General features: G+C 44.2%; 2 protein-coding genes and 1 pseudogene across 5 annotated transcripts in view; 2 read left to right on the top strand and 1 right to left on the bottom strand.

Annotated features, from left to right (window-relative positions):
* Nucleotides 1-48,223, top strand: part of Marf1 (meiosis regulator and mRNA stability factor 1) — a 55,614-nt gene extending 7,391 nt beyond the window's left edge. The window contains exons 3-27 of one of the 2 annotated variants that reach the window (XM_041675982.1): nt 797-1,486; nt 2,204-2,375; nt 5,001-5,218; nt 7,248-7,365; nt 8,127-8,299; nt 11,073-11,498; nt 11,798-11,955; nt 12,038-12,196; nt 13,283-13,472; nt 14,686-14,864; nt 16,226-16,306; nt 19,532-19,768; nt 19,857-19,976; nt 20,560-20,735; nt 22,147-22,367; nt 23,266-23,408; nt 23,577-23,710; nt 24,920-25,122; nt 25,736-25,963; nt 29,668-29,898; nt 40,726-40,938; nt 42,244-42,304; nt 42,390-42,506; nt 43,783-43,953; nt 45,751-48,223. In XM_041675982.1, coding sequence (XP_041531916.1) covers nt 797-1,486; nt 2,204-2,375; nt 5,001-5,218; nt 7,248-7,365; nt 8,127-8,299; nt 11,073-11,498; nt 11,798-11,955; nt 12,038-12,196; nt 13,283-13,472; nt 14,686-14,864; nt 16,226-16,306; nt 19,532-19,768; nt 19,857-19,976; nt 20,560-20,735; nt 22,147-22,367; nt 23,266-23,408; nt 23,577-23,710; nt 24,920-25,122; nt 25,736-25,963; nt 29,668-29,898; nt 40,726-40,938; nt 42,244-42,304; nt 42,390-42,506; nt 43,783-43,953; nt 45,751-45,998 — 5,067 coding nt within the window. In that variant the 3' untranslated portion in view covers nt 45,999-48,223. Of the gene's footprint in view, nt 1-796; nt 1,487-2,203; nt 2,376-4,991; nt 5,219-7,247; nt 7,366-8,126; nt 8,300-11,072; nt 11,499-11,797; nt 11,956-12,037; nt 12,197-13,282; nt 13,473-14,685; nt 14,865-16,225; nt 16,307-19,531; nt 19,769-19,856; nt 19,977-20,559; nt 20,736-22,146; nt 22,368-23,265; nt 23,409-23,576; nt 23,711-24,919; nt 25,123-25,735; nt 25,964-29,667; nt 29,899-40,725; nt 40,939-42,243; nt 42,305-42,389; nt 42,507-43,782; nt 43,954-45,750 lie in introns of both variants that reach the window. The other variant, XM_041675981.1, reaches the window with a different exon arrangement.
* Nucleotides 48,224-62,148: 13,925 nt separating this feature from the next.
* Bmerb1 (bMERB domain containing 1) lies at nt 62,149-131,115 on the bottom strand. Of its 3 annotated transcripts, none has more exons than XM_041676517.1 (6): nt 130,822-131,110; nt 93,563-93,686; nt 74,161-74,234; nt 67,338-67,452; nt 66,370-66,433; nt 62,149-63,373 (listed from the first exon to the last, which is right to left on the bottom strand). In XM_041676517.1, the coding sequence occupies exons 1-6, from the start codon at nt 130,922-130,924 to the stop codon at nt 63,152-63,154; spliced, it is 702 nt and encodes a 233-aa protein (XP_041532451.1). In that variant the 5' UTR covers nt 130,925-131,110; the 3' UTR covers nt 62,149-63,151. The 3 variants fall into 3 exon arrangements, with proteins under 3 accessions (XP_041532451.1, XP_041532452.1, XP_041532453.1); XM_041676518.1 differs by having other exon boundaries at nt 66,351-66,433; nt 130,822-131,104; XM_041676519.1 differs by lacking the exon at nt 93,563-93,686 and having other exon boundaries at nt 130,822-131,115.
* LOC121463966 lies at nt 85,250-88,447 on the top strand (annotated as a pseudogene).
* Nucleotides 131,116-144,179: the final 13,064 nt, after the last annotated feature.

Genomic DNA, 144,179 nt, shown 5'->3' with positions numbered 1-144,179 from the left:
ACAGTAGATAGTTGTAATCATTGTGTCTTTTCATTGGCCACAGTATAAAGACTCCATGAAGGCTTCAGCGTTTCCTCGGTGCTCTCAGCAGCACAGCCGGGTCACTTTGGGCAGGTGGCTAGCCTCATCCATGGGGTTTGGAATATCACTCTCCTTGAAGGAGAACCCCAGTAAACCCTTTACTCACCACCTACAGGAGTAAATAAAGGAAGCTGCTTGCTTATAAGCCCCCTTCCTTGAGTGCTGTGACATCTTTGCATATCCCAGTTTTCTTTAGACAGCTCTTTGAAGCAAGAGAAAGTTATAATCCCTGAGGTATGAGTGGTTAACCTGGCTTGCTGAGCCATCTTAAGATTTTGACAGAAATAGCATTAGTCTTAGTTGTATGTTTCTCTATTCCCTTCCTGCAAGACCTCTAAAGATTGTCCCTGGTCTTAGCTGGATGCTGTTATATTAGTTCAGTTATGATTGAGTGATGTAAAAAGAGTTGGGTTTGGAGAGATGGTTCAGAGGTTAAGAGCACTGGCTGTTCTTCCAGAGGTCCAGAATTCAATTCCCAGTAACCACATGGTGACTCACAACCATCTATAATGAGATCTGGTGCCCTCTTGTGGTGTCAGGTGTACAGGCAGGAGGAACATTGTATACATAATAAATAAATAAATCTTTAAAAAAAAGTTGAATTTTACTTATTTAAAAAAAAGAACATTGTTTTCTATTTTTTTAACACAGTAGTATATGAGAGAAAAAATACAGTAGTCTCCAAAAATTGACTTGTGTTTTGATCTCTCCTCAGAAAGAGTACATGGAGAACAAGAAAGCTGCTGTGGAGTTAAAGGATATACCATCTCCTCTTCATGTTGGCTCTAAACTCTTCCCAGCAGTCCCACTTCCTGATATTCATTCCCTTCAGCAACCAAAAGTACAGCTCTCAGCTGTTCCCAAAGTAAGCTGCTGTGTTCATTGCCCTAATGAACCCCCCACTTCACCCATGCGTTTTGGTGGTGGTGGTGGTGGCAGTAGTGGAAGCTCTGGGAGCTTGATTCACACGGGCTCACTCTTAGACTCACCGAGCACCAGGACAGTCACGTGTCAAGTAGGGTCAGGGTTTGCTTTCCAGTCTGTGTCTTCACTGCAGAATGCCTCTGCTAGGAACAACTTGGTGGGCCTTGCGAGTGACTTTCCCAGCATGTGTGTAGAGAGTAGCCTACCTTCCTGCAAGCATCTACCATGTTGTGGGAAACTCCATGTTCAGTCATGTCATAGTAACATACACAAGCTGCATCAGTTCCCGGCTCTCCAGGGCTGCACCTCTGCTGGCTGTTTCCCCTGTTCTGATTTCCCGAGTGGGGCTCGTGGGCGTTTGGAAGATCGCCTTTCCCAGTCAGAGCTTACACCTCACTTGTGCACCAACTCTCTTCACCTAAATGTGGCACCTCCAGTCTGTTTAAAGGGCTCACTTTACTGTGAAGACTGTCTAAACAAGGTATGTATCTTTTATTCTTTATGTTGGGGCCAGATAATGAGGTTTGAGGTTCTATTTAGAAATGGCTTTATCTTGCCATGTCTTTACTGTGCATAGGGTTGAAGAATCTTATGATGTAGATCACGCTCCATTCGTCTGATACTGAAAGATGCAAAGGGTAAAATGGGAGAGCATCCAGAAAAGTGCAGTGGAGTTAGGTGTGCAGCTTGTGCCTTTAGAGCCTCTGCTCACGAGAAAGCCGTGTCCTGCAGGACAGCTTCGTTTGCAGAGTCTGTTATCTGTTTCATTTTCTCTAGGACAGAGTTGGTCGAGTTCTTATAACCTAAACTCAGCTTATACACTCACCCTTTCATGGCAGAACAGTAACTATACATTGTTTCTTTGTAATATGAGGAACGTGAAACTTGGTCTCTTTCACACAAATGTTCAAAGGAAGGTTTTTCTGCCATTTATGGGAGCTGCATCCAAGGTCTCCTTCATAGCATATGCATGTCCAGGTTGAAAGGACTCAGTATTTGAACAGGTCTCTGATCATTTCAAGTTGCTTTTCAGTTGAGACTAGATTGGTAGCTGGTAGTTCTGATAAAGATTATTTGAAAATACAATTTATCAGAGGCTATTGGGTAGGAGGATAAAAAGCTTAGGATGGTGTTTTCAGTTATATATGAATCTGAGTTCTTTATTGATGTGCCTAAAACTTCTTCCTTTATAAAACAGCCAGGAAGAAATAGTATAGTTGATGCTGCTAAAATCTGGCCGAATATACCACCTCCAAGTACTCAGTCTGCACCTGGAGCTATCCCTCTGTGTAATGGCTGTGGAACAAGAGGGATGGAGAAGGAGACCTCACTGTTGGCAACCAGTCTAGGCAAAGCTGCTTCAAAATTTGGTAAATGATGTAACATAAAAGAGTGCATTTAAGTTGTCTTTTTTTCCAACGTTTATTTCTATTTTATGTGTATGAGTGTTTTGTATGCATGTATGTAAGTGTACTTATGTGTGCGTGGTGTTTGTAGAGGCCAGAAGAGGGCACTGGACCCCCTGGAAGTGGAGTTACTGAAGGTTGTCAGCCGTCATGTGTATGCTAGGAACTGAATGAACCCTTGTCCTCTGCAAGAGCAGCAAAGTGTTTTGACTGCTGAGCCATCTATAGCTTCCATTTGAGTTCTTTTCAATATCTGACACAAATGTATTTGCTTGCCTATAAAAATTTCCTTGTGATACTAGGGGTGCATTTGCATTTCGAAGCGTATGTGAGTCCTCTTTTCCCTCCCTTGGCAAGAGTGTTTGTGATTATAGGCCTTTATGTTAAACCGATGCTGTTTGAGACCAGAATATGTATAGGAAGAGGAATGTATTGGAGAGATTAAGTGCTGTAGGAGACTTGGACTCACTTAGGTTTGTGTTTAATGTTTTTGAGACGGTCTTTCTATGTAGCCCTGGCTGTTCTGGAACCTTCTGTATAGACTATCCTTGTCTCTAACTCACAGATGTTCACCTGCTTCTGCTCCTGAGTGCTGGGATTAAAGGTTTGCACCACCATGCTTGAACTCAGTTTAGGGTCTTAATAATCCCTAGACATATTTAGTATTTAGAAAAATTTAGTAGTAGCTGATTATTAATAGTATTTGAAACCTTAGAGTTTGAAATCAAAATTATTTCCTTAAAAATTAGTTACTGTGATATTTTATCATCCAAATACATCTCTGAAAGGTTAAAACAGATGTTAATGACATATTAGAGTAGATTAAGGTGAGAATTGGTGCCATTTTCACTTTGGTGGTCTCTTTAATGTTCTTTCATACTCAGCAGGCAGACAAGCCTGCGCTGAGGTAGAGGCAGGGCAAGGGTCCCCAGCATCCACTCAGTTTCTGGTTATCATTGCAGAAGCACCGTGGGGCAGCAGGAAGTGAAGCCGCACTGTTAATACAGATTTGTTTTGGCACCACTTATTTTTTATTATTTTTTTTCAAAATGATTCTTGATTCTTTTTTTTTTAAATATTTATTTATTTATTATGTATACAATATTCTGTTCGTGTGTATGTCTGCAGGCCAGAAGAGGGCACCAGACCTCATTACAGATGGTTGTGAGCCACCATGTGGTTGCTGGGAATTGAACTCAGGACCTTTGGAAGAGCAGGCAATGCTTTTAACCACTGAGCCATCTCTCCAGCCCCACTTTTTATTTTTTTATTGTTTTTATTGAGCTATATATTTTTCTCCACTCCCCTTTCTCTCTCTCCCCTCCCCTTTTACTCTCTCCCATGGTCCCCATGCTCCCAATTTACTCAGGAGATCTTGTCTTTTTCTATAGATTATATCTATGTATGTCTCTCTTAGGGTCTTCATTGTGGTCTAAGTTCTCTGGTATTGTGATTTGTGGGCTGGTTTTTCTTTGCTTTATGTCTAAAAGCCAGTTATGAGTGAGTTCATATGATATTTGTCTTTCTGAGTCTGGGTTACCTCACTCAATATGATGTTTTCTAACTCCATCCATTTTCCTGCAAAATTCAAGCTGTCGTTATTTTTTTCTGCTGTGTAGTATTCCATTGTGTACCATATTTTCCTTATCCATTCTTCAGTCTAGGGGCATCTAGGTTGTTTCCAGGTTCTGGCTATGACAAACAATGCTGCTATGAACATAGTTGAGCACATGTCCTTGTGGCACAATTGAGCATCCTTTGGATATATACCCAAAAGTGGTATTACTGGGTCTTGAGGAAAGTTGTTTCCTAATTTTCTGAGAAATCGCCACACTGATATCCAAAGGGGCTGTATCAGTTTGCACTCCCACCAGCAATGGAGGAGTGTCCCCTTTACCCCACAACCTCTCCAGCATAAGTTGTCATCAGTGTTTTTGACCTTGGCCATTTTTACAGGTGTAAGATGGAATCTCAGAGTTGCTTTGATTTGCATTTCTCTGATGGCTAAGGGTGTTGAGCATTTCCTTAAGTGTATTTCAGCCATTTTAGATTCCTCTGTTGAGACTTCTCTGTTTAAGTTTGTACCCAATTTTTTTTTATTGGATTATTTGTTCTTTTGATAACCAATTTCTTGAGTTCTTTGTATATTTTGCTCTGTCTGATGTGGAGTTGGTGAAGATCGTCTCAGTTTTAGGAGGTCCCAGTTATTGTTTCTGTCGGTGTCTGTAGTTTTGTTGTTACTGAAAGTAGGAGTGGCCAGGCAGTGGTGGTGCACACCTTTAATTCCAGCACTCAGAAGGCAGAGATAGACTGATCTCTGAGTTCGAGGCCAGCCTGGTTTAAAATCAAGTTCCGGACAGCCAAGGCTGCCCAAAGAAACCCTGTCTCAGAAGAAAAAAAGTAGAAATGATCTCAGTATGTCGCTGGACATTGTGGTTACTTCTTAGGCTGGTCAGTGGGAAGTTGTTATCCTTAAACTTAATGTTCTGCTGTTTAGAATGATCGGTAGTTACCTATTGTGTTTTAGCTCACTGTTTTCTTTTTCACTATGTGTAACTGGAAGTATTAATATTTCTTAAGGGTCACCAGAAGTTGCAGTCGCTGGACAGGTGCTGGAGACCCTACCCCCCATTGGCGTTTTCTGGGATATTGAAAATTGCTCAGTCCCCTCTGGCCGGTCAGCAACGACTGTTGTACAGAGAATCCGTGAGAAGTTTTTTAGAGGACACAGAGAAGCAGAGTTTATCTGTGTGTGTGACATCAGTAAAGAAAACAAGGAAGTTATTCAGGAACTAAATAATTGCCAGGTAAAATTATGTATATATGTATGTATGTATGCATGTATGTTAGGAATTGCAATCTTTAGAGTGGTGGCTCTTTGCTTAAGAGCACTGACTGCTTCTCCAGAGGTCCTGAGTCCAATTCCCGGCAACCATAGCGGTTCACAACCATCCATAATGAGATCTGGTGCCTTCTGGCATGCTGGTGTACATGTAGACAGAGCACTCATATATGTTCTTACATAAATCTCAAAAAAAATAAAAAGAATTATAATCTAAAAAAGAAGGCAGAAGAGGAGAAAAGAGGAGGAAGGAGAAGAAAGACTTGTAGTCTGCTGAGGGCTGAAGCAGTAACTGCTCTTCTAGAGGATTAGAGTTCAGTTCCCAGAACCCACATGGTGGCTAACAGGCATCCGTAACTGCAGTTCCAGGCATCTGACACCCTCTCTGGTCTCTGCAGGTGACAAGCACGTATGTGGTATACAGACATACCTGCAGGCAAAGCATCCACTCACATAATTTTTTGTAAAGATTTATTTTTTTATATACAGTGTTTTTCTTACATGTTTGCCTGCAGGCCAGAAGAGGGCACCAGATCTCATTACAGATGGTTGTGAGCCATCATGTGGTTGCTGGGAATTGAATTCAACCTTTGGAAGAGCAGGCAGCACTCTTAACTGCTGAGCCATCTCTCCTGTCTCCCCTTCCCCCCATTTTTAAAGGCAGTGTTTATCTGTGTCGCCCAGGTTAGCCTGGAACTTTCTCTGTAGACCAGGCTTTAACTCACAGAGATCCTCCTGCCTTTGCCTCTTGAGTGCTGGGATTAAAGGCGTGTGTCATCACAGTTGGCCTGATTACTTGGAGTGTTTTGTTTAAAATTCCAATTTCAGATTGGTTTAGTGATATTATTGTTTTTATGCTGTTTTCAAATGAGAGAAAGCCACACAATTTTTCCTAGAATGCTGAAATTTAAACATTTGATCTTTCAGTAAGTTGTTTGTACCTTGGTGTGCTGTAGTGGCTGTGTGCTGTCTGTGTCAGCCCACATCTATACAGAATGGATGTGGTATTTCCAATTTACAGATGAAATTGAGGCTCTAAGAAGGGAAACTACTTTCTTTTGGTTATATGGCCAATAAAGGAAAGAACAGAGTTTCACCAGATAGCCCTGGCTGGCCTAAAACTTAGTATGTAGATGAGGCTAGTTTAATTTCACAGAGATCTGCCTACCTCATGTCTCCTGAATGTTGAGATTAAAGACATGACCATGCACAGTGTTTTGAACTAATATTTAAGTTAAGGCTGTCTGACCGCAAGGTCTGCTGTAAATCTAAAGATAGAATCCAAATGTTTTGACTCTTAGGTAAATAGTATCATTGACATTTCATATTTCTGCTTAGAATTATATATTTATGTTTAACATACAGATATATATTATGTTATTTATATACACACACACACATTCTCTGTAATCCAAATGAAAATTATATGTGGTTGAGGCACTTTGCTTTGGAGACAGCTTTGTGTAAGTCTAATCTTTTAACAGTAGTCAGTGTGTTTGACTTTTTTAGGAATGTTATTTCGTCTTCCATCTGCCATGCATCCCCAGATCGTATAGGCTCCAGACAGTGGATGGCATCGATGGGTGATAAAACCCACACTGTACCTTAGCTGTACCTCATGCACATTGTGGACAAAGTGTATCATGGAAAGCCTGATGACTTGAATAAAAGAAGTGCAAAAGCAATTAGAAATGAGACTTGGGATAATAATTTTTCTCTTTTCATATGGAGAACCAGTTCTGAAATTATTTAGATCCAGTTGTAACAGAAATCGGAGAGATTTTTTTTTCCTGTGTGTTATCTGCTAGGTGCCAGGTATTCTGGTGCATTTCTCTAGTCTCAGCACTCTGGAGGCTGAGGCAGAAGGATCAAGAATTTAAGGCTAGCCTGGGCTACCCAGTGAGACCTTGTTTAAAAAAAAAAAAAGTGGACCAAGTGTGGCAGTTTTCTAACCCCAGATCTTGATCAATGATCTTTTTGATAAATAATCACAGGTAACTGTTGCTCACATAAACGCTACTGCAAAGAATGCTGCTGATGACAAACTCCGTCAGAGTCTTCGAAGGTTTGCAAATACGCATACTGCTCCTGCTACTGTGGTTCTTGTATCAAGTAAGTGTCAAAGCATCTGTTGGTTTCAGCCACAATCACTGCATGGGAATTACCAGAAATGTGCAAGCGAAAGAACTGCAGAGAGGTGAAAACAGGGCATGCAGTGATGCTGTCTATAGCCTGGTGTGGTGGCTCTCCCCTCTAATCCCAGCGTGTAGGAGGCTAAGGCAGGAGGATGAATTCAGCACCAGCCTGGGCTACATAGTGAGCACTTGTCTGAAAGGTAGAAGAAAAAGGCATCTGACTCTTTTATGTTCTCTATGAGATAATTGCAGGGTCAGTTTATTCAAGAAAATCTTTTTTGGGTGGTAAGGGTTCCCCCTCCCTCAGTATTAAACTTAAAAAAATGCAAAATAAATTTTCAGATTCACATCTCCCCAGTGTGTTGCTATCTGCTCCCTGTTAATACTAGATGGAAGCCGCCAGGTGGTAGTGGCGGGCGCACGCCTTTCATCCCAGCACTCAGGAGGTAGAGGCAGGCGGATCTCTATGAGTTTGAGGCCAGGCTGGTCTACAGAGCGAGTTCCAGAACAGGCTCCCAAAACTATAGAGAAACCCTGTCATGAAAAAAAGAAAAAAAAAAAAACCTGAAAAAGAAAGTGTGTTAGGTATGATCACCCTGTCACGTTAATTCTTTACAAGAAAATGTGCTCCTGTTCAAACGTGGAAAGTGGCTGAGCCTCCGCCTGCCTCGTTGTCGTGCCCCTCGCTGCCCAGGGCTGCTTTTGTTGATGTTTCTAATAATTTATCTTGTCTTTCAGCTGATGTCAATTTTGCATTGGAACTCAGTGACCTGAGGCACAGGCACGGTTTCCACATCATTTTGGTGCATAAAAACCAAGCCTCTGAAGCCTTGCTGCATCATGCTAACGAGCTGATCAGATTTGAAGAATTCATTTCTGATTTACCCCCCAGGTTACCACTGAAGATCCCTGTGAGTGGGTTTATGTTGCCTTTGCTGGTTTTTACTGGTAGATTTTAGAAGCTGAGACACAGCCCTCAGCCAGGGGTCACCAGGTGTGGGATAGTGTTCTTTGTAAAAGGCTGATCAGAGTTTGAAATAAGCTTGGAAACTTTAAGTTCTTGTCTTGAATAGATACAGATGAATTTTCTTTTAATGCTTTTCTAACTTGTTTAGGGAACCAACTTGTGACTTTATCTCAGAGATAGATACGTGATACTGTCCCCAAGGCTAAAGGTACTTTATATCAAATGGATGAAACAGGGAAAGAAGAGTTTAAGTGGTTTTGGTCTCAGGTATTATGGGTAGAGAACTCACATGTACTTGTTTGTCTGGCTACAGATAAGCAGAGCAGTTATGCATTTTGGACGATTTCTTCCCAAACTGCAGCCGGTGCTGAGGCTGTGCTCTTTACAGTGTGTTTCTTGTCATGCATGGGTGTGACACTGGATGTTGTAGGCCGTACACACTAGGAGAGTGTGAGCACATGAGCAGGAACAGCATTTCTGTTGGATGTGGTTTGGGGTAAGGATGATTGCCAGAGTGCTGAGCCGTGCGTGGAACTGTTAGGGGAATGCATGCACCACTCTGAAAGAAATTCCAACAGTGTGACTGTTACAGAAGGATGGCATTCCCATACATTAAGTGGATTTTAATGCATAATTTAATAACTTCACAGTTGCAAGTGTGTATTATAAATGACCCTGTCCAACCCAGTACATGTGACATATGTCTGTAATCTCAGCATTTAGGATATCACAAATTCCAGGTCAACCTGTGCTGCATAGCTTCTATCCAGCTAGGGCTGCATTAGTGAAACTCTATCAAAACAGGGAGAAAGAATGGCATCCAGCATCCTCACAGGAGGAAGGTAGAAATTAGTGCTTAAAAGAAGCAGGTTGGCAACCACAGGAAAGCAGAGGCTGGACTCAGGTCCACCAACCCACCTGCTAGTCCCAGTTGCCAGCAAACCCAGAGTCTGTCCTAGTCGAAATCATGTGAGAGATGATTCCCAGTGATTACAGTTTAGCGTTGTTTTCCAGATGTTGAAAATAGAAAAAAAAATTTTAATCATGTCTTTTTTTAAAATAAATATTTATTTATTTATTTATTACATATACAGTGTTCTACTTGCATGTATACTTTCAGGTCAGAGGAGGGCACCAGATCTCATTACAGATGGTTATGAGCCACCATGTGGTTGCTGGGAATTGAACTCAGGACCTCTGGAAGAGCAGTCAGTGCTCTTAACCTCTGAGCCGACTCTCCAGCCCATATCTTTTTATTTATTTATTTTTTAAAAAATAACTTAGTATCAAAACTTGGGTGTATTTCCATGCCCACATAAAATACTGGTGTAAATTGCCCATATTTTTAGCCACTGGAATGCTAACTGACAAGCCAGGTGGTGGCGGCATACACCTTTAATCCCAGGAGGCAGAGGCGGGAAGTCTAAGGCCAGCCTGGTCTACAGAGTGAGTTCAGGACTGCCAGGGCTACACAGAGAAAGCCTGTCTCAAAACAGAACAAATAAACAGAACGAGTGCCGACTGACAGCTGGTCTGTGGCTGGCCTTTGATTTGTTTAAGAAGTCTTACCTAGTTTTTATCATCTCCAGCAGCTCACCCAGGGTGTCTTGAGAGTACATTCTCAGCTATGGTAGCTCTGGGCAGAAGTCACTGGTACGGTCTTCCTTGACCTCCAAGAAGGTGACATTGGTTCCTACTCTTATCAATGAGAATGCGTTTTAAACGTTTGCCGGTGTGATAGGTAAAAAGTGCTGTCTGTGGTCGGCCTTCTTATGAAACTTTTTTTCTTTTTAACAAATCTCTTTTTCTTTTGCTATTGCCCTTGAATATTTTTTCCTGTGGCTCCCAGATTTAGCCCTCTCCACAATTATCTTCATTTTCCTAGCATTTTCACAGTTCTATTTCTCTTTTTTTTGGAACTGAGGACTAAACCCAGAGCCTTGTACTTTTTAGGTAAGCACTCTACCACTGCGCTAAATTCTCAACCCCTGTTCTATTTTTCTTTCTTTCTTTCTTTCTTTCTTTCTTTCTTTCTGTCTTCCTATTTATCTTAGTTTTTTGAGACAGGGTTTCTCTGTAGCCCTGGCTGTCTTGGAACTCGCCCCATAGACCAGGCTGGCCTCGAACTCAGAGATCTACTTGCCTCTGCCTCCTTAGTGCTGGGATTAAAGATTTACACAGCCACCAGCTGGCCTATTTCTTTTTCTTTATTTTTTTTTAAAGATTTATTTATTTATTATATATACTGTATTCTGCACCAGATTTCATTACAGATGGTTGTGAGCCACCTTGTGGTTGCTGGGAATTGAACTCAGGACCTTTGGAAGAACAGGCAGTGCTCTTAACCTCTGAGCCATCTCTCCAGCCCTGGCCTATTTCTTGATACACATTTCAGGATATCTGGAAGGCTTCTGACCTCTTACCTGACATGTACAGCTCATTAGTTTTCAATATTTACTGAGATGCACTTGCAGTTTGACATGGTTCCCATGTGGTGTCTGCCAATTGGTGGTGATTCCCTTTTCATCTAGGCAGCTAGTCACTGGACTCTTGGTTGGTCTTTTCTGGATGTTGTATAGAAACAGAATCACTCAGTATATCTGTACTTAGCTTTCCCGTCAAAGTTGCTGTCCCCACCTCTTCAGTGAATTAACTGAAGTGAAGACAGCACTTGTTCTTGTTTTGACTGAAGTAACCCTTTCCCCCTGTGTTTGCAGTGCCACACTCTGCTCTATGTTTATAACCTACCAGCAAATAAAGACGGCAAGAGCATCAGCAACAGGCTTAGGCGCCTGTCTGATAACTGCGGTGGCAAAGTGCTGAGTATCTCAGGCTGCAGTGCAATTCTCCGCTTCATAAGCCAGGATAGTGCAGAGCGGGCCCAGAAGCGAATGGAAAATGAAGATGTCTTTGGTAACAGGATCATTGTGTCGTTTACTCCAAAACATAGAGAGTTCCTTGAAACCAAGAACTCAAATGCAACTGCCGATAAAGCAAAGTCTCCCAAAAAAGTTAAGAACTCAAAATTGTGCCTCATCAAAGACACAAGTGAACAGTCACCCAGTGCCAAAGCCATGCCTGGCAAAGGGTTGCAGGCAAATTCTGGATCTGCTACAGAAAACACGAGCATTAAAAGTTTACAGGTAACTTTGATATTGCTTGCCTTTTTTTTTTTTTTTTTTTTTGATTTTTCGAGACAGGGTTTCTCCGTAGCTTTTGGTTCCTGTCCTGGAACTAGCTCTTGTAGACCAGGCTGGCCTCGTATTGCTTGCCTTTTGATGTTTATGGTAGATTTGGTTTCTTTCTGTGTGTCCTGCGCCTGCCAGCTCCTGTTGTGTCCTTTTACTTTGTTTTTTGCTGAGACTCAGTGACTTTACAGTTTGTATAGGATCTAACTCATCTGCAATTTTAGGTTCAAGCCATTGCACTTGTGTCTTTAAAGGAGCTGTGCCGAATGGAGTCAAAGACTGGTAGCAGAAACGGTGAGCACCAGCAAGGCCATGGGAGGTTGGCAGCACTGCCTAATGGTGGCCTAAGCACTTCAGTGCCCACCCTGAAGAACACAGGCATGATGGAGCCACTTTACAGAAGCAATCAGAAGTATGTCCAGTTTTCTTGTAGCTGCTTCTATGAAATCATGGGAGACCTGTGACGTTTACTCTCAAATTCTCCTTCCTGTTAGAAAAGAGAACGTCAGTTCCCAGAGTGCTGCCAACTCTCCTGTAGAGAAGAAGGAGAGAGAGGAGACTGTCTTCCAAGTGAGCTACCCGTCTGCATTCAGCAAGCTGATCGCCTCAAGGCAAGTCAGCCCTCTGCTCACCTCTCAGTCTTGGTCTCCCAGGTAAGTCCAGCTTGCTCACCCGTGGGTGGATATGCAGCCGGAAGGTTACAGGTCACTACATTAGTTATTGAGACTGCACACTGAGGCAGGTCTGCCATCTTCCCTGCCAGACCCTATTTACAGGTTACCATAGCTGACATTCAGAGGCATTGCTTTCCTCCATTGTTCCTTCCTCCATTTGGAAATCTAGGTGATTCCATATCAACAGGGAAGGACGTTAAGATGTCCTTATGGTCAGGTGCATGCCTATGTTCCCAGCATTTGGGAATCTGAGGCAGGAGGATCATGAGCCTGGGTTACATAATGAGTTCAAGGCCAACCTATGTTAACTTCGCAAGACCTTAAATAAAAACAGTCAACTAGACAAACAGCATCTTGCTCTCTTTCTGTTGAGGGAAGCTAAAATGAGATGAGCATTGGCTGCTCTTAATATGTTACTTTGTAGGAGGCTGCTGTGAGACTTAGCAGACAAGGCTGCCATAAAGGCTTGTTTTCACACGCATTTGCTGTGCAGAACTGGTTAAGAATCACTCTGGAAAAGTCAAGCCCAGTGGCACACGCCTTTAATCCCAACACTTGGGAGGTTTAGATTTCTATGAGATTGAGTCCAGCTGGTCTACTTAGTGAATTTCAGCACAGCAAGAGCTATGTAGTGAGACCTTATCTTAGAAAAAAAATCTGAAAAAAATCACTGCAGAAAGGGAATGTACAATTTCATGTAACAATTGACTCCTTGTTATTTGTGATGGTAGGCCTTGTAAGTTAGAGGAGGTTAAACCTTACATAAGCATTAGAGGCTAAGTTTGTAGGACTAAATGCCCAGAATGGAATTTTAATTTAGCAAGGCTTCCTATATTTTCTCTGTTTTGCTTTAAATATTTCTGCGAAATAACATTTGATAATGAATGATTTTTTTATTGAGTCCAATTCATAGTACTTTAGACAGTAAGCCTAAATCAGCATTGGCTTAAGGTAAATCCACTGCAAAACCAAGTAGGAAAGTCTCTGTTATCTATAGTTTCAGACAAAGCTGAACTGGCAGAACCCGGTACATAGAACTGTTCACATCTTGTGTGTTTTCTGCAGGAGTATGTCTCCAAACCTTTTAAACAGAGCTTCGCCACTTGTTTTCAATGTTGCCAATCCCAGCAGCAGTGCTGACTGCCCAGACCCATTTGCAAATGGTGTTGACATCCAGGTCAGCAATGTGGACTATAGGCTGTCCCGGAAGGAGCTGCAGCAGCTCCTCCAGGAGGCCTTTTCCAGGCATGGCCAGGTATCTTCACTCTTGTTATTAGGGTAATTGGTTTGGGTTTTTGGGAGTGTGTGGCATTTTTAAGGCAGGATCTCAACTCTGTAGCTCAGCTAGTCTCAACTATGGGAGAGTCCTTCTGCCTCAGCCTCCCAGTTGATGTGATTAAAAGCATAAGCCACAATGCTCTTTCATTGTTTTAAAGATATATTTTAAATTAGTTATATGGATGTGTGTATCTGTGTGAGGGTATGTGCACATGGATGTGGGTGCCAGAGGTGTCAGGTCTTTTGGAGCTAGAGTTACAGTAAGTTTTAAGCTCACCAGCATGGATGCTTTGACTGAACTCCGGTCCTCTGAAAGAGTAATATATGTGGGCTCTTATCTGCTGAGCCATTTGTTCTCCAGCTGTCCCTCCCAGCCCCCCCCCCCCCCTTCACTCTTGTCCTTGCTTGTTTTACCCTGGTAGAGTTCAATACCAGAGGGCCTAATGGGACACACAGAGCCACAACTAGGACATAGGTATGACTGGACAGATTGGAACTTCTTTTCCCTTCTCTGTGCTAAAAGAAGTATAAAACACTTAAGAGAAAATGAAGCTAGCCATGAGAAGTGCCTGTCATGGATAGAGGAACTTATTAAGAACTACATCCAGAAATACAGAAAATCTAAAGCAATGGTTCTCCACCTTCCTAATGCTGCTCCCCTTTAAAACAGTTCCTCATGTTGTGGTAATCCCCAACCATAAAATGTCTTTCATTGCTTCTTCATAACTGTAATTTTGCTACTGTTATGAATGTAATGTAAATATCTGGTATGCAGCCCCTGTGAAAGGGTCACTCGACCCCCAAAGGGGTTGTCACCCACAAGTTGAGAACCACTAGTCTAAAGGAATATTGGCTATTTCTTACTGTATTTTAATTTACCCAGCCCAGTGTTTAGGTGCAGTTTGTTTTTTTTTTTTTAAATGCACCTTTTATAGACCTGGTATTTTGCAGAGTCAGAGAAACCCTGTTCTCTGAGTGACATATGCCAGAGCACACAGGCAGACTGGCCAGGCCAGCTTCTCTGAAGATCGTCTACACTCTGGTCACCTGCAGTACCTTATTCAGACAAGTCACCTTATGCAGGCCCTGACATCTAGTGGCGTATTCTTCCATAGTTCATTCTCGTTTTTGAAGACAACAGGCTCTGGGTAGATATTGGTAGTGCTCTGCTTCATTTTGTCCTTTTGTAGGTCAAGAGTATTGAGCTCAGTCCTCACACCGATTACCAACTCAAGGCCATTGTGCAGATGGGAAACCTGCAAGAAGCAATCTGTGCAGTGAACAGCCTCCACAGGCACAAGATTGGCAGCAAGAAGATTCTGGTCTCACTCTCCACAGGAGCTGCCAACAAATCACTTTCTTTGTTAAGGTAAAAACAGTATCCAAGCCAGGCCATGGTGGTGCGTGCCTTTAATCACAGCACTTGGGATGCAGAGGCAGGCAGATCTCTGAGTTTGAGGCCTGCCTGGACTACGAGAGCTAGTTCCAGGACAGCTAGGACTGTTAACACAGAAAAAGCCTGTTTAGTAAAACAAAACAAACAAAAACTACAGTAACCAAGCCATTCACTTCAGGACATAACAAACTGAGCCACAAATGGTTTTGAAAATAATAAATAGATTTTATCACATTTCCAGTCCTCCTGTATACAATAAAAATTGTGAATTGATAGGGTTTGAAATCTGCCCTCTGGCTTTTGTTCAAGTTATTAATCAAAAGCCAAAGATTGAACTTGGCAGCCCTTTGAGAGTGAAGTGGCATATTGCTTACCCAGAACAGGTTCTAAGACTAGCAGACCACTACAGTAACACACAGAAGCCTGAAAAGGGTAAAATCCAGGCTGGAGTCCTAGTGCAGTGTCTTCCTCAAGACTGGGTCAGTGTGGCTCTTCATAGCAGGTCTGTGGGAGCTAGTGAAATGGGATTCACTCTGAGTATTGGAATATCAAGGACCTTCTCTGGTTTGTACTTAGACAGTATTTGAAGTTGTGGGCATGTTATTTATTTTTCTTAGAATAAAAATAATACTGAGGTTTTTGCAGTGTTTGGGCCTCTATATCTGTGGCATCAGTACCTTTTTTTGTAATGAGTAATGAGGATGTTACTGTGTGCAGTTACATGTCCAGCCACATGCGGGAATTCTAGCCCCATATATCTAACACATAAGCCACACATGGCAGGAGATAATTCAAGCTATTCTGCTTTCACTTGGACTTAAAGCCCAATGTGTGTCTCCCCCTATCCTTAGGAGACCTCATGTCTTTCTACTGCACTGATGTGGGAAGTCCTGTTACTGAGTCCCAGGGAATCCCAGGCAGTGACTTGATAATCTTTCTTTGGCTTGATCCTAAAATCTTTTTGATTTTCTTTTTAACTTTTCTGAAAAGTAAACTCTTGACATATCAAATTCGGAAGTTTACTCTGCATGGACATTGTGTTAATTTTGTAACCCTTTTAAAAATACACTTTGGCTGGGTGGTGATGGCACACACCTTTAATCCCAGCACTAGGGAGGTAGAGGCAGGTGGATCTCTGTGTGTTTGAGGCCAGCCTGGTCTGCAGAGTGAGTTCCAGGACAACCAGGACTGCACAGAGAAATCCTGTCTTTTTTTGAAAATCCAGGGGAAAAAAAAAAGAATATATATGTATATATAATATATTATATATAATATATATAATATGTAATATACAGGAATAGGCCCCTCTCTAACTTGTGGCTTTTGTCCTACAGTGCAGAAACAATCTCTATTCTTCAGGATGCTCCTGCCTGTTGTTTGCCTCTCTTTAAATTTATAGACATCTATGAAAAGAAGTAAGTTTTGTTTATTGTTCTATTGATATAGTCAGTATGATTGGTGACTTCATCCAAAAAATTATTATGCTCACCCTTAAGGAACGTCACACAGAGAAGGTTCTGATCAGATTGGAAATTTGAATCTAACACTTTTTAAAAAAAAATTTTTAAATAATTTTATTCTTAATTTTTACTTTAAAAAAAAAATCCTGTGTATATAGATGTTTTGTCATGGGTGTCAGGTGCCCTGGAACCGTAATTACAGACAGGCAGTTTTGAGCTGCCATGTGGGTGCTGGTAATTGAACCCGGGTCCTCTGAAGAGCAGTTGGTACTCTTAACCACTGAGCCATCTCTCCAGCCCTAAACTTTTATTTTTAGCAAAATTATACTCAAGTTTCTGTTTTATTGCTGTGAAGCTATGGCCATGGAAACTATTCTAAAAGGAAACCTTTAATTGGGTCTGGATTACTGTTTCAGAGGTTTAGTCCATTATCCTCACGGTGGGAAGCATGATGTTACACAGGTAGGCATGGTGCTGGGAAAGGAGCGTGTGAGTTCTACATTCAGATCCACAGACAGCAGGAAGAGAGAGAGTCTGGGCCTGGCTTAAGCTTCTGAGACTTTAAAGCCCACCCGCAGTGACATATTTCCTCCAACAAGGCCACATCTCCCAATAGTGCCGCTCCCTATGAGCCTGTGGGGCCATTTTCATTCAGACCACCACAATTCTGAAAGCTAAGCTTTTGTATTTTGTTTTACCAACTAATTTTTATTACTCTTGGGATGGCATTTGTGAGCTTGCTCTGTACGTTAGACAGGGACGAATGTCCAGTGTGCGATGCACAGCAGGTGTTCCAAAGCTGAGGCACTGCAGAAAATGCAGATTTCTGTACCCAAAGAAGGAAAGAGAAAATCTCACAAATTCTTTATGAATCAAAGAGAAATGTCAGTGAAAAGGAGGTTCATGGAAGAAAGAATGCTTCAGAGATCCAAAGGAAGGCATCACAGAGGTGTGGCAGTTACTCCATAAGTAATGAACCATTGCATGAGTGGGGGAATGGGGGGCAGAGAAGTATGGTGGTCAGAGCCATCTTCAAGGACAGGAAAAAAAGAGGGAACGTTCTGCACCAGGCCCAAATCTGTCTGATGCAATTGGACTACAAGGACTATGTGCCACAGAAGTTTTAAGTCTCTCTGAGACCTAGTGGCATGTATTGATAATTCCAGCATTTGGGAGTGCAGGTCAGAACATCAGGAGTTCAAGACATACTTAGCTGTGCAAATGCCAGACACAAATACTGTCTCAAAAACTAAATAAATGGATGGAGGAATGGGTGGGCGGGCTAGAGCAGAGGTTCTCAACTTGTGGGTAGCAGTCCCTTTAGAGGTCAAACAACCACCCTTTCACAGTGGTCATTAGATATCCTGCGTATCAGATATTTACATTATGATTAGTAACAGCAGCAAAATTTTATTTATGAAGTAGCAACAAAAGTAACTTATGCTGGGTGGAGCACTATAAGATGAGAAACTGTATTAAAGCTTCACAGAATTAGGAAGGTTGAGAACCACTGTCTAGAGAGATAGCTCAGCATTTAGAAGAAGCACTGGCTGTTCTTGCAGTGGACCCAGTTTCACTTCCCAGCACCTGCAGGGTGGCTCACACCCACCTGTAAGTCTATCTCTAGTGGATATGATGCTATTTTCTGACCTCCAAGGGCATTGCACACATGTGCTGCACAGACATACATATCGGCAAAACATGTATACACGTCAAATAATAAATTTTTTTTGAAAGAAAAAGGAGGTTCAAGTTCCTATGAATCAGGATCAGATAACTGGTGTCGGATAGGAAACAAGATGGCAAAATTAAAGGTAGAAAATATTTGACCTGGGAACATGGCGGGGACAGTTAAACAGGAAACGGCATGAAGTTTGAATGGGATCACAATAAGTGTTAGGTCTTGGACATAAAAGTTTGGGGCACTATTGGAGTCTTGATACAGAGAGTTGGAGTGCTATTTTGGAGGCTCTGTGAGAGACATGCTGGCTCTGAAAGTCCTGACTGGTATTTGTTGACTAGGCATTGTGGTGGGCAGGGAAGCAGATAGGGTCAGAAGAGGTGGGGGAGGGGAGATAGAACTGGATGGAAGACCAGGGAAACAAACAATGTCCCAGGGGTGAGGGTGGTGGGGTAAGGAAAGTATGTGAGAAAGAACATGCCAGACATGGGGAGTTTCTGGGCTGAGGAAGCTGAGTGAGGTTTACGGACAACTGGTGACATACAGCCAGGAGGGAAGAGGTTTAGAGCCTGAGCAGATGTCAGTCCTGAGAGATGAGTTATTTTTACTCTCAAGGATCAGCGCTTATGACTAAGAATGAGAGGACAGAGATAATGTGTATCTACCGGTGTGGGGAGACCCCATGGATGCTGTTGGTAGGAAGGAAGCCTGATGGGTGTAGGGAACTGGCAGTAGAACCTGAAGAGATTGGAAGGGATTGCCAGGCCAGGCCCCACCCATTAGCACACACTAGCCTCATTCAGCACCATGAGGTACAAGTTACCTCAGCGTTTTAAAGACAGCAAAATTAAGGTTCAAATTGGTTGAATATCTTTACTTAAGTTTACAAAGGCTGAAGTAGAGTCCGCATGTGAGGAGCCACATGACGGCAGGACTGGATGAGTTTAGTCACGGGGCAGCCATTCTCTGTTGCTTTATTTAGACAGGTCAGGTATTTCTACATAAGAAAAACATTCTAGGGCTAGGGAGATGGCTCAGAGGTTAACAGCACTTACTATTTACTACTCTTCCAGAGTTTTTTTTTCTTTTTTGTTTTAAAATTCTTTTCATTTATTTATTTATTTATTTATTTATTTGTTTGTTTATTATGTATACAATATTCTGTGTGTATGTCTGCAGGCCAGAAGAGGGCACCAGACCTCATTACAGATGGTTGTGAGCCACCATAAGGTTACTGGGAATTGAACTCAGGACCTTTGGAAGAACAGGCAATGCTCTTAACCACTGAGCCATCTCTCCAGCCCTCTTCCAGAGGTTTTGAGTTCAATTCTCAGCAACCACATGGTGGCTCACAACCATCTGTGATGAGATCTGGTGCCCTCTTCTGGTCTTCAGGCAGACATGCAAGCAGAACACTGTATACATAATAAATACATAAATCTTTTTTTTTTTTTTAAAAAGAAAGATATTCTAAGACAACATCTCTTTCCTGTTCTTAGGTATGGACACAAGTTAAATGTGTCTGATTTATATAAATTAACAGACACAATTGCAATCCGTGAGCAGGGAAACGGGCGGTTGGTGTGTCTCTTACCCAGCAGCCAGGCCCGCCAGAGCCCCCTGGGCTCTTCCCAGTCACATGATGGCTCCTCCACGAACTGCAGCCCAGTTCTTTTTGAAGAGTTGGAATATCATGAACCTGTCTGCAGGCAGCACTGCCCTAACAAGGACTTCAGGTACATCGGCACCCTCCAGAGAGTGTGAGCAGGGAATGCTTTCCACTCCTGAGAAGCGCCAGCTCACTGCTTGCTGTCTTTCCTGCAGTGAACATGAATTTGATCCAGACTCTTACAAGATCCCTTTTGTGGTCCTTTCTTTGAAAGTGTTTGCGCCTCAAGTTCATAGTCTTCTCCAGACCCATGAGGGCACTGTGCCTTTGCTAAGGTGAGCGATGTTAGCCGTTGAGAGTAGAGTGTTGAGTGTCATTCCTACAGTCTGCCTACTGACTGAACCAAGGATTAGAAATAGGGCTGTGTCCTGGGGTTGAAGCTGTAAGAAGTGGATCCATGCACTTAGTATTTCAACAAGAAACTGGGCTTCCATTGAATTTCACAAACATAAACATGAGGACGGTTTCTGCTCTGCAGGAAAGAGGTGCATCCAGACTGAAAGCTGTACAGGCTGGTAGAGTGCATCATTCCATCTGTGATCAGATTCCACAGACAGGGACCACCTCCAGCTAGTAGAGTGCATCATTCCATCTGTGATCACACAGACAAGGACCACCTCCAGCTAGTAGAGTGCATCATTCCATCTGTGATCAGATTCCACAGACAGGGACCACCTCCAGACTCGGTGGCCTTGGCAGCCAGTGTGCTTTATCTCACTTCCTAGTGAGCACTGCCCAGGGATAGCACCGAGACCAGTACTATAGCAGTTATTTCTCAGCACATACAGATTAAAGCCTGCAGTTGAGCTTGCACTGCCTTTTCCATTATTTTCATTTAACCCCTCCCCCCCACTTCAGCTTTCCAGATTGCTATGCTGCGGAGTTTGGTGACCTAGAAATCGTGCAAGACAGCCCCAGGGGTGTCCCTTTAGAGCACTTCATCACCTGCATTCCAGGAGTGAACATTGCCAGTGCTCAGAATGGTGTCAAAGTAGTGAAGTGGATTCACAACAAGCCCCCACCTCCCAACACTGGTAGGTGGGCAAGTATCAGGGATTAAGGCCTAAGCTCCCTCCTGAATACAAGGAGGTCAGGAGAAAGTTGTGGCTTTGATTTTAAACAGCAGCACCGTTTTTATCACAATGTCTCCTCTGATCTTAAGACTCCCCAGATGCTAAGGGGTTGGTAGTGTCTAACTTTTGAAGATATCATCATTGGGCCAGCAGGATGGCTCAGAGAATAAAGGAGCCTACCATGAAGACTGACAACCTGAGTTGAGCCCCAGGATCCACATGGTGGAAGGAGAGAGCCAGCTTCCACAAGTTGTGCCATGCCATATGTGTGCACAGGTGCACGCGCAAACTCACACACGTGCATGCTGCGCTCTCTTCTTCTCGTTAGCCCTAATATGTCTTCTTCCTAGGTTTGTACCTCTGTTTCTGTACAGGAAAGGTGAGAGGGTTACTGGGAGCCTGAGCCAGCAGCTCTGGGGAGCTCTGAGAAGCTCTTTCCTGAACCTATCCTCTCCCTCGCAGGATCCATGAAAGGCTCACGCTCTGTCTTGTGCCACTTCTATAAAGGTTTTTGTCTGATTTTTTTTTTTTTAGGTTTTATTTTTTGATTTTTAACTTTTGCATTATTATTGGAGATAATGTCTCACTTAATTAACCCAGGCTTACCTTGAACTCATGGATCCTCTTGATTCAGCCTGCCTTGCCCCAGTACTGAGATTAAGGGCACTTGGCTTTATTTTAGCTCAGCCTAGGTTTTGTTTTTTGTTTAAAGCTTTTATGAGATGTGAGTCCTTGAGATAGTGTTTAACCCTGACGGTGCAGCCCTGTTTATATCATACCGCGTAGGGACAGAGGAGGCTTAACCCTGACGGTGCAGCCCTGTTCATATCATAGCGTGTAGGAGACAGAGGTTTGGTCTTCATGGGGTGGTCCATCCTGCTAGGCTTCATCATGAGACTGTCTCAGGAAGGAAGTAGGTAGATAGATCTGTTTCTGAGTCTGTTTTCCATCCTGCTCCAGTTACTGCCTCCCATATCTTTGTGGGTAATATTTCAAGTCCATTATTGGTTAATTGCATTTTCGTGGATCATCTGCCTGGACCCATCTATACTGTGTCTGTGGGAGAAATACTGTCCAAATGGCCAAGTTACAGATAGATTTTTGAAATATTGCCAATGTAGTCTGGGAAATCCTTGTTCATCTTCACTTCTGCCATAACCCCAGAGTGCTCTGCTTTCCTTTGACACTTTTTGGGAATTATGGGCACTAGTTTGCCTGCCTATAGTAAGATAGCCTGGTTGTTTGATTCTGTGGCTCCTGTGTGTACAAGCTGAAACTTGAAACAGTGGCTTGCTGTGTAGTGAACACACTGTGTGTTTACTGTGTTGGTGAAATCATGCCTAAGGTCTTCTGTGTTTGTTTCCTTCTCTAGACCCTTGGCTTCTGCGTTCTAAAAGTCCTGTGGGTAATCCCCAGCTGATCCAGTTCAGCAGAGAAGTAATTGATTTACTGAAGAACCAGCCGTCTTGTATACTGCCAATTAGCAATTTCATCCCTTCATACCATCATCATTTTGCAAAGCAGTGTCGAGTTTCAGATTATGGATATTCCAAATTGATTGAACTATTAGAAGCAGTGCCTCATGTGTTACAGGTAAAGGGTACGAGGGGTTTTTTGTTCAAAAAAAGGAGTGTTCTTCCATGACTTTAGCTGCCACAGCCAAAGATACAGACAAATGGTACCTCATTTCTCAGAAAGCCATACTGAGCTAAACATCCTGTTAGAACTTGTTTCAAAATGCAGCTGCCCTCTCAAGTGTTGAGGGAACTACAAATTTCCAACCTGGAACAATTTCCTCCCAGTGTCTATGGGCTGACACCTTTCTTGCAGTGTTCTCTAGGATGCTCATTACAGGGGGGCTGCTGTGAGCAGCATTTCTTACATGTTGATGCCTACCAGGGAGTCGAGGGCTCTACCCTTCATGATTTGGACATTAGTCACTGAACTAGAGTTTAGCCTTGGATTGTTATCTAGGCTGCCTGTAACTTCCCCTGAAGACAGTGTTTTCATAATTTCCCATTTGTTAAAGAGGCTTGAAAAACTTCAGCTGTCTTTTCAAGACAGGGTTTCTCTGTAGCTTTGAAGCCTGTCCTGGAACTCGCCCTGTAGACCGGGCTGGTTTCAAACTCACAGAAATCCACTTGTCTCTGCCTCCCAAGTGCTGGGATTAAAAGTGTGTGCTACCACCACCCGGTGACTACTTTAGCTATCTTTTAGAGCTGAAATTAGTCATCCAGACTGAGCTTCTTCCTCTTTGTGCTCATGATCATTGAAAAAATAGCACTTTGAAAACAAATGAGCCTGGCCCCAGACAGCTGGACCATTGTTCTTTTCAACTGTATATGTTGAATTTTGTCCATTTCAGATTGCAGACATTGTACATAGAGGGAGATAGTCTGAGAGTAACAAGAGCAAGAAAGATAGAGATGAGGTTGACACAACATATCTTTTAAGTTCTTCAGTACAAATAATGAGAACATTTCATTTTCAGATTCTTGGAATGGGCTCCAAACGTCTGCTGACCCTCACTCATAGGGCCCAGGTGAAGCGCTTTACTCAGGATTTACTAAAACTTCTCAAGTCCCAGGCCAGCAAGCAGGTCATTGTGAGAGAGTTCTCACAGGCTTATCATTGGTGAGTTGATGGGAAGCTTTTAGAAAAAAAAAAAAAAAATTAACATTCTTTTTTCCTGCAAATTTCAAACAGTTCTCTCACATTTCCGTTAAGCAGAGTTTTGTAAAACTTGTTACTGTGGCAATGAGTTTTACTCATTTTTCATCCTTTTCCCATTTTAAAACATAGGTGTTTCTCAAGGGACTGGGATATCACAGAATATGGTGTATGTGAGTTGATTGATATCATATCAGAGATCCCAGACACAACCATCTGCTTGTCCCAACAAGATGATGACATGGTCATTTATATCCGTAAAAGAGGTATGTGGAGGGGGTTGTCTGTCTCAGTAGTGCCTTTGGTTTTTTGTTTTGTACTTTTGAGGCCCAGCTTCACTGTGTAGCCCAGGCTGGTTTGAACTTAAGAGTATTACTCTGACCTCAGCCTCCCAAAGTGTTGGGATTGCAGACATGATTCTAGTTATCTATTAGATTATTTTAAATGAAATAGGTTTTTAGTTTGTTTGTTTGTTTTGAGGGGTTGCCCTTTTCCCTCCTTTTCCATGGTTCTTAATGGTTCCCTTGGAAGTGTGGTTTGTAAAACTGCCTGTACAGAGAACCTGTGTTGTTTGGAGGAAGGGAAACCATGTATCCTGCAGGAAAGCACACTGGTCTTTCAGAACGGACTCAGAGATGAGAAGAAACTATAGCCCAGCTATGTGCAGCAGTTTCTAATGACCGTGTCCCTTGACACAGATTATACTTTGGAAGGAAACAGGCTCATAGAAATGTGGCATTTGTCTTTCCAGTCCTAGTAGTTCAGTACTGTCAACTCTGGAGAGAGACCTGTTAAATATCATATTCCCCCCTTACCAGTGAGAGTCTCTGTGTCCCAGAGTTAAAATTTGTGGTGTCTGTCTTTTCCCAGTTCTCTTCCAATCAATTTAAAATTAATAGAAATGAAGATCAGTGTTTAAGTACTTTTTCTCTTTAATTTTGCTGAAATTTTGATACTCTTTTTTTTTTTTTTTTTTAATTTGTGCAGCTACTCAGCAACTTACATTGACTGCAAGTCCGGTATATATATATATGTTTTTTTTTTGTTTGTTTGTTTTTTTTTTTGTTTTGTTTTTTCTAGGACTTTAGAGCCTGTCCTGGAACTCGCTTTTGTAGACCAGGCTGGCCTCGAACTCACAGAGATCCGTCTGACTCTACCTCCCAAGTGCTGGGATTAAAGGCGTGCGCCACCACCGCCCTTGATACTCTTTTCTGATGGCAATTTTGAACTGAAGATCAAATAAATAAAAGTGTGAATGTTCTGTAGAAATAACCCTGTCTGTCTTGTTCACATAGATGTAGTGGACAGGATTTATAGTAATTGTTCCTGTCTTGTAGGTGATGACACCTGTGTCTCTCACCTCCCACAGCAGTAGCCTCACGGAGCTGACCTCTGTGACTCCAGCAGTGCCCTGCAGGTTGGGACTAAACACAATGGATGGGAGCCTGATGTGTAATATTCTTTGTCTTTTGAAGAACGAACTCAGGATGAGATAGAAAGGACAAAGCAGTTCTCCAAGGATGTTGTGGACTTGCTACGCCACCAGCCCCACTTCCGGATGCCGTTTAACAAGTTCATTCCCTCTTACCACCACCACTTTGGCCGACAGTGCAAGCTTGCATACTATGGATTTACCAAGCTGCTTGAACTTTTGGAAGCCATACCTGAGATTTTACAAGTAAGTGCAGAGATTATTCTTTAAGTGTTTTTCTGAGCAGTGTATAGAGAGGTGTTGTTACTGTTACTCCTCAGCAAAACTGTATTTTGACCTGTTAGTAATTTTAGGTAATGGAGGATTTGTTTGTAATCCCAAAATTTATGAGGTTAAAGCTAGCCTGGATTAAACACCTCAAAAATATCTTCAACTTGTGTTAAGATAATCATTAAAAATAGGATGAGATGGTTCAAATGTTAAAATGGCTATTTTTTGAGCGGCACCATGCTTCCCAAATCCCGTTGGTTAGAGGTGGGGTGAAAGAATTCATGCCAAGCTTTTCCAAGTGGAGCTGGATTTTCTGTTTTAATTTTATTAACATGATATTTGATTCCAGATGTATTGTTAAAACTTTTTATTGTTGTGAAATGTACATACTAGAATTTACTGCCAGGAAAAGGATCATCCTACATATGTGTTTGCGTGCCCAGGGAAGAGCTCTCTGACCTTGCAGAACTGGGCCTGCATAACCGCACTCCCATCTTCAGTGACCAGTGTGTAGGAGGTTTTCATGCCGTTTAACTCTACATACAATCATGTGTTCAGACCCTTCATTCCTCCCTATGTGTTTGTTAAGGTACTGGAATGTGGAGAAGAGAAAATCCTGGCTTTGACCGAAGTGGAGCGATTTAAAGCTCTAGCTGCCCAGTTTGTTAAGCTTCTGCGGTCCCAAAAGGATAACTGCCTTATGATGACAGATCTGCTCACAGAATATGCTAAAACTTTTGGTTATACATTTCGTCTGCAAGACTACGATGTCAGTTCGGTCTCTGCTTTGACACAAAAACTCTGCCATGTTGTAAAGGTAAGCCGATGTCCTTCTACTGAGTAGGCTGTGGCATGGCCCATGTGGGGTGTTGTGTGTATTGCAGCATTTCTGTTCCCTCTGTGTATTGCTGTTGCTTTACAGCTGTGTGTCAGCGAGACCTTACTAGGTAATAGGAGGTGGCTTGATGTGATACTTTAGACTTATGGTCTTCCTTTTATATCTTTATTTATGACCTTTCTGAACTGATAAGGTCACTTTTTATCCTAGGGTACGAGTGCTCAGGTAAAGTTGAATCCTTCCGAAGAGTTCTTGGGATATGGTATCATGTATCTTCCATGGATCCTGACTCATTTAGGAGTCATCCTAAGAGTAAACACTAGCTTAGAATTGCCCTTGTGACTGCAAACCCCTTTTAGAAGGCATGTTCCTTCCTCTTCTCTACCCCCCCACTTACAGATAGAGCCGCTGGACAGTTTCTAGAACATCTATTGCACAGGACCAGGGAACGTAGAGCCGCTGGACAGTTTCTAGAACATCTATAGCACAGGACTAGGGAACAATTGCCAGGAGGAAGAAATGGAAAGGGAAGCAAAAAGTGGTGGCACCATCAGTCACACTGAGGGAATCTGGTTATATACTGATTACTGATAGGTTAGAAGAAACAGGAAGGGAATGACCAGTTGCATTCTGAGACTTCGGTGGGTGGTGGTGACTGGCGTGCTCCTGAGAACAGCACTTAAGAGTGGGCCCAGCAATGTCAGGATGTCAAGGGAGAGTGGTAGAAGGATATGCCGCAGCTTTTGGCTAGCTTGCTTGTAAGAGGAAGTGTGTGAGGGCCACAGCTGGACACAGGATGAAGAGAACTAATGGGCTACTGGCCCGATATGCAGGTGCTGCAGTTGAGTTTGGGGAGTGCCAAAGAAGGATGACTTGAGAAATGAGCAGACAAAGGCAAGAAGGGCTTCTGGGAAATGAACACAAGAAAAGGCTTCTGGGGTAGAATGAGGACGTGGACCAGAAGGACAGACTGCCTTAACACAACAATGAGGGCTGTTGGGTTGGCCCTAGTAAAGTTAATTCTGGTATTTGACACCATGAAAATAATGCTATGTTGCCATTAAATGGAAGGTTACAATGGCTGTTTAAAGAGAAGGGGTCAAGGCTTAAGGTAGAAGAGCTCAGAGAAGGTCTGATGTGTGGCCTCAAGGGTGAGGAGCAGCATTGTGCACGTGGGGAGCTCATGCTCATGGATGGTAGAGACAGCCACTGTTGGCGTGTCACCTACATGCAGGCCCAGGGGCTGATGGCTGGGCTCATGGTGAGAGCTGTTCGGATGACCACGACTGAAGTGACTTAGGGGTAAAAAAACTTAAATTGACACAAATGCCAGCGTTGCTAAGATGGACATGAGAGGCTGAAACCTGGCCTGCAATTGCAGGACCTCAGGAGGCTAAAGCAGGAAGACTTGAATTTCAGGTTCAGCCTGGGAAATTTAACAAGACCCCATCTCCACATTTAGAAAAGTAGAAAGACTGGAGTCACAGCTCAGTGTAGAGGGCTTGTCCAGCTTGCAGAGTCCTGGGTTCATCCTCAGTACTGGGGATGGGGAAACAGAACCAAGTGAGGCAAGGACTCCGAGATTGGAGAGAGTAATGTCATCTAGAAGTGTGGGGCGGTCCAGCTTCTCCTTTGTTGTGGCATTACAAGGCAGGCAAGGAGTATTGCCAGAAACCCCTGAAGAGTCCAACAGAGCCAATGCTGATACCCAAAACATAGGAAATCTGAGTTTCTTCTTGGGATTTTTAGTCTCATTGATGAAAAAATCTAAAAACAGACTCAAAATGGAGCTTGAGGTCAGTTTACTAGAGTTTTAAAGAAAAAAACCCAGGCAGACAGGCTATAAATCTTGCTGTACCTAGAGGAGAAGAGTAAAGAAGAGAGGAGGCAAAGTCATGCTATTTGAACAGCTGGCACAGAGGTCAGCAGGGGAGTTCACAGAAAGTAAGGGAGCCCAGAGCACAAGGCAACGTGTGCCAAGGCTCTGGCTGTGTCTGAAAGGAAAGGTAGAAGAGAAGAAGAAATACTTAGGGCTTTCCAAGTCAGGATTCCGAAAGATGGGCAGTCCCAGCCAAGCCTCATGGTGGCTTGTGGGTGGGGGTTGGGAATGCTGGGAAGGAATGTTGTCTTATGATGAACCCATGTATCATTTAGCCAGATTTTTTTCTTGCCCAACTGAATTAACTATTTCTAAAGAGCATTTCTTTGTTAATTTTTATGCATATGGGTGTTTTGCTTACTTGTATGTCTGTGCACCACATGTGTGCAGTGCCCGTGGAGCCCAGAAGAGGGCATTGGATCCCCTGGGACTAGAGTTGCAAATGGCTGTGACCTGTCACGCTGGAATTGAAACCTGGTCCTCTGGAAGAGCAGGGATTTTTCGAGACAGGGTTTCTCCGTAGCTTTTTTTTTTTTTTGGTTCCTGTCCTGGAACTAGCTCTTGTAGACCAGGCCGGCCTTGAACTCACAGAGATCCGCCTGTCTCTGCCTCCCAAGTGCTGAGATTAAATGGGCGTGCGCCACCATCCCCCCCCACCCCTCCACCCCCGGCCCAATGGTCTGGGATTCTAAGACAGTGACTCAACCCTCTGGGCTGTGTCTCCTGGCTGAGTGCCACCTTTCTCTCTTTTGTTTCTTTTTTACAGATTTATGTTTATTTATGAGTATGTGTGCTTGCCTGCTTGTATTCTGTATGTGTATAACATTAATGTCAGTGTGGTACCTGTGGAGCCCAGAAGATGACATTGGATCATCTAAAGCTGGAATTATAGGTGGTTGTACCTCCCTTTATGGGTGCTGGGAACTGAACCCAGATCCTTTGCAAGAGGACCAAGTCCTCTTAACTGCTGAGCGATCTATCTCTCCAGCCCCCGAGACCCCGAGCTCTGTTGCCACAGTAGGAGTGGGAGTGGGAGTCTGCCAGTGTTCCTGTCTTAGTCCAGAATGTGCTGATGCTGGGCTGAGTCCAGAGTCCCAAAGAGGATAAGCATGTGATCCCTCAGGTCTTAACTGTAGGCAGTGAGCCCTTTGGTCCTTGCAGAGAAAGCACAGCCAGCAGGAAAGAAGCCTAAGGAAGAAGACCGGATCCACTGGCTGATGGTATGAGTGCCCAGAGCTCTGCCACCTGCAGTTAAGATTTATGGCATGTCCTTGCACCTAAACAAGGCGCATGATCTCAATCACCAAACTCTTGTCTCTGCCTTGGTATTTGATGTCCAGACAATGCCATATAGCTTTCATTGATTCCTTCCCTTAAGTTTTTTATTTCTTTGAGAATCTGAAATGATCGATTAGATGCATAGCAGATGAAAATATCAGGTTAAAATTAGTTGTAGGGCCTCAGAAAAGTGTAGTTCTCCCTGTGGTCAGCAGCCTCGTCAGTAGCTTGGCCATGTGAGCTCACCTGCTGTCTGTCTTTGAGGAAAACAGTAAGGAAGAAAGAACACAAAAGAGAGAACCACAACTGTGTCTCCAGTTTACTGCATGAAAGATGAGTGGGTGGAGTTTGGGCTTATGGGCTGAACTGTAGGGAGAGCAAAAGCAATTTCTGCTCCAGTCTCCTTCCAAGTGTTGGTTGCTGTCACAAAGACACTCACTCGCTCTGTGTGTGTTCAAGTGCTTCTTTTGGTCTCGTTAGCCAGAATGAGATGATCTGAAGTGGGTTTGCATTCTCCTCTCCTTAGGTTGCTGACCTGGAGTCTGGCAAACAGATCCAGCTGATCAACAGGAAGTCTCTGCGGTCTCTCACTGCCCAGTTGCTGGTGTTGTTGATGTCTTGGGAAGGAGATGCCTATCTTTCTGTTGATGAGCTCAGGAGACATTACGAAACCACCCACAGTACTCCTCTCAACCCCTGTGAATATGGATTCATGACCTTGACTGAGCTACTGAAGAGTCTGCCTTACTTAGTGGAGGTACATGTGTGAGAGGGCTTTAGGCCATCATATTGGAAGCTTCTCCATCCAGCACTTCTGGAGTCTGTTAGTCTGCATTAGTGTGTGTAGAACTGGAGGGACACGAGAGGTCCTGAACTTGGCTGGCTATTTTTCTTTCTTTCTTTCAGTAATTTTTTATCTTTTGAAATTTAAATATAATCAATATCATTTCCCCCTTCCATTTCCTCTCCCATCCCCTATCATACCCACCTCTTTGCTCTCTCTCAAATTCATGGCCTCTTTTCTTTTTAAAAAATTGTGTTTACTTATTTACTGTTAGATCAATTTATTTTATGTGTATGAATGTTTTGCTTGCATTTATGTATGTGCATCAAATGCATGCCTGGTGCCAACAGAAGTCAGAAAAAGACTTCAAAATTCATGGAACTGGAGTTACAGATGGTGGTGACCTATCATTTAGGTGCTGGGAATTTAACCCAGGTCTTCACTGCTGAACTATGTCTTTCCATGCCACTTTTTCTTTGTTCATGTGTGTGTGTGTTGTTGAGGGGGTGTTGTTTGGTGTGTGTGCAATGTCTCTCTGTGCCACATTTTCTTTGTTTGGGGTGTGTGTGTGTGTTGTTCGGGGGGGGCATTGTTTGGGGTGTGTGGGCTATGTCTCTCCATGCTACTTTTTCTATTTTTGGGGTGTGTGTGAGTGTTGTTTGGTGTGTGTTAGTTCCTAAAACTAAACATGGCCTGCACAGTCTGTATGTTACCTGTGTGTGTATGATATCAGGGTTGATTCCTGGAAAAGGCTGTGTCTCCTACTCTTCAGCTTTCCTTAGTTGCCTGGACTTCTTTGCTTAGGGTTGGGGGGGGGGGCTTGTGAAATTTATCCCTTGTCCTTGTTTAGGTAGCCTTCTTGATGGGATTTTGTGGGTGTGCCTTGCCTGTCATTTCTAGAAGATACTTCTCAGCAGACTTCTAGTTTCTCCGGTTCTTGGAATATTTCTGTCCCCTCTTTTGTGATGTTTCCTGAGTCTTAGGTGTAGGAGTTGGATCTGCTGGAGCTAGGCACTGCATTATCATTTTTGTCTCTGCATTTGGATCAGGTGTAGTCTTCTATAATGATTGCCATCTGTTGCAAAAGAAGCTTCTTTGGTGATGCATGAGAGGTACACTTATCTGTGGTTGGATAGCCATTTTTCAGTTAGATAGCCATTTTCAGGTACTGAGACCCAGAAAGTGAGGAAACCCTGCTGAAAATGAGCAGGAAAGTCAGGAAGAGAGTCTAATGCTGATGCCTCCCCTGGCCTATGTGACGGTTTCAGGTGACAGCAGTGGATGTTAAAAAGAAAGGTTAGGCTGGGCGGTGGTGGCGCACGCCTTTAATCCCAGCACTCGGGAGGCAGAGGCAGGTGGATCTCTGTGGGTTCGAGACCAGCCTGGTCTACAGAGCTAGTTCCAGGACAGGCTCCAAAGCCACAGGGAAACCCTGTTTCAAAAAAACCAACCGCCCCCCCCCCCCAAAAAAAAAGAAAGGTTAGCTCTAGGCACGTTTTCAGAAATGGCTCTTGTTGCTGGAAAAAAAAAAACAAATGAGAAGACTCTGCCACTTGGCAGCACAGAGAAAAATCCGAGACAAGTGATAGTGCTCTTCTCCAAGACAGACAAGTGATAGAGCTCTTCTCTGAGAAAAGCCAGTTAACAGAGGAGCTGCCCATGGGGGCCATGCCTTTAGTTCTAGGACGGGGAGTCACAGATGGTATCTCTGAGTTTCAGGACAGCCAGGGCTATGTAGGAACAAAAGAAAGGAACTAGGCAGTGGTGGTGCATACCTTTAATCCCAGCACTCTGGAGGCAGAGGGAGGTTGATCTCTGTGAGTTTGAAGCTAGCCAGGGCTACACAGAAAGACCATGTCTTGAAGAAAGAAAAAGAAAGAGAGGAAAGTCAGTCTAGAGCAGTTACCACAAGAAAGACCATAAGCTTGTTTACACCTCACTACTGATAACAGGTGTCAAGACCTAGTTGGTTAACAACCAGTCTTCAGATAACTCAGTGGGTAAAGGCACCTTCTAGCAAACCTAATTAATGTGAGTGAGTTCATCCCTCAGATCTGCCGAGTACAAGAGAACTGACCCCTGCTGGTTGTCCTCTGACGTTCTATGCTTGCTGAGGCATTTGAAGTTATGTACACATTCAAACGCGGGTGTGCACACACACACAATGTAAAAAACTAAGAAAACGTTAAGTCTTTCCGTTAACCCTGGGGGCAGAAACCCAGATAACATTTGGGCATTTTTAAATTTTTTTTAAAATTGATACTTATTGAGCTCTACATTTTTCTCTGCTCCCATCCCTGCCTCTCCCCTTCCCCCTTCAACCCTCCCCCAAGGTCCCCATGCTCCCAGTTTACTCAGGAGATCTTGTCTTTTTCTACTTTCTACTTCCCATATAGATTAGATTTATGTAAGTCTCTCTTAGTGTCCGCATTGTTGTCTAAGTTCTCTGGGATTGTGGTTTGTAGACTGGCTTTCTTTGCTTTATGTTTAAAAACCACCTATGAGTGAGTGCATGTGATAATTGTCTTTCTGGGTCTGGGTTATCTCTCTCAAAATAATGTTTTCTAGCTCCATCCATTTGCCTGAAAAATTCAAGATGTCGTTATTTTATGCTGTATAGTACTCCATTGTGTAAATGTACCACATTTTCTTTATCCATTCTTCAGTCGAGAGGCATTTAGGTTGTATCTAGGTTCTGACTATGACAAACAAAGCTGCTATGAACATGATTGAACACATGTCCTTGTGGCACAATTGAGCATCCTTTGGATATATACCCAAAAGTGGTATTACTGGGTCTTGAGGAAGGGTGTTTCCTAATTTTCTGAGAAATCCCCACACTGACATCCAAAGGCTCTATACCAGCTTGCAATTGGGAACACCAGCAATGCAGAAGTGTTTCCTTTTCCCCACAACCTCTCCAGCATAGGTTGTCGTCAGTGTTTTTGATCTTGGCCATTCTTAAGGTATAAGATGGAATCTTAGAGTTGTTTTGATTTGCGTTTCTCTGATGACTAAGGATGTTGAACATTTCCTTAAGTGTATTTCAGCCATTTTAGATTCCTCTGTTGAGAGTTCTCTGTTTAGGTCTTTACTCCACTTTTTTTTTTTTTTAAATTGGATTATGTGTTCTTTTAATGACCAATTTCTTGAGTTCTTTGTATATTTTGGAGATCAGACCTCTGTCTGTTATGGGGTTAGTGAAGATCTTTTCCCATTCTGTAGGCTGTCATTTGGTCTTGTTGACTGTGTCCTTTGCTTTACAGAAGCTTCTCAGTTTCAGGCAGTCCACTTACTAATTATTTCTTTCAGTGTCTGTGCTACTGGAGTTATATTTAGGAAGTGGTTCCCTGTGCCAATGCGTTCAAGTGTACTTCCTACTTTCTCTTCTATGAGGTTCAGTGTGGCTGGCTTTATGTTGAGGTCTTTGATCCATTTGGAGTTGAGTTTTATGCATGGTGATAGATATGGGTCTATTTTCATTCTTCTACATGTTGATATCCAGTTATGCCAGCACCATTTGTTAAATATGCTTTCTCTTTTGCATTTTATATTTTTTTCTTCTTTGTCAAAAATCAGGTGTTTGAAGGTGTGTTGGATTAATATCTAGGTCTTCTATTCGGTTCCATTGGTCCTCCTGTCTGTTTTTATGCCAATACCAGGCTGTTTTCAGTACCGTAGCTCTGTAGTAGAGTTTGATTGAAGTCAGGAATTGTGATGCCTTTAGAAGTTCTTTTATTGTATAGGATTGTTTTGGCTATTCTGGGTTTTTTGCTTTTTCATATGAATTTGAGTACCGTTTTTTTCAAGGTTATTGAAGAATTTTGCTGGGATTTTGATGGGCATTGCATTGAATCTGTAGATTGCTTTTGGTAAGATTGCCATTTTTACTATGTTAATTCTACCTACCCAAGAGCATGGGAGATCTTTCCACTTTCTGGTGTCTTTTTCAATTTTCTCTCCTCAAAGATTTAAAGTTCTTGTCATACAAGTCGTCTGCTTGTTTGGTTAGAGTTACTCTGAGTACTTTTATGCTATTTGTGGCTATTGTGAAGGGTAATGTTTCTCTGATTTCTTTCTCAGCCCACTTACCTGCGTAAAGGAGGGCTACTGATTTTTTTTGAGTAATCTTGTATTCTGCTACATTACTGAAAGTGTTTATTAGTTGTAGAAGTTTCTTGGTAGAATTTTTGGGGTCTCTTATGTAAACTATCATATCATCAGCAAATAGTGAGAGTTTGACTTCTTTTCCTATTTGTATCCCCTTGATCTCCTTTTGTTGTCTTATTGCTCTAGCTAGGACCTCAAGAACTATATTGAATTGATATGGAGAGAGTGGACAACCTTGTCTTGTTTCTAATTTCAGTGGGATTACTGGGAATTTATCACCATTTAAGTTTGGTGTTGGCTGTTGACTTGCAGTATATTGCCTTTAATATGTTTAGGTATGTTCCTTGTATCTCTGCTCTCTCCAGGACCTTTATCATGACAGGATGTTGTATTTTGTTGAAAGCTTTTTTGGTATCTAATGAGATGATCATGTGGTTTTTATTTTTTAGTTTGTTTATATGGTGGATTATGTTGACAGATTTTCATATGTTGAACCATCCCTGGGTCTTTGGGATGAAGCCGACTTGATCATGGTGGACAATTTTTCCAATTTATTCTTGGATTCGATTTGCTAGTATTTTATTGAGTATTTTTGCATCAATGTTCATGAGTGAGATTGGTCTGTAATTCTTTTTCTTAGCAATGTCTTTATGTGGTTTGGATATTAGATTAGGGTAGTTGTAGCCTCATAAAGAGTTTGGCAATGTTCCTTTTGTTTCTATGGTGTGGAACAATTTGAGGAGTATTGGTATTCTTCTTTGAAAATTTGTAGAATTCTGAGCTAAAACCATCTGATTCTGTTTTTTTTGGGGGGGGAGACTTTTGATAACTGGTTCTATTTCTTCAGCAGTTATAGGTCTGTTTAATTTGTTTATCTGGCCTTGATTTAATTTTGGTAAGTGATATTTATCCGGAAAGTTGTCCGTTTCCTTTAAGTTTTCCAATTTTGTGGAGTACAGGTTTTTGAAATATGACCTGATAATCGTCTGTATTTCCTCCATGTCTGTTGTTATGTCCCCCTTTTTATTTCTGATTTTGTTAATTTGGATATTCTTGCTCTGCCTTTTGGTTAGTTTAGATAAAGGTTTGTCCATTTTGTTGATTTTTCTTGAAGAACCAACTCTCTGTCTCATTGAGTCTTTTATTGTTTTCTTTGTTTCTATTTTGTTGACTTCAGCTCTCAATTTGATTATTTCCTGATGTCTAGTTCTCTTGGGTGAGGTGTCTTCTTCTTGGTCTAAAGTTTTCAGATGTTAATCAACTGTGAGGGGTTTTTCCAGCTTCTTTATGTAGGCATTTAGTGCTGTGAACTTTCCTTTTAACACTGTTTTCATTGTGTTCCATAAATTTGGGTATGTTGTGGGGTCATTTTCATTGAATTTTAGGAAGTCTTTAATTCTCCCGTTATTTCTTCCTTGACCCATTGATGATGAGTGAACATTGTTTAATTTCCATGTGTTTATGGGCTTTCTGGAATTAGTATTGCTGTTGAATTCTAATTTAAGCCATGGTGATCTGATAAGATACATGGGGCTATCCCCCTCCCCCCTTTTTTTTGTATTTGTTGAGGTTTGTTTTGTTACCAGCTATGTGGGGTGCTGAGAAGAATATATATTCTTTTATGTTTGGATGGAATATTCTGTAGTTGTCTGTTAAGTCCATTTGAGTCATAACATCTGTTAGTTCCCTTATTTCTCTAATTTTTTTTTCTGACTGACCTGTCTAGTGGTGAGAGTGGAGTGTTGAAGTCTCCCACTATTAATGTGTGTGGTTTAATGTATGATTTAAGCTTTAGAAGTGTTTCTTTTACATATGAGGGTGCCCTTATATTTGGGGCATAGATGTTCAGTATTGAGATTTCCTCCTGATGGATTTTTCCTGTGACTAATAGGAAATGTCCTTCTTTGTCTCTTTTGATTGAGTATAGTTTGAAGTCTATTTTGTTAGATATTAGATAGCTACACCAGCTTGTTCCTTATGTCCATTTGATTGGAAAAATTTTCCCAATCCTTTACTCTCAGACGATGGCTGTCTTTGAGGTTGAGATGTGTTTCTTGTGTACAGAAGAAGGATAGATTCTGTTTTCGTATCCAATCTATTAGCCTATGTCTTTTTATAGGTGAGTTGAGTTCATTTATATTAAGGAATATTAATGACCTGTGATTGCTATCTCCTGTTTTCGTTGTTGGTGATGCTAATTTGTGTGGTTTGCCCTTCTTTGAGATTTGCTGCTGTGAGACCATCAAATGTCTGTGTTTTTTTGTTGATGCAGGCAACTTCTTTGTGTTGGAGTTTTCCTTCTAGTATTTTGTGTAGGACCGGGTATTGGTTAAATCTGGTTTTGTCATGGAATATCTTATTTTGTCCATTTATGGTGATTGAAAGTTTTGCTTGCTGGAGAGGTTGTGGAGAAAGGGGTACACTCATCCATTGCTGGTGGGAATGCAAACTTGTGCAACCACTTTGGAAAGCAGTGTGGCGGTTTCTCAGGAAATTCGGGATCAACCTACCCCTGGACGCAGCATTACCACTCTTGGGAATATACCCAAGAGAGGCCTTATCATACAACAAAAGTATATGCTCTACTATGTTCATAGCAGCATTGTTTGTAATAGCCAGAACCTGGAAACAACCTAGATGCCCTTCAATGGAAGAATGGATGAAGAAAGTATGGAATGTATACATATTAGAGTACTACTCAGCAGTAAAAAACAAGGACTTCTTGAATTTTGCATACAAATGGATGGAAATAGAAAACACTATCCTGAGTGAGGTAAGCCAGACCCAAAAAGAGGAACATGGGATGTACTCACTCATATTTGGTTTCTAGCCATAAACAAAGGACATTGAGCCTATAATTAGTGATCCTAGAGAAACTAAATAAGGAGAACCCAAAGAAATACATATAGGCATCCTCCTGAATATTAACCTTCATCAGGCGATGAAAGGAGACAGAGACCCAATTTGGAGCACCGGACAGAAATCTCAAGGTCCAAATCAGGAGCAGAAGGAGAGAGAGTACGAGCATGGAACTCAGGACCGTGAGGGGTGCACCCACTCACTGAGACAATGGGGATGTTCTATCGGGAACTCACCAAGGCCAGCTGGCCTGGGTCTGAAAAAACCTGGGATAAAACCAGACTTGCTGAACATAGTGGACAATGAGGACTACTAAGAACTCAAGAACAATGGCAGTGGGTTTTTGATCCTACTGCACGTACTGGCTTTGTGGGAGCCTAGGCGGTTTGGATGCTCACCTTACTAGACCTGGATGGAGGTGGGTGGTCCTTGGACTTCCCACTGGGCAGGGAACCCTGATAGCTCTATGGGCTGAAAAGGGAGGGGAACTTGATTGGGGGAGGGGGGGGGAAATGAGAGGAGGTGGCGGGGAAGAGACAGAAATCTTTAATAAATAAACGGAAAAAAAAAGACACAAGAAGTTCAAAAAAAAAAAAGTTTTGCTTGGTATAATATTCTGTGCTGACATCTGCGGTCTCCTAATGTCTGAATAACGCTTGACCACAACCTTCTGGCTTTCATTGTCTCATGAGAAGTCAGGTGTAATTCTAATAGGTCTGCCATTATATGTTACTTGGCCTTTTTTCTTTGTTGCTCTTGATATTCCTTCTTTATTCTGTATGTTTAGTGTTTTAATTATTATGTGTCAGGGGAACTTTTTTTGATCCAGTCTGTTTGGTGTTCTGTAAGCTTCTTGTATAGGCATATCTTTCTTTAGGTTGGGAAAGTTTTCTTCTATGGTTTTGTTAAGTACATTTTCTGTGCTTTTTAGTTGAATTTCTCCTTCTGTACCTATTTACTGGATATTTTGTGTTAAGCTTTTGTGAGAGTTAATGTTTTCTTTGACTGATGAGTCTATTTCCTCTATTGTATCCTCAGAGCTTGAGGTTCTGTCTCTCTTTCATTTCTTGTATTCTGCTGTTTATGCTTGCATTTGTAGTTCCTGATCATTTTTCTCACAGTTTCTGTTTCTATAATTCCCTCAGCTTATGTTTTCTTTATTGTCTCTATTTCCGTTTTCAAGTCTTGAATAGTTTCTTTCATATGTTTGACTGCTTTTCTTGGTTTTCTTTAAGGGATTTGTTGATGTCTTCCAATTTTTTTGTCTTTTCCTCCATTTCTTTGAGGGAATTTTTCATTTCCTCTTTAAGAGTTTCAAACATTCGCCTGAAGTTATTTTTTAGGTCATTTTCTTCTGCTTCAACTATATTTGTTTGCTCAAGTCTTGTTGTTGTAGGATCTCTAGATTTTATTGGTATCGTGTTGCTCTTTTTGGTGTTGTGTGTGTTCTTACCTTGTCTCCTCATCTTTTCCTCTAATTGGTGTGGTTGGGGTTGTCTGTGACTCTGGTGATTAATCTTCTAGGTGCCAATGGATCCAAGGTTCAAGATGGTTGTTCCTCATGGTGCAGTCAATGCCAGGGTTCTAGTTACCCTGGTGGTCACTCCATGTTCCTGGAGGTTGCTCAGCGCTCCTGGGCTTTATTCCACTCCCATGGAGTTTCCTGTCTCAGGCCTGCTCTGGTCTAGGTTGTCAGCTCTGACCTGTTTCTGTAAATGTTCCTGGTCTGAATCTGCTCCTGCAGGCCCTGGCTTGGGTTGGTCCTGCAAAGGTCTCTGGCTCTGATCAGTAGAGGTCCCAGATTCGGGTGCACCCAGACTCGCAGAGGACCTGGCTCAGAGGTCCCAGAGGTCCCAGACTCATGCCCGGACCCACAGAGGTTTCTGGTTCCTGTCTAACTTTCAGGCTTTTTAAAAAAGATTTTTAAAAAATGTTATGTATCTTGAGTGGTTTGTATGTATGCACATTGTATGCGCGTCTGGTTGCCCCTGGAGACCAGAAGAGGGTGTTGAGTCCTCTGGAACTGGAGTTACAGATGATTGTGAACTGACTGCCATGTAGGTGCTGGGATCCAAATCCAGGTCCTCTGGAAGAGCAGTAGTTACTGTTACTGCTAAACCATCTTTCCAGCTTCAACTTAAGCTTTAAAAAACAAAAAACAAAAAAAGTTCATTCTAGGGCATGAAAAAAAATGTGGTAAAGGGTATAATTTACTTTTTTTTAAAAAAAAAATTGCTTTTGCTGGTTTGTTGTGTTGGGAATCAAATGCATGCCAAGCAAGCATCTTGCCACTCACTGATGTATGACCCTAGCACATCATTTATTTTTATTTTAATCTTAATGTCCTCCCTCCCTCCCCCCCCCCCCTCTTTTATATTTCACCAAGACAGGGATTCACTGTGTAGCCCTGACTGTCCTGGAAATCTCTCTGTAGACTAGCCTGGCCTTGGACTCAGCGATTAACCCACCTGCCTCTGCTTCCCAAGTGCTGGGATTAAAGGCATGTGCCACCATACCTGGTTTAATAAAGTCTTTTAAAAGAAAATGATTCTATAGAAGATGTCAATGGATAAAATCCAGCCGTGGAGGGAATGAAAGATTCAGTTATCATCATGTGACCATGTGCTGGATAAATAATGAAAAGAATTCAAGTTCTTGTTTCTATGGTCCTAGGAACTTAACTCAGGGCCTCACTCACTAAACTAACAGCCCAGTCTGGCATTTTACTGTTTTTACTGTTAATTACTTTCTACCAATCTAAGCAGTGCTGTCAGACCTTCAAGATAAACAGCTTGTCATGCTCGGTGACACGGAGATGCCCCTTCTCTTGGTGACGCTGGCACATCTGATGGGGTAGAACAGCGCTGCTTAAGTTTTTCCCAATTCAACCCTCCTTTTGCCCAGGAACTTCTTATGCAACCCTGGATATATCACTATATCAAATAGGTGTACAGAGCAAGTATTTGTTTGATGATAAACAATAAGAAAATTTGTTTTTAAAACATTAATTGGTATGCATGCAATTTTACCATTTACAAAAGAAAAACAGAGATTTGCATGCTGAGGTAGATGTACTTTTGTTTTCATGTAAAAGAATCTTGGCTGAATATTGAAACTGTAGGACCTGGAGCATCTTCAGTGTTTTTCAGAGTTTAAATAACAGCAGATTGGTGTGAGTAGTAAAAGTGCTGTATTAATAGCATACTGTAGATGCAAATCTGAGGTCACTCAGGCAGCATTTGTTGTGTAATGCTGAGATGAGATACAGTGTGGAGAACTGCTACAGAAATACCTTGGGTTCATTAGGAGTTTGGCTTTCCAACTAATTATTGATTATTGGGATTCAGAAACATTTTTATACTTCCAGATTTTTGCAGTCTCCACACACAGTTTCAAAAGCTGGGTGCTAGAAGACAGGGGTGTTTGCAGGAATAGCCACTGTTCTGCCTCACATTATTTCTGGGAGATTGAGATCTAGTGGCCATAGCCACTGTGTGTGTCCATCAGACTTGCCCCTCCTTTCCTTGTGCTTGCTTTGAGACTGCAGGTTCCCTGCTTACTTTCCTTGCTCACACAGTTTCTTTGAACTTGTCAGGATCACACTGCAGAGACACCAAGTTGCCCTGAGTTGTTTAGCCTCCCTGGAAGACCTTGCATGAACCCCTCCTAGGGCTCTGGGAGACTCTTCTGTGAACCCCTCCTAAAGTTCCTTAAGAAGCCAAGTTGATTTGGGGCCCTCAGAGTGTTCTTGGCAGAAGGCCCTTAGCCAGAGGGGATAGGACCGGTCACTTATGAAATTTTTAATCCTTCTCTTTGTTTCTTCTGGGCCAGGTGTTTATGAATGATAAGGCCGAAGAGTATGTGAAGCTCACAAGCCTGTACTTGTTTGCAAAGAATGTACGGTCTTTGCTTCACACCTATCACTACCAGCAGATTTTCCTTCATGAATTTCCCATGGCTTATACCAAGTATGTTGGAGAAACACTGCAGCCCAAAACATATGGCTACAATAGTGTGGAGGAGCTATTGGGAGCCATCCCACAGGTAGGTGTGTGTCTTCATGAAGAACTATTGCTGACCCCTGGTCAGAGATGTCAGGTGCTGCCAGATAAGATGAATGATGCTTATCTGGCTTTTCTAAACCTTTATTCCTGTGTGCCAGGTAAGTAAGTTGCAGGCCTTCCCCCCAGAAATGTGCTCAGTGGTCTCCTAACCGGATAGGACACTAAAGCAGATGTCCTACATAGAATGTGGTTATAGCAGCATAGCAATGCCCTCCTCTCTGCTCAGTGAGTATGGACAGTGGCCCAGGCAGGGCCCATTTGATGAACATGGGGATCCTGGAGGAGCAGCATCACAGCTGAGTTACCATGTGGCAAGGAGCACACATAATCCCCTGTGGTCGGTAGGGGCAATGTGAGAGGAGTGAATCTGCTGAGAGAGCGCCTGTCTGGCTGCATGGCAAGTGTGAGTTGATTCTCAGTGCTGCAAAAGAAGAAAAATGAAGAAATGCAAGCATGGTAGAGCCTCTGTTAGGGTAGGAACTGTTCTGAGGGCCTTGCTCCTCCAGGTAAGAGCTTCCTTTTGCTGTGGAGAAGGCAGGGAAGCCTAGCTTTACCTTTGGAAAACACCCCTGCTGTCTCCAGAAGAGCTAAGGGAAATTGGAGTGGAGGAAGGAGCTTATGCAGGGTCCTGACTGTTGCCCAGACCCCAGAAGGTGTCAGTGAAGGAGTTGAGCTGAGTTAAAAATACATGTGAGCACTTGTAGTCAGACTCTAACCCACAATATTTCAAAACTTCTGGAAGTGACATGACACCACAGTTGACTACCTTGATGAATTACGTCAACACACTAAAATGCATCTAACGTGCCTTCAGGCTATGTGTATACAATGCTTATGTGATAAGATGAATTTCTAGTAAGTGCACCCAGACCCCAAATTATCTCATTAGGTATATGCAGATACTCCCAAATCCATAATCCCTCTGATTGAAAGCATTTGAGACAGAGGGTGCTCAGCCTCCGATGAAATGGTATAAAATAACTGGGAGTAAGTACTCGGATGTGGGGAGTTTCTGGATTTAAGTCCTAAAGCTACAGTAGACATTATCGAAGTTATAAGTACTTTTAATACTGTCTTGTGAGTTCTGAGTGCTCAGCTTTGGTGGGAGTGCAGGAGTTCTACCCTGCTATTTTGACGCTAAAGAAAGCACATAGGAAACCTGTTGACACTCACTGAGTTCTGAGCCTGGTGTGTGAGAAGCAGCACAGGAGCCCCACTCTCCTGAATGTTAGGGTATTTTTCTCTTCTTTTCCACTACTTAACCAGGTGTATGTTTTTTGCATAGGTGGTCTGGATTAAAGGACATGGTCATAAGAGAATTGTAGTATTAAAAAATGACATGAAAAGTAAGTAAGCCCCCATTACCCTCCCTTGACTCCATTGTGATTCTGTCACTGGCCTTTCTCTCTGATTAGTGCTTTTTTCTTATAGACCGGCTAAGCTCCCTTGGCCTGTTCCCTGCCAGTCATGAAGATCAGCCTGCAGTCAGCATGCAGATCCTGGAGGTGCCAGAATCCTGTGTAGCATCAGAACTCCAGCTCAGAACAGGTACTGGGGACTGGAAGAAAAGCAACAAAGTAGGCAAAGCCTTAAAGTTCCAGGAGGAGCATTGGGGTGAGACATCTGGAGGAAAGAGGATGGTGGGCAATTTCATCAAGGTTAAGAATTCATTAAAAAATTAGATGTATTTCATTTTTATGTGTATCAGCATTTTGCCTGCATGCATCTGTGCCATGTGTGTACCTGCCTGGAAACTGAGGAGGTCAGAAGAACAGGAATTATGGATGGCTGTGAGCCACTTTGTGGGTGCTAGAAACTAAATTTAGGTCCTTTGCAAGAGCAACAAGTGCTCTTAACTGATGAACAATCTCTCCAGACCTAAATATTCATTTTTTTCTAATGCAGTTTGGTGTGTAGTTAACAACAGGTCTACAGGTAGCATTGAATGATTAGCTAAAGTACAATCCTTAAAGACTATCCCAATTCAAGTGTTTTTTTGATGTTTACTAAAGTGACTGTTTAAAACTGTAGAAGGAAAGAGAGCTGAGCTAAAACTGTAGAAGGAAAGAGAGCTGAGCCGGAAGACCTGGGACAGTTCCAGGAAGGGTACACAGAGGTGGGTGGAAGGGTAGGTGAGTTTGTAGTGATAGTCTAATAGAATTCTGCTAAATCTTGTTGAGGGTGAGAAGCCCAATGTAGGTGGTTGTGCTGAGCTGGGTCATCAGGGTTCTTTCTAGACTACATTTGGAAAGGATGCAGCACACAGGCTTCATGAGGAAAAGGGCTCAGGGCAAGGCACACGCCATGGGGTGTGACATAGTGGTACAAAAGTGCCTCTCCAGGTAACTGAATCGTAGGCTTTATGTAGAGCTAGCTCTGTATTGACAGACGCCACTCCAGAATCCTGTAGATTGAACTCCACCATTAAATGTGAGAGAGACCTTCATACATCATGAGTAGATAGAAGGATTACTGTGCCTTGTGCTTAGAGAAAAGATATTTCCAACATCTGACATTGCTGAAGCTTCTTGCCCTGGCTCCTTCACTGCCCCCAATCTTCAGCAGTTTTGTTTCTCCTCCAAAGGCCCTTTTCCTTTTTGGGCCTCTTGAGAGACCAATGTTCTTAAGAACACAAGTCTTCAGCAGACTGTTGCCTTTGGTATATTGTTTTCCAAATAGTGACTTTGTTGTTGTTTATTTTACACACACACACACACACACACACACAGTGCTTGAGTCCTACATGATGACGTCTGGGGCTGAGCAAAGCCTCAGGAGGGGACATTTGTGCGTTGCTGAATGCAGTTGCTTGCCATCTCTGCAGGGCCCAGCCAGATGGAGCAGGAGCTTCTGCACCTGGCCAACAGCTCCCCTGTTGACCTCCTCTGTGCTCCTGTCCCTTCCTGCCTGCCATCCCCTCAGCTAAGACCAGACCCTGTCATCCTGCCGCCTGCTGATCTCATTCAGTTTGACGAACGTCCTCAAGAGCCTCTGGGTAGGTTACGCTGTATATGTGGAGAGGGTGTCTGGTGGACAAAGAGAAAATGGCACTGTTATAAAATACTTGTGCTGATTATTCAGGCTCTTCCTTTCCTTGTTTGGGTATTGACTAATAGAATTTATAAATCAGGTCTAATCAGAAGTTGAGGGCCAGTGTCACTGGACTATGGAGAGCCTTTGAGTAATGAGTCCTGTCTCAGGTCCTCTGGTACTGACCTTCCCACCATGTCTGAGCCTCAGCTGATCCTTAGGCAACACCTGTCACCTGCTACACAACCTTTGCTTTGGGTCCAGTGGATACTAGGGCTTTTAGGAAGCTGGTGTGAGCAAGGCACCTATGGTTTGAGGCCCTGGACTCTATATCCTGTGACCTGAAAGCCAAGAAAGCTGAACAAAAAATTGTTCTTGTTTGGATTTTTGGTTTTTTTCAAAACAGAGTCTTGCTGTAACTCTGCCTGTCCTGGAACTTGTTTTGTAGGCAAGGCTAACTTTGAACTCAACAGAGATTTACCTGCCTCTGCCTCCTGAGTGCTGGGATTAAAGGTGTGTGCCACCACTGCCTGGCTGAAAGCTGGCCGCTTATAACATCCTAACTTAGTGCCAACCTGGTGTGAGGTCCATTCAGTTTTCTTCTCTTTATCGGGTGCTGGGGTGATGGCCAGTGGAGCTCGGGCTGTGCAAGCAGTGGCGTCCACAGGTTAAGTGACTAAGGCCTCTTGACTGTCAGTCTGCACTTCTGCCTTCTTTGAGGACCCAGATGCTCTTCAGAGACCTTTCGCTTTCCCCTCTTTGTCACTTTAATCCGACTCTTCCTTTTCCTGCCCATACTTCCTTCTCTGCTCTAGGCTTGTCTTTTTTAAGGCAATATTTGACTATCTGTGTGTTACATATGCTCTAAGACAAGTGACCTTCTAAAGTAGCCGTCGTTCCATGTTCCTGGTGTCAATATTATGGTGAGGTGAGCATGTGGCCTCTGTAAGAATGGACAGACACTCACTCACACTAAGGTCCCTGTTGCCTCAGAAAGTTCACATGAGGCCTCAGAGTCTTTGGTCACCAGACAGAGGAGTAAAGAGTCTAAGTAAGAAAAATTAGCCTTTGATAGGGAGCGAAACATGATCTGTCTAAAATTTGTAATCCAAAAGGTGATCTGTCATTTATAAGTAATAGACTTTTGTGACATATTATTGTGTAGCTCATATCTAAATTAACATAAGTATGACACTTTGATGGCTGGTTTTGTTTGGTTGGTTGTTTTCTCAAGACAGGGTTTCTCTGTATCCCTGGCTGTCCTGGAACTTGATTTGTAGACCAGGCTGACCTCAAACTCAGAGATCCACTTGCCTCTGCCTCTGGAGTTCTGGGATCAAAGGTGTGCTCCACTATGACTACCTTGTTTTGTTTTTTTTTTTTTTTTTTTGGTTTTTTTCGAGACAAGGTTTCTCTGTGGTTTTGGAGCCTGTCCTGGAACTAGCTCTTGTAGACCAGGCTGGTCTCGAACTCACAGAGATCCGCCTGCCTCTGCCTCCCGAGTGCTGGGATTACAGGCGTGCCCCACCACCAAAGGGCTTGTTTTGTTGTTTTTTGAGACAGTGTCTTGACATGTTGCTAAGGCTGACCAGCCCTGTGGTAATCCTGCCTCAGCTTTCTGAGGGCTGGAATAACAAGCCACCTGGTTCTGGTAGGGTTTTATAAGCTTGTTTGTTTGTTTTGTTTTAAATACAGAGGAACTGAAAACCAGTACATCTTCTGAGCCCTAGCACTAAATCTGTTTACTTTTCTGTCTTTCTAGAAACTGTAGTTTTAAGCCAAGAAGAAAAAGCTGAGATTCCAGCACCATTGAAGAAGAGGGGGCTACCGCCCTGTGACTCCTGCCTGCCCTGCAGCCCAGCATCTGTCCCCACTCCTCCAAGTCCCTCTTTGGAAGCCCATGAGCCACTGTTCAGCAAGGACACAGTGGAAAGCCCAGCCAAAAAGCAGCCCAAAAATAGAGTCAAATTGGCAGCCAACTTTTCTTTTGCACGTATAACCAAACTTTAACTCCCATTTGAACACAGAATTACGTTAGGATGGGAAAAACTGTCTGACTCTCCACACAAAAATGGGCTTAAAAACCTCATTTTCTGTCTTGACCCCAGAAGCCACTTTTATAGACAGTCCATAGGGTGGTGTTCCTTTTGAACTTTCAGATGAACTTTTTCTTTCTTTATTTCTCCAAGTTATTTGAAAGAACTCTGGCCTTCATTAAGGAATCCATAATATATTTACCAATGTTTCTAAACTGTTGTGAAAGGTGGTGGTGGGGGAGGGATAAGCAGCAATTACTCAGCAAGAAGTGGATCAACTCCCACTGAGCAGCCTCTGTCTTCTGGCTTTGTGGTTGTTGGAGAAGCCAAGCATGTCCACGAGCTGTGGGTCACACACTGGGGGACGAATGAGTGGTAGGAGAGCCATTTTCAGGCTGACATGGGAAGGTTCCTGGTTTCCGGGTGACTTCTTGGTGTGCCTTGTTTTTTATTTAACTATGTCTGTGGTTGACCAGTGTGGCTTCATCCCAATTTTTTAATGTTTCCATTTGAGAATTGCACTTCGGAGCTTTCTAGAAAGTTATTTCACGCTTCCCTTTTCTGTCCCAGTTTGCTAAGGATCAGGTTTAGGAAAGGAGATGGTCTTGGTGTCATGCATTTGAAGTCAGCATTTGAATGACGGCACACATTACTATGTGTTGAGAGGTGGTGTTGGAAAGAGTCTGATTTTTTTAAACTATGCATCAGATGCATAAATTGTAAATCAGCCGAGTAGTGAGGTGCTTCAAAAGGAGTGGGGTTGATACTATCTCCTCTAGAAAGAGACTGGAGTTCTATCTGTAATGTGAAGGCCAAGGTTGATCAGCCTAACCTTGTTTTTGTGATTTTAAAGTCAGCTGTAAAGCTGGGAAGCTCTCCATGTGAAGATGTGTGTCCATGTTAGTTCGTCTTGTCTTTTAATAGTGTCTGGTGTTACTGTTACTTCTCGCTATTGGAAGCATGTTTGGGTTGGTTTTTTTTTTGTTTTGTTTTGTTTTTTTTTGTTTTTGTTTTTGTTTTTTTGTTTTTTGTGGTGTCTGATGTTGGCATTTGGGAAAAGCCAGCCTTTGTGGGCACCGCCCTGCGGAATGACCTTCTCTCTGGGTGCCTGAGGTGTCCGCTCATGAGTGGCCTCTCACCCCTGCTGGAGAGACCTGACATTTACAATGGATTGTATTTGTTGGGCAAAAAAAGGCGGATCCATTCATAGAACAGAAAGAACCTGTTGGCACACAGTCTTCCTCTAGTTAGATCGTTTGTTTGGTGGGAAATGTTCATATTTCATTTTTTTTCTAGAAAGCCAGAAAATGGATTCTGATTCATAACCAGCAGTTTGATAAAATGTCACAAAATTAAAAGCTCTAGAGAGATTTTTTTTTTTTAACCAATTGGATTTTTGTTGCCAAAATCTTTTAAATGAAGCCACTGATTCCCAGTTCTCAGCACAAGATGGAGCTGCACTAGAAATGCTCTCTACAGGCTTGCCACACTCTTCCCATGCGGGCCTGGCCTGGCAGCACTTCCTCTGCAGCTCTAGCACACGGAAGTACAGTGGCACATGTGCAATTTCTTTATGGCTTTTAAGCAATGTAATAAAGTTAGTGGCGAGAACATGGGCTGCCTTAATCACAGACATCCTAAGGATAAGCTTGCCTGCTCAAACTTCAAGTTTGCAAGTGTAGAAGGGATCAGGGACTTTGAAAACACCAGGTGTCACTAAAGTCACTTGGAGCCATCTCAGCTCAGTTTCTTCTGTGGGCAACAAAGAATAATTGTGCACAGTAAATGGGTGTTTCTTTGCCATTTGCTGGAGTTGCCCATGCATCTGGGATGAGTGTAACGAACCACTGCTGCTTAAAGATGTGAAAACTCAATGGAAGTGCATTGAGTCTGATATGCCAACCCACAGTGGCCAGGCCAGTCACTATTTCTTTATCCAGAGGCTTAGATGCTGCTGCTGTGATGTATGGAGATGACGAGACGCTCTGGGTGGAAAGATGTACCAGATTAGATTTACCTGTTAAGAAAAAAGTTACCACCAAAATCCCCTTTCCCACCCTGCACTGTTTGCTTTTGATCAGACTTCTGGGGCAAGATGTTTTCCTCAACTGTCTACTTTGTTTGACACCCCCCCCCCCCCGTGGTTCAAGTGCTGTTTGTGTGTTGGGACCAAACAGTTGTCAATAAACTTTATGAGCAAGCATCCATATTGGTGCTTTTGTTTTGGGGGGCTGAATTAAAAAACAGTTCCGTTGTAAGCATTATGGTTTGGATGGGAAAGTATCCTGGCAGTTGGGAATCACGGAATACCACAAAGTCACATCACACAACAAACCTCACACAAGAGATTTATTGGGAGGGGAAAAGAAACAGGAGGGTGACTGCCTCTGCTCGGGTGAGAAACAGCAGCACACTCAACAGGATACAGGGCTTCCATAGCCTTTCTCAGGGAGGGTGATGGGTGGGACTTTTCAGGGTAGAGCTTTCTCAGAGGGTGATGGGTGGGATTTCACATCCAGATACTGGGCTTTTTATTCTGTAGGGTGGGGGCTGGGACCAGCACTTAAAGTGTCCTGTGGGTGGAACCTAGCAGTTGGAGGTCTTCAGAGGAGGGGCTTATTACCAGTCACCTCTCATTTTGGATGGCCTCAGCTTTTCGCCCTCCTGAAATGTTAAGTGTTTAAGCTAGAGATGTGGGTGTCCCAGTTGGTAGAATGCTTGCTTAGCATTCATGAAACCCTGGGTTAAATTCCTAGCACCATATAAACCATTTGTCATTTTAGCACTCTGGAGGTGGAGGATAGGAAAGTGTCAGCTGCAGAGCAAACTGTAGTCTAGTCTGGAGTGTATGGGGATGCTGGGGGCAGAGGCAGGGGGCGGAGCTGTTGGCCCCTTGTGAATACAATCTGCATTATCCAGCCCTGCGTCCTGTTCCTGGTGTGGAGCAGATCCTCTCAGTTAGAGCCAGGATGGATTCTAGGTTCTTCCTTGGAGACATATGTACTTCCTGTGTTTGGTTTGTGCTTCTTGAAGCTTGCTTTCCCAATAAGTCTGGGAAGGAAGGACTTCCTTTGCAGGTTCAGCTCTGGAGTCCCCACCCCATCCCCACTTCTACCCCTTTGGGAAGAAAGAGACAAGTCGCTGCTTCTCAGTAGGTGTAGTGGTTGGGAAAATCAGTGTTACAAGCTCCAAAAGATCCTGGACAGAGCCTTCAAAACACCTTTCACCATACATAGCAAAGTTTGCAGAAGAAGTTGAGGGAGTTGGAGAGATGGCTTGGTGGATCTGGTGCTGACTGCACAAGCATGGGAACCTGATTTCAGTCCCCAGCACACACCTGAAACGCTAGGCATGGCAGACAGAGCTATGATCCTAGCGCTTGATGGACTGAGACAGGCAGAGCCCTAGGTCTCACTAGCCTGCCAGCCTGGCCATGGGTAAGGTCCAGGTTCACTGAGACATGTCTCAAAAACCAAGGTGGAGAGTGGTTAGACACCCAATTTTGGCCTCTGGCCTGTGTGTGCATGTGTGTGTGTATACACAAAGTGCCCACTCCCAGCTTTTCATTCCTGTGATTCTTTTCTCAGAAAATCTGAACTCTAAATTGTGAGGTCTCCTTCCACGTTCCTGCAACCTCTGCACCTTCTAGTTCTACAGCAGGATCGGGAAAACAACTCATGATACTTCAAACAGTAACAGCTATGTGGTCCATAAGGAGGACTCTCCTTCCCTGAAGAACCTGCTTGGTGAGAACTAGTAGGACCTGGAACTGATGGGCTCTCCCTGAGACTTCTCAATATGAGGGGGAGCCTTGAGTTGTTTGTCAGAGTGGAGAGGATCTAGAGTGGTCTCAACCTGTAGGTCTCAACTCTTTGGAGGCCACAGATATTTACATTATGATTCATAATAGTAGCCAGATTACAGTTATGAAGTAGCAGGGAAATAACTTTATGCTTGACGGTCACCACAGCATGAGGGAATATATTAAGAGTCACAGCATCAGGAAGGTTGAGAACCACTGCCCCAGAGTGTTCGAATTCAGCAGAAAGGAAATTGATGAGGACATGGAGGGTGGCAGAACTGTTGGGGATAGGAAATCTAATTCATGATCAATCTCCGCCCATGTAGGAGGCTGTAGCATGAATAATAAAAACCCAGAGACAGATATTGGGGTTCAACCTGAAGATCAGAAAAGCAAAGCAGCCAAGCCACTAGAGAGCTCTTACCTCCATAAAATCTTCAGATTGAAAAGAGAGCAAATTCCTGTCTCATCCCAATTTATATTCCTCTCTAGTGCTGGGATTAAAGGTGTGCACCACCACCTGGCCTCTTTGGCTAACTAGTGTGGCTTCCAGGATTAAAGGTGTGTGCCACCATTAAATGGCCTGTATGGCTAACTAGTATGGCTGTTCTGTATTCTAATCTTCAGGCAAATTATTAAAGTACAAATGATCCATTGCGGCAGACTTCTCGACCAGCGAGAAAGAACAACCACCACATGAGGATTCTTCTCAGATCACGCTTTATTGGAGTGCCCTTGGTTGATGGGGAGCATGAAGCAAAGGGGGCCCGAGAGCCCTAAGGCAGCTGCTTATATATGGAAATAGCACACGGGTCGCCCTGTGATTGGCTGCCATCAACAGCTGACACCAGACTGCATCGGGATAGGCCCAGGGACCCTTATCCAGTGCGCATGCGGGAAGTGGGGGGACACACAGCTCTCAAAGGCATAGCCAAATATGGAGTTGTTTATTTCCAACAAGACAGGATGTCAGCGTCATCTTGTAATGGCGATCCTGTCCAGCTCACTACAGTTCCCCCTTTCTTTTATAAAGACAGGCAGCTATTAAGTGGAGGGCATCAGGTCAGAGTCCAACCATGGTGTCAGATATAAAGGAGAAGGGACTGGGACAAGGAGAGACCCTTCTCTGGAATGGTGAAGCAATTTACCTCTCCTGGGAACAGAGGGGTACCTTATGATTCTTAGGTCGAGTGAGGACCAGGTCTTTTTTCCCCCTTACCCGTCCTAGGATTCCCAGTATCCTGTCTTAGGTTGGGGGATGTCCTGCCATAAGTCACCCGTCCTTGGAGCTCCTCAAATAAAAGGTATCTAGCGAGATTTAAAGTAAGCAGATCACAGGGCACCCTGTCTTAGGCCATGTGGAGGGCACTTCTCGTCCTGACATCATGCCCTGTTGAGCTGGCCAGTACAGCCTCTGTATGATGTGCTGTTCAGGCGAGGACTCCACAATATCTCCCGTCTTTGGGCCCCTGCGTCAATTATTAATGGAAAGACTGTGAGGAGCTCCTAATGATATAATTTGGGCACCAATAACTCCAATTTCAGACAAGAAGAAAGGGCATTTTCCAAACCCAGTATCCACCTTTTAGTCTGGCCTTAGGTATCCTCCTTTCTAAATGCCTACTCCACATAAAATTACGTGTGCTGCCTGCCAGCAATTAGAGCAGTGTAAAAGGAATCAAAATCTGAAATTCTTAGTATATGCATTAAACCCAAACATTTTATAGCGTGTGTCAAACTTTTTCCAACATCTGTAAGCAGTTACAAATATCATTAGATCAATTGCAGTAAGAGTACAATGACATACATTGTTGTTATTAAATACCACCAGTTCCAGTCTCTGAGCAACAGTGACAGGAACCCCAATCTTTCCCCTTCTTAAGTGAAGAGGGGTTAATATTTTAATTAAAATGAGTTCTGTGTCCCAAAGATTAAAACTGTCAGATGTTTAGCCTGTATCAGAAGCAGCTTAGCATTTGTGCTTCAGGTGAGCTGGATTCAGCTATCTGGAGCACATCCTGGCACTTATCTCAGCCGGGTCTCCCTGGACTCTGGAGGCAGAAGACATCCTGCAGAGTGGTGCTGCAGGTTCTGTTATCAGGCACTCCTCTCCTTGGGGGCAGGAAAGGCAGGACCAAGGACCTCTCTCCAATTGCCTCTGGAACTCCTCTGTGGGGCGTCTGTAGCCTCGACTTTAGATCCAGCTTTTTTCTTTCTGTGAAAAAAGCATAAACATATCCTCGACCCCAAATATATATAGGTTAGGTTTTTTCATAATGCATTGCAAGGGCTTTTTCACCTTGCCCTAGCAAAGGTTAGCTTGGTGTTATCACGCCAGATCCATTTGCATCAGGATCTGCTTGCAACTTTTTATGAGTTGCTTTCAAGGAGCCTTGTTATGCTCCATAATTTTTTTTATTAGCCATATATGCAGTTCTTCCATTGGAAGACCCATTTGTAAAATTTAGCATAAAATCCTTTAAGGGATTTTTTGCTATAACATTAGTAAAATACAGTTGTGTGAATTGTAGCAATGATCATCTGGGAAAAGATTATTGTTTTTGCCTTTGAATTGAGCAAACATAATTGTCCAGGAATCAATCTTAAAATTATCAATGAATCTATTATTTAGTATACAAAACATTGATCATAGTCAATATTTTGTCAAACCATTTTTTACCCATTTCAAAAATATATGAAGAACTCAGGAAATTAGTTATTAAAAATTAATCCAATAAAAATATTTGTTACAGACCCAAACTGAAAATTCTCAACAGACGAACTTAAAAATGACTGAGACATTTAAAAAATGTTTAAACATAACATCCTTTAGCCCTCAGAGAAATGCAAACCAAAACTCTGAGATTTTACCTTATCCTTGTAGAAATGACCAAGATTAAAAATTATTGCTAACAATTTATGCCTAAGAAAATGTGGGTAAAGAAAAAACTCCATTGTTGGAAGTGTAAACTGACACAGCCATCTTTGGATCATATATAGTATTGAAAAACCTGAACAAACCAGATTCTCCCAGCAGGAAGAGAAGAACCAAAAATCCAGGACTAGCCTGTTCAGCAACCCTGCATCAGGAACTAGCAGAAGACAAAACCAGACTGCAATCCTGATCACAATCCTGAGAAACAGGGAGCCTCCCCACTGAGATTATCATTGTACTGTTTTAGGAACTAGCCCAAGAGAAAGCCAGACCAGATCTTGAGAATAATCTTGAGAAACAGGGAGTTTCCCCCTGTAGGTACTACTGTTTTAGGAACTAGCTGATTACAACCTTGGGAGAGGCAGGGAGTCCCCCTGTGACCATCACTGGATTTTTGGAATTTATGACCCTCCTGGACCATTGGGCTGTGGCTTCTTTTCTCAAAAATTCTTTTTCCCCGGTCACTCGGGGTCGAACTCCTCCCCCGCCAACCAAAGCCGCAAGCGCAACCTCGGCAAGGACGGCCTTTGGCAAGCCCCGCGCCATCTCGAGACCCAGCACTGAGGGACCCCCATTATGTCTATTTTTTAAAATTAGACAATTAGTTCAAGCTGGTGAGCCTTACCACGGTTGTGCTGTGCTTCTATGCCCTGAGGCCCATGCTGGGAGTGGCCTAGCGTTCTAGCCTTGTCCGTCCTCAAGGCAGGTCCTGTGTTTGTAGCTTTGCAGACCCTCAGTGCTGCTAGGCCTTGGAGCCCCAGCTGTTCACATTCTACAAAATTCGGAGGCCTCGGTAACTCGAACCATAAGAATATAATTCCCTTCCTTAGCATATTTTGTTCAGCGGCAAAATCCAGATCTCTACCAAGCCTATCACAGGATGACACATTAAGATTGCCAGAGGCGGCAAACCAAGGTGCAACTGTGTCACCTTCAGCCAAAAACCTCTCCAAAGCGCTCCATAACAGCTCGTTAAGAGCTAGAAAAATCAGGTGTGTTGTTGAAGCGCCCATTCTAAAATCCCATTCTTTTTTTTTGTTTTTTTTTAAAGATTTATTTATTTATTATGTATGCACCAGACCTCATTACAGATGGTTGTGAGCCACCATGTGGTTGCTGGGAATTGAACTCCGGACCTTTGGAAGAGCAGGCAATGCTCTTAGCCCCTGAGCCATCTCTCCAGCCCCTAAAATCCCATTCTTAAACCGTCCACTTTGGTCGTGGCCCTCATTTTAAACCGTCTGCTTTGGTCGCGGCCCTATTACCTCCACTCTCCCTTCTATTGGCGAGAGCAGAAAACCCGCTTTTTGTTGCGGAACCCCAATCTTTACCTTGAGGATTATTTGGTGCGCCCGCTGACTGCAATCAGCATACTTGGAAAGACTTACCGAAGTCACCACTCCGCGTGTTGAGTTCTGAATCCTCTTCAGCCCCTCTCCTGGCGACCGAAGTTCCCAGGGTTTTGGCACCAGCTGCGGCGAGAAAGAACAACCACCACACGAGGATTCTTCTCAGATCACGCTTTATTGGAGTGCCCTTGGTTGATGGGGAGCATGAAGCGAAGGGGGTCCGAGAGCCCTAAGGCAGCTGCTTATATATGGAAATGGCACACGGGTCGCCCTGTGATTGGCTGCCACCAACAGCTGCCACCAGACTACATCGGGATAGGCTCAAGGACCCTTATCCACCACGCATGCGGGAAGGGGGGGCACGCCACTCTCAAAGGCATAGCCAAATATGGAGTTGTTTATTTCCAACAAGACAGGATGTCGGCGCCATCTTGTAATGGCGATCCTGTCCGGCTCACTACAATCCATCACTACAGGTGGCCATGGTAGCAACCCTTCTACTTTCATATACATTCTGGAAGATTTGCTTTGCTTATGAACCCTGTGTTAGTTCATGCTAGGGACAGGAACCTAGATGTGACAAATCTTCGCCAGCAGATGCTAAGGTTCAGAGATTATCATAGTGTAAAGCCCAACGTCCACCCTACGGCACTACGCCTGTAGTGCCTGTGCCACTACAGGTTGGTATGCGAGCCGGAAACTGGGCCTGGAGATTTAAAAACACAGGGACAGACAGAGAGAGACACACAGACACGGGTCATCCTTGATACAAGAATGCCAAGTTTATTGTGCTCCAGGGAAACTTATATAGGGATCCTTAGCCACGCCCGGCTCTTGGGATTTTTCAGCTGCAGGCCTAATCAGAACCCACTCCCCTGCCATCAAGGTCTTGTGCCAGAACAGCTGCAGGCACAGGTGTTTTGCTCAGTTCACGCCAGCAGGCAAAGGGTCTGAGGCAAGGCAAAGAAAGTCAAGGGGCCAGGGATCTGCAGCTCCCAACATCATGGGACCTGCCTTGGGGCTATTCAGGAATCTTGGGAAAGTGCATGGCTTGGGGCCTTGGCTGGTATCAGAGCTGTATCATTTGTGGTCCCTTGCAGCATCCCTCCTGCTCACCTCGTGAGAACCACAGCAAAGCTCAGCAGCCTTCCCATTTCTAGCTTCCTGTCTGCAGGCTTCCTGGTGGCAGCTTCCTTTATCACATGCCTAAGCTCCCCTGGTCCTCGTGTGCCTTCCTGTATCTTACAACTGGAAGTGTAGAGAAGTGAAGACAGTGCCTTGGGGGAGCGCCACTGGGGTTTTATTCTAAGCAGTGTAGCTCCACAGTGAAGCCTCAGTCTCTTTGGCTATTCATGGAGATTCAGTTCGGATTCCAAGCTCCCCATTGGCTTCTGTCTTTCTCACCAGAGCACAAGGTGCACACAATCCGTTTCCCAGCACCTGTCAAGGACTACATTGACCAATGGCATTACCTCACCATCCACACATTGAAACATGCCTGATGTCTGTTCCTTAAGCCAGCTGACCTCAGCACTCTGGGCCCAGCCATGATACTCACTTGCTGTCTTATGAGTAACAACAGGTGTCTTGAGTCCTGACTTGTGGTGTCCCATAGCTTCCCACGTTTTGCGTGAGCCAGGGATATGGAGGCTTGACTACTGATATGACCATGAGTTAATTCCCTTTGGTCCATCACAGCCAGGGCATTGCTGCTGCTGCTGGAATCACATGTATACAATTAACACCAGGTCTGATAGACGCTCACATAGATAGCTCAAGACTTCTGGTCCCTGAACCCAACTCTCTCACTCACTTAGATGCTATGTGACTTTGAGTTTATCACTTCCCCACTCTGAACCTCACTTTCCCTATCTACCAACTGGGGATGGTGGCCCCACTGCCCTGCAGTGTTGCAGTGAGAGGGGCTTCCCTGTTTGATGCATCGATTCCTACCCCAGAACTTTCCTGGGCGCTGTACAGCATCCCCTCCTCCTGGACACACTCTGCAGTCTTCCTTCTTCCTGGTAGTTCCTTTTCAATTCGTTTCCATTCCCTTAAGTCAGTATGAACCAAGGCACTGATCTGGAGGGACTGGGAAGAGGGTAGAGAGAAGGATTAGACTGTGTGGGCCTGATGAAGCTGGACCAGGACCCTGGACTCTCCCTCTAAGGCCTATGGGAAGGTCCAGGAGGCCTCAAGCAGCAGCCCTGGTTACATCTACGCTTTGCAAAGATCGCTTCAGCTGTAGGGCTCAGCCTGATCCATATGGAGGCAGAGCTGCAGGAAGAGGGACTGACGAGGAACCCGAGATGTTCTTGGCAGAGGGGACAATATGTGAAGATCTAGGAGACAAGTCAACAGAGAGGGTGGTAAGAAGAGCCAAGGAACGTCTGGTCTGTGGTCTCAGCATCAGGAGGTAAGGCTTGGGGTACAGGATACAGGAAGGGCAAGGAAGTGCACCAGGAGGTAAGACTTGGGGTACAGGAAGGGTGGTAAGCCTCATGGAAGTACACCAGTTTTGTTCTTTCACCATAAAAATGTCTGAGGAAAAATCAGCAGGCTGCTGTGGAATGAGTGTTAATGAAGGGTTAATGAGTAGTTGTAGTTGACAAAAATTGATGAAGTAATGACAGTGGCTACCATAGGAGAACCACATTCTAGAAGTACTTATGGAGTAGATGCTAAAGACGTACAATTGTATAGAAATGTGTAATAGAGAAGTCAAAGGCAAGAGGGCAAGTCCTAGGATGACCTCAGGCAGATGGGAACAGGGGTACCCTTCCCAACATGGAGAGACTTAGAAGAAACTGACTACTAAGTTAGACAACTCAACTGCTTTTTCCTACGGATGGGGGCTGGGAGACGCCTGTGCCCTACACACTATGCGTGTGGCGGTCTAAGGAGAATTTTCAAGAGTCAGTTCTCTCCTTCCACACAGGACCTACCTCATCAGGCTTGTGTGGCAAGCTCCTTACCTGCTGAGCCGTCCTGCCAGCCTGAAGTTGACCAATTTCGTCTTAAGGCTCAGAGAGGAAATTTGTGGCTCATGTCTTCTTTACCACACAGCTCTCCATTGAGCACAGAGGCACCAAAGCTGATCCGTGATGAGTGACAGTGATGTTTTCATAATAAACTTTTTTTTTTAAATAGGGGCAAGAGATGTAGTTCAATGGTTAAGAGCACTGGCTGCTCTTTCAGAGGACCTGGGCTCACTCGATTTCCTGCACCCTGTGACAACCTGAGTCCCAGGAAATCTAACTGGTCTCTATAGGCACTTCATGCAGTGGTGTACAAACATACATGCAGGCCAAACACCCATATACACAAAACCAAGATAAACGTGTTTTTTTGTTTGTTTGTTTGTTTGTTTATTTTTCGAGACAGGGTTTCTCTGTAGCTTTGGAGCCTGTCCTGGAACTAGTTCTTGTAGACCAGGCTGGCCTTGAACTCACAGAGATCTGCCTGCCTCTGCCTCCCAGAGCTGGGATTAAAGGCACGCACCACCTCGGCCTGGCCAAGATAAAGGTTTTTAGAGCTTTATTTACAAAGACACAAGGAAGCTTGCCCGTCCTTGTTTTAGGGTGTCTTAGGTTAGAGTACATGTTGTAGTCCAGTGCAGATTCAGGAAGAATCTGAGCTTAGGAGTCAGATGCTTTCTGAGTGTAGCTGACTATCCAAAATGCTTGAGAAGTGGAAGAGAGAAAAGAACAGACTGCTGAGGGTCCCTGAGGACCAGGAAGCTTTAGAGGAGTCTAGGAGATTGGGCTATACCCTTGGCATTTGAAAGGCATGAACAGGATGCTTGCAAGTCTGAGACAGCCTGTGGCCAAGCTGGTCTAGGTATTGAGTTCACCTGACCAGAGCTACATAGCGTGACGCCATGTAATAAGAGACCAGAAAGATGGCTCAGCAGTTTAGAGTGTTGATCGTTTTGTAGAGGACTACAGTTCAATTCCCAGCTCATACCCTCATGTAACTCCAGCTCCATGGCCTCTGACACCTTCTTCTAGCTCCACAGGTACCTGCACACTTGTGACACATGCACATATGTACCTATAAATAAAAAGTTCAAAAACAAGTAAAATAAAAGGGACTGGAGAGAGGTCCTCCTGGGAGGTAGGAAGACCCTGGAGATTGGGCACCACACTGGTGACGGAAACATATGTCTATACACAGGCATAGAGCTTAGGCTGGCTGGTGTGCTCCAGCCAGATGTAACCTCATGACTGTATTCCTGGTGAGAGGAGATGATGGAGGAAGGTCATTGGCTAATAAAGGCACTGCCCTGACCCATTTTATTGGTTAGAGGATAGGTGGGAGGAGTAAACAGAACAGAACGCTGGGAGGAAGAGGAAGTGAGCTCAGAGACTCCACAGCTCCTCTAGGGAGCAGACGCCTGAGAGAGACGCCATGCCCCGCTCCCGGCATGAAGCTCCGACCCAGGATGGACTAGGCTAGAATCTTCCCAGTAAGACCAATTCTCACAGATTATTAGAGATGGGTTGATCGGGATGTGAGAATTAGCCTGTAAGTGCTAGAGCTAAAGGGCCAAGCAGTGCTTAAAAGACTACAGTGTCTGTGTAATTATTTTGGGGCATAAGCTAGCCGAGCGGGCGGCTGGGGTGCTGGGGAAGCGGCTCCGCCGCCCTTATTACTTCAAGGAGAGTATAAAACAAACAGATTAAATCTACTTAAGAGGTTTGGCAGTAGCTCCATGGTAGAGCACTAACACATACAAGTCCCAGCCCCAAGACAAACAAGTAGACCTAAGAGGCTAGTAAAATGAAGATGGCAAGGCTATGGCCACCTCAAAAATGTACGGCTGTGAAGATGCTGAGAAAGACAGCAATGACGGGAGAGTTCTTTGCTTAAATGGGAGATGTGTCTAAATGTAGTAAGAAGAGAATGGGATGTCAGGGATATAGGAGCATGAGCAATGAAAGATGATCCCCACTAACTGCCATGAACTTGGGCCATGGAATCCTGCCATTTCCTCAGCTGCACAGTGGAAGTAGTAACAGGACCTGCCCCACTGGCCAATATGATACCCAAACAAGTGGATTTGTGTATGTTACTCAGTGCAATGAATGGGATTTCTATTGCCACCTGTGCCCTGATGCTATCCACAGGGGTCGAGTCTGGGTATGGAGGGTTCCATGGTCTTCAAGGTTCCCCAGCTTTGTGGTAGCCCTGGGAAACTGAGAGCGTCATCTCTCAATTTCATCTGGTCCTGTCCTGCTAAACCACAAATAAATGTTTGTTTTACAACTTTTATAATTGTGTGTGTGAAATATGCTGTGAGTGTAGATGCATTGTGCAAAGGTGTCTGCTGGAGGTCAAAAGACAATTTTCAAAGGGACAGTTCCCTTCCTTGAGGCAGGGTTTCTCGTTTCTACCATGCTGTGTATTTCAGGCTGAACGAGAGCTTTTGGGTTGAGTGAGTGTCTTGTTCCTCTTGTCTCATGCCAGAATGCTGGGTTTGCAGAGGCTTGCCACTGCGTCTGGTTTTTATTTAGAATAAGATGCCTCATAAGTCTTGTGCATTCCCCATTCGGTGGCTGTTTTGGTGGGAGGGGTTGGGATGTGTGACCTTGTTGGAGGAAGTATGTCACTGGAGGTGAGCTTTGAGATTTCAAAAGACCCCTGCCATTCCCAGTGTACTCTTAATTCTCTGCTTGTGAATCAAGATGTTCACTCTCAACTGTTCCTGCCATACCTTCCTTCATCCTTCATCATGGACTCTAATACTCTAGAACCATAAGCCCAAATAAAGGCTTTTTAAAAAAGAAGTTGCCTTGACTATGGTGTTTTATCACAGCAATAAAAAAGTAAGACAGTGGGTTCTAGGGATGAAACTTAGATTATCAAGTTCGTGTGACTAAATCATCTTACTGGTCCTCGATATATATATTTTCAAAACCAATAATGGAATAGCAGGAAATAATACAGGTCTTCTTTTTTAAAAATATTTATTTATTTATTATGTATACAACATTCTGTCTGTGTGCATGCCTGCAGGCCAGAAGAGGGCACCAGACCCCATCACAGATGGTTGTGAGCCACCATGAGGTTGCTGGAAATTGAACTCAGGACCCCCGAAAGAGCAGGCAATGCTCTCAACCTCTGAGCCATCTCTTCAGCCCCCAATACAGGTCTTCTATGAGCTTAGTGGAGTACTGGATGCTGGAAGCTTAGTGGGGTACTGGATGCTGGGAGCTTAATGGGGTACTGGATGCTGGGAGCTTAGTGGGGTAATGGATTCTGGGAGCTTAGTGAGTGAGTACTGGAGGCTGATATTTGTGAGTGATTGGCTCTTCTTGGCCCCTTGGCTTGCTGTGTTTTCCATGAGGAAGGGACAGCAGAGAACCCTTCATGTTGTCCTAGTGTTTTGTTTTGTGTCAGAGGGTAAAGAGTCTATAATAAATTGAATAACATCTGCCCCAATTTCATGCCTACCTGTGATGGTTTATCTTCTCAACCTCATTGGATTAAGAGGCACCTGGGGAATCAACAAGGAACCTATAAGTGTGTATATGAAGGTGTTTCCAGAGAGAGTGGCAGAACATCATCTTACAGGCTGGGTATCCTAATGGAATAGAAGAGGGAAGACAGGTAGGGTGGGTATTGCTGCCTGCTGTGAGGTCCGGGGCTCCTTCAACATGCTACACTGCCATTCTGTCTTGCTGAAGTATGTGGAGCTAAACGACCATGGATAAGATCCCTCAGAAATCATGAACCCAGACTCTTCCTCCTTAAGCTGTATGCATCAGGCATCCCATCACAGCCATGAAATCTGAGCCACACAGCCAGATCTAAGATCATGAAGTCAGACTGAGGCCCTACACTCACCACTAGTGTCTTACATGATGAGGGAGGAGAATGCCCCAAAGGTAGGGGTGGGAGCATCGGAACCAACCAAAGCCCAAGGAATTGAACAAAGCAGAGGTACTCTGCCTATATATAGCCTTGGCAGGGAAAGTCCTAGGGACCCCATGACTTCACACTGGGTTTTTGTGGTGCTGAGTTCCCAGTTTGTGCTCACTTTTTGTGGTTGTTCTACGACATACATACAACCTGGCTTCACATGTGAACTAAGGTACTGAAGGAGGCCAGTGTTCTGACAAATGCCCTAGAGAACTTCTCCACTGTTAGAATGTCAGGATGTGGCATGTGAGCTGAAGCAGAAACTCATGGGAGACAGAGTGCAGGGTGTGCCCCACACTGTCTACCCCACCAAGATCCCACAGCTGGAGCTGAAATCAATTCCAAAGCCATTGTGAGGGCTCTACAGATCCACTCCAAATTTACATTGTTTTTGAGATAGAGGTCTTATTTAGCTGTAAATACAACACTGTAGCCAAGGATGGCCTTGAACTTGTGAACCTCTCATCTCCACTTCCTCCCTTTCCCCCAGTGCTAGGAGTCAGATGTGCCCTACTGCACCCAGTTTACACACAAGTTGGGACAGAACCCAGGGCCTTTGTACCTGTGAGGCAAGCACTTACCTAAGCTACATCCCAAGCCAAATTTATAAGTATTTTGAAAATGCTTCTCACTAATTGACCAATAATGTTTCTTCTAGTTTATTTTAGAAACAAAATGACAGAAATTAGATGAAGGTTTATCTCCTCAGGGTGTTGACCATGACCTTATGTGGGAAAAGGTGGGCAGGCTAGATGTCCAGTAGTAAGGCAGTGGTGAGGCAGATGACAGAGTGTCCATGGGATGGAGTACTAAGCAGCCATTATAAATATTTATGAAAAGTGTTTAATGTTAACAGAGAGCTTTTAATGATGTAGGAGGAACCTATGTGGTATAATATTAACTGAAAAGAAAGCTGGGCATAAAATGTTTCAATATGATGTCAACATGACCAAGAAATGTATGAGAAGACGTCAAGGAAATATGCCAAAATATCAGCCGTCACTGGGAAAGTTGTGTATGTTTAATTTTTTATATACTTCCTGTACTTTAAAATAACTTCCTGTGCACACAGTTATGCCCATAATCAAGAAAGAGAGAAGAAATTTAGAAATGCTCTGTGTGTTTTTCATTTTTATTTTCTCTGATGGATAGTTTGCACATCAGCAAATTTTGACTGGTGCTAACTACTTAGGCCAATCACAACACACATATACACACAGAGAGGTCACACAGGCTGTGCCAGGCTGGCCATGGCAAATGTACATCAAGTTACACAGGAGGAATTGTGGGACTGGCTCAAACACGCCACCAGATGGCTGGGACACAGTTGGATCACATTTCCTCTCCTGCTGCCTGCCAGTTGTTCTTCACTGAGATGTCGGGCCAGCGGGTGACCTCTCACTGGTACTCCCTGCAGCAGCCCTCAGTGGGTGAAGAGGATGCTGGTTGGCATCTGTTCTGGATCCCTTTCTTGACCACTCGACAGTGGCACCTGCAGCTCTCTGCAAACTGGTCCAGGCACCGGATCTGCTCTTGATCACTCACTCCTCCTCACCCCATTCCACTGTGGGTTGGACATGACAAATTGAGAAAGAGCCTGGAGCCTAGCAGATACACACCTGATATGAACTATACCCAGATACAGAATGGGAGGGAGCAAGAGGCATAAACCCAACACCATACACAAGCTCAGCCTTCACAGACAGGCCAGTGTCTCTAGGAAAATGATTACAGTGGAGCCTAAGAGATGGGTGGACTATGTGGAACCCTCCAGGCTACAGTCACTGGGAGAGGACAAACAGGGAACAGGACTTCTATCTGACAGCAAAGCTGGGAGGGTGGATAGGTAATGGGTCCAACATGGTGCTAGATTATTGAAGTTCACAGCTATCCACACCCGGGGGTCATGCCCCTTTCCCAGTTTGTTCAAGTGGTAGGTTAATGAGGGTTTACTGTTTTAAGGGTGGTTGGATAACTGACGAGACAGACTCCTGGGTTGGGCATGCTCTGGGAGGGCCATGCGACAGTGAGGGGCTCTCTATTGTTACACTCTGCACAGCAGTGGCTGGGCCCACCTGCCATGCCCATGACCCGTGATAGCAGTCATGGGCTTGCCTTCAACCCCTTCTGCCTTGGAAATCTCTTAGACCCCTGTAAAATGGGGGCTTTGAGGACAAGAGGGTGGAAGGGATGGTCCCCATGGTTCTGGGGCACCCCACGTAGGGGTTACATGATGCTACACTGGGTGGCCCCACAGCAATCCTTGATGAGTGCCAGGCCTGTCTTGGCCACTGTTGGCTTGCTAGGTGGGGGATCTGCCTTCTTCTCTGCCCGGGAGCCTGCAGGAATGGAAAAGCAGAGGGAAAGAGAGAAAGGTAAGGAGAAGAAATCCCTGATCACTGGCAGTCCAACCCAAACCCAACCCATGACCAGGCCTTAGTATGGAGAATGGCTATGCATTCTATGTTCAACATTCGTGGACTTTCTTGTCACACATTCCTCGGGTTCCAAGTGCATCTTGAGTCTTCCTTCTAGTCAGTCCCTCTCATCATGTTAGTTTCCAGGCCTAGTGCAGGGTAAATGGGAAATTCTGTTCAATGCACTTTAACTCAAGGCTTCACATCTTTCAGTTTAGGAAAATGCTCAAGTTGTCTTTTCAGAATGCTCTCCTGGTCATCCTCCATTTTATCCCCTCAGAATGCCTATTAGATGTAAATTAAACTTGTCATTCTGTCCTCTCTCTTTGTAGAAGCTATTGTACTTTCCTCTTTGTTCTGTATCCTGAGTAATTTCCTCAGGACTGCCTTCCATTTTGTGAAGCATGCTTTCAACTGTGTCTTCTTATTCAATCCTTTTAAGGTTTTTCTTCCACGGCAGTTTTATTAATGAGGCTAATGTTTTTGCAAGTCTATTTACATTTTTTCATAGCATTGTTCTATTTCATCTTGGGTTTTGTTTCTTGTCTCTTTAATAACTTTAATATACTTAGTGCATTGTCTCTTCAAGATCGTTTTCTTTTTAAATCTTTTTTTTTTAAAAATACTTTGTAGGGCTGGAGAGATGGCTCAGAGGTTAAGAGCACTGACTGCTCTTCCAAAGGTCCTGAGTTCAATTCCCAGGAACCACATGGTGGCTCACAACCATCTGCTGGCATACACACAGACAGAATATTGTATACATAATAAATAAATAAATATGAAAAAACTTTGTAATTTATGGTGTGCACACAGATGACTCAGGAGTACATGAGTGTCGAGGGCAGAGGACAACCGTGTGAAGTTCTCTCCTTTCACATTTACATGGGTGCTGAAGGTCAAACTCAGGCTATCAGGCTTCTGTAACAAGCCTTAATCTACTGAGCCATCTTGATGTCTTCTTCTATCAGGTTTTTCACATTTACATGGATGCTGAAGGTCAAACTCAGGCTATCAGGCTTCTGTAACAAGCCTTAATCTACTGAGCCATCTTGATGTCTTCTTCTATCAGGTTTTTGGGAAGTCATTTTCTTTGTTGCATCTGCTTTTCCTATCATGGTGATTCAATTTTTCATGGGTTTAAAAAAATTTACTGTCAAGTAATGTTCCTGGTGGTTATTACCTAAGGAAGACTATGTGAAAGATGTGTGCATCCTCTGTGAGAAGTTCTACAAGTTCAGTTTGTTGTGCCACCTGTTACTGACCTGTGGAAACAGAATTGTCAACTGTGGGGAATACAGAAAGGCTCCCATGTATTGGTCACTAAAACCACAAGGCAGATGGCCTTGACTAAAGTCATTTTCCTTACAGGCCTGTCTATTTGATATTTTATCAAACATGAAATATAAAGACCCCACCTAATAGCACGGTGAGAGGGCAAATACATGCACCTTCTAGGTAGGCACATGGCTAGGAGAGAGAGAGAAAAGAGAGAGAGAGAGAGAGAGAGAGAGAGAGAGAGAGAGAGAGAGAGATTCTTTCCATAAGTTCTGTTCCTCTAGAGAACCCTGCCTAATGTAAGGAAGAGTCTGACATTACCTTGGAGTTGTCAAGCTGTGGTTTTCAGGTCTGGACCTTGGAGAGGGCGTTTATTAGAGTATGAATTTTCAAATTGATTGGATTGAAAATAATATTTAGCAAAGCCTAAGTCTGGGTGTGTCTGTGGTGGTATTCCAGAGAAGATTAGAATTGAGGCTCTGGCCAATCAGTGGTGTCATTCCTCGAAGGCTTCTTAATGTGATAGGATCACATATGTAACCCTAGCTGGTCTGGAACTCTTTTTTTTTTTTTTTTTTTGGTTTTTCGAGACAGGGTTTCTCTGTGGTTTTGGAGCCTGTCCTGGAACTAGCTCTGTAGACCAGGCTGGTCTCGAACTCACAGAGATCCGCCTGCCTCTGCCTCCCGAGTGCTGGGATTAAAGGCGTGCGCCACCATCGCCCGGCTTGGAACTCTTAATGTATGTAGAGCAGGCTGGCTTTGAACTAACATGGATCCCCTTGTCCTTGCTTTCTGAGTGCTGGGATTAAAGATGTGCACCACCAATATCCAAGGATATCCACTTCTTTGTGTTTTTATTTTTGCTTTTTGGCTTTTTAAGACAGGGTTTCACTGTATAACAGCTCTGGCTGTCCTGGAACTAGTTCTATAGATCAAGATGGCCTCAAACTCACAGAGATACACCTGCCTCTGCCTCCCAAGTGCTGGGATTAAAGGCGTGCACCACCATCTCCTGGCAGAATATCCACTTCTTACAACTGAAAGAGACCTTATTAATGTAGCAGTTAGAAATATCTGCCAAACATTACATCAAAAAAGAAAAGATATTGACACCAGGAGCCATGATCACTTTAACATCTGGTGGACAGGAGGTATTTCTAAACTTGTCTCATTAAAAACTCTTTCTGCTAGGGTACCTCATAAAGCTAACAATTATTCTGAGAATTGTGTCTCTGGCTCTTCCAGATTCCAGCCCTAATAGCAGCTGGAACACCTGAAGGCCATAGTTGCCATCTTATTCTTAATGAAACACATCAGATTGGAACTATGGAAGGACAGCCGTTGCAGGACCAGCTGCTTACACTTGGGGACAATGACAGCATAAGGTTCGTGGAACCAAAACTACAAAGACAATTGTAACAAATCCTTAAACCAAGCATGGAGCGCGTCAGGGCACGGACCTTGGAGACTGCATGAGCTGCAGACCCCACCCCCCCCATTAGCCTGGCCCTACCTGCTTCCATCCCATGCTTAAGATGTGTATCTTATAAAGTGTGTCTTATGCCCCTACCCTCACTTGTTTAAAATCTCTGTCATAGGAAAGGGGGACCATGCAGGCACTCACGAGCTGAAGATTTGGTTACTTTGTCTAGAGGTTTTAACTTGATCCTCAGGAAATCAGCCATTTCCTTGTCTTCTTCCTGTTCCCTGGGAAGATGGACATGGAAAAGAGAAGAGGAAAATAAAGTCAGCATGGAAAATGCCAATGGTGGCCAGAAAGAGGCCAAGCATGAGCTTGGGGAGTGGCGTGTAACATGTACATATGGCGTGTGACTCTGTGTTAGGTGAACCCTATCTCTAATGATATAGATGCTGACTCAGAGCTAGAGTGAGACCTCAAGACAGAAAGAAGAACATGTTCCTTGCTGGGGTTCAGTGAACTGGGAAGCATCCCTGTGCCTTCAAGCTACCCCAGACACTCTGACTCCCACAAGGTTCTAGGCCCGTCTCAGAGAGAAAGTCACCTTCGTCTTCAAGGCTGCCAAGAATAAAATGGGTTTTGTGTAGCTCAGATGACTCTGGGAAAGTTCTCAGAGGACACATGATGAAGTAGCCCCCTACATGGAGAGAGACTCCGAAGGCTTTGTTTTGGGACAAAAATACCCAAGACACACAGCTGCACCCAGACCTAGCATCCTGGTTGCACAGCTCTAGAGCCAAGGGGGCTCCAAGCCGAGATTGGCAGGTACAGGACAGGAAGCAGCATGAGGGGGAAAAAGTGAAAGCAAAGCACCAAGCTGGGAACTTGGGAGAAGCTGTCCTGGGGGCAGGTGTTTGTCCACTTTGACAGAAGTTTAGATGTAACCAGATGATGTGTAGGGCACTTTGTCCTCTAACGCATGACGGAATTTCTCCCTGCCTAGACTTTGAGGGATGAAATGCTGTTTCTCTTGAACAGGAAATAGGTTCTGAGGTCAGAAAGGTTTGGTGTCTGGGGAGCAACGGCAGAGGCCAAGCCTGTTAGGTAAGGCCATAGGTCCCAGGAGCAGACAATGGGTTTGCTGGGTGGTTCAGGGAGCAGAGGCTTGGGATCTGAGGGCCTAGGACCCACCTTAACCGTTCCACCTCAGCATCATCCACTAGGAAGTCTCTCTTCTGCACCAGTCTGTGAATCTTCTGGATTAGCTCATCCTCTCTCTGCTTCTGCAGCTTGGTCTTTTCTTTTTCTGGGAGGAAGAAAACAGTGGGGCAGCTATGATGGTGCTTGCTTGCAATCCCAGCACTCGAGGCTGAAGCAAGAGAGTGCTGAGTTTGAAGTTAGCCTGGGACAACATGTGAGACCCTGTCTCAAGACACAACAAAACAGGCAGTGAGTGTAAGCAGTGAAAGCCCTGAGTCTGCGGAGATAGGATTGGACCTGGGACTCTGCTGCTTTGTTCACTGATGAACTTGAAGAGGCTATATGACCACTCGTGTGTTTGTTTATTGTAGTCTGTGTGCTCACTCGTGTGTGCATGCACGTGGAAGCTAGTGTTCAACAATGGGTGTTGTGCTGGAGAGTTTTATGTCAACTTGATCGAGGAGAGAACCTCAGTTAAGAAAATGCCTCCTTAATTAGTAAATGATGGGAAAAGGTCAAGCCCATGGTGGGCGGTGCGACCCCTGGGCTGATGGTCTGGGTTCTCTAAGAAAGCAGGCTGAGCAAAGCCATGAAGATCCAGCCAGTAAGCAGAATTCCTCCATGGCTTCTGCATCAGCTCCTGCCTCCAGGTTCGTGCCCTGTTTGAGTTCCTGTTCTGATTTCTTTTGGTGATGAACAATGATATAGAAGTATAAGTTAAGCAAACTCTTTCCCCCACCCCCAGCATCTTTGCTCATAGTGTTTCATCCCCCCCTCCAGCATCTTTGCTCACCGTGTTTCATCCCCCCCCCACAGCATCTTTGCTCATGGTGTTTCATCCCCCCCAGCATCTTTGCTCATGGTGTTTCATCCCCCCCCAGCATCTTTGCTCATGGTGTTTCATCCCTCCCCCCCGCCAGCATCTTTGCTCACGGTGTTTCATCACAGAGCAGAAATCCGAACTAGGACGGGCGTTGTTCCCCAGGTTCTGTCTAACGTTTTTGGTTTGTTTGCTTTTGGGGTGAGGGGGTATGATGTGAGATTCCCCTCTGTATGCTGTGAATATGTTTTATTACCATTGGTTAATAAAGAAGCTGTTCTGGGCCTATGGCAGTGCAGAATAGATCAAGGTGGGAATTCCAAGCAGAGATAGAGAAGAAAAGAAAGCAGAGTCAGAGAGATGCCATGTAGCTGCTGAAGGAGAAAGATGTCTGCTCTGGAACCTTACCAGTAAACCACGAGCCTTGTGGTAAAATGCAAAATAATAGGAATGGATTAATTTAAGATGTAAGAGCTAGCCAATAAGAAGCCAGTGCTAATAGGCCAAGCAATGATACAATTAATATGATTTCTGCATTATTATTTAGGTCTGGGCGGCTGAGAAATGAATGCACAGTCTCTGTCTATAGGGGTGCTGTTGGTTTTAGAGACAAGGTCCTGGTTGTCCTGGAACTCACTAGTAGATGAAGATGGCCTCAAACCCACAGAGATCTACCTGCCTCTGCCTCCCGAGTGCTGGAATTAAAGGCATGTGCCACCATGCCTGGTTTTGTTTGTGTTTTTTTTTAATGTGTATGTGTGTGTGCCTGAGGATATGTATGTGCACCATGTGCCCGAAGGTATCTGTGGAGGCCAGACATGCATGTTAATTGTCAGTCACCTTTTAAATGGTCAAATTCTTTAATGTGCCCAGAACTATGCTTATAGTCATGCTAAGTACAAATGTAATTCATTTACAGTCACAAGTTTTATTTAGCTTCCTGTATATATTTTCAAGATTAAGCCTAAAGCAAATAACTAAAAACAAGTAAAGGTTTGTTTAACTTGGGTATACTTAATAGATAATGGTCCTCAAACTTTTCTCAGATCTGCTGAATTTGGTGTTTAGTGTTTAATGGAAAAAGCTTCCCATGGTAGAAAAAAAAAATGCCAGCTCCTATCAGCAAGGTTTCCAAAGAATATGGGACACAGATGACTCCACCTGACTGTGGTAACGCTAACCACTGGGCAAAGAACAGCCACATGCCTTACCCTCTGCCAGAGCCCTGCCCAAACTGTAGACACTTCTGGATTGACTTCCCGACTCTACCTCATCAAATTCTCGCCTACAGGAAAATTCCTCAGACCTTCTGGGTCTGGCAGCCAAAGGCTGAGGCTGCTTATGCAGCCGCTGGAGATGTGATGTGGTCCTGTGCAGCCCTGTGCAGCCGCTGGAGATGTGATGTGGTCCTGTGCAGCCCTGTGCAGCCGCTGGAGATGTGATGTGGTCCTGTGTGACTGACAGCCCTGTGCAGCCACTGGAGATGTGATGTGGTCCTGTGCAGCCCTGTGCAGCAGCTGGAGATGTGTTGTTGTCCTGTGCAGCCCTGTGCAGCCACTGGAGATGTGATGTGGTCCTGTGCAGCCCTGTGCAGCCACTGGAGATGTGATGTGGTCCTGTGCAGCCCTGTGCAGCAGCTGGAGATGTGATGTGGTCCTGTGCAGCCCTGTGCAGCCGCTGGAGATGTGATGTGGTCCTGTGCAGCCCTGTGCAGCCACTGGAGATGTGATGTGGTCCTGTGCAGCCCTGTGCAGCCGCTGGAGATGTGATGTGGTCCTGTGCAGCCCTGTGCAGCCGCTGGAGATGTGATGTGGTCCTGTGCAGCCCTGTGCAGCCGCTGGAGATGTGATGTGGTCCTGTGCAGCCCTGTGCAGCCGCTGGAGATGTGATGTGGTCCTGTGTGACTGACAGCCAAAGACCAAGACCTCTGCCTCCTAATGAAGGCATCAAGATCACTGTCTAGGTAGTGGGTAAGTCTCTCTCATTTTAATTGCTACATAGACCATTTGGATTATACTTCCTCCTGCTATAATTCATTCTTTTCAGATCTCTGATGGTGTTGATGGCTAACTATAGCTTTGTCAGTTTGGCAGTGGCAAGTACCAGCTCCTCTCTGCATGGCTGCATCTGCCTGGTCAGTTTATTTCCTTTGTAAAATCTGGCCTCACTTTTCTAGAGCCACTAGGTTTCCTGCTAAGAAAGACAGACACAGAAACAGTTTCCCTTGGTGACTGACTTCACTCTGAAAGAGATAAATTCACAAAACAGGTTTCAACATAATCTTTACTATTCTTTTATTTAAAGGAACTTGCTTTGCAATAACTACTCTGAGTAATCAATCACTTGTGTCTCCTGGTAATCGATTAAATGGAAAAAGAAAAGTTTTGATGTTTATTTAAGTGGTGTGTGAGGGTCTAAGAAAGTAATTTTGTTTGTTTGTTTGATCGGTTGGTTGGTTTTTCAAGACAGGGTTTCTCTGTGTAGCTATGACTATTTTGGAACTTGCTTTGTAGATCAGGTTGGCCTTGAACTCACATAGATCCATCTGCTTCTGTCTCCCAGATGCTGGAACTAAAGTTGTGCACCACCACCATTTGGCTTGAAGAAGGTTATCTTACGGTGTGTAAATGTGAGTTGTAAAGGAAGTGATTTAAGATATGTAAAAAATGAGAAATGTTTCAGATTTTTTCTCTCATTATGCTGTTGTTATATTAAGACTTCAAAAGTTCAGAGTTTTAACAATAACCAATGGAGTTCTTATAAGAACTGTCCTTAGTAAAGCACTGACTAAAGCTCTCATTGTGTTGAAAACATCTCTGTCTATGTATTCAGCCATCTGGACAGAGGAAAAAGTGTTCATGCTTTTAATCCAGAATTATTTTTTGGGTTCTCAAGCTTTTTCTATGACTCAAAAGTGTGAGTCAACTGCTTTTTCTACAATGTGAATTTCAGAACAGATTACTAACAGTAATAATACTAACATAGCTAAAACTGTTACCTCTTTTTGTAAAATTAAAAAATTCCTCTAAGTTTGAGGAAGTCATAAGACTTGGATCTACCTGTAACAGGTCAAACAGACTCCAGACAAGTACTCTGTTAATCAACAGCAAGTTTCCCCACATGCCTATTTCTGAGGATGGGATCTCTCTCTCTCTCTCTCTCTCTCTCTCTCTCTCTCTCTCTCTCTCTCTCTCGACTTCCCCCAGCTCCAATTACCAAGAACAGAGGTCTGGAAATTTTAAATGAACACCTAAGATAAAAATTTCCCTTGCTGGGCGTGGGGGCACACATATTTAATCCTAGCACTTGGGAGGCAGACAGCCTGGTCTGTGAAGTGAATTCCAGGATAGCCGGAACATAGAGAAACCCTGTCTTGGAAAAAAAATTCCCCTAAACTCCTTAACTTTCCCTTCAGTTCCTAGTCTATATCTATCCCAACAGATTTCCAATGAACTGCTCCAAAGCTGCCTGTAATGGGTCAGCACCAGGGTTCCTTGGCACCTATATCCAGATGGGTCCAAAGCAGCCTGCACTTCACTAGTCCCCGGTGATCTCACAGAACCTGAGCAACAAGCAAAACAGATATCCCTCAGCCTACACTCCTCTCTCCCTTTCCATCCTTTGACATATTCCAGCCTTCCCGGACCCACAACAATGCCTTAATTTCAGCAGGAAGTAGTTACAGAAGAGATTGTCACCTCTTATCATCAACAAAAAGCTGGAATGGTAGGTTTCCAAGACATTCAGGACAAATGGCTGACTTAGGTGTCTGTTAGCATTAAAGCAGATGCTGGCTGCCAGGTTCTCCCAGCATCACAAGTTATGGAGTCCTGGCTCCTCCCAGCACTTCTCACCCCCACCCCTCCCCTAAACCTCTCCAGCCCATGGGTTTTGCTTCTCTTCCCCCAGTTTCTCCTTTTCTATATAACTCGGTCATTTTGGCTTTGCCTGCTCTCTTGGCTCTTTTAGTTCCTGTGGGCTCTCTTGGTCCTCTTGACCCCTCTCTCCTCTCTTTTCTCTTCCTCTCTTGCTCTTCCCCCATCTCGAGATCCTCCTCTCATGGCCTGGTCTATTCTGCTGACCATGTTCAGCCTGGACTCTTCCAGATGCCTCTGGCTGTTCTCTCCCTCATATCTACAACAAAAACCTTCTCTCAAATATACCTTGGAACGGTTATGTCCTTATTTTCATTCACTTTGCATAAGAAGTCCACCTCATCTATTGTACCACACACCCTGGTTCTTAATGCTCCTACATGCTTGCTTCTACTTTTTATTTCCTCAGCTAGGACCACCATTTATCCTCCCTAAACTGGTTTCCCTGGCCCATAGCTTCTGTCTCCCCTTCACTGTCTGTGCTGGGGTGGTCTCCTCGCCCTCTCTGCCCAGCTGGGTGTATTCCTTGACTACTTTGAGCATCCAGTGTTTTGCTATAGATTGTCATAGAGCTCTTGTAAGTTGCTTGTTTGGTTAGTTTGAAATAGGCAGCCCTCATACTCATGATACTTATGCAGCAGCTTTTCTAAGTCCTGACATTATTATTATTTAAATATGACCCTGAATATCCTCTTATATATATTAAATCACTTCCAGACTGCCTGTAATATGGGACATGTACAGATAGTCAGTAAGCGCTTGTTATATGCACCAGCCATGCCAACTAGTTCCAAGTTTTAGGAGAATAAATCAAGTAAAACACTTGCCAAGGTCAAGTTCTTGAAGCTGAAGCTGTGTCTATTAATAATCCTCCCTTAGCATTGCCAAACTCCTACACATGCTGTCAGAGACATGAACTGAGACAGATGCATGATCCAGTCAACAGCTGGGATGTTAGTCTTAGAATCAACTGAGAGGAGAGCTGCCTAAACAACCATTCGGGTTCTCTTAATCAGGTTACTGGAAGTGGCAAGACAGACATCAAATGTGGTTGGCACCTTCTCGTTACAGCACAGATAAAAGTTGCGAGAAAGAAAACTTTGGTTTTTGCCTATTATTTATCAGTGTTTGTGAAGTCATCTACCTGCTTCCTGCTGCTGTGGCTGTTACATTCCTTTGCAGATCTCAGAACCAGATTCTTTGACAACGACTGACTCTACAGTAATCTGCCAGGCCCTCAGGGACATATTGGGACCACTGAGGCAAGACTGAGCAGCAACTGGCCTCTCAGCCTCTCCAGTGTGCAGAGACCAGAGACTATCACGTAAGCCAACCTAATTTAAAAATCCCCTTTAAATACATATTCAACCTATGGGCTCTGTTCCTCCAGAGAATCCTGACTAATATAACAGGCATTTGAATGGTTATTCCTTTGAGAAGCAGAAGGCCCATGGGGCACCTAACCCAGAGTGTTTTGGGGAGGACAAGGGATCAGATAATCAACATTGTTGACAACTGATGTAGATTTGACCCCATTATGAAGCTTATGACCGCTCCACTCTCCCTGTTTCCACACATTAGAAACATGGCAGTGATGGGTCTGAGCCAAAGTGTACATTCACCTCGGGAATAATTCAACTTGAGCAGCTTTATCGTATTTTTGAAGTGCTGATGTTCAGAACCTGGTCCCTGCACATACTAGGAAAGTAATCTGCCATTGAACTGTTCCTCTTAGTCCCTCAGGAGATTGATGTTAGGTATATGACTCTTCCACATTCACAGAAAGAAAAATTGAGTCTTGGGGGGAAAAAGTGGCTTGCTTAAGGTCAAAGGTGGCCCTGTCTGACATAAACTAATGCTTACCTTGTTTGTTTGAGGTGTGGTCTCAGTCAGTAGCCCAGGCTGGTTTTGAATGAGTGGGCCATCTTCCTGCCTCCTGCCTCCCAAGTGCTTAGATTATGGGTGTGTGCCACCATACCCTACATAGACTTGTGTTTAAATCATGGAGCCGCCACTAGGAAAAGAGACAACAACCTCACTCCTCCCAATCCCGTGAATACAGAGGGCAGGTGAGGAGCCCTAGGCAGTGGCTAAGAAAGGGTGCAGTCACTCACATTACCTGGGATAGCGACCAAGTTCTGCAACTCCTGCTTCAGGTCCATGATGTCCTTGCAGAGCTGAATGTCATCCATCCTGTGGGGGAGGGAGCACCACAGGAGACGTTACTTCAGAAAACACACCTTGGCATCACCCTGGTGTGAACCCAGGAGGCTGGTGAGAGTGATGCCCCTTCCACAGGCTATGCCGACTGCTTAACTTGGTTGAAGGAGGCCTGGGTGATCAGTGACCAGCCTGTTTCTGGGTAAGTCTGGGTAGTCACCGCTTTTTTCCTTGCTGTGACAAAGTACCTCCCAAGAATTAACTTAGGGGGAGGGGATGGTTATTTAGGACAATAGTTCTGGGGACTACAGTCTACCATTGGAAGGAAGGCAGGGGACCAGATGGCTCTGTAGCCACATGAGTCTGGAAGCTCCTTTTATACAGTCCAGGCCAGGAAACAGAGCACTTGGATAGGAACCTGGCATGTAGAACCCTCTGCCCCCACAGCTAGCCAGACCCCACATCCTTGAAATCGTAGAACCTTCCACAACAGTGCCACCGTGTTTGGCCAGAAGCGTGACCCCCAGCCCCTTGTTTTTTTTTTTTTTTTTTTTTTTTTTTTTTTTTTTTTTTGGTTTTTCGAGACAGGGTTTCTCTGTGGTTTTGGAGTCTGTCCTGGAACTAGCTCTTGTAGACCAGGCTGGTCTCGAACTCACAGAGATCCGCCTGCCTCTGCCTCCCGAGTGCTGGGATTAAAGGCGTGTGCCACCACCGCCCGGCTCAGCCCCTTGTTTTTGTATGGTGTATTTATCTCTCACTACCGTGAGGCCTCTGAACTTCTTCCTGCTAAGGTCTTTAACACATGTAACGATTATACCCACCAGTGACTGACCACAAATGTCTGTGTTTTTCACCCCACTCCTAGCATCCAAGATCCCAGGACCAGGGTAGGGATCCCAGGACCAGGGTAGGGATCCCAGGGCCAGGATAGGGATCCCAGGGCCAGGGTAGGGATCCCAGGGCCAGGGTAGGGATCCCAGGACCAGGGTAGGGATCCCAGGGCCAGGGTAGGGATCCCAGGGCCAGGGTAGGGATCCCAGGGCCAGGGTAGGGATCCCAGGGCCAGGGTAGGGATCCCAGGGCCAGGGTAGGGATCCCAGGACCAGGGTAGGGATCCCAGGACCAGGGTAGGGATCCCAGGGCCAGGGTAGGGATCCCAGGGCCAGGGTAGGGATCTCAGGGCCAGGGTAGGGATCCCAGGACCAGGGTAGGGATCCCAGGACCAGGGTAGGGATCCCAGGCTTTATTCTACATCTCTTGATGCCAGAGGCAGGCCAGGAATTTTTCAAGACTTGGCTTAGAACATTCTAGCAGGCTACCTTGAATGAGCCAGGGCTTGCCAGAAGGACACAGACTGCCTACTGCCTGTTGGTTTGTAACCTTAGTAGTTCCCTAGACCTTAGCACAACTGACTCCACGATGGAAGTACCTTTCAGGCCATAAAACTCATCATGTAGATAGCACCACCTGAAAAAATGTAAAAAAAAAAACCTGTGAGGTGAAACAAACCCTTTCCCCTCCAAGTTGCTTTTGATCACAGGGTTTATCACAGCAATAGATATCCTAACTAACATCGAGCGAGACTAAACACATGCCCACATTCATACAGCAGAGCTGTTTGGCTTGAAGAAATGCACTGAGCATGTGAGACCTTTGATATGTGAGATGATAGGATGTCATTTAGGGTCCTGATAGTTAATACTGTCAACTTGGCTAGATCTAGAATTACCTAGGAGACAACCCTCTGAGCATTCCTTCAGCCAAACCTGACAACCTGGGTTCAATAACCAGGACATGTAGAAACAATCCGGGCCTCCCACATCAATCATCAAACAGGAAGATGCCCCCACAGACTTGCCCATAGGTCACTCAGATGGAGACATTTCCTCAGTTGAGGTTCCTTTTGTAGATAACTCTAACTTGTGTCAAGTTGATATAAAAACTAGCTAGCACACCAGAGTGTAAGCATCAGTGTTATTCCTGGAGTGCGGATGAGCCCACAAGTCTCCAGAGAGCCCTGGCTCCCATCATGCTGGGGAGCAAGGTACAGAGAGTAAAGAGAAGCCCCTGGAACATTCTGGAAGGCCTGGCTATCAGTTATCTCCATTGATGTATCCTGGGTTATAACCAGATCTTTCCTGGATGAGACACTTATTCCCAAAAAGAACTTCAGAACCCCTTGAGAACAACTTACTTTTTTGTTCAAGAATATTCTAGACTGAGTTTTGATTCTTTTGTGTGTATGTGGTGTATATGAACTTTAATTTACCTTTTATTTTACATGTATGCATGTTTGCATCATGCCTGCTTGTATGTATATTTACCATATGTGTGCCTGGTGCACACGGAGGCCCAAAGAGGACATTGGATTCCTTGGTACTGGAGTTACAAACAGGTGTGAGCTGCCATGTGGGTGTCACCGGGTTCTCTGGAAGGGCAGTCAGTGCTCTTAATCATGGAACCCCCTCCCCATCCCCATCTGGCAATCCGCATTAGCAGCTCTATGCTTCAAATGTGCCCTCCACAACTTGTGTTAAGATTAAACAGTCATTGAAATTTGTTTGTCTTATGAGAGAGGTGATTCAGTCAGGAGAGCATGACACTTTTGAAGGTTGAGGTGTTCCCTGACCTGGGAGAAGAGGGACTACATTAGTTTTGAGAAAGGGTCTCTCACTAAACCTGGAACTCACTGATTGGGTTAGATTGGCTGGTCCGTAAACCCTCAAACCCCCCTGTATGCACCTTCCCTGCACTGGAATTACAGGCCTGCAATGCTGACTTTTTCACGTAGTGGCTTGGTGACTGAACTCAGGATTTTATGGTTACATGGCAAGCAATCTGCTGGCTAAGCCATTCCCAGCCCCTTCTCTATAGTTTTTTATTTTCATTTTTACAATAAATCCTTTTTATGTAATTTTAAAATTTGTAGTATTACTACTATTACAACAACAACTACTACTACTACTACTACTACTACTACTAATAATAATAATAATAATAATAATAATAAATGTGTGAGTATACATGTATAGTATTAGAGATGGAATCCAGGGCCTTGGTCAAACTAGATAAATGATTTCCCATTGGGCTACCTGACCCACCCAGCACCTTTCTAGATAACTTTGAAAGGTTGTACATTTTAATTGCATGGGTCACTCCTTTCTTTGGAGACCATATAACCACAGTTGCCTCAGAAGACCCTCCTCCATTCCCTGTCCTCTTCTGTCTCACCTTTAGCCTGTGAGCTGTGGGACCACATCTTCCCAATCTGTGACCAAACCTTTCCTAAGTCAGAGCACCTTTGCCTCTCCAACTAATTCCTGTGTAGCCTTCAAAACAGTCCAGGGCCTCCTTCTGGAACCTTCCCTATGCTCCCAGGCTGGTTCAGTTCCTTTCCTTTCATGGTATCCCAGCTTTTGTGTTCCCCAAACAGAATGTGCCCTCCTTAAAGGGACTTGACTTCTGTTTCCTGCATGGCACACTTCAGTCAATATGTGATCTTTTAAGAAAGCAAGCAAGCAGGTGGACATAGAGAAGAGCACACATTCCTAGATTCCATCAAAACAAGACTTAGGGCTTCCAATGCAAGTAGAAAATCTCAAATCCCATGAGCGAGACACCAGGAGGGTAATGACATCTATCGAAGGTGCTAAGTCTTTTGAGAGAAACCCAGTTAAACACTGGTAGTTTGGGTGATGCAGCTTTGCATTTTGTCAATGGCCTCCCCTGCCCTCCCATGGCCTATCACCTGCCAAGACTTACTGCCAATGCTGTCTCCCTTCCATACCCTCTATCCCTACTCCCAAAATTTACTCGTCTCTCACACTGACACCAACAAAAGCTAACACAGAGCTGACAATGTCCTGCCAGCCTGTCTCTGGTCCCAGCACCGCCTAGTGCAATGCTTACTGCCTGTAAGGGCACACATTCTCATTCTCACTCTCTCAACCAAGTTCATACAGCTGGCACGATTCTAGAGAAGATAAGCTGGGACAGTTGCCGCTGGAACACTGCATGCAGATGTCACCCAGATAGCTTCCCCCGTCTTTGTTCCATTTTTGTGGCCCAGAATCAGGCCAGGTGTGGTTACATACCCACCCAGGCATATCTCTGAGAATTTGAGGCTAGTCTGGTCTACATAGTGAGTTCCAAGACAGCAAGAACTACACAGACGGATCCTGTCTCTAAAATCAAGATAAATAAATACCTAAGTGGGTAAATGAATCAATGCCCCAGGAGTAAGCCTGGGAGCTGGGTTTTCTTGGCAGGGTTTGGAGATACTTCAGTCCCATTCTGCAGTTTCTATTATCATCCAAAACCTCTTCACTGTGTGAAAAATACTTTTGACATAGGTAATAAAATACTTTCCCCAATTTTTTTTGGGGGGGGTCATGTAGCCTAGGCTTTTATAGCTGAGGCTGGCCTTGAACTTCTGACCCTCCTGCTTCTATCTCTCAAGTGCTGAGACTGTGAGGAGGGTAGCCAGGCCCAGTTCTGTCTTGTATAATATGTAAGTGAAACATTTGGTAGAGAGTCATGCTATTTTTAAAAATTGATTCGTATCACACAAATCCCAAGTAAAATAATTTGGTGGGCTTGGGCTGGGCATGGCAAAGGGATGGAGGAAAGTAATCTCAGCTGCAGAATGGCAGATGTCCTGCCCCCTCCCACATGCTTTTGCAAAACTGGTGAATTGGGCCACTACCCACAGGATCAGGAACCCGCCCCCACCAACGCCCAGAGGGTCCCCTCTGAAGCCCTCAGCTGCCTCCAGCCACCTCCTGCAAGTCTCATAAGAGCCGCTGCACCAGCAGATGTAGGAGTTTATGGGGCATGAGGTCCTTGTGCTCACAGACAAGCACTAGAGGAACCAGAAATGTTAAATACAAAGGGTGTTGCTTCAAAGGGAGAGAAGGCTGGGAGTGGAGGTGACTTTAGCCTGGTGATGTTTGCACTACCTGTGTGGCTGAGAGCACATCAGATCCTCCTCAGACCCTTTATATGAATTCAGTTTTCTTAATCTATGAGTTCTTCAAGAGTCTGACCCCAAGTTGTTTTTATATTTAGGAAGGTGCCACATGCACTTTACAAAGAGTTTTGATGATCATGTCTTAAGCTTTACTGTGTACGTGGGTTTGAGCTAATTATCACCTGGGAGTTTCCCCCAATCGTAATGTGCTATGAATGACGTGGGGTCAGACTCGTGAAGTCTGAACCAACACCTACTACTGAGTCATGCGGAACTGGACCGGCTTCTTCTCTCTGACTGACTGTTCTTATCTCTGTGACATGAGGGGAATATGGAAAGGGTTTGAGAGAAGATAGTGGGAGGAGCTGGAGGAAGGAAACGATGGGGAAAGTGATTTAATTCTATTTCAACTAAAATGTATTTTGGGGACTAGAGAGACGTCTCGGCTTTTAAGAGCACATGATGCTCTTGCAAGGGACCTGGGTTCAGTTCCCAGCACCCACACACTGGGTCCAGTTCCCAGCACCCACACACTGGCTTGCAACCATCTGTCACTTCAGCTCCTCTGACTTCCACAGGCACTAAACACACAGGTGATACAAATACATACATGCGGGCAAAATATTAACACATTAAATAAATGAACCCGATTAATTTTTTTATAAAAGGTAGAAACAAATTGAGAAGTGCGAGGCTGAGTAGGGAGAGGAAGTCAGTAGCCAATCAGAGTCAGGATGTGGACATTATTATGGTTTGAATATGGCTTGTTTCCTGAAAGTTCATGCTCTAGAAACTTGATCCCATAATCTAAAGAAGTTAAAAGTGAGTCAGACTCTGAAGAGGCAGAACATAAAGGCAGTGTTAGGGCAAAATGACCCTGGTAGGAAAAGGTTAGTGCTAATTCTTGGGGAGTGGGTTGGGTCTCAGGGTAGTTGTTGTTCAAGACTGAGCTGGGTCTCTCTCCAATGTCTTCCTCTCTTACCCTGTGACCTCTAGGTCACATGCTTGTACCATGTGATTCCATGTTCTGACGTAGTCAGAGATCCCTCAACAGACACCCATCTGTGCCCTAGCAGGAATCATGAAACAAATACACTTCTCTTTAAAAAACATATTATTCACTATTGGGTATTTTCTTATAGCAATAGAAATCAGATGAAGACAGATGTTTGCTGGTTTCTTTACATTTAACAATGCTCACATCTTTGTCTAGGTTCAGACATGCTTGTGAAATAGTTTCATTTTTGTTTTAATTTATCACTATCTTGGCAGGGTCTTGTGTGATGTTGACAACCTGCAAAATTATCTGTGTTTGTTAGAAGAATGCCTTGGTATATCCTGACTGTACTTTTCTCTTTCTCCTAATGTGAAAAGCAATTTCTACTCATCTTAGAAGAACCCTAGAAGTCATTCTGGAATTCTGAACTATGGGGACCACTCTGTTGTGTTTCCTTAGTAGCCAGCATGGTAACTTGCACTCTACAACTGCTCAATGAATTAAATCACCAGCAGAGAGAACTCACTGGACCCTGGTGTATCTCTGCTCCACTGAGGTAGTTTTCATTTTCAAGATCCAAGAACACTTGTAAAAGTTTTATTAATTAGGAATGTTGCAGCTATGACTAAAATGAGGATCCAGATTACCCTGAACCCAGGTGGGCCATAGGTGGACACACGGGTGTTCTTTAAGAGGGAGATTGGGGGCTGAGCTCCCAAAGTCCAGCTGAAGAGTGGGAGGAGTGAAAATATGATCAAAGAGGTCAGGACCATGATAGGGACACCACTGAAACAGTCTACCTGAGCTAATAGGAGCCACCAACTCCAGTCGTAGATGGAAGGAATCAGCATAGGACCAAGCTAGACCCTCTAAATGTAGGTGACTGTTGTATGGCTGGGGCAGACTGCAGGGCCACGAGCAGTAGCATCAGGATTTGTCCCTGCTGCTTGTGCTGGCTTTTTGGAACCCATTCTCTTTGGATGGATATCTTGCTCAGCCTGGATATAATAGGAAGGGCCTTGGTCCTTCCTCAGAGTAAGGTGTCTTGTCCTCTCTGGAGAGTGGATGGGGGAGTGAAGGTATGGGAGGAGATGAGGGAGTGGGAACTGGGATTGGTATATAAAATGGAAAAAGGTAGCTTGTTTTCTTTTTAAAAAATAAAATAAAATTTAAAAAGACATTTTTTTTTTTAAAGAGAGAGATTGGACACACAAGAGAGAGGTGAAAAATGGATTTAAAGAGGTAAAGTGAGGACTTGGGGAAGGAGCTGCAAGCTGTGAGAGCCAGCCATGATGAGCTAAATGTGAACAGATTGCCCAAAGGAAGTTCTTTTTTTCCAACCATTATCACCTGCCAGTGTAGGACTCAGCCATAGATAACTAGGAGGCCTGAGTCTCAGTAGTTTACCCTGAAGCAATACCTGGTTGCAGGAAGAACCACAAACTGAGATTACCTGAGCACCACCCAAGAACAGACCATCCAAAGGAAATGCCTAACGATCACTGAAGACAGGATCACCTGCCAGCACACACTCACCAGGACACCCCTAGACAAATGTCAGCCAATCAGGGGTCCTGAACCTCAGAAATCCCTCACCCCCAAATATAAAAACCCAACTCTAACTGAGCTTTCAGTTTATTCTAATACGCTAGACATGCAGAGTGTGTAAACTTGCATAAAATAATGGCTCTTTGCTTTTACATAAGGGACTCGATATTCTTGTTGACTTTTGGGGGACTTTGCAGATTTGGGCATAACACAAGCCAAGGAAAGCAAGTGTTGTGAGATGCTATTCTGAGTATAATGGCCATTGCTGTCTTCTCTCTTTTTATGTGTGTGTTGTGTGTATGTGTGTGTGTGTGTGTGTGCACGTGCATGCGTGCACACATGCGTGTGGTGTGTGTGTGTGCGTGCACACACAGGCATGTGTATGCGTGTTTGGAGGAGCTCCATGTTTATACATATGTGGAGCCCAGAAAGGTTGGGTATTTGGCTCAATTGCTTCCCACCTCCATTGCTGAGACAGTTCTTACAGAATCTAGAGATGGCCGCCAGCGAGCCTAGGAATCTGTGTGGTTCTGTTCGCTGGGGTTGGGGTTATAGGTGCTTGTCTCCATGACCAGCTTTTACGTGGGTGCTGGCATCTGAACTCTGGTGGCCACAGCAAGCGTTTTATCCACTGAGTAATCCACTATGACCATTTTAATCAGGACAACTGGGTCAACCTGTAAATGTCCCTCAGAATGGAGCCCTTTGGGATTCCTCCATAATAGGGTGGGAGGAAGGTCTACCTGAGATCCTGCCCACTGTCTCCAGCAGCACCTCCCAGCTGTACCTAATCTGCCCGGATACCGGTGGTCTCAGGTGGTGCTGGAATGCATGACGTACATGGAAGGTTACCTGAAGAGACCCAGCTATGCCACCCTGAGTTGAGTGGTCATCCATGCCAGTGGGAAACTTTTCAGGGGTAAGTAACCCCTCACCCTTGCTCCTGAAAAACAGGCCTAATAAGTTTGTTGATTCACCAAGCTAGCTTAGTAAAATAGTTTCTTTGGTCAGCTGGGCACTGTCTGGGGTGGGTAAATGTTTGGTCATGCCCCCCCCCCCAGAAAAGTTCACACAATAGCAAAACCCAGAGCTACAGAAGGCAGGAAAGGCTCTTTCTTGTCCAGGAGCCTCAGCTAAGAGAGGCATCGACTGTGAACCAGGGCGGTGATTGTCAAGACTTCTGGCCTCCAAAACTGTAGAGAGAACAAATGGTCATTGCCTAAGACTGGGTCTCTATGCCTGATCCTACAGCCCACCGAGAGCTGGAGCAGCACTGTCCATTCCTGAAGCCTAGGCATGCCCTCCCCTGCACACAGAGCCATGCTGCTCACACCCACTGACCCCAGAGCAGCTTGAGATGGGACAGTCTGACACCTGGAGAAGCAGGAAGCTGAGAACTCACCCACTCACTAAATCTTCACTGAAAGCCAGTACTGAGCTTGGCCATATATCTGGGATCCTGAACATTGCCACTAATGCTGAAAACAATGAGTGTAAATGGCTCAATACTGGTGGCCCTTGCTGAGATCAGCATCCAATAAGAGACTGTGGAACTCATATCAGACTTACAAACACAGACACAGCTTCTGAGAAGAGGATCAGGTGCTGGGGAGATGGTTCAGTTAATAAAATGCTTGTCCCACAAGCGTGAGGACTTGAGTTTCATCCCCAGTACACATGTAAAAATGTCAGGCTTGGTAGCAGGTACCTGTAACCCCAGAATGTGGAAGTGGAGACAGGAGAATCTCTGGGGCTTGATGACTAGCCATTCTAGTCAAATTGGTGAGCTTAAGGCCAAGGAGAGACCCTGCCTCAAAGGAGGTGGACACTGTTCCTAATGTGGATGTTCTCTGACCTCCACATGCACCAACTCACATGTGAAAGCACACATACACATATAAACACACTAATAGATACTTCTGGCCTCCACATGTACATACACACATGGACACCTGCATATATATGAACACACACATACACACAGACACAGAGTGACAGTGGTAAGACAGAAGGGCACAGATGGGGAAGGTGGCTTCCTGCAGCAAGAGGAAGTTCACTGCAGCCACTGTGATAAAATGCTGGGCAGTTTATAAACAATAAGGCTAAAAGCCCAGCCTACATTCAGAATGGGTCTTCATATCTCAATCACCCACAGAAACTCCCTTATGGACATGCCAAGAGGTGTGTCTCCTAGGTGACTCTAGATTCTGTCAAGTTGACATTGTAGATTAACCAATTCCTATTTAATCATCAAAAGTCCAAGCTTTAATGCCTCCCCTATTCCCCCAGAGACTCCCAACCCATCCCTGGATGCACCCAGTTAAGACCATAATGCTGTAGGAAATCATACAGCCAATAGCCTTTAAGTTAGCCACTCACTGGGGCGTGGCCTCTTCTACCATTTATGCAGATGTAAAGCATGCATCTGGCCTCTTTTCTGGCGCAGGATTCGGTTTCTGTTCTCCGTTCCAGCAGAGGATTCTGATCTGTGAGTCTACCCCTAAATACATAACTCTATTATTCTCAATTCTGAGCTAGTGTGGGATTTCTTTTAAGCATCCTTCTTCACCAAAGAGGAAACAAGAGGTGGAATATGGAAGAGAGGTGGTATCATGTAATAGAATGTAGAAGAATATAAATGGGTTAATTTAAGTTATAAGAACTAGCTAGGAACAAGCCTAAGCTATAGGCCGAGCTTTCATAATTAATAATAAGAAGTCTCCATGTCAGTATTTAGGAGCTGTCTGACAGGACAGAAAAAGACCTGTTACACAATTCCATTGACCCAACACTCTTGTGAAAACTGATCCATTTATTTGGAGAAAGACAGCCCCCTGGCCATAAACTATATATTCTATTTTTTTATATAAAATGTTCATTGGAGTTTTACTTGCTTGTATGTCTGTGTGAAGCTGTCAGAAGCCCAGGAGCTAGAGTTACAGACAAGTGTGAGTTGCCCTGTGGATGCTGGGAATTGAATCCCAGTTCTCTGGAAGAGCAGTCAGTGCTCTTAACCACAGAACCGTCTCTCCAGTCCCAAATTGTACATTCTTAAGTGGCTAAGAGAAAATTTTACACTAATTTTACCAAAAATGTTAAAAGTCGAGGAAACTGTGTTTGTAAACTATACACAAAGGAGGCAGAAAGCATATATAGTCGGTGGAGTCACAGAGCTACAGCGGGCTGGCACCCTGCCCCAGGTAACTGCTCTGTGATGCTTAAAACATTGCACCCTGTCTCCTCCTGGCTCCCTCATTTCCTTAGAGCTAAGTGGTACAGCGAGCTGGTTAATTGTTTATGTAAATTTTATTTTATGTGATGTCCTTATTAAATGCCTGTATTGTTATAGTCTTTGATTTTTGTGAATTTCCATCCTTATACAAGTCTTTTACCTATCATGTTTTTTTTTTTGTTTTTGTGAATTTGAATCTGTGTATGCATGTGAAGTCCAGGGGGAACCTCATATACCAACCACCTTATATTCTGAAACAGGCTCTCGCATTGACCTGGAGCTTACTGATTAAATTAAGCTGGATGACTGGTAAGTCTCCTCTTGTCTCGACCTCCCAGGGCTAGAATTATAGACATACCACCACCAGTACAACCAGCACCAGCACCACCTCCACCACGCACCCCCTTTTTATGTCAATTCTGGAGATTAACCTGAAGTCCTCGTGTTTCTGCACCAGACATGTCACTGTGTACCATGTATGTGCATGCCTGAAACTGGTGTGTACACATGGGTGTATATTATTTCACCATATAACCAGGCTATAATCAATTTGTGCTTTCTACTGCTATAAGATCTGAGCTGCTTCTGATTTTGTTTTGAGTTTTATGAACACTGTGGAGTCTTCCATCTGTTGCTCGTCTGTGAGAATTTTTGTAGGGTAATTATCTCCCCATTTCTCTCCTCCCTTTGTGATATAGCAAGACCGGCTTAACAACAAAATCAATTGGGTGTGGGACACAGTGCAGTGGTAGAGCACTTACCTAGCGTGTTCAGGATCCTGGTTCAAAGACTGGAGAGATAGTTTATGGGTGGAAAGGAGGGTCTTACTAAGTTACCAAGCTGGCCTCCATCTCACACTGTCCTCTTGCCTCTGCCTCCCAAGTGCTGGAACAACCAGTGCACTCAGTTCCTGGACTACTTTTGTGGCTCAGGAATTGACCACAAAAGGGATTAACCCTTCAGTCTTGTGCAGGCTTAGGCAGTCATCCTACCTGGATCACAGCTCCAGGCCTGAAACAGGTTATGGTAACCTGGAGTTACCTGACCCTTGCTTGACCATGAAGCTGGAACACCAAAGGCTTGTTAGGTAAGGTATATTTCTCTCTTTGCCCCACCCAAACCCATCCCACAATCCCCTGTTGCAGAAAATTTGTTTATACTGTGAAGATGTATCTCTGTGATTGGTTTAATAAAGAGCTGAACAGCCAATAGCTAGACAGGAGAGAAGAGGTGGGACTTCTGGTCAGAGAGAGGAACTGGGGATGAATCTAGGCCACACAGTTGGTAATAGAAACTACATCTGGTTCAGTGGTTAAGAGCCCTGACTGCTCTTCCAGAGGATCTGGATTCAATTCCCAGCACCCACACGTCAACTCACAACTGTGTATAATTTCAGTTCCAGGGGACCCAACATCAATGTACATAAAATAAAATAAATAAATTAAAAAAGAAACTAGACCTAAAACCATTGAGAAGTTCAAGGATTGAGACCAATGATTTGTCCCTACCCTCACTCCCAGAGAGCTGATAGTTATACCACTATCATCTGTTTTATCAGAAGCCATGCAAGCTTGAGCAAGTAACTTAATCTCTCTGTGCTCCAGGTTCTCATGTATAAGATGAGTTTGTGACATCATCTGCCTTTAGAGGTATCTTAGTTAGGGTTTCTATTGCTATGAAGAGATACCATGACCACAAAAACTCTTAAATAAAACATTTAATTAAGGTGACCAGTTTACAGTTTCAGAGGTTCCACCCATTATCATCATGACAGGGAGCATGGCTGCGTGCAGGCAGACGTGGTGCTGTAGCTGAGAGTACTACACTTTGACCAGAAGGCAGCAGGAAGTCAACTGACTGTCCCACTGAGGAAAGCTTGAGAAAGGAGACCTCAAAGCCCACCCAACAGTGACACTTCCTCTAACAAGGCCACAGCTAGCTCCTAACAATGCCACTCCCTTTGGGGGTCATGTTCTTTCACACCCCCACAAGATTTGTGATGAAGATTAATACACCAATGCACAGAGAATCTTCCTCGAGCATGGCTGCCATCTACAGTGTGGCCACCTTCTGCCCCTCTTGGGATCTCTGCTGGTTCCTAAGACTTGAGCTCTTCCTCAAACCTCATGTTCCTAAATGAAGTGGTTCTGGGGAAATACTAGAGGCCAGGACCTCACTCCTGAGATGTACCCTTCGGTCTATCATTTTCCTTGCCTGATGCCATTAAAAGCTGCCACCACCTGGAGCAAGCTGAGAGGCAGCCCACACATCTTTTATGAAAATCCAACTAGCAGGTGCAAAGTGGAGATAAGCGGCTCAGCCCACTGGGAGGCTGAGGGTACCTCAGATAAACAGCAGGAGCAGGGAGGGATATAAGACAGAGAGCTGAGCCAGGCAGCCAAGGGCTGTTTAGTTATTAGAAGTCAATGATGCGATTCATCCCTGGCTGGGATGAAGGGAAAGAGAATGTGCCTGAGGTTGTAGCAGCAGACAGGATAGGAGAGATGTGCATGTCCTAGAGAGAACAGCCCCAGCCATTAGCCCCCAGCTACCTGTTGATTGCTGTATGGAGGTCCTCTGAGATCTAGGGGCTCCCTGACTTCTTAGAGGGAAAGTTCATAAAGATCAACAAACCTCAGCAAAGAGATCTCAAAATGGCATTTTGTAGGATCAAAGCCATAGGGCAAGCTAAAGGGAAGATACAGAGAAGACATATTGGGTGCTCAGATTGGGAAACACACACCACTGGGGCACCTTTATGATCAGGCTATGCATCTGATCATGGCCTATGAGCCTGACTGTGGTGTATAACTTGACTGTATGGACCTGGCTGTCTTGATATACCCTGTTAGGAAGCACTTGATGTGTGCCAGGGCCCAGGAAGATTAAAAACCACTATTGTGAGTGTCATATTTATTTTTCCTGTTAGGACAAAATAGCTGGCAAAACAAAACAAAACAAAACAATAAAGAGTAGAGGGTCCTGGAGTGAGGCGAGCAGAGCCGGAGACGAGAGCAGAGGCCGAACTCAGGTTCTGACAAGAGGGCTGGGCTGCCCTGCAGGATCATCAAGGAAACCCAGCGTTTGCTGGCAGAACCAGTTCCTGGCATTAAAGCAGAACCAGAGGAGAGCAATCCCGTTATTTTCATGTGGTCATTGCTGGCCCCCAGGATTCCCCCTTTGAGGGAGGGACTTTTAAACTTGAACTATTCCTTCCAGAGGAATACCCAATGGCAGCACCTAAAGTACATTTCAGGACCAAAATTTATCATCCTAATGTAGACAAGTTGGGAAGAATATGTTTACATATTTTGAAAGATAAGCGGTCCCCAGCACTGCAGATTCGCATAGTTCTGCTATCAATCCAGGCTCTGTTAAGTGCTCCTAATCCAGATGATCCATTGGCAAATGATGTAGCCGAGCAGTGGAAGACCAATGAAGCCCACGTCATAGAAACAGTGAGAGCATGGACTAGGCTATATGCCATGAATAATATTTAAGTCTATCAGATCATCAAGTGTACATCACTTCTCCTGTTCTGCCGATACTCTTCCTTTTTTGTTTTCATTTAATGGACACAGTCTTAGAAACATTGCAGAATAAAAGCCCAGGCACCGTCATCTTTGCACACTAGCAGATCTGTGTCTTGTCCTGATTCACTGTTGGAAAGCATGAGCAGAGGCTAGAAGTGTCATTCAGGTTGTTGTGAAGTGTTTAAAAGCAGTGACTGCTTGGATTCATTTCCCCATCATGGTTTAAGTACAAAGCACTGTGAATGAAGGCAGTTGTCAGGGTTAGTTGCCAGCGGTATGGGTCTTTTTATTTTATTTTTTAGGGGGAAAGTTTTATTTTAATTTTATGGTTTCCTTTCTCCCTCCCCCTCTTATGGGATCTAATTGCAGTGGTTAAATGCAGCTAATCAGTTTTTTAGAATATGCTCTCTAGCCAAGTCTAACTTTAGACCCTGTATATGGACAAGCTTGATTGTCTGAACCAAAATGGGAACATAAATAAACATCACATCCCTCACTAATAACACTGTGACTTTGCTGTTAAGTGTAGATTCTCTGCCCCATTCCCCCCCCAAAAGAAGAAGAAAAGCTTGTGACTATTTTGTATGGTTTATCTGGAAACGTCTGTAAATCTTTTATTTTAGTAAAATATTTTTTGTTATTCTAAAAAAAAAGAGTAGAGGATCTTACGCGGGCTCACTGTCTGTGGGTGCAGCCTGTTATAGTGGAGAAGGCTTGGTGTTAGGAGCCAATTTCCTCCTAAAATCATTACAGGAACCATCACCCTGGGGAGTCTGCAGAGAACCCCACACCCATAATTGTGTTAGGAATCGTTCTATTGACAGAGCCTACCCCACACCCAAATTGGCTGTTAGTGGAGAGCTGTTAGCGGAACCCATCCCACATTTCAAACTATCTAAAGATCTAGGTGTGTCAACTCGTGACTTCTTGGCCTACAGTGACCTGACCGAAGATAACCTCCTGCCTACGTGACCAACTCGGACCATGTGACCAACGTGAACCACGCGGCAAGAGCCCAGGCCCCTGTGCCCATCCCCCAACTCTTTACCCTATATAAGTTGTACCCTGTCTCTAATAAATGGAGGCTTTGACAAGAACCCCCGCTTAGCCTCCTTCCTCTTTCCTAGCTCATATCTTCCAGGTAGTGCCTCTCCGTGACCCTGGAATAACTGAACTGCTAGGTGGGTTACTAACCCTAGACTAAGTAACCCGCCAAGGCAATCAACAGCTTGGTAGCAGGATCATCACACTATGATCTGCAAGTCCCAAAGCATCACTCTGTATCCTGGATCTAGAATGTCCCCCACAGGCCTACGTGTTAAAGGCATAGTTCCAAGATGGTACTCTTAGAAGGCAGTGAGGACTTTTAAGAGGTGGGACCTAGTGAGAGGAAGACCATGGGGGGAATTCTTTAGCAGAAGATTTTGGGACCCCCATCTCTCCTTTCCAGGGTATTCTGCTTCTTCCAGGCTCACAACAATGAGACCAACTGATTACAGACGTGAAATGGTGAACCCAGAGAGTCCTCTCGGTTTATGAATCAATTATCCCAGGTATTTGTTGGCATAACAGAAAGCTGCCAACAGTTTCTGTTCAAAGAAAGGACACTGTCCAATATGACTTGTGTTTGCTCTGAGCCCTCAACTCAACACATGGTGGGAGAAGGGGTTTATTGTAATAGATAAGACGGAGAGTTCAGCAGAGGTATCTGGAAGGGTCCAGACTGAACCAGGCCATGGGGGCAGGAAGAAGAATGAGAGAAGAGAGAGGGCAAGAGAGGGGACCTGGAGCCAGGAGCAGAGGACAAAGGGAGCACATGGCCAAGTTGTATAGAAAAGAAGAAGCTGGGGAAAGGGAAGCAAAGCCCGGCCCATAGGCTGGAGAGGTTTAGGGTAGGGGGTGGTGGTGAGCCATGCTGGAAGGAGCCAGGACTCTGTAGCTGGTGATGCTGGGAGAACCTGGCAGTTAGCAGCTGTTTTGATGGGGCACAGCAGTGAGCAGGCATGTGGTACGAGGAGGTGGGCGGGAAATGTTGATAAGAAGGATGTGATGGGTAGATGAAGAGCATTGGTCACAGCTCAGAGACTTGGGTCGGTGCTGGTTGGTGAGGAGGTGGCTCCTCCCTGGGCTGACTGGAAGTGCGGTTTCTGAGAATCTAGAAGTGGCTGGTAGCACTCAGCTAAAGAACTAGGAGTGTTGGTGAGCAACCCTGGGCAGGTATGGGGCAGAAGCCTAACACACTCGGAAGACATCAGGTGGCTGTAGCTAAGGTCTGAAAATATCAGAGTGCTGTAGATGAGAAAGAAGCTGTCCCCAGACTCCTTTTGAGAGCCCATGGGTGCTGACACTCAGAGAACAGGCAGGGAGGGCTCTGTAGTGCAATGCATGGTTTAGGTACTGAGTGAGCCTTGTCCCAGGTTTCTTGGGGACCTGACAAAGATGTGAAGCAAAAGAAACCTGGTATGGGCGTGCGGACATCCAAGCAGGAGTTGAGCTCTGCTCTGGAGGAGCTGAACAATCCAGGGACAGAGAATCCTTGCATTGGGATTTGCTTCAGGGCAAGACTCTGCCTCCGAGACAGACACGAGTCCCAGCTGTACTTCTGTTGTGCGCTGGCTACTGACCTCGAGGCAGTTGTGTCTCTATTGCCTCAGATTCTACATCCATGCAGGGGAAAGTAGAACATTTTTGTTGGTTTCTGTGAATGAACTATACTATGAGTAGGGCGCACTGTGTGACATTTCAGAGGCCCTAGGAAGCAGTAGCTCTTAGCTGCCTTGCCTTGGGCCCAAGTACTAGGAGAGGCTCCTGAGTTCTCACCAGCACTCAGAGAATGGGTAAATTTTCCTCTCCTACTACTCAACATTCTGGCCGGGGAAAGACAAGGATGGGCTTTGCATCCAGAGGAAAGAGAGTAACAAACTAAGGAAGAAATAGAGGAATGATGGCAGCTGTTCCCAGACCTGGTCTGAAAAGGATCTGCACATGGCCACCTGAATTGTGGAGCACAGGTTAATTCATGGGTCCCATGGCGTCTGTGCGCTTAGCATGTTTACCTCAGAGCAGGTCTAACAGCCTGGGCAGGATGCTTGCTTAGGAATTTGAGCAGGACTAGCCCACTGTGTGCATGGGTTAGGGGCTCTGCAGCACACACACAAGCACAGCTCTTGCTTGATGCATAGTATATGCATCTTCACTTGGGCAAAGTATATTCAAGTTTAGGAGTCTCGCATGTTCTCTCTGGTTCTAGAGACCATCACAGAGCCAGGAAAGATGCCTGCACATCTTTGCAGACCCTGGTGTTCAGAAGTGCTGTTTCATTTCCCTAGGGTTCTAACAGGCACACAGTGAGCATTTAGAATCCAAGCACAGTAAACAGTTTTTAAAAATATCTTTTCTCTTGGGAGACCCCCTGCTCCTTCCCCAGGGATCCTAAGCTCTAGAGACCCAGATCACCTCCCTTCCTGCACATGAGGGCAGCAAAGCCCAGGGGGCCAGCAAAGCCCAGGCTGGCCAAGCTTTGCCTGTTCAGCTCACACCAGGGCAGCCCCTGTGGGTACTCCACCCTAATGAGTGCCAGGAAAAGAGATGTGGGTTTGGAAGCCAGCTAGCCTTGTTTAGCGGGTGGACATGGTAGTACACATAGCACTCAACCAAAACCTGAGAGGCCAGCCTGGGATACATACTGAGACACTGTCCCACAACAAAACAAAATAAGAAATAGATGACAATACCCACCTCTTTAGGGTCTAGTAAGAATCTAAGGTTCTTTTTTGCATATAAAATTAATATTTGAGCAAAGCATATAATTTATACGTATTTTAGATAATTTAAAACTTACCTCTAAACATCATACCACATCTCCTTAGAACAAGTAAGAGGCTTTACGTTCACAGACTAGTCATCCTGATTACATATTTCCCTGGAATGCTGCTGGTGGTCCCCACAGCAAACCTTTGCTTACTCTTTCTGCTAACTCAAAATAAGAAGCTGCCTTTCCCCACATACGTGTGCATACATGCATTAGTATGTATACACGATTGCATGTGCACACTTATGTGTACACATACCTTCATAGTTTCATCGGGGTGTAGCTGTCATAGCACCCCTAGGGCCCTACATTGTCAAAATTCTAAGATTAACCTGTGAGCCGGTAAGCCAGCCCAGCTCAAGCCCAAGGAGATGGGAAGTTAGAAGAGTTTCTCAATACAACAAAATGTGTCTATCACATGACAGGCCAGAGAGCAAAGCTTTTGAGAAATACCTTAACTAACCACTTTCTGGTACTTCCCACTTAAAATAGCAAAGCTGAAACATAAGGACAAATTTCTTTCTTTTCTTTTTCTTTTCTTTCTTTCTTTGTTTCTTTTGGTTTTGGTTTATTTTTATTTTATATTATTATTTTTTTGAAATGGGTTTTCTGTGTATTCTTGACTGTCCTGGAACTTGCTTTGTAGACCACACTGGCTTCAAACTCAGAGATCTGCCTACATCAGCCTCCTAAGTGCTGGGATTAAAGCTATGTGCCACCACTGCCCAACATAAAGACAAATTTCTTAAGGGTCCCAGAAGCCCTGGGATTTCCAGAAGGAGAAGACTGTAGGTGCCACCTGTATATATCTTCCATGGTGACTCCAACCCTATCTACCCTCACCAAAGAAACCAGGATGTATTTTTTAATAATTTGTTGGTTTTCTACTTTCTTCCCTTAAACTTTTTTAAATCAAGAAAACTGAGTTTAAGCCAGGCATGGTGGCAATACCTTTAATCCCAGCACTCAGGAGGCAGAGGCAGGCAGATCTCTAAGTTCAAGGCCAGCCTCATCTACATAGTAATTTCCAGGACAGCCAGGGCTACACAAAGAAACAGTCTTAAAAAATCAAAACCAAGAAAGGAAAAAAAAGGGGGTGGGGATGGAAGGAAGGAAGAAAACTGAGTTTAATTCCTTGAACATGTGGTACCCATGAGGGGTTCTCTTAGTGCCTATAAGGGCTCAATGTTAGTACATGATGTTCCGTCACCCCTTGTTCTTCAGGACACTTCCGTCCTACACACCTCTACCTTGTTTCCCCACTCACTCACATGAACCTGAGTTCTGACTCTCGACGGACCAGGACTTCACGGAGACGCTGGATTTTCACCATCTCCAGCTCGATCTCCTCTGGCATCATACTGGTCTCAGCCATGGAGATGATGTCCAGCTGGCCTGTGTGAACAGGAAACTGGTGTCAGGACGCTAATGCCATGAGGGCTTTCAAAAATTCCCACCAGGCATGGGGGTGTGTTTCTTTATCCTAGATACTAAAGATGTGAGTTCGAGTTCCATCTGGAACACACAGGAGGCAGGAGGGTTGTGAGTTCGAGTTTCATCTGGAACACACAGTGAGATCCTGTCTCTCCAAAAAAATAAGAATTTCTACAGGGAAAATTGTGCTATTGCTCTGGGGAGCAGCCAAAACCCCAGCAGCCGTAACACACCACAGGGGCAGAGACGTGAACTGGGCTGACAGCGGGTGTGAGCAAAGGATCCTTCCAAATCCAGGAAACGTGACTTGTGTCCCAGCATAACGAGGTGAAGAGAAAGGGGAGCCTCTGATACATGATTAGAGAGAAGGTGTGCTTCTTCTTTCACAGGCCAGAGCCAGAGACCTCTGTGGGAGCAGGCCTGAGCCAGCGAGTCAGCGACCTGAGCCGAAGCAGGCCCAGGCCCGAGGCAGCAACCTCCACAGGAGCATGCTTGAGTCAGTGACCTCTACCAGAGCAGGCCCAAACCAGTGACCTTTGTGGGTCCAGGTGTGAGTCCGGGACCTCTGAGGGAGCAGACTGGAGCCAGAGACCTCTGCGGGACTGGGCCCAACCAGGGACATCTACAGGAACAGGCCTGAGCTAGCAACCTCTGCAGAAGCGGGACTGAACCAGTGATCTCTACAGGAGCAGGCTCAAGGCAGCGACTTCAGGGACCTCAGCGGGAGCAGTCCCAAGCAAGCAGCCTCCATGGGAACAAGCCCGAATGACCCCCCAGTACAACAGAGCGACCCCCAAGAGTGCTGAACAACCTCCAGGAACACGGAGTGACCTCTGGGGTGATTGGAACCATAATCCTGACTGCACCACAAGGAGCAACCATCTGAGCCTTGGATCCACTGGCACCTGGAAGATTGATCATCAGAGAGACAGCCAATCAGAGGAAAAGATGGTAACACACTCAACACCACAAAGAGTAACATGACACCAATAAAACTAGTGGCTTACAACAGCAAGACTTGAACAATCAAATATAGATAAAGCAGGAAAAAATGACCTAAAAAAATAACTTTAGGAGAATGTCTGAGACCCTTGAAGAGGAAATGAAAAATTCCCTCAAAGAAATGGAGGAAAACACAGTCAAAAAATTGGAAGACATCAGTAAATTCCTTAAAGAAAACCAAGAAAAATCAGTAAAACATATGAAAGAAACTATTCAAGACTCAAAAACTGAAATAGAGGCAATAAAGAAAACACAAGCCAAGGGAATTATAGAAACAGAAATCATGAGAAAATGATCAGGAACAACAAATGAACAGCAGAATACAAGACATGTCATAGTCAGAACCTGGAAACAACCTAGATGCCCCTCAGCTGAAGAATGGATAAGGAAAATGTGGTACATTTACACAATGGAGTACTACACAGTGGAAAAAGATAATAACATCTTGAAATTTGCGGACAAATGGATAGATCTAGAAAACAACATATTGAGTGAGGTAACCCAAACCCAGAAAGACAAATATCATATGTGCTCACTCATAAAGCAAAGAAAAACCAGCCTACAGTTCACAATCCCAGAGAACCTAGACAACAAGGAAGAGACATACATGGATATAATTTACATAGGAAGTAGAGAAAGACAAGATGTCCTGAGTAAATTGGAAGCATGGGGACCATGGGAGAGGGTAGAAGGGGAGGAGAGAGAAAAGGGGTGGGGGAATGAAGAAAAATTTACAACTCAACCAAAAAAATTTAAGAATCAAAAATTAAAACAGGATCTATGTCAATACCAAAAAAAAAATCAAAAATTGAAACGCACAAACTCTACTACTAAAAAAGTGATCGGAGTTAACAACCACTGGTCATTAATATCACTTAATGTCAATGGACTCAACTCACCTATAAAAAGGCACAGGCTAAGAGATTGGATACGAAAACAGGATCCAACATTCTGCTGTTTACAAGAAACACACCTCAACCACAAAGACAGGCACCTACTCAGAGTAAAGGGCTGGGAAAAGGCTTATCAAGCAAATGGACCTAAGAAACAAGCAGGTGTGGCCATACTAATTTCTAACAAAGTTGACTTCAAACTTAAATCAATCAGAAGAGATGGAGAGGGACAGTTTGTACTCATAACAGGAACAATTCATCAGGATGAAGTCTCAATCCTGAATATCTATGCCCCTAATACAAAAGCACCCACATACGTAAAAGAAACATTACTAAAACTCAAGGCAGCCATCAAACCGCACACACTAATAGTAGGAGACTTCAACACTCCTCTCTCACCAATGGACAGGTCAATCAGACAGAAACCTAACAGAGAAATTAGAGAATTAATGGAGGTAATGAATCAATTGGACTTAACAGACATCTATAGAATATTCCACCCAAATAGGAAAGAATATACCTTCTTCTCTGCAGCTCATGGAACCTTCTCAAAAATTGACCACATACTCGATAACAAAGCAAACTTCCACAGTTACAAAAAAATATTAGTAACCACCTATGTCTTATCAGATCACCATGGATTAAAGTTAGAATTCAACAACAATGCTACCCCTAGAAAGCCTACAAACTCATGGAAACTGAACAGTCAACTACTGAACCATACCTGGATTAAGGAAGAAATAAAGAAAGAAATTAAAGTCTTCCTTGAATTCAATGAAAATAAAGAAACAACATACTCAAACTTATGGGACACTATGAAAGCAGTCCTAAGAGGAAAGTTCATAGCACTAAGTGCCCACTTAGAGAAAACAGAGAAAGCTCACATTAGAGAATTAACAGCCCACCTGAAAGCTCTAGAAAAAAAAGAAGCAGACTCACCTAGGAGGAGTAGAAGACTGGAAATAATCAAACTGAGGGCTGAAATCAACAAAATAGAAACACAGAAAACAATCCAAAGAATCAATGAAACAAAAAGCTGGTTCCTGGAGAAAATCAACAAGATTGCTAAACCCCTATCCAAACTAATCAAACGGCAGAGAGAGAATATGCAAATTAATAAGATCAGAAATGAAAAGGGGGACATAACCACAGACACAGAGGAAATTCAGAGAATCATTAGGTCTTACTACAAAAGCCTGTATGCCACAAAACTGGAAAATGTAAAAGAAATGGACACTTTTTTAGATAAATACCATATACCAAAGTTAAACCAGGACCAGGTGAACAATCTAAATAGACCTGTTAGTCACGAAGAATTAGAAGCTGTTATCAAAAACTTCCCTACCAAAAAAGCCCAACACCAGATGGTTTCAATGCGGAATTCTACCAGAACTTGGTTTCAATGCGGAATTCTACCAGAACTTCCAAGAAGACCTAATACCTATACTCCTTAATGTATTTCACAATATAGAAACAGAAGAGTCATTACCAAATTCCTTTTATGAAGCTACAGTTACCCTGATACCAAAACCACACAAAGACTCAACCAAGAAAGAGAATTACAGGCCAATCTCACTCATGAACATCGATGCAAAAATCCTCAATAAAATACTGGCAAACCAAATCCAAGAACACATTAGAAAAATTATCCATTATGATCAAGTAGGCTTCATCCCAGAGATGCAGGGCTGGTTCAACATACGAAAATCTATCAATGTAATCCATCATATAAATAAACTGAAAGAAAAAAAACCACATGATCGTTTCATTAGATGCTGAAAAAGCATTTGACAAAATTCAACATCTCTTTATGATAAAAGTCTTGGAGAGATTAGGGATACAAAGGTCATACCTAAATATAATAAAAGCTATTTACAGCAAGCCGACAACTAACATTAAATTAAACGGAGAGAAACTCAAAGCCATCCCACTAAAATCAGGAACACGACAAGGCTGTCCACTCTCGCCATACCTCTTCAATATAGTGCTTGAAATTCTAGCAATAGCAATAAGACAACATAAGGGATTCAAGGGAATTTGAATTGGAAAGGAAGAAGTTAAGCTTTCGTTATTTGCAGATGATATGATAGTGTACATAAGCGACCCCAAAAACTCCACCAAAGAACTTTTACAGCTGATAAACACCTTTAGTAATGTGGCAGGATACAAGATCCACTCCAAAAAATCAGTCGCCCTCTTATACATAAAGGATATGGAAGCAGAGAGGGAAATCAGAGAAGCATCACCTTTCACAATAGCCACAAACAGCATAAAATATCTTGAGGTAACTCTAACCGAGGAAGTGAAAGATCTATTTGACAAGAACTTTAAGGCATTGAAGAAAGAAATTGAAGAGGATACCAGAAAATGGAAGGATCTCCCTTGCTCTTGGATTGGGAGGATCAACATAGTAAAAATGGCAATTCTACCAAAGGCAATTTATAGATTCAATGCAATTCCCATCAAGGTCCCATCAAAATTCTTCACAGATCTTGAGAGGACAATAATCAACTTTATATGGAAAAACAAAAAACCCAGGATAGCCAAAACAATCTTATACAATAAAGGATCTTCTGGAGGCATTACCATCCCTGACTTCAAACTCTATTACAGAGCTACAGTAATGAAAACAGTGTGGTACTGGCATAAAAACAGAGAAGTTGACCAATGGAATCGTATAGAAGACCCGGATTTTAACCCACAAACCTATGAACACCTCATTTTCGATAAAGGAGCTAAAAGTATACAGTGGAAGAAAGAAAGCATCTTCAACAAATGGTGCTGGCACAACTGGATGTCAACCTGTAGAAGAATGAAAATAGACCCATATCTATCACCATGCACAAAACTCAAGTCCAAATGGATCAAAGACCTCAATATCAGTCCGAACACACTGAACCTGATAGAAGAGAAAGTGGGAAGTACCCTACAACAGATGGGCACAGGAGATCGCTTCCTATGTATAACCCCAGCAGCACAGACATTAAGGACAACATTGAATAAATGGGACCTCCTGAAACTGAGAAGCTTCTGTAAAGCAAAAGACACTGTCACTAAGACAAAAAGGCAACCTACTGACTGGGAGAAGATCTTCACCAACCCCACAACAGACAAAGGTCTGATCTCCAAAATATATAGAAAACTCAAGAAACTAGACTTTAAAATGCTAATTAACCCAATTAAAAAATGGGGCACTGAACTGAACAGAGGATTCTCAACAGAAGAAGTTCAAATGGCCAAAAGATACTTAAGGTCATGCTCAACCTCCTTAGCCATCAGGGAAATGCAAATCAAAACAACTTTGAGATATCACCTGTCAGAATGGCTAAAATCAAAAACACCAATGATAGCCTTTGCTGGAGAGGATGTGGAGAAAGGGGTACCCTCATCCATTGCTGGTGGGAATGCAAACTTGTGCAACCACTTTGGAAAGCAGTGTGGCGGTTTCTCAGGAAATTCGGGATCAACCTACCCCTGGACCCAGCAATACCACTCTTGGGAATATACCCAAGAGATGCCCTATCATATGACAAAAGCATTTGTTCAACTATGTTCATAGCAGTATTATTTGTAATAGCCAGAACCTGGAAACAACCTAGATATCCTTCAATGGAAGAATGGATGAAGAAAGTGTGGAATATATACACATTTGAGTACTATGCTGTAGTAAAAAACAATGACTTCTCGAATTTTGCATGCAAATGGATGGAAATAGAAAACACTATCCTAAAAAAAAGAAAAAGAAAAAAAGAAAACACTATCCTGAGTGAGGTAACCCAGACCCAAAAAGATGAACATGGGATGTACTCACTCATAATTGGTTTCTAGCCATAAATAAAGGTCACGGAGTCTATAATTGGTGATCCTAAAGAAGCTAAATAAGAAGGTGAACCCAAAGAAAAACATATAGTTATCCTCCTGGATATGGGAAGTAGACAAAATTGCTGGGGGAAAAATTGGGATCTTGGGGGTGGGGTGGGATGGGGGTAAGGGAAGATGGGGAGAGAAAAGTGAGAAGGGGAGGATGGGGGGAACTTGGGGAAACAGGATGATTGGGATAAAGGAAGGTTGGATAGGGGAGCAGGGAAGCCCAAATCTTAGTTAAGGGGGCCACCTTAGGGTTGGCAAGAGATTTGAACCTAGAGTGGCTCCCAGGAGCCCAAGGAGATGTCCCCAGTTAGTTCCTTGGGCAGCTGAGGATAGGGAACCTGAAATCCTATAGCCATACTGACGAATATCTTGCATACCACCATAGAACCTTCATCTGGTGATGGATGGAGATAGAGACAGAGACCCACACTGGAGCACCGGACTGAGCTCCCAAGGCCCCAATGAGGAGCAGAAGGAGGGAGAACATGGGCAAGGAAGTCAGGACCACGAGGGATGCACCCACCCACTGAGACAGTGGGGCTGATCTATTGGAAGCTCACCAAGGCCAGCTGGACTGTGATTGAAAAAGCATGAGATAAAACCGGACTCTCTGAACATGGCGAACAATGAGGGTTGATGAGAAGCCAAGGACAATGGCACGGGGTTTTGATCCTACTTCATGTTCTGGCTTTGTGGGAGCCTAGCCAGTTTGGATGTTCACCTTCCTAGACATGGACGGAGGGGGGAGGACCTTGGACTTTCCACAGGGCAGGGAACCCTGACTGCTCTTTGGACTGGAGAGGGAGGGGGAGAGAAGTGGGGGAGGAGGAGAAGGGTGGAAGGAGGGGGAGGGAAATAGGAGGCTGGGGGGAGGCGAGGCGGAAACTTTTTTTTTCTTTTTCTCAATAAAAAATTAAAAAAAAATTGAAACAGTATCCATGTCCATGCCAAAAACAAAACAAAACCCATTAAAAAAAAAAAAAAGAAAAAAAAACCTAGACCTTGTCTTTCTAGAGTTCTTAGGTCTCCTGACACATTTGTGTGACTAACAGGCTTTATATTACAGGACAAACTGGTTCCAGATGTAACTCTCACTATTTAAAGGGACTTGCTTTGCAAAGGGTGATCTCAGGAATTAACCGCTTATGTATCTAATGGTAATTAACTGGATTAAAAAACTTAAGGTTTATATAAATTATAAACATCTAAAATATAAAGTCTAAATTATGAGGATTTAAGAAAATGATTTAAAATATAGAAATATTAGTTATTCTATGCTATTGTTATACTAGAATTTCAAAAGTTCAAAGTTTTAACATTAATCAGTAGAATTCTGATGTTATTAATCAACCCCTGGTAACTGCTACTATTATCAGTCACAAGTTTAAGATTTAAGATTCCGTCTGATTGCCTTCTAAATATGGACTTAAAGATGCTCAACCTCATGCTAGAAACATGTCTGTCCCATTGAATATTCAGCCCTCTGGACAGACTAAAGAAAGTGTTCATGCTTTGTAACCCAGAGCCATAGCTCTTACTATGACTCAAACGCACAAGTCAACACCGGCTATTTTTGTTGTTGTTTGTTTGTTGTACATGTTCGCTCAGTTTCCTTTGGTTTTAGATAACCAAACTGTAATGTAATCTCAAATATTGCATGGGATGTACTTAGCTTTCCAAACTACCTGGTGTTTAGCTGAAAACAAAAGCTAACAGTGCAATAGGTATTGTACCTGGCAGCCCTGCCTGGGCTTTCCTTTGGTGCACTTACTACAACTAAAAATTATTTTTCTATTAGTGTGATTCCATCCTAAAAAGGCTGTGGGTGAGTCATGTTTCTTATTTCTGACGCCTCAGCCTAACACAGGCTTTCTCCTCTTCCCTTTGTAATCTGCCATTTTCTCACAGTCCATGTCTGTCTCATCTCTATCCAGAGTAGTCCTCTGTTCCCCGCCAGGACAAACCCCTTTCCCCTCCTCTCCCTCGTCCTCTATCTCCTTTGTCTCTTATGCTCTGCCCTCTGTCCCTCTGAACAAATTAACCTTTGTGCTGATAACTTGGTCTTGGAGGCTCTGAGCTGATGCTTTTCCTTTCTGAGGGCACTGAGGACAACACAGATGTCAACCTCTGGTTCCATACACAGTGCAACACCTGCACACATGAGAAAATGCTCACAGTACACCCGCACACACAGGAACATGCTCACAGTACACCTGCACACATGGGAACATGCTCACTCAGTACTCCCGCACGCACGGGAACATGCTCACAGTACACCCGCAACATGGGAACATGCTCACTCAGTACACTCGCACACATGGGAACATGCTCACAGTACACCCACACACATGGGAACATGCTCACAGTACACCCGCACACACGGGAACATACTCACTCAGTACACCTGCACACATGGGAACATGCTCACAGTACACCCCCACACACGGGAACATGCTCACAGTACACCCGCACACACGGGAACATGCTCTCACAGTACACCCACACACATGGGAACATGCTCACTCAGTACACCCGCACACATGGGAACATGCTCACAGTACACCCGCACACATGGGAACATGCTCACAGTACACCCACACACACGGGAACATGCTCACAGTACACCCGCACACATGGGAACATGCTCTCACAGTACACCCGCACACATGGGAACATGCTCACAGTACACCCGCACACATGGGAACATGCTCACAGTACACCCGCACACACGGGAACATGCTCTCACAGTACACCCGCACACACGGAAACATGCTCTCACAGTACACCCACACACATGGGAACATGCTCACACAGAACACCCACACATGGAAACATGCCCATACAGAACACCCGCACGCACGGGAACATCCTCACATGGGACACCAACACACGGGAACATGCTCACAGTACACCCGCATGCACGGGAACATGCATATTCAAATACCTCTCACATAACACTTGCAAAAAGGTTTTTTTGAAAGAGAGGCATGGGAAGAAACAAAGTCAGAGTGAACAGTACTCTCAGTACCAGATTAGGTGATTAAAATGAGATTTTAAACAACACCCCCTACACCCAAGACAACAGCCTGCCCTTTCTCTGACTGTTTCCTTTCTACAGCGGGATCTCCTTTCTCCATTAGGGCTGTGACTAGGGTGCACTTGAGCATGATAACACTTTAAGACTAGAGTGGAGAATGAGCTATGTGGGTTATATATATATATATATATATATATATATATATATATATATATAAATCTGGGAACCTGAGGGATGTATCTGAAGACACACACAGCTCATTCTGGAGTTCCTTTCTATTTTGTGGTTAGTGCATGTATGATATAATTATCATCTTATAACATGCATGCAAGTCCACGTGGGATCCAAAAGAGGGCATCAGCCATCTTTGTCACACTCTGCCTGGTCCCAGTAAGACAGTCTCTTTGTGATCTTGGAGCTGGTGGGAGTGGGGTTGTTTGGTTTCTGTTTTCAACTAGACCGGCAGCCAACACCACCTCCAAAAGCACCAGGGTGACAGGCACATACTGGTCAGGTGTGGCTTGTTCCCTCGTCCTGGAGACTACACAGGTGCTCCTGAGCACTGAGTCACCTCTCCAGCTCTGTGACTTTTTCACCACTGTGAAGCAGCCCTCCTTGCTGTAATAACATGTTTTGGTTTTGTGAGTGTTTGCTTGCCTTTTGCTTTGTTTTGGTTACATGGGTGACCTTACCACCGAGCCAGGTCAGGTGACCAGGTTCTCCCACCTTTACTGAAGTCTACCCTGCCTTGTCCTCTGGTTTACTGAAGTTTTTTCACTAAATCCTCTTGTTGACTCTGTTGCATGTATGTTTTCTGCAGTGCTATGCCTTTGGTAGGGCCCACCAAGACCATCCACTTTCCCCAATTCCTGTTCACCCTATGTGTGTATGTTCATACGTGTAACTTAAATGCACCTATGCTTAATGTTATAATTGTTTGTTGCATCTCATTTCAGACTACAAAAACAATGTCTCATGTTTTAAACTGGTATGTACTTTTAAGTCTCTTACAAAAATACTTTATATTTAATCCAACCCTCATTTAAAATATATTAAGCTGTTCTCTACTATTGTCAGTTCTATAGCAAGCAGTTTCTTCTTCTTTCTATCGTTTTATGAGTGTAAATCTTACCTGTTAAGTTGAGAGCCAATGCGATCAAGCTCAGACCCAACCTTCCAGACAGATTCTATACTATATTTATACCTAATAAACATTCCTCAACTGCTCAGAGATCTGGGGAATGTGATATTTAAATATTTGATTATTTAAAAACTTTTCATAACAAAAACGGGCAGATTAGCTCCTAACAGCAGCACGCTACTTCCTCCAAAAACGACAGAAGTCGAATGGGCACACAACAACATGCATCCACAATTTGCTGCAACTGTCTTTCATCTAAACTGAAGATCTCCTGACGTGGACAGAATCACTGGAATCTATAGCCTAACTGCTCAGGTCAAGGTAGGCTTGTATTCATACAGATTTCTCAGCCCACAGGATCTTCTGGAGCCTGGCAGGCCCTGCACCAAACAGCAAAAGGCAACTATGACCTTCAGCAACCGTGGAGGACCCTGAGGAGTAGCTCTGGGTGCCAACCAAGTAAGTTTTTGTCATTTTTTTAATCAGTAACTCAAGTAAAAGTGTGAAGACCTGAGTGTTCGCCACTCTGTTGTAATAGGAGCAGCTGGGCTGCATCCCCAGCACCCGGCCGCCCACATGGCTAGCTCTAGCTTATGCCTCGAAATAATTACACGGAAACTGTATTCTTTTAAACACCGCTTGGCCCATTATATCTAGCCTCTTCTTGACTAACTCTCGCACCTGGACTAGCCCATTTCTAATAATCTGTGTAGCCCACGAGCTGACTTACCAGGAATGATCTTAACCTGCGTCTGCCTGGAGTGGGAGAATCATGGCGACTCCTTGACTCAGCTTCTTTCTCCCAGCATTCTGTTCTGTTTACTCCACCCACCTATGTTTTAACCTATGAGGGCCAAGCAGTTTCTTTATTGCTTAACCAATGAAACCAACAGATAGAAAGATGACCCTCCTCCATCACCTGAGTTCAGACCTCCAGGACCCATGTAAAAAACTGAATGTGATGCTGGGCAGTGGTGGCGCACACCTTTAATTCCAGCACTCGGGAGGCAGAGGCAGGCGGATCTCTGTGAGTTCAAAGCCAGCCTGATTTACAAGAGCTAGTTCCAGAATAGGCTCCAAAGCTACAGAAAAACCCTGTCTTGAAACAAAAACAAAAACAAAACTGAATGAGATGATTGTGACTGTGATCCTGGATCTCCAAAGGCATGATGGGAGGCAGGGGCAGCAGAATCTGAAGAAGTTAGTCCTGTGTGTGCAAGGGCAAGAGATAAGACAGCAGCCTCAAAGAAGCTCGAAAGCAAGGACCTGCCACCCCAGTTATCTTCTGAACCCCCCCCCATGAGGAGGCATGGACACATGAACACAGGGGAACACAAATTTTTAATTAAAAAATTGACATTGTCAATTATTCATAAGAACCAAGAGACAAGAGCCCAGAAAAGTATTGGGGGTGTGGCCAGTAGGAGGAGAATAAGGCCTTCACCCAGGATTTCCCAGTCTCTTCACTGCGCCACTGGAATTACATTTCATTTCTTGCTCAAGAAGTTTTGAGTGGAAAAAAAAAAGAGCCCTCCTAGAGTGAAGTAGACGCATACAGCTCCACCGTTTTAGCCTGTTAAGTTTCAAATCAAGGACAAAAGGTGCTTATTTACCATATCAAAGTAGGTGATTTTCCCAGCATCCCTACCTGTTACAGGGCATGGCTAGCATGCCTTGCCCCCTACTTCAAGGGCTGGACTGCCTTCCTTATATAATCCAACCATTTACCCTGTCCTTTTGTACCTTCGGCCTCCTGGCTTCTGCATCTGGTTCCATTCTTTCCCTTCTCCCTTCCCCTCCCCCTCCTCACATGGCTTGGCTCAGGATCGTGTCCACTCTGGACCCTTCCAGATGTCTCTCCCTTTTATCTATAATAACTTTCTCCTCCACCATGCCTACGAGCAGTCATGTCCTTTCTTTTCCTTTTTATTTATTTATTTCACTCACAGCCTTACTGAGAATCTTTACTCAGCGAGTCCACTTGAAAGATCCATGTAGAGGAAGGGTCAGCAAGATGGCTCAGTGGATAAAGGCATGCACCACGAAGCTTGAGGACCTGAGTTAGAGCTCTGGAACCCACAGGGTAGAGGGAGAGAACTCATTCTTGAAAGTTGTCCTTGACCTCCACATGTGTTCACACACAAACGCATAAATAGATAAATGATTAAAATATACAGATCAATACATGTCTGGGCTGGGGACATAACTGAGTTTGTAAAGGGCTTGTCTAGCATGCACAAAGTCCTGGGTTTGATTCTCAATACCCTATAAACACCAATAATCCCAACACTCAGGGTAAAGGCAGGAGGATCAGAAGTTCTGGGTAATCCTAACTACATAACTAGTTAAGGCCAGCCTGGACCACATGGGACTCTGTCTCAAAACAGTAAACATAACTATGCAATAAGAACCCAGAGTTCATACACTAGACTTGTATGGGGACAGAAACATGAAGGAGGGATGCCTTTTGGGTATGGTTTAAATTTTTATAATGAGGTTTTGTTACATGGAAATAATTTTATAAAAGCTTCCTGACAGTTCCATGCAAGAATACCAAGGAATTAATTCAGTAGATAAGTTTCAGCCACTGAAAGAGAAAGGAAGATGTTAATTTGATGAACCAGAAACTGCTGTTAAGATTAGTGGGATATTAACCATGGTCCTTTCAGAGAACTGGGTGAAGGTCGGGCCAGAGTATGCGTGGCTAACTCCTTGACAGTGAAGACCTTTGGAATAGTGCATCCCGTGAATTGAAGACTGGAGCTAAGGCTCCACTGGTAAAGGGCTTGCCCAACCCAAAGCCCGGGTTTTATTCTCGACACTTCACAAACCTCAACCGTTTTCCACAAAGCAGGTCAGTGCTGGAGAGCTACCCTGGTGACAAATGGTAGCTTCTGGGAAACAGCATCTTCCTGTGCCGAAACTAGGGGAGTCTCAGGCGAAGCTGGTAACGACAGCTTCTCCTGCTCGTCTTTACCTCTCTTGTTGTGAAAGCTTCAAAAGATCACAAGTACCTTTCCTAGCATACCCATCACGGCCCTGTTCTACCTGTAAATGTTTGGATATAATTGTGAATTTATTGTTAATTATGATATTAACCTGATAATGTTTGTAACTGCTTATAAGATGTTGAGAAAAGTTTGACACGCCCTGTAAATGTTTGGGTTTAATGCGAGTTTCTGGTGTCACTCTCCATCGCTTCTGCTCAGTCTGCCAGCCTGTTCGTATGGGAGAGGATCCATCTTGATGCTTTTCTTCATGGGGAGATGTGCATATCTGTGGTAGCTGCGTAGGTGTGTGCACGAGTGCGTGTGCTCAGTGTGGGTACACGTGCTCCACTGTGCACCTGTGTATGGGAGTCATAGAACAGCACCAACTATCCTTCTCAGGCACTATCCATCTCGCTTTTTTGAGACAGGGTCTCTCACTGGAACCAAGAATTCATCAAGTAGGCTACAAATTCATCAAGCTGGCTGGTTAACAAGCTCAGAGGATCCCCCCCCCCCCCGCTCTGTTTTCCCAGTTCTGTGCTTGTTAAGGTAAACTAACAGATGGGCTAGCTTAACTCCCCAGTCTTTTGAAAAGTTATTTGAGGTCATAAATACTTACTCCCAGCCTGTAGTAACGATCCCTCTGTTGGGTCATGGGTGCTCTCCAGACACAGGTAGTTTGAATGGGTGCCAGGGAAGAAAAACTCTAACCCTGTGAAAGACAGGGAGGGCATGATGTGTGGCTGTTTCTCTTGGGGCTTTCCAGTGGATGACTTAAGGTCTCACTAGAGTGGGAAGACTTCACAGCTCTCTACCTATGCAGTTAAGATTTAATCACGGGTCATAGATCATCTTATAATGATTACAAGTTAGAGAACAGAGAGAGGGAAATCAGTTAGGAATTAGCAGAATGTGGTCTGCTTTTAATATAAGCTGACTTTACAAGCTTATATTGTTATTAGCCATGTGCATTTGCCTGAACAGAAATCAAATTTTGAAAGATTTTTTCTTTTTCTTTTAAAGTGTGTATGAGAGAGAGAGAGCGAGACAGAGAGACAGCGAGTACATAAGAGAGCGAGCGAGCAAGCAAGCATGCCACAGAGCACATCTAGAAGGAGCAGACTACCTGCCTTCCCACCTTGTCTGAGTCAGAATCTCTTTGCTACTGCATGAGCCAGGCTAGCTGACCCCATGCCCACTGATTTTATTGTGGATGTTTGCACTGCTGCATCCACCTTCTAAGTGGGTTCTGGAGTGCACAATCAAAATTGTCAGGCTTGCACAATAGGTGATTTTACTTACCTAGCCATTTTTCCAGCCCTTTGAGGGGAGCTTTTTGGGTTTCGTTTTATTTTTTGGCAGTCTCATATAGCGCGGACTGGCCTTATTATTGTTATTGAAGGCGACCTTGAACTCTTAATCCTCCTGCCTGCACCTCCCACATTCTAGGATTACAGGTGTGCACCACCACACCCAGTTCCATGGTACAAACTCAGGACCTTGTGCATGCTAGGCAACTGAGCTACGTTCTCAACCCGAAAAATGCTTTGAAATCACAAAGATCCTCTCGTGTGAAACGGAGAACCCTTTAACTGCAGAGACATTGAGCCTTTTTCCACGGCTGTTGGAGTAGTGCTCTATACTGAGTAGATCACTAATAAACATTCTGGACTGGACTGGAGACACTTGCGATGTTAGGAGAACAGTTTCATTATTCAATTAATATGAAGCCAAGTTTTCAGAGCTGGAGAAGCATGACCACGTGTGTGCTTGCATGCACTTGTGCACGTGAGTGTGTGTGTGTGTGTGTGTGCGTGTGTGTGCATGTGTGTGTGTGCTGATGATGATCCCTTGCACATTGGAGAAAAATACCCTGTCGTTGAGCCACACTCCCCAGTCCTCATATTTTTCTTTTTAAATTATGATAAGAAAAGGGAAAGGCCTTGACATTTTTCTTGAAAAATATAAACTATGTTTTAGCCAACCCCCCTCCCCCAAAAAAGAAATAATAGAACTCAGCATACAGTGAGGGAAAAAAAACTTTTCATATTTTCCCTCTCATTTTTTGTTGGGAGCACAAAGGTCTTTTTGCCCACAGACCACCAGAGAAACCAGGAATGTGAAGCTTGCAAGGTTATCTTTTCAGAAGGAAAGATTAGAACCTGTTCCCCACTCAGAAGGCTGGGAATTAGAGGTGATTAATAGCTTGGTTATCTAAAGGGCCAGGCCATATCAAGCTCCCACAATCATTATCTACATGGCCAGGGGCTCCCCAAGCTCCCATAGCTAGGACTGGAGGAGGTCAACAGCCCAAGTGCCCACTATGCTAGTGTATGACAGAGACCAGGCCAGCTCCTTCCCTAGCCCTTAAGCTACTACAGGTGGCCTATCTCTGGAGGGATGACTGTAACCACGCCTCCATATGAACTGGGGATTGGATTATGCCAGGAAATTTTTTTCCTAATTGTACCGTGCATAATATGCTTATAACAAACTGCTTTAGCTTGAACCAGCCTGGCTAAATTGTGCTGAACTGAGTTTTCTTGCCTCTCAAGTTTCATTTCTCTGAAGGCAGCGGAGTTTTCAGGGACTCCCCCACCCCCACACACACACATGGAATTTTTTTAATGTGATTAATTCAGTTGCTTGTTCACTGCAAAAGAGCTGAGAAAATGGCTCAGATACTAAAGCACGAAGACGTGAGTTCGAGCCCGAGGACCCACATACATAGCCAGACACGATGGCATGCACCTGTAATCACAGGTGAGACACGATGGCGTGCACCTGTCATCACAGGTGAGACACGATGGTGTGCACCTGTCATCACAGGTGAGACACGATGGCGTGCACCTGTCATCACATGTGAGACATGATGGCGTGCACCTGTAATCACAGGTGAGACACAATGGTGTGCACCTGTAATCACAGATGAGACACAATGGTGTGCACCTGTAATCACAGGGGCTGGAGAGATGGCTTGTTGGGGGAGGCTGCTAGTTTGTTTCCTGACTGCCCTGACTCAAAGCCATATTATTTGCAACACTGTTTGGCCAATAGCTTAAGTGTATTTCCAACAAGGTCTTAAAGCCTGGACCAACCCATTTCTATTAATCTGTATATCACCATGTGGCTGTGGCTTACTGGCAAGGTTCTGGTGCATTTATCTCTTGTGGGTGGCTCCATGGCTTCTCACTGACTTTCAGCCTGGCTATATTCTGTCAAGCCATTGGTTGAAAGCAGCTTTATTCATTAACCAATAAAAGCAACACATAGAAGGACTTCCCATACCATTTTCCCTTTTTGGTCAGGAATGAACAAGCAGCATCCCCCAACAATGGCTTAGTGGTTACATACCAGCAGAACACTATATGCATAGCAGACAAATAAATCTTTAAAAAATAGCTGGATGTTATTTTGATAATAGATTAATGCCATAATGCTGTCAGTCTCTAACACCCAAGGAAAATATCTTCCCTGAGGCCCCTGCTTTCCTCCTCTCTCTTCTCTTCCTCCTCCTTTTCAAAGCGAGATCATCAAATCTAGTCTGTCTTCTGGGCACCTTTACCAACGTGTCTATCAAGGGGAATTCTTTTCCTTCCAGAGCTGGAGTGAAGGAGGATCTCAGGCAGAGCTGAGTGAGGCACTCAAGGACGGCTGCACAAACTAGATACCAGCTGTATCGTCCAGAGCGACAAGGGTACCGTGGAATGTAACAAAAGTCCGATCCAGTCTGCAAACATTCTTTGTAATTCTTTAAGGTCCTTGATTTTGCAAAATTACTTAAGTAAATTTATTTACTGTGACCCACAGTAATAACTATACAGTGTGGGCAGGTGAGATGGCTCGGCAGATAAAGGCACTAACAGTTAAGTGACCAAAGGCACCCAGTGACCAAAGTAGTAGAAAGGGAGAAACGGCAACACAGGTTGTCCTCTGACATCTACACCTACGTTGTATCACATGCATGCTCTCCCACATCATAAATAAATGTTTTTTAAAAAAGAAATATACAATGACCCAGTATCTACCTGCCACATAAACATAAAGCAAATGAAAGATGCACAAAATGTCCTTCAGTACCTCAGATGTGACCTTGGATTTTCTATTCTTTTCTATTTCATTTTTCAAATGTTGGTCCCAGGGCTGGGGCTATAGCTCAATTGGCTATACATAAAACCCTGGATTCTACCCTCAACTCTGAAAACAAAAATGGATACGGATGCAATAACCATCAGGAGTAGAAGCAGGAAGGTCAGAAGTTCAGGGTCATGAAAAATTTGAACCTTCTTCAAAACACCAAAGCAAAAGAAAACAAACAAAACAAAGCAAAGCAAAACAAAAATACAGCAGGCCTAGGACTGTAATTTCAGCATCAGGAGGCGGGGCAGGAGAATCACAAGTTCAAAGTCATGCTCAACTATATTAACAAATGCAAAGTCAACAGCAGACAGGGCACAACCCTGGCTAACAGGAACCTGAAAGAATTCCATTTTGCACCAGCTACAGCCATGGCTCAGGGATAGAGCACTTGCCTAGAACATGTGAGGCCCAACACAGCAGAACGGAGAGTCTGCAGCAGCCTGGAAATCCCACGCCTTGCATTTTCACACAGCCATTTGCAGATTTTGTTTTGTTTTGTGTTGTTTTTTTGAACAGGGTCCTACCTGTCCTGGAACTAGCTCTGTAGACCAGGCTGGCCTTGAACTCACAGGGATTCACCTGCCTCTGCCTCCCCAAGTGCTGGGATTAAAGGTGTGCACCATCACCGCCCAGCCCCATTTGCAGATTTATTGCCCACACTCCCACCTCTTTTTCTTAGAAAAACCTATTAACAGCTGCGATTCCTCAAAATAGGATTTACAAAACACTGACTTAGAGAAAGGCAAATTGCTCCAGGAAAATTGTTTAAACCCTGTTTCTGATGGGCTTTTCTGTGGCACCTTCAGCATGGCACGTGCCAGGCTGGCAAGCAGGAGAGTTAGGCCACAAGCCAGCTCCAAGTTCCCTTGCTCTGTTTTTATTTTTTTTTTATTTTTTTATATTTATTTATTTATTATGTATACAATATTCTGTCTGTGTGTATTTGCAGGCCAGAAGAGGGCAGCAGACCTCGTTACAGATGGTTGTGAGCCACCATGTGGTTGCCGGGAATTGAACTCATGACCTTTGGAAGAGCAGGCAATGCTCTTAACCACTGAGCCATCTCTCCAGCCCCCTTGCTCTGTTTTTAGATAACAAGAGCAGCCGCTGAGTAAATGCTAGAAATCTAGATTCCAACCCACAGAGGCCAAAGCAATGTCTTCTAGGACATTCTTTAGAAACCTGTTAATGCCCAGTAGCCCCACCTCTTTAGGAACTGACACATGGGTTTCCTTGGTGGCTTAGGAATCAGATATCTCCATGTAATCACCAGGTATGTGTAGAATTCCTACTGTGTGTGCCAGCCCCTACTGTGCCAGGCCCTCTTGTTCTCCAGAAGGGTGATCTGATCTGCCAGCCAAGCTGTCATCGTTACACACAGGTGACAGACTGGGACCCTGAGCTGAAAATATGTGTACACGGTGAATACTTTTAGTTTGTGGGTAACAGCAAGACTGGGGTGAACTCTGGGTCCACACCGGCTTCACATCTGTTTAAGGTTCACACAAAGCGAGAGCCCTGAGCATCAGATGAGAATATCCGGATAAACAAATGGCCAAATTTCGAGCATAGATACTTACTGGACCAGGTTTTGTAGGTCTAGAAAGGTGACTTATTTAGTATTGTGTTCAACTACTACACACAACGCTCTGGGTTCAAGACCCAGCACTGCATAAACCAGTCATCACACACACCTGTAAATCTCATCACTGGGAAGGTGGAGGCAGGAGGATCAGATGCTCAAGTTGAAGCCAGCTTGAGATGCTACCAAGTACCTGACGTTCACTGCCTCCTCAGAAGTGCACGGGAATTATATGGGGAAGGTGTGTGCTTCCTGAGAGCCTGTGCTTCCGTGAAAAACCCTGTCTCAGGTCGCCTCTGAGGTGACTCGAGGCTACCCTTTCATTGTCTCAGGTCGCCTCTGAGGTGACTCGAGGCTACCCTTTGTCTCTGCAGCACAAGTGCCGTAAGTGGCAGCAAGTTATTCTGGCCCACACGCAGATTCTGTTTTCTCCTATAGGACATCAGTCTCTCGGGGAACATTCAACTCTGTATCCCTATCAACTACATGATCCTGTATTCCTGATTACCTGTTGTCACACCTGCCTGGATCTCACATTGATTCAGATGAATGTACTATATAATTGTCTATTTATTTGCAGGGTCTTATATAGCCCAGGCTGGCTTTAAAACTCATGGTGCATCCTGAGGATGGCCTTGAACTTCTATCCTCCTGCCAGCACTTCCCAAGAGCTGGGAGAGAGAACAGATACTCAACACCACAGGCAGTTTTACGTGGTGTTGGGGATGCAAGCTCTCTCACAACTGAATTTTAGCTCCAGGCCTAGACAACAATTTCTAACTTCTGTTTGTTTTTATCTTTGTGACAAGATTTTATCTTTTCCCCCAAAATTTTCTTTTTATAATAATATGGAAAGGTTTTGTTTTGTTTTTGTTTTTGTTTTGGCCATATGCCAAATCAAAATGTTCAAATCTCAAATGTCCCCCAAAGGCTCACATGTTAAAGGTCTAGACAGGTGGTACATACCTGTAGTCCCATGTAGTGCCATGTAGTCCTGGCTAGGGCAGAAGCACCAAGAAGTTCAAGAATAGCCTGGACTACATAAGATGAGAGAGAGAGAGAGAGAGAGAGAGAGAGAGAGAGAGAGAGAGAGAAGTGGGGGGGTACAGAACACATAACAAAGGCTTGGTGGCCAGTCAGCCTATACACCTATGTGATGGCTAGCCTTATAACCTGACTTCAGTGCCTGGGAACCCACTATGGGGGTGAAGTGAACCTCTTAAGTGGAAGGAAGTTATGTCAGTGGTACATGGCCTTGAAGGGGATACTGGCACCCTGCTTCCCAGTACCCTGAAGTGAGCAACTTTGATTAACCCCATACTCTGCTCTTCACAGAGCCCACCCACTGTGGACCAAAGTATGTAGCGCATGAGCAAAATAAACTTAATTCAATCTGCTCATCAGAGCAGCACGGAGCCTCTGACACGCTGTGTCACCTGAGACGCCTTAGACCTGGTGGCTCACTCTTCCTCCTCCTCCTCCTCCTCCTCCTCCTCCTCCTCCTCCTCCTCTTCCTTTCCTTCTCTTCTTTTTCAGAAAATGGAGTAAAGTCATGGAGGAGTTGACCCACAGAACATGAATTCTGCATCCCTCTATCAGTGGCAAGGTTTTGAATGTTTACAAATAGTAACGAGCACATTGGTGCCTTCTGTAGTCAGGTAGGAATGTCTAGTCTAGGATAGCTGCTTTGTTTCCCCTGGGAACCACGGCAGGTGAACATTTGGATCAGATGTTTTCTTGAGAAGATTCAGGGTTTGGCCACTGTAATTGGGGTTGATAAAGGGACATTTTTTCTCCTTAGCTTTTTCTTCCTTTAAAGACAGAGTCTTACATAGCTCAGGCTAACCTCAAATTCACGTGTAGTGGATGATGTCCTTGACTTCTGATCCTTCTGCCTCTGCTTCCCAAGTGCTCGCATTATAGGCATGGCATACCACCGTGCCTGGCTTATGCAATGCCAAGGATCGAACACAGGACCTTGTGTGTACCAGGCAAACAGAGTGAGTTACATCCCCAGCCTTGCTTTTGTTTCTTTCCTTAATATATATATATATATATATATATATATATATATATATATATATATATATATGACAAGTGGGTTCAGACTCATTTATTTTGCTCCCCAGTCCTTGGGAATATCATCTTCTTTCTGAGTTAGAGGCCTTTAGTCCAGTATGAAAGGAAGGTGAAGGGAACAGGTCGATTGTATTAAATGTGACTTGAAGGACTCTAATGTGCAGCCAGAGATGGCTCCTATAGGGCAAGATGTTCCTCAGCATCGTCCATGTTTGTTCTATGCATGATGACAGCGATAGAAACCACTGAGAGTTAACATGGAGAATGTGGATGTGGTGACCTCCCCGGGAGATAAAGACCATCTCAATGTGTAGGATGTTAGTGGGAATGACCATTGGTGCCATTTCCTCCTCCTCCACTCATGAAAGAAATGCTAATTTCAGTTTGGAAAAAATAAAAATAAAAGAAATGAGCAGGGGATGGTCCAGATTAGTAAAGTATTTTCACTGAGACCTGAGTTCTATCTCCAGCCCTCACATAAACATGCTGGGCACAGGCCTATGATACGGCTAGCCTCCTCTGACCTCCACAAACAGGCTGTGACACACACACACACCACACACATCACACACACCACATATACACACTACACACACACTCACATGCATATGCACACTCCACACACACCACTCACACACCACACACACCACACACACACACACACACACACACACACACACACACACACACAGTACTGGCAATCAAAAGTATTACATGTGCTCAGAGTAAAGCCGTGGAAGGGAAACACAGTTAAGAGCGTCTGGAAATGAGAAGAAGCTCCCATTCAAATGGCTTTGATTTCTCTCCAAATTTCCCTGCCTAAGAAATTTACTGCTTTTGACAAATTGAAGTGAAGGAAAAATTGTCACTTCCACTTACAGCCAAAAATACTTCAGATGGCTAACTAGAAATACCCTGCACACAGAACCCTGGCTGCTGCCCTGAGTCTGCCTAGCCAATGAACTCAGAGCTTTCTCTGGAATAGGATCAGTTCCCAGGGACAAATCATGTCTTCTGTATTGCCACCTCCCAAAGTGCATCGGAAACAACACATGAATGAAAAGTGCCCTAGGTGACCAATGACATCTCAGCTTGTTGTGCGTATGTGTGTGGTGTACAGACACTGACCGTGATATCCTAGGGATGGAGAAGAAGACAGGGGATAGGAATGCTATTAGACTAGAGTATCTGCATCCTGAACTCAGGTATTTCTGGCTGTGGGGTGGAGCCCAATGATGGAGTGAGGACTGGTTTTTGATAGCTATCTACAGATGGGTAGACAAGCAGGATGTAGCTTCCTCTCCATAAGTGCAGCATTCAGCAGTGAGGTTTGAAGGGCTGATGTGTGCTAGAACACCAAGGAGCCTTGAAACGATGATGCTAAAGAAATGAGCCAAACAGAGAAGGTCACATGTTGGATTAATTCTATTTATACAAAAATACCCCAAACAGAGAGAGAAAGAAAACCTAGTGGGTGCTAAGGACCTGGAAAGGGGCCACAATGGGGTTCAGAACATGTTACTTCAAAATATGGTACCTTGGTATCGGAGGAAACATCAAGAAGAGGGAGGTCACTCGAACCTCCTCATGCATTTATAACCCGAAGATCTTCAAGTGGCATATGCCCAAAGGAAAGAAATGCCACCCAAGGAACTGGGAGGGCTGTCAGCAAAATGCTTGCTGCACAAGCCTGAGGACCTTAATTTGATCCCCAGAACCCATGAAAAAAGTCAGTTGCATATAATTCCAATGTTGGATGGCCAGGACAGGAGGGTCCAGGAGGATCCAGGAGGATCCCTGGGACTGGCTACTTAGCCAGCCAGTCTAGGTCAGTGAAAGACCCTGTCACACACACAAAAACAAGGTGGACAGTGTTTGAGGAATAACAGCAAAGGTTGACCTCTTGACCTCCACACAGTCCCATAAAACTTATACCAACCTCAAAAGTTTTAAGTGCTTAAACACCTGGAACATTTTTTTATGGGGAAATGGTCTCACTCAGACAATTACCCTCCTATTTCAACTTCCAACATGCTGGAACTCCTGCCCAGCTCACAAAAAGTTGGCATTTTGCATGGAAGGTCAGCACTCTACTGCTGAGCTGTGTCCCCAGTATGAAACCTTTTGAGCATCAATATCACAATTCGCATTGAAAATTTCTTACCCAATGTGGAGTAACGAATCATAATAAACACAGAAGTACACTAAAAATATTGTATAAAATGACCTGGCTGTGTGTTTTGCTATATATGAAACATAAATGAATTTAGTGTCAAGGCTTGGGCCCCATTGCCAGGACATCTCATTATGCATATGCAAATATATGCAATCAGTCCAGAATCAACAACCAAAAATACTTCTGGCCACAGATGTTTCAGACAAGGAACATTGAACTGCATGGATAAATTCTTAACCTTTTCTCTGGATGATCATCATTTGTTATTGGAGTCTCTCAGTCATGAACGTAACAATAGCATAGAATCTTGTCCTGCCCCGTAGGCTCACGAGGAGAAACTGTGTAATCCCACCAGAGTTAACTTTAGGGAAGAACAACTGTATCAGAATGAGATAGAATGAGACTGCTAATGTTTGTCCCACTCAATGTATCGCACTAAACGGCAATGCATTGTAAACTGTAAGATCTGGGGGTCTAGCTCAGATGGAGTGCTTGCCTAACTTGTGCAAAGCCAGGGGTTCAGTTCCAGCACCATAAAAACCAAGTGTGGTAATACACATGTGTGGTAACACCCACTGTAATCTCAGCACTTGAAAGTAGAGGCAGGATCGGGTGTTCAAGGTGAATCTCAGCTACCTAGTAAGTTACAAGTTAGCCTGAGACCCTGCCTCAAAAGAGGAAAAAAAAAACCCTTGAAAACCAGTGTTAGAGTCACACAGGAAACAAACCCTGGGCATGCCTATGAAGCATTGTCTATATTAGGTTAATAGAAGTGGGGAAATCTGTCTCAAGTATGGGCAGAGCCATCCTGTGAGCTGGCCTCCTGAATAAAGAGAAGAAAGTGTGGTGAGCGGAGCGTCCATCACTCCTGCTTTCTGACTGAACACAGCTCGACCAGCACCCACCTCAAGTGGCTGCGGTCTTGATGTGCTCACCATGATGGACTGTGCCCTCATGGTGCCAGCTGGAATAAGTTCTTCCTTCCTTAAGTTGCCTTTGTCAGGTATTAATTATATCACAGCAACAGGAAAAGCTACCGGGTCACAGGTCATGATCAACCTTGTGAATCACGTCCCCATTTATTAGAAGATCTGTCTCAGCAGAGATGAATGAACTAGCCTAGTCTTCCCTTTCATGAGCCTCTGGGAAATAACCAAGGCAGAACTGATTCCTAGCTCCTGGCACCTGGACAGTTCTGCTGGACCAGTTTGCACTAGTTATAACACCAGGATGAACGCCATCCAAAGAGGATGACGATGGGTGGGTCCTGCCTCAATGTGTGGCGACAGAGGAGGGACACCTTAGCTCACTCTGGCACTCTGGGTGTGGGAAGAACCAAATGGAAATAATTTCAGCACCTTTGCTCCTTGTCAAAATGATAGTTCCTTTTAAGAGCTAAAGATGGCTAGGTGGTGGTGGCACACATCTTTAATCCCAGCACTCGGGAGACAGAAGCAGGTGGATCTCTGAGTTCAAGGCCAGCTTGGTCTATAGAACTAGTTCCAGGCCAGGCACTAAGGGTACAGAGAAACCCTGTTTCGAAAAAACAAACAAACAACAACAAGAATAAGAGCTAAAAGTGTTTCACCCCTGGAGTGAGGCCTGGTCTCACTCCCAACTGTCTTCCTTTCCGTCTCAACCAGGAAGCCCGTTACAGACTGTTTATGGAATTCAGATGTTGAAACCAAAACCCCAACATGATGGAGTAAATATGGTTTTGTGGGAAACAATGAGATCAAGAGGGTAGATCCTTTATGAATGGAATCAGTGAGTTACAGGCCAGTTTAATCTACACAGAGAGTTTCAGGCTAGTCAGGGCTGAGGGGTGAGAACTTGTCTGAAAAACATAGACAATACTTAGAAAGTTGGGGTGAGAAGAATTCTGTCAGTTAAAACAAAATTACCTCATGTCTGAGACCCACACTAGCATAATACACACTCATACATGAACACACACACACTCGTACATGAACATATACACTCACCTATACTTTTAACATTTTGAAGACAAAGATCCCTTCTCCCAGTCTACACACAGTTTAGCCTAAACATACAATTATGGTTGTATGTGTATTTTTCCCAGTGTAACTTTTTTGTGTATAATTTTATTTATTCCCCCATTGTGCCCCCCCTTTTCTGTCCTTTACATCACTCCCAGCCCCCTGATATTCAACAGCAAGAATTGTGTACTCTTTCATGTTACTGTGATTGGAAGATGATCAGTGTCTCCCCACAGGCCCAGTTTGACTGAGGGCTTGTCCTCTGGGTTACAATATTGAGAAGTCCTGTGGAGCCTTCTAGAGGAGGGGGACTAGCAAGAAGTCATTGGGAGTAGACTTTGGTACATGTCTGTCTGTCTGTCTGTCTCTATCTCATATATATATATATATATATATATATATATATATATATATATATATATACACACACACACACACACACACACACACACACACACACACAAACAGGCACTCATACATACCTGTTGACTCTCCAGAGATCAAACTAACTAATAGAGCCAACTAATTTTGGCTTTTGAATCTCCAAAGTTGTGAACTGAGTACTCCTTTTCTCTTCATAAGCTCCTGCCTCAGAGCTCTGTTGTTATAATGCAAAGCTAATTAATTTTTTTCTCCATAAAATCATGCACACACAATTACATGCATACGAATATATATGCATAGGTATATAGACACTATATATGCAGAGGCAGAGTGAGAAAGGGAAACAGAAATATGGAAAGAGCATGAATTCTGGCTCCTATCACAGACAGGAACAACTTGGAGACCACTTATCCTTACTAACAGCTGCGTGGCATTTCATAGTGGATAAGCAATAACGTCTAGACGTCTCCACTTCTGTCGAGCAAAGGGTCTTTGTAAAGTAGTGTTTCTAGTTCCAGGGTACAGACTTCTATAGTTTCTCTTCAGAATGTATAAATGTCTTTGTATTTAATAAAAGTTAGCATCAGTAAGGTGTGTGTGTGTGTGTGTGTGTGTGTGTGTCTGTGTGTGCGCGTGCATGTTTCTATAGGAGCAGGTGAGTGTGCACAAGGGTGAGGAGGCCAGAGGTTGATGTTAGGTGTCTTCCTCTATCCTCCCCCATCTATATTTTGAGACAGGTTTTCTCACTGAAACTGCAACCCTCTGACTTGGATTGCCTGGCTAGGAACACCAGGAGTCCTTCCATGTCCACCGCCCTAGTTCTGGGATTGTAGAAGCACACTGATGCACCGCGCTTATTCTCATGCGATTATGGAGGTGCTTTACTGCCATCCCTACAGCCCCCGTATGAATATGCTGAGTTGTTATCCGATCAACTTCCGAAAAGACGGCAACCTGCCACAATCCTACCAGCACGTTCCCGTTCCCTCACGAATCTGAACGCCTTTTGAATGGACCAATATGATTCACTTGATCTTAGCCAAGAAGCAATGGATCAGATGCTAAAAGTGGTTTTGGCTTTGTGTGTGTGTGTGTGTGTGTGTGTGTGTGTGTGTGTGTGTGCATGCACGTGACGTGTGTGTGTGCACGTGTGTTTGAGAATCTAAAGAAGCCATGGTTATGAGCAGTGTGCCACCTCTGGTTGTATCTAAGCACTGGGGATCTTGGTACCTGTGGGGAGCCTACCCCAGTCTCTACCCACATTCTCAATGTAACTGTTTCCCAACAACAGTGCCATTCCTGATATGGGATATGAAAACCTCACTTCTGGCAAAAAGAAAGTAAGAATATTGATCTAAGCACAGCCTCTGGAACAAATGATGTCGAGCAGATGGATAGCCAAACAGACTAATCAAGACTCTGACTTTCAATGCCATAGTATTGGAGGTTTACAGAATACATTTGCACCTAGGCCTTCTGGGTTACCAGCCTCCCAGCCAATGACTATTGACTGAATAAGAAGGGTCCAGGTGCGGGCAATGTGGTGAGCACTGGACAGTCAGTTCACCACCTAGCAGGCATTTCTTATATCAGCTTGTGCATGTGTGACAGCAGTTCCCTAAACACGTGTGTGCATGAGTGACAGCAGCTCCCTACACACGTGTGTGCATGAGTGACAGCAGCTCCCTACACACGTGTGTGCATGAGTGACAGTTCCCTACACACGTGTGTGTGTGTGCATGAGTGACAGCAGCTCCCTACACACGTGTGTGCATGAGTAATAGCTCCCTACACACATGTGTGCATGAGTGACAGCTCCCTACACACGTGTGTGCATGAGTGACAGCAGCTTCCTACACACGTGTGTGCATGAGTGACAGTTCCCTACACACGTGTGTGTGTGCATGAGTGACAGCAGCTCCCTACACACATGTGTGCATGAGTGACAGTTCCCTACACACGTGTGTGCATGAGTGACAGTTCCCTACACACGTGTGTGTGTGCATAAGTGACAGCAGCTCCCTACACACGTGTGTGCATGAGTGACAGTTCCCTACACACGTGTGTGCATGAGTGACAGCAGCTCCCTACACACGTGTGTGCATGAGTGACAGTTCCCTACACACGTGTGTGCATGAGTGACAGTTCCCTACACACGTGTGTGTGTGCATGAGTGACAGCAGCTCCCTACACACGTGTGTGCATGAGTGACAGTTCCCTACACACGTGTGTGCATGAGTGACAGTTCCCTACACACGTGTGTGCATGAGTGACAGTTCCCTACACACGTGTGTGTGTGCATGAGTGACAGCAGCTCCCTACACACGTGTGTGCATGAGTGACAGTTCCCTACACACGTGTGTGCATGAGTGACAGTTCCCTACACACGTGTGTGCATGAGTGACAGTTCCCTACACACGTGTGTGTGTGCATGAGTGACAGCTCCCTGCACACGTGTGTGCATGAGTGACAGTTCCCTACACACGTGTGTGCATGAGTGACAGCAGCTCCCTACACACGTGTGTGCATGAGTGACAGCAGTGTCCCTAAGCACTGTCCACCTTCTCCTTTGAAGAAAGGATATCTTATTGCCTGTGGTTTGCCAAGTAGGCTATGTTAGCTGGCCATGGAGTCTCACAGATCTTCCTGTGTCCACTCCCCAACACTGAGTTAATAAAAGTGCATGCCTCCAAAGCCATCATTTTTATGTCGGATCTGGGGATTGATTTTGGGCTCTCATGCTTCCACAGCAAGCATTTTTCTGACTGAGCCATCTCTTCAGCTTGGCGCACGCACCCCTTTGAGCTGATAAGTGGGTGCTGTGTGCACGTGTAGGGGTCAGAGAACAACCTATGGGAGCCAGTTCTGGTGACAGGTCTTTGGGCTTGATGGTAAGTGCCTTTATCCACCAAGCCTTCCTCCTACCTCTGACGCTTCTTAATAAACTTCAGATAAGCTGACTGACCCTTAACACCGTGTCTTTCAGTAGCATAGACACAGATATGTCAAACACCGTGCTTACTGGCACTGCCCCATTTAGTCCTCAGGGGACTGTGCCCACTTTACAGATTAGGAAAATGAGGGTTAAGGATGTGAGGCGCATTGCCTAAGAGTCCAGCTGCTAAGAAGCAGCAGAGTGAAAAAAGGGAACACAGGCAGAGAATTCTTCTAGGACAGAACCTGGGCTTTTTCTACTCTGTGTCTCTGAGGTTAGTACACATTAGGCGTTCAACCTGTCCAGCAAGTGTGTTAGCCTCTTCAGGGACACTCACAAGCAGTGTTCTGAAGTTTCCAAACCACATGTGCATGGAGGAAACATGTGATTGCCATAAGGGAACCACGTGGAATAGCACACAAGCCAATGGAAATATATTTCATTAAGCCAGGAAAAAAATAAACAAAGCAAAACCCTAAGCTAGTGCATGGCCTCCCGCTTTTGAAATCACCCTCCCCCCCGCGCCTTGAGCAGGCGGCTTACCTGAGATGCCCTCCCTTCAAACTGGTAGTTAACCTGAAATGTCCTTTTCACCTCTTTTCACTTCTAAAAACTGCGTAGTTCACAGGCCCAATGCAAACATCCTTATTTGCTGTCCGCCTGAAGTCCCTCTGTGAGCTCAGTCTCCTTTTACTCCCGCTGTGTTCCCATGGAGCAAAGGTCTCATTCCACACTGTTAGCTTTAACTTCATCCCCTCTCCCCACATCTGTATGCTTTCTGAGGCTCCAGGCTGTGTCTTGCTTTATTTCCAATCTCTGTTGCCCCTTTAGTAGGCCAGGAATACCGGACCTAGCTGGAAGGAGACACTTGGAGTCAGAGAAGCCTAGAACCAGGTTAGGCTCCACCAATGACTGTAAGACCTTCAGCAGGTCAGCCATAATGATGCACGCCCTTGATCCCAGCACTCAGGAGGCAGAGACAGGCAGATCTCTGTGAGTTTGAGGACAGCCTGGTCTACAGAGGGAATTCCAGGACAGTCAGACCTATATAGTCTTTAAAAACTAAATAATACATATAAAAAGCTCTTCAGCAACTTCCTTTTTCTCCCTGTCCCTCAGTTCCCCCAAGCACAGAATGGGAATTACAACTCTGCCTATGGCACAGAATTGCATGAGAAGTGAATGAGCTTGAGCTGACTCTCAGCAACTGTGTATTATTAACAACCATTTAATAACCATTCAGATAGCAAGGCGTGGGCGTGGTGGGTGGTGGCACATGCCTTTACCCCAGCAGGTGGATCTCTGAGTCTGAGTGAGTTCCAGGACAGTCAGAGCTATACAGAGAAAACACACACACCAACAATAAACACCCCTGACATTTCCTCCTTCATTTAACACATAGGAAGTAAACATAAAACATGAGCCATCAGTTACAATGGTGATAGCTCATGCCTATAATTTTGATAGTCAGGAAGTTGAGGCAGAAGGACCATTAAGAGTTTGAGGCCCGCCCCCACCACACACCAGATTCTTTAATACCAGCATCTCTTTAACTCCAACCTCTGCTTCTACAGTTTCCACAACTTGACCTTGTTGCCTGCCAGCTGAGGGTAGCTTCACTCAATGCTCATTCTCCCAAAACTAGCCATGCTGTCTCTGTCCCTTGTCAGCCCTTCACACTCAAGGCCATTTCTCCATTTGCTGAGAATGGCTGTCATCAGGAAGGAGGAAGTGCAGTGTCGTTGCTGCTCAAGCACTGTTGTGGGGATCACAGCTTGTCCCTCTGTGGTCCTACTCTCTCCCAGTAGCCAGCGCAGCATTTGAAAACAAAAGCCATCCTGTGTTTGTCCTTGCAGGGGTTAGCAAGATGACTCAGTGGGTAAAGGGCCTGCTGTTAAAACTGACCACCCTAGGACCCACATAGTAGAAGGAAGGAATGGGCTGCTCTCCTCTGACCTTCGTATGCCCTTCCCACACACAGAATAAATATATTATTTATTTTTTATTTTATTTTAAATAAGCACCACCTTGCCCTGACTCACTGGGTCCCAGCTGCTAAGCTTAGCCACCTGCCTCTTCCTAGAATACTCTGTCTTTGCATCCAGAGCTTGGATCCCTTGCTATTTGCATGTCAAAATGTCAAAACATTCAACAAACAGTCACTTCCTGATGGCCAGATGAGCAGGGCTCCTCTCTGACAATTCCCAGAAAACATGTATCATGGCTGGCATGCTGCTAAGACATTATCTGACACCCTCATCCCTAACCCTGACATCCCCTGAATATGGGAGGGCCTTTGCCTTGCTCAGTGCTGTGCCCTTCGTGAACACTGCTACGGCAGCGCTTTCATGGTGGAGGCAGAAGAATCAGGAGCTTGAGGATATCTTTGGCTTTGTGGTGAGTGGAAGCTAGCCTGGGGTACATGAGGTCCCGACTCTAGAGTACAACAAAAAGTGAACACATTATTTTTATACTAAGAAGGAGAATGCAGCATTCTGGTGGTGGTGGCGCACCCCTTTAATCCCAGCACTTGGGAGGCAGAGGCAGGAGGTTCTCTGTGAGTTCGAGGACAGCCTGGTCTACAAGAGCTAGTTCCAGGACAGGTTCCAAAACTATAGAGAAACCCTGTCTCAAAAGCACAAAAGGAAAAAGCCAAAATAAACAAAAACAAAAAAAAAGAAGGAAAAATGCTAAAAATAAAATAAGAAATAATACAATTGTCCGTCCTAACTAGAAAGTCAAGGGAAATGAGTTAAACCTTCCCCCAACAATGTGTCACACAGAGTGGCAGCAAAGTCACATTACTTCAAGCTCTGTATTGTTTATTAACAGAGTTGCTGGTCAGTTAATGCTCCAATCACTAGTCGCTTCACATCCCTGGACTTGTAAAGAACAGTCACCTTCCAGGGGCTTCTGGGAAGATTGCTGCCTAGGCTGGCAACTTTACCACAGCCTCTCCCACCCCGATGCCCTTGGTGCCCCCTCTCCCCCTTCCACCGGGCCATCTTTTCCTCATCTCCTCCCCCAGTCCTGACCATCCTTTAGGGCACACGCAGATTTGCCAAGACGCGACCCTAACAACAGGCCACTGTGCTCTTTGAGAGCCCCAGGCTTTCTCAAAGGCACTGTGTCTTCGTGTCTCCCTTAATTACTTACAGTAGTGGGAAGCAACATTTTTGTGGACCTTGCTACAGTAAAATGTCACTATGAATTTTCCAGCCGAGTTATTAAAAAAAAAACAAAACAACCCACTGCTTACAGGAAAATGCTGTCAAAGATGGGTGGGAGGTGGAGACAGAGGAGCTCAACTTTGGGGCTAGCCTGGGCTAAAGGTTAAAGAGGGCAAGGGATAATGGAAGCAATTTCTTAGAATCTGTCTCAAGTGAGAAAATACTAGATGACTTTCTAGCATTCGTGAGGCCCCAGTTCAGTCCCCAGAACTAAAAAGGAGCAGGAAGTAGGGCACTGGAAAAGTCTTTCTAGCCCGGCAGTGGCCACGCCTTTAATCCCAGCAGCGGGAGGAGCTCTGGGAGTTTGAGGCCAGCCTGGTGTACAAAGCAAGTTCCAGGACAGCCAGGGCTGTTACACAGAGAAGCCCTGTCTCAAAAATCAAAACAAGACAAAAAGTGTCTTTTTGTACACACTTCTGTGAAGAAGGTAGCATAAATGCCGTCGTCATCCACACAGCTTCTCAATGATCCCTTCACATACAAAGGGCTTCTACTTGGCTGCTGTAACAACAGCCATTTGGTATTGACCTGGGGCTTGTAGCACACAAGGTTGTGTGTTAAATGACCTCATTCTGTCCTTCAAGAGCAAGCCCCAAGCATCTGTTACTATGATTCTTCCTATTTTAAAGAGTTTATTTTATTTATTTGTGTGTACACTTATAAAGGTGTCTGTATAGTTCAGAAGACAGTGTCAGGTCTCCTGGAGCTGGAGGTACAGATGGTTATGAGCCACCCAGTGTGGTTGCTGGGAACTGAAATTGGGTCAAGGACTCTTAACTACTGAGTCATCTCTTCAGCCCCCATTTATTCCTATTTTACAGATAAAGCTACCAGTAATATATCTTCAACTATATGCCCATGGTAACAGAACTGGAGAGGACAGGGTTAGTTTGAACTTACTTCACCTGACTTCCAACTCCTGTTCTGCCATTTTTAGTTATTTGCTTTTGACAGGACTAGCCTCAAACACTCTTTGTAGCCAAGGAAGAGCCTGAAGTCCAGGTCCTCCTGCCTCTCCACCTAGGGCTTAGATGACAGGCATGGACCCTCGCACCGCTTCTGTTCTCCTACTGTGACTATAGTACATCACGTCTCCAGCTCTACTGGACCTGGAGCTGCACCAGGTGGTACAGGCCTGAGAGGGTTCCAGGTTCTTACCTGGACTACAGTGAGGGGTTCAAGGCTAAGATGACTTTAAAATATGGCTTTAGTGATAGAGCACTTGTCTAGCATTCACAGGGCCTTGTGTTCAGGCTCCAGTACCACAAATAAGAATGATAGTAAATTAAGTAAATGCTGTAGTTGAGGGCTCAGTTGGCAGAGCACTTGCCTAGCATGCACACAGTCCCTAGTCTGAGTCCTATCAGTGCAAACCCAGGCATGGTGGTGCCCATAAACTCAGGAGTAGAAGCAGAAGGATCAGAAGGTCAAGCCAGTAAAGGACTTGTGACACCGGGCCTGATGATATCTACATGATAGAAGGAAAGAACCGACTTCTGCAAATTGTCTTGGATGTCTACATGTATGCCACAATGCTTGAATGCACACACACACACACACACACACACACACACACACACACAATGTAATAACATGACAAGGTCATCTTTGGCTATATAGCTGGTTCAAGGCCAGCCTGGGCTACATGAGACCTTGTGTGTAAATAAGTCAGAGGACATAAATACTTAAATATTCTATCTGAAATGAAAGGAAGCAGTTAATACAATCTCAGCTAAGAGCAACCAAGTCTACCATCTTTCTCCTTTTTTCGGTTCTTCAGAAATATCTTTAAATGCATGCAGAAGTGAGGAAGAATCTTCTTGATGGGATCTTTCTTCCTTCATCACGTCAGTGTTACAGCACCGGCTTGCAGTAGTTTGCCCATAGCCCCAGTGCTACTAATTTCCACACTTCATTAATAAACAAATAGAGGCCCAAACCTATGGGATAGCTCTGTAGATCACTTGGAAGTTGAGAAGACATCTACCACAAACAAAAATCCCCAAATGCCTGATTGTAAACAGGAATCAAAATACCAAAACTTGCCAAATTCAAGTTTCTAAAGTGAGCCTCTGGATCCCTGCTTTGAGGAGATTTCAGATGTGAACAGCTTAAAGAGCTAGGGGACAGGTTTGGGGTTCTGTGCCAATGCGCACAAGAAAAATGATCTGCTATTGAACCATGAAACAAGTCTCAGAAACTTGGATGGTTTGGAACAGAAAGGATCAGGGAGTCAGAAGCACAAAATTTTCAGGGACTTAGATGGCATAAATTAAATTCTTACCTCGATTTCCCTATATGCTTAAATTGTGTTTTCCCCGATGAAAAGGCGAGAGAATGCAAAGCTGTAAGGGAGGAGCGAGGAAGCTGTAAGGGAGGAGCGAGGAAGCTGTAAGGGAGGAGCGAGGGAGGGGTAAGGGAGGAGCGAGGAAGCTGTAAGGGAGGAGGGAGGAAGGAGTCTGGCATGTTGGCTGCCACACACCTGTACCCAACACTTGGGAGGAGAGGCAGGAGAATTCAAGGTCATCCTTGGTTTGCAGAGCTTGAGGCCAGGCTGGGTCATACGAGACCTTGAGGGATAGTGGGAGATAGTGGGGAATAGTGGGGGATAGTGGGGGATAGTGGTGGATAGTGGGGGTATAGTGGAGGATAGTGGGGGATAGTGGGAGATAGTGGGGAATAGTGGGGGATAGTGGGGGATAGTGGGGGTATAGTAGGGGGATAGTGGGGGATAGTGGGGGTATAGTGGGGGTATAGTAGGGGGATAGTGGGGGATAGTGGGGGTATAGTGGGGGTATAGTAGGGGGATAGTGGGGTATAGTGGGGGATAGTGGGAGATAGTGGGGAATAGTGGGGGATAGTGGGGGATAGTGGTGGATAGTGGGGGTATAGTGGAGGATAGTGGGGGTATAGTAGGGGATAGTGGGGGTAGTGGGGGATAGTGGGGGTAGTGGGGGATAGTGGGGGATAGTGGGGGATAGTGGGGGTATAGTGGGGGATAGTAGGGGATAGTGGGGGATAGTGGGGGATAGTGGGGGATAGTGGGGGATAGTGGGGGGATAGTGGGGGTAGTGGGGGATAGTGGGGGGATAGTGGGGGATAGTGGGGGATAGTGAGGGATAGTGGGGGGATAGTAGGGGGATAGTGGGGGATAGTGGGGGATAGTGGGGGATAGTGGGGGGATAGTGGAGGGATAGTGGGGGGATAGTAGGGGGATAGTGGAGGATAGTGGGGGGATAGTGGAGGGATAGTGGAGGGATAGTGGGGGATAGTGGGGGATAGTGGGGGATAGTGGGGGTATAGTGGGGGATAGTGGTGGATAGTGGTGGATAGTGGGGATATAGTGGGGGATAGTGGGGGAAAGTGGGGGGATAGTGGTGGATAGTGGGGGTATAGTGGGGGATAGTGGGGGAAAGTGGGGGGATAGTGGGGGATAGTGGGGGATAGTGGGGGGATAGTGGAGGGATAGTGGAGGGATAGTGGGGGATAGTGAGGGATAGTGGGGGATAGTGGGGGGATAGTGGGGGTAGTGGGGGATAGTGGGGGATAGTGGGGGTAGTGGGGGATAGTGGGGGATAGTGGGGGGATAGTGAGGGATAGTGGGGGGATAGTGGGGGATAGTGGGGGGATAGTAGGGGGATAGTGAGGGATAGTGGGGTGTGAGCTGTTATAGAACTGATCAATATTTCAGCTTGCTTTTCATTTTAGTTTTGAGACAGGGTCTTACTTTGTAGCCCTGGCTGGCCTGGAACTTGCTATGTAGACCTGGTTGGCCTAGGACTCACAGATCTGCCAAATATTGCATTTTTAACCCAGAGTCTTCCTTTATGCAGTTTCATGGAAAGGATGAAAGGAGGATGAGCTATTGAAATATAACTGTGTCCTGAGATCTCCCCTGAGTGTTGCATGCACCATCTTTAGTATTCATGATAAAGCCATATGGTATATAATATTATCCCCACCTTCAGAGGACAGAGCAGAGTGAGGACAGAGATGCCCCTTGCCACATTGTCAGCCAAAAAGCCCTAGTCAAACCTGAGAGTCCTCAACTGTGGCTGGCTTCTACTCTATGGGGACCCAGTGTTCTTTCTAGCACTGTGGACTGCAGGACCAACAGGGCCACTATCTGCTGTGACATCACTAACCATCTTTGAAATAGACCAGGAAGGCTCCTGAACTATGAAAGCAGTAAACCTTCACCACAGATGTGTGGAGTTCAGCCAACTGGGTCTGAATCCTGTTTGTGTCACCTGGAAAGTCCCAGCCTTCTCATGCCAGGGTGTCTCAAGCCCACACAAAGTAGTGGCAGTGGTGAAATGAAGCGCTGTGTCTAAGTTCTCAGGACATGGCGATCTAACAATAAAAGGCACCCGATTGTGGCATTATTTTGAGCTTGTAAAACAGACCTGCACCCTTGAGATTACCTCAAAATGCCAAAGCCAAAGAGTTAGAGAGGGTGAAGCAGAAGAATGGACCCGGGTCTTAAAAGGAGAAAGAAAATGAAAGGAGAGAGGTTGGAAAGATTATGACACCCACTATAACAGGAATGGAGATCCAAACACACTATAGCTAAGCTATTGAGTCCACAGTTACAAGTATAAAGAAAACAACCATGTGTGCATGCACACACACACACACACACACACACTTTCTCCTGAGTGAAGACGGGAAGGAGAGTATTTATAATACTTTAAGTACATGTAACTCAGCGACTCTTGCTGGGAAAGGTCACTGAGCCTGGAGACCCTGCCTCAGAGCTGGCAGCTGCAGGTTCCCAAGAAGACAAGAGGGCTTCTTCCAGCCCGGGAGACTACATACACCAGGGCTGCTGAGCAAGCCATACCAGAGCAGGAGGTGGGGTGGAGGACACTGGGAAATCCCTAGAGTTGCAGAGACATCAGTGACCCTAGACTTTCCAGGCAGCCTCCACACTTTGCAACTTAAAGTATCATATCAAGCAAATTGAAAGGAAAAGTCTTGAATATATTTAGCAATGTCTGTTGATACCAAACACCACAGAGAGAATCGGCGAGTGCAGAGATCTGTTTCAAAGCCACCAGCTGCAGCTGAACACAAACCAAATCGGATCATCAAGTCAAGGACCAGAAGAGTGGGGGTGTGCGGGCTGACCTTGCCCTTGCTTGCCCTTTCACCTCTCGTCTGACCCAGGAGGGGTGGGAAGATGCTGGGATTTAAGCTATGCCCTGAACCTCAAGGCAGGGAAGCAAGCAGACACTCCCCCATCTCCAGTACGTGGGCGCTTCCCAAGCTGGCCCTTGGCTCCTGCGACCTCAAGCATTTCAACGCTCTAATATCCTCCTTTCTGGGCGGCAGGAAAGACTATCCTTCGCAGCAGCAGCCTCCGGCTCCCGGATCTGAGATTCCCTGATCGGCCCAGGCTCTTCCTGGCTTAGCTGCTTGTGATTTCCTGAGGAGCCTCCCGGTGCAGCCCAGCCCTGGAAGGTCCCCTCTTTTGTTTGTAGGGAGAACATCGCTGCTGTGCAACACTGGAAGCCGGTCTGTGGGGGCGCTTCCCCTGTCAGCTCACCCACGTTCCCCCCACCCCCGCACTAGGAGTCACCAGCTCCAGCACACGGGTCCTCATTGTCCCCACCCATTCCTTGCCCAAACACTTACTTCCCAGTCGCTCTGCTTTCCATGCTGTCTCCTCCACCGCCCCGTAGCGCCTCAGAGGCTTCTCAGCTTCCAGATGGACAGACAGAGATTGCTTTAATTCCATTGCTAATCCTCGTGAGCAGCCAAGGGTTCCTCTTTCACTCCATCCTTGCTGAAGGCAGCAGGGAGGAAGGCGGCTCCGGTTAGCAGCGTTTTAAGGGGCCCGGTGTTCCCGAGGAAGCGACTCCATCTCTTCAACTGCCAGCACCCTAAAGTGCCCAACTGGTACCCAGGATGGGGGAGGGATGCATAACACATGCGCAATGGAAGCTGGAGGGGGAGGTTTGGGGGCTGGGTAGGGAGAAAGAGGGACAGATGATAAACTCTCTAGAACAACAAAAACAAAAACAACTAAAATAAAATCATCTGCAGAGGAAGCAAGAATAAGGTACCTGCCCATATTGGAGCTAGTGGAGAGGCTTTGCGTGATTGGATATAGCTATTGCGAGAGGCTTGGGGTCTGTCAGAGGGCCGGTAGGTTTCAAGTGTGACTGGTGAGTCAGAATGTATCTGCAGATGATATGGCCTTCGTGAAGGATGTGGACCCCAGCTTGAGGGATCTGTGTTGTTCGCGTTTATGTACATGATTTACATATAAAGAAGAGCAGCAGACACTCACCGTGTGTGTGTGTGTGTGTGTGTGTATGTATGTGTGTACACCTGTGTCAATCCTGTGTATTTGTATGTACAGAAACAAAAGAGGCAAAAATATATTGGACATATGGCCGGCAAAGCTATTTGGAACACTGATCTTTACAAACCTGGAGAATAATCATAGAGACCAAACATGGTAGCATTAAAATATAGGGCCAGGACTGGCAATGGGGCTCAATTGGTACAGCATTCACAGCCCAAACATGAGGACCCACAGCTGAGCCCCAGAACCCACATTAAAAGAGGAGCAGGTGCAGCAGTGTATACTTCTAAGCTCAGCGCTGGGAGCAGAGACAGGAGGATTCCTAGGACTTCCTAAGACACCTTACACCAACTTCTGGCCTACACACACACACATATGTATATATACACACACATACATATACACAATGTGTATATTATATATGTATATATTGTGCATATGTTTATATGGTGTATATAAGTAAGTAAGGAATGAGAATGCAGTTCAGTGGGTAGAATGCTTGCCATAGCATGAGCAAAACCTTGGGTCCTATCCCCAGCATTGCAAAAGCCTAATGCATAAGTAGAAGTAGGTGGATCTGAAATCCAAAGTCATCTTTGGCTCTGTAAGGAGTTTGAGGACAGCCTAGACCATGCCTCAAATGAATGAATGAATAAATGTAATCAGCAAGCTAGGCTGATAAAAATCAATACTACTTATTGAATGATTGCTAAGCATAAAACACTTACCGATGTCTCTGTGGAAGCTAGCACTCCACTCCCCCTAATTTTACAGAAGACAGAACTGACATTCAGAGAGTTCACTTACCCAGACCCCCACATTTCTCAGGTACCAAATCAGCCCTTGAATCCAGAATATATGAATTTGGATTCCCCCTCTTATTGTTCTAATTTCCTTGACTGTGGTTATATTATATTTTTAATTGTTTGTTCCTCCATATATGTCTGTGTGGGGGTGTTGATCTCCTGGAACCGGAGTTACAGACAGTTGTGAGCTGCCATGTGGGTGCTGGGAACTGAACCTGGTTCCTCTGGAAGAGCAGCCAGTGCTCTTAACCCCTGAACCAACTCTCCAGCCCCTGTGGTTATATTTAAAGAACCTAAAAATGATATGATGTGCATAAGCTGGGGCTCATGTGGGGGAGGTGCATGTGAGCACAAGCCCTGCTCTCAGAGGCCAGAGGCGTTAGATCCCCTGGAGCTGAAATTACAGGCTACTGTGAACCATCAGGCATGGGTGCTGGGAACCAAACTCAGGTCATGCACACTCTTACCTGCCAAACTGTCTCTGCAGCACCTGAACTGCAGGTATATTTTGCATGGAGGGAGAGGAACAGACAAGGTTCTCTAGGTCAAGAGATGCTGGGATACTATTTGCTGGTTATTTTGCGATGTATCTGGGGACATTGGTATCTTTTTTTATGACTTGAAAGTGTAAAGCAGACAAATTTTTCAAGAAAATAATTCTGTCACTTAAAAAATTATCAACAGTGAACTCCTAAACAGCTTATGAGAGAAAAAGGAGCTAGCTTCAAAAAGTCCTAAAAAACTAAACCTAAATTATAATGCCAGGTTTTATTCTGTTTTGTTTGGGAGTTTGACTTGAGATAAGGTTTCACCATTTGGCCAATTCTGAGAGGTCCTAACCTAATTAGATAAAAAACATAAAGTAATATCTTATTTCCTTTATTACCAAGCATGAGAAATGAAACAAGGAAGTTGGAGTCTCTAGTTATGAGTACTAGCTGTTCTTGCAGAGGGCCAGGTGTAGGCAGTGGCCACTTGTTTGTTCCTGGCTGCCCAGAACCAAAATAATCACACAGAAACTATATAATTAAATCACTGCTTGGCTTATTAGCTCTAGTTTCTTATTGGCTAGCTCTTGCATCTTAAACCAACCCATTTCTTTAAATCTGTGCATTGCCAAGTGGCTGTGGCTTACCAGCAAGGTTCCATCCATCATCTGTCTCCAGTTGGGATACATGACTTCTCCCTGACTCCGCCTTCTTCCTCCCAGCATTCAGTTTAGTTTTTCTGCCTAACTCTACTCTGCCCTATCACAGGCCAAAGCAGTTTCTTTATTCATTAACCAATAAAAGCAAAACACATAAAGAAGGACTTCTCACATCAGACCCACGTTCCATTCCTAGAACCCACAAGACAACTCACAACAGCCTGCAACTCCAGTTCCAAGGTACCCAGTGTCCTCTTTTGGTTTACAAGGGTACTTCATGCATGTGTACAGATACACAGTAAGAACACCCATACACATAAAATAAAAATAAATCTTAAAAAACCCCAAAGAATTGATATAAGATTGGTGCCCACAAGGACAACTGCATCTACATAAAGCCTGAGAGAGCTTGGGAAGTTATTCTAGACAAAAAAGAGTAAAGCATGACTTGTTGATAGCAGCAATTTCTCAGGTGGGCTCTGTTTGCTAGAGGCAAATGTGTCTCATTTAAGAGAGGCTTCCTGACTCAGCTTTAGCTGCAAAACCTTGCAGCTCTTTTAAGAAGTCCTGCCATGAAACACTTAAATAGTGTGGATGAGAAGCTAACCACATGCTTTTTGGTTTTCAGCCATAGCAGGATAAAAGCCACGCCATTTTAAAATTCTGGCTTTCTGGGACGTCCTGCCTATGCAAACTCTGACTCATTCAGGCAAGAGGTCCAGCTATAGAGCATTTGAGTGTGGTTTGTGAGTAGACTGCTGCAGCTTGCTTGCTTGCAGGGACCTTGAAATGCCACAGAGTTGTAGCAATAAACAGGGCTACAGCTGGTACCTCTGCCATGAGGCTGGAATCTCAGAAAGCTAAAGAATGGGCTAGATCCAGCCGTCAAAGCCACGGCTTTAATCCTACCCATATTGCTTGGTAAATTAAAGACTCATGTGGTCAGAAAAAGAGAAAGATATACAGTTAAGGTAGATTCAAAGATGAAAAAAAATCTTTAAGTGGTCTACTATGTGTTTAAAAATATATATATGTAGGCTTGGGAGAAAAAAAGCATAAAGTCCTTAAAAGAAAAAAAAAGAGAATAGTTGGGTGTGGTAGCACACACCTTTAATCCCAGCACTTGGGAGGCAGAGGCAGGTGGATCTCTTTGAGTTCAAGGACATCCTGGTCTACTGAGGAAGTTCCAGGACAGCCAAAGATACACAGAGAACCTGTCTCAAAAATCCAAAAATTAAAAGTAAAAATAAAAGAAATAAAGTTTAAAATAAAGCCATATAAAGATGGAAAACACACAGAGAATCTGGATACTGTGTATTATTATGCTCTCTTTGAGTTGTTTGGATGCTGAGGAAGGAGCAGCTGCTAAAAGATATTTGTTTATAAATGCTGCTGAATTAATCCAACATAGGTATTTTGAAAATTCCTTGACTTCAAAATTGAAGTCAAAAGGTATGTTACTTTGGAGAAGAGGATTTGCTTTTGTTTCCACAGGAAATGAGAGGCTGTGGATTCATTTTGAGTTAAGAAAAATTAGGTTTGATCAAGGAAGACCACCTGAGAAATCTCCAGTAGGAACAGATGGCCCAAATGTCTGAATTCTACATCCAGAACAGATTCAAGACTGCTGCCTAAGATGATCAATACTCACAGGACTTGATCATAATTCTAAATTTTCTTTAGGTCCCCATAAGATTATCAGTGTCCCCAACCAGGAGGAAGTAGCCTGAAAAACTATGCCCACATTCCCAAAAAATGGACTATGGATATTTTCCTTTGTTTAGAATGTTGGTTACAAGTTGTTATGGCTAATGGTAAGGAGAAAAGCTAAACAAAGGGTATTAGATTCAGAGTTCTTGTTTTTTTTAAAAAAAAAAGAGGGGGAAGTGGTGTGGGACAATGGTCTGTATTCTGTCAATTATATTTTAAATAAACACTGATTGGCCAGTAGCAGGCAGAAAGTATAGATGGGACAACCAGACAGGAAGTAGAGTTGGATCAATGAGAAAAGGAGAATTCTGGGAAGAAGGAAGCAGATTCTTCAGTCCTGACCTGGCCACAGAGCAAGGAAGATATAACTGCCTCATGGAAAAAGGTACCAAGCCTTGTGGCTAACATAGACAAGAATAATGGTGATAAGAGTCAATAAGAATCCTGAGATAATGGGCCAACCAGTTTATAATTAATGTAGACCTCTGTGTGATTTCTTTGGGGCTTAATGATTGTGGGAACCAGGCAGGTCAGAAACCCCAACAACAATTGGGTGTGGTGGTACAGGTCAATAATCCCTGAGCTCAAAACTGACAAGATGGCTCAGTGGGTTAAAGTATCTGCTGCCAAGCATCATAACCCGAGTTTCAGTTCTGGGACTCCCATGATAGAAGGAAAGAACCAGCTGCTATAAATTGTCCTCTGACCTCTACATGGCATCTACTCCTGTCCAAACACACACACACACATACACACAATGAATAAATAAATGCAACAAAATGTAAGTATTTAATATATTTATATTTATTATAAAATAGTACTTATGTATATTAGAAATTAAATACATAATCAAATGTTTTTTAACTAAGAAAGCTGTTCTTTTATGCCACCTGGAAAGTTAACTGATTTTATGTCACATTATTAAGCAACATCTTTTAAAAAATCAACTTAAGGGTCTATAGAGATGGCTCAGCAGTTAAGAGTACTTGCTGCTCTTGCATAGGCCTAGAGTTCCCAAGACCCACATTAAGAGGCTTACAACTACCTATAACTGTTATTTCATGGGATTTGATGCCATCTTCTGGTCTCTAAAGAGACCTTCAGTCATGTGTGCATACACACATAGAGATATAAACAAAAGTAAATTTTTATAAAATGAACCAATAAAATGAACCAAGCCACTGGGCATGGTGTCATATACCTTTAGTCCACATTCTTGGAGGCAGAGGAGCCAGGTGTATCTCTGAGTTTGAGGCCAGTCTGGTATGCAGAGGGAGTTCCAGGACAGCTAGGGCTACACAGAGAAATGCTGTCTCAATAAAACAAAACAGACAAGACCCAGCATGGTTGCTCTTGGTTGGTAGAAACAGGGGGATCAGGATTCGAGACTAGCTGAGCTATGTGTGATCTTGACTTAAAAACAAACGAAGCCAGAAAGAAACAGCAACAAAGAACTGAAAACTACAGGTGCTAGGGACCTAGGAAAGTATTAGAGTATATGCTTAGCATTATACTCAAGGTCATGGATCCAACCTAAGCAAAACAAAGACATATGAAGTAACACATTTTTTTTGTGGGGGAGGGTTTTCCCTTCTGTAAGTGGAGACCCAGAACAAGATCAGCTATCTTCTTCAATTGCTTTCTTTTATATTCTTTTTTTTCTCTTTCATATTCTTTAGGGCAGGGTTTCTTATTGAACCCAGGGCTAATCAGTTCAGGGGACACTAGGTATCCTGCTGTCTCTGCCTTCCCAACAATAGGATCATAGTGTATATTAAAACACCCAGATTTTTATAGGGGTGCTGTGGATCTGAGCTCAGGTCCTTATGTTTCACATGACAAGAGGTTCATTCAACTCCCTAGCCCTTCTCTTTGTGGGTAAAAGAATCAATATTATAAAGATAATTTCTTTTCAATGTAATTCCAGTTGAGATTTCAATAAGAAATTCATGATTAAAATTAACTCTGGTAAGCTGATTCTAAAATTTTATAGAAGAACAAAGCAATGGACAAAACAGGCATGGAAGAAAATGAGCAAGACTGGGAAAATGTAATGATGAGATATCAAACACTATTATAAGCCCTGACATGGTGTCCCAAGTCTGCAATCCTGGGACAAAAGAGGCAGAAGGATAACAAGCTCATGCCAGTCTTGTCTACAAACAGCCTGAACACACATACCAAAAAAAAAAAACTAACTAAATAAGGAAAAACCCATAATACAACAAAACAAGAATAAATAAATAAAGCCTGACAATAGAGGAGGAAAATTGTAAGCCCTCCAATTAACCTACATATGTTGTAATACGAGCAGCGGGGCTGCGTCCCCAGCACCCCGACCGCCTGCTAGCTTATGCTCCGAAATAACAACACACAAACTGTATTCTTTTAAGCACTGCTTGGCCCATTTCTATCTAGCCTCTTCTAGGCTAATTCTCACATATTAATTTAGCCCATTTCTAATCATCTGTGTAACACCAGTCTTACCGGGAAGATTCTAGCCTACGTCCATCCTGGGTCGGAGCTTCATCGCATGCATCTTCCCGGGAGTGGGGAGCATGGCATCTCTCTGAGGCGTCTGCCCCCAAGAGGAGAGCTGTCGAGTCTGAGCTCACTTCCTCTTCCTCCCAGCAATCTGTTCTGTTTACTCCTCCCACGTATGTTTTAACCTATGGGGCCAAACAGTTTCTTTATTACTTAACCAATGACCTTCCTCCATCATTTCCCCTTTTTCTGTTTAAACAAAAAGGAAGGCTTTAACTTTAACATAGCAAAATTACATATAACAAAACAGTTATAAAGCAAGAATTACAGTTACAATATTTATATCTATTTTATCTTTTATCATAACAATGGAAAACTATAACTATGACTATCTATCTATTCTTCAACTCCATCAAAGACTCCAGAAAGATACAATATTACCTAAGCAAACAAGAAATAAACAACTTTCAAACTATAGAAATGACAGAGACATCTCGCTGCCTGGACAGTCACCCAAAGTTCCTCTGTACCGTTGGGGCATCCATCTTCAGCCTTCAGGCCCATGGTATCCAGCAGACATTTCCATGAAGCAGGAAAATTCAAAGGCACTTCAGTCACTATCTGCTGTGTCCTGCAGAATGTCTCGCACTCTTTCATGAATCAGGAACCCCGAAAGATCATCTCACCTTTAGGCAAGTTCAGTAGTCCTGTCTCTGTGGGTTCTCTGTGTCCAGTTTATGCAGTAGTCCAGGCAAGAGCAGTTTCTTGCCCAAATGGCTATCAAACTCCATAAGGATCCTCTTCGATGCCCATCTTCTTCTTGAAGTAGATTGGTGTTTCCAGGAGCAGACATGTCTCATTGTCATGAAAAACCCTAAGTTATTAAAACATTAAATAGCATATTCCATAGTCTTTGAAAGATATGAAGAATGCCAATCTAACTGAAATATATATCTATATATCTAGAAAATCTAACTAACATGACTACAAACTTGACTATTATTAATGATTATCCATTAACAACCTATATACATTTCATTTTTAAATGAACTACACAATCACAATACCTTAATCAAGATCAGAAACACATATACATATAACAAAATTGACCTTAAATTTAAATCACTAAAGCAAAATCCATATCAATTATTCTTATCTATATCACATTCCCCTTTAAATGTAAAAGAACATTTATAAACAATATTTGGGAATATGGGCACAGTTTTTTCTCTCCAAACTGCTTCCTGCTGAATGGGGGCACTGTTATTTAGGTATTTCAGGGTATAACCTGTCTGCTAGGTTCATCTCAGTTGGCAGTTGAATGAAGTAATTTTTTGAGGGTATTCACAGCAACCTTTCAGGAGGACGTGGTCTATCATACCACATTGGGATGGAAGCAATCCACAGACTCTCACCCTCTGTGAAAACAAAATAAGAAACTCCTTTCCAAAGCATCATGACCTTAGATCCAAATTTCAAAGTCAAGGCATTTTCAAAATATCTATGTTGAATTAGTTCAGCAGCATTTATAAACAAATATCTTTTAGCAGCTGTTGCTCCTTCCTCAGCATTCAAATAATTCAAAGAGAGCATAATAGCATACAGTATCAAAATTCTCTGTGTATTTTCCATCATTGTGTGCTTTATTTTAACCTCTATTTTGTTTATTTTTACTTTTATTTTTTGCTTTTTGTGATAGGTTCTCTGTATCTTTGACCTGGAATAACTCTGTAGACCAGGCTGTCCTTGAACTCTCAGAGATCCGCCTGTCTCTGCCTCCCAGGCATTGGGATTAAAGGTGTATGCTACTACACCTTGTAGTCACAGAGGTCAATCTCCCTCTGCCTCCCAAGTGTTGGGATTAAAGGTGTGTACTACCACACCCAACTACTCTCTTTCTTTCATTTTTTACTTTTAAGAACTTTAACTTTTAGTTTGCACATATTTTTAACACACTGTAAAGCATTTAGAAATTTTCCTTGTCTTTGAATCTCTCTTTACTGTATATCTCTCTTTTTCTGACCACATGAGTCTTTAATTTACCAAGCAATCTCAGTAGGACTAAAGCCGTGGCTTTGACAGCTGGATCCAGCCCATTCCTTAGCTTTCCAGCCTCATGGCAGAGATACCGGCTGTAGCCATCTTTATTGCCACAACTATGGCATTTCAAGGTCCCTGCCAGCAAGCGAGCTTCAGCAGCCTGTGCTTACAAACCGCACGAACCGCCTGCGTAAAAGAGTCAGAGTTTGCCCTGTCAGAATGGCCCAGAAAGCCGGCATTTTAAAACAGCATAACTTTTTTCCTGCTACAGCTGAAAACAAACAAGCATTCAGTCGGCTTTTCATCAACACCATTTAAATGTTTCGTGGCAGGACCTCTTAAGAGCGGCAGGGTTTTGCAGCTGAAGCTGAGTCAGGAAGCCTCTCTTAGATGAAAGTGCTTGCTTGCCTCTAGCAAGCAGAGCAGACCCGAGAAATTGTTGCTACCACGTCGGGCACCCTTCTGTTGTAATAGGGGCGGCGGGGCTGTGTCCCCAGCACCCCGGCCGCCTGGCTAGCTTATGCCCCTAAATAATTACATGGAAACTGTATTCTTTTAAGCACTGCTTGGCCCACTAGTTTCAGCCTCTTAACCCATTTCTAATAATCTATGTAGCACCACGAGGTGCGCTTACCAGGAAAGATTCTAGGCTACGTCCATCCTGGGTTGGAGCTTCATCGCGTGTGCCTCAGAGAGCAGATCTATCACGTCTACCCGGGAGAGGGGAGCATGTCGTCTCTGCTCCACAGAGCAGAGCTGTCGAGTCTTAGCTCATTTCCTCTTCCTCCCAGCATTCTGTTCTGTTTACTCCTCCCACCTATGTTTTAACCTATGAGGCCAAGCAGTTTCTTTATTACTTAACCTTCCTCCATCATACATATATTTAGAATCTTGCTATATGACAGAGGCAATGTGTTGTGGGATATTTGATTACACTGAGTAAAGATATGTCACTGTGTTTGCTTTAATAAAAAGCTAAATAGCCAATAGCTAGGCAGGAGGTATAGGCAGGACTTCCAGGAAGAGAGTCTGGGAAGCAGAGAGACGGGAGTTGCCAATCAGACACAGTGGAAGCAGAACATGGAGGAGGAGAGGGAAAAGCCACAAGCCACATGTCAGCACATAGGTAAATAGAAATGGGTTAATTAAGTTATCAGAGCTAGTTAGAGACAAGTCTAAGCAAAAGTCTCCATGTTGTTATTTGGGAGACAAAGAAAAGACATTACAGCAATGCTCCAGGTTGTGCCTAGCCAAGCAGAAACCTCACACATGCACATGTGTACATACATAAACACACACGCACATGCACACATACATGCAAGCAATCACAAATCAAGGTGTGTGAAGGACCTAAGAGAAACACAACTGAAAAGGTGGTAAGATACTATAGAAGAATGCTTTCGTACTTTACAATTGAAGGGTACTCTGATGGGGGCACTGTAACGATCCTTGCTCTGCACTGCCAGCTCCCAAATAATGACATGAAGATTTCTCACTAATTAAGAAACGTTAGCCTATTCTACCATGTGGCCTTTTACCTTTCTTGCATTCTGCACCTCCAACTTGTTCTGCCTCTCCTGGCACCTCCTCTGTGTGCCTAGCTTCATACCCAGATCCTCTCTTTGCTGGAAGTCCCACTTGTTCTCCTGGCCTAGCTATTGGCTGTTTAGTTTTTTATTCAGTCAGTCACAGTGACTCATCTTTACACAGTGTAATCAAATATCTTGCAACAAAGTGCACCCTAGGGCTGGTGAGGAGGCCCCATTGTTGAGTTATTTCTGTATCTAATTTTAAAACATTTTTACCACCCTTTAAGGAAACTGTAATTCCACCTTCTGCCATCCTCTAGTTCCTAGCAACCATCCCTGCTCTTCCCCTAAGAATTATCTATTCTGAATGTTTCATAGGAATGACCCCATCAATATGGACTTCTATGTCTATCTGCTTTCATTTGCCACACTCTTTGAAGTTCAATCTCATTGAATTATGTGCTCATCTATTTTCATGATTGAATAGTATTTCTTTGTATAGATATGCCACAATTTATGTATCCATTCAGCCACTGATAGACTGATGATGTAAGTCACAAAACAATCCCACACCAGTTCAGAATTATGAATAATAGCAGCTGGAACCGGGAGCCAGAAGCAAGAGAGCAGGTGCATGGTTACCATTGCTTTTATAGTATAAGAGACCACAATCAAGTGGGCTGGTATCTTAAAGGCTATTGGCTGAAGGAGCAGAATGTGCTCCCACAGCAATAGATAGATGAGTGTCCCTCCTTTTTAGCTACTGTGATTAGTGCCAGGATGAGCCTTTGTATAAGCACTTATTTGAGTATCTGTTTATTTTCTTTGGGATATGTATCTACAAGTAGAATTATCAGACCACCTGGTAATTCTGTAGTTAGCTTTTTGAGGAACTGTCAAACATTCTACATTTCTATCAGAAATATGCAAATATACAATTTTTCCATATGCTCAGTAATACTTAATTTTCATTTTTGTGACCCATCAACTAATATCTTTTTGTATTCTTTCTCTTCTTCTTTCCTTCCTCCCTCCCTTCCTCCATCTCTCTCTCCCCTCTCCTCTCTCCCTCCCTCCCTCCTTTCCTCTCTCTCTCCTTCCCTCCCTCTCTTCTTTCCTTATTTTCTCTAGCATTTTACTCTGTAACCCAGGCTGGTTTGGGACTCACTGAGTATCCCAGAAAAATCTAGAATTTTTGACCATCTTGCTTCAGCTTCCACAGTAGCTGGAATGTTAGGCTTGTACTACCAGGCCCTCTTTTTTCTTGACCTTGGTTAACATTAAATGCACGTCATGATCTCAATTCTGTTATTTCATAGTCAAAATGAAATGAAATTTTTTTTTAAATTTTTTCTTGAGACAGGGTCTGTGCAGCCTTAGCTGGCCTCAAAGTTGCTAGGTATCCAAGGATGACCTTGAACTTGAGAAGGTCCTCTGCCTCCTGAGTGCCAAGATTATGTGTGTGTCTCAGCCAGCAATGATTCCCCATATTATATGTTTACATTGGGGGAAAATGACATGCAGCAAATATTAATAATAGTTACCTCTAAATGTCATGATGACAAGTGTTTTGTTTGTAGTCTCCAATGTTCCTATGGGATAATATGTAATACTTTTATAATCATAAAACTGATTTTGCTTGTTCTTTTTGTTGATGTAATTTGTTCAATGACATTTTACACATGCATAAAATGCATTCTGTATGCTCTAACCACCCTTGCCAACTCCTGACCATCCTAAATCCCTTCTCCATGTTCATGTCCTTTTGTGACACACTAAGTTTAACTAAGCGTGGAACTATCAATTGGAGCTTAGTGGGCTCACCAGCATGACACATTAAAGACAATGACTGCCCTTCTATCACGATCTTTCAGTAGCCAATGATTTAACATGGCTTGAGTAAGGCCTCATGAGCTCCTCCTGCATCCATGATTGTGGACAGAGACATTTATTATTATTATTGCTATTATTATTATATTATTATTATTCCATGAATGTGTGCGCGTGCATGCCTCTACTTACGTGAATATCAGAGGACAACCTGCAGGAGTTAGTTCTCTCCTTCTATCACGTGGTACCTGTAATTGAGTTTAGGTCTCCAGGATTGCTGGCAAGCACCTTTACCCACCTAGCCATCTTGACAGCCCAGCAGAGCCAGTCTTGGGCAAACAACCACAACTGCTGTAGGATAACTGAAGTGGCCCTGCCATGATCAAAAGATGGCATCTCTTGCCCGTTTTCCTGTGTTCCAGCTCTTTCCATTTCTTTCCCCTCTTCCTTGAGCTCAGAGATGGCATAGCTGCTGAGAATATGTGGTAACTCAGTGCTCATTTCTGAACTGTAGCTGAGAATGACCTTGAACTTTCGCCTCTCCAGAGCTGAGCTTTCAGCCATGCACCACCCCACACTTGCCTAAATAATGCGCATACTGCATGAAGTCAACCTAGGAAAGTGTTACCAACAACAGTTGTTTCTCACGTTGAGATAAGAGGGGAAGCTTACCTCTCCATTTTCTGCATTTCCCAAGCACCCATACCAAGATGTTGCTCTACCATCTCAAAAATGAATGGATTCAGCATCGAACACTTAAGGAACACAGAATTTGTGAGCCCAGAGGACCAGGCCACCACTGCCAGCAGTGTGGCCGAGCTGGTCTGTTCCCGTTAGATTGAGCAACAATGCTTCCAGTTCAATATCTGCTGTCATGGCCACCTTCTGCCAACTCCTGGTCCTCAGCTCTGTTGGGAAGGCCAAGGACTCAGTGGGACCAGGGATGACTCCGGGAGCCAGGCCAGCAGGGCCGGCATGAGATACTCTCATTACTGTCATCTCAGTTGACTAAAGAAGAGAATAATGCAGCAGCATCCTGGTAATCTGAAACTTTATCAGCACGTTAACAGTTTCAAATGTGAATTATATGGAACTAACCAGAACACACACACACACAGCAATGCTTTCCGAAAATA

The sequence above is a fragment of the Microtus oregoni genome, unplaced genomic scaffold (assembly GCF_018167655.1).
Source record: "Microtus oregoni isolate MIOR12 unplaced genomic scaffold, Mior012 000027F_ref0000203, whole genome shotgun sequence".
NCBI classification, from domain to species: domain Eukaryota; kingdom Metazoa; phylum Chordata; class Mammalia; order Rodentia; family Cricetidae; genus Microtus; species Microtus oregoni.
The sequence above is the reverse complement of the archived record's forward strand: the minus strand, read 5'-3'. Positions and strand labels throughout refer to the sequence as shown.

Bases quoted from the DNA above. Each gene is read 5' to 3' on its own strand.
- Bmerb1 (XM_041676517.1), bottom strand. From the start codon at position 130,924: ATGGAATTAAAGCAATCTCTGTCTGTCCATCTGGAAGCTGAGAAGCCT. The intron at 93,687-130,821 runs GTAAGTGTTTGG...CTGTTCACACAG, and splicing joins GAAAGCAGAGCGACTGGGAA to GCCAGCTGGACATCATCTCC. The intron at 66,434-67,337 runs GTGGGTCCTAGG...CCATCTTCCCAG, and splicing joins GCTGAGGTGGAACGGTTAAG to GGAACAGGAAGAAGACAAGG.